Raw genomic sequence first — 144,179 nt, forward strand, 5'->3', positions numbered from 1 at the left:
ATACTAGCCTACTTGTATGTTATCTTTATAATCAGTCAGGTTTCTCCTGTTTTGCGACACCTTTGCATTGAATATTTTTGCAGTAACCTGTTTTGAACTGAATGTATATTGGTTGTCACAGAATATTTATGGAAGGAATGACAGTTATAAAACTGCCATAGCCATGTCTGATATGCACTGGACTGGAGAGATAAAGTGATATTCTTACTCGCTATCAGCCATAATGTCAGTCGTGCAACATGGACCTACAGGTGCTTACATGCCTCTGAAAAAACACATTTTTGGAGGGGGGTGGGGGGAGCAAGATTTTAGGTTATTTACTTGCATGAAGCAATTGTGACTGATTTAAAGACTAGGTTGCTGTAATAAGGCAAGGTGTAGTCATTGAAGAATCTCCTTTTCACAATGAACATCTGAAAAGTGGGTCAGTGACCAGCATAAGCATCAACCTGATTTCCTCTCTGATAACTTTCTATGACCTGGGCTTTTATGGATCCTATCTCACTTGTATAACATTTTGTCTGTTTTACAAAACACTGTCTTTACAAAACTGTACACATTGTTCCTGTAAGCAGTGGAGTTTTTGTGTGGTGAATGGGATTGCTTACTATTGTAATGCTTTTTTTTAAAATCATGAACAGTTTCATAGGTGTAATTTTTGGTTTCTTTACTTGAAGGCTCAGAGGTGAAGGCTAATGGTGATGAAACCAACAAAAACAACCAAACCAAAGACCAAAAAGATTCCAAAAAAATCTGGCGCAAAGTCATCCAGTGCAGAGATGAAGGCAGCTAGTGAGATAGCAACACAGTCGGGGGCAACTGTGAAAGTTCCTAAACTCATAAAGGTTACTCCATACGAGTTCATGCAGGCCTGGAACTCCCTAAAGTCTGTGACAGACACAGAAGCATACGCCAAACTGTTAGAACAGGTTCCACCAGGTGATATCGCTACAGGTGAGAATATACTGCATCTTTAATAGGCCAATACTAAAGGTAATCCTTGCATTATGTGGTTGTCTTTGTTTGTTATGCTGTGTGTCATATGATGTCTCTGCATTGGTGAGAGGCTCCTGAGACTTTTTTTTTTTCTGTGCCTGAGTCTTTGTTCGGTGTCTGAGTCTTTGTTCTGCGCCGGAGTCTTTGTTCTGTGCCGAGTCTTTGTTCTGTGCAGTGTCTTTGTTCTGCACCTGAGTCGTTGTTCCGCACCTGAGTCATTGTTCTTTGCACCTGTGTCATTGAGCAGTGCCTGAGTCATTGTTCTTTGCACCTTGGTCAGTGAGCAGTGCCTGAGTCATTGTTCTTTGCACCTGTGTCATTGAGCAGTGCCTGAGTCATTTTTCTTTGCACCTGGCTCATTGAGCAGTGCCTGAGTCATTGTTCTTTGCACCTTGGTCAGTGAGCAGTGCCTGGGTCATTGTACTTTGCACCTGTGTCATTGAGCAGTGCCTGAGTCATTGTTCTTTGCACCTGGGTCAGTGAGCAGTGCCTGAGTCATTGTTCTTTGCACCTGGGTCAGTGAGCAGTGCCTGAGTCATTGTTCTTTGCACCTGTGTCATTGAGCAGTGCCTGAGTCATTTTTCTTTGCACCTAGGTCAGTGAGCAGTGTCTGAGTCATTGTTCTTTGCACCTGTGTCATTGAGCAGTGCCTGACACATTTTTCTTTGCACCTGTGTCATTGAGCAGTGCCTGAGTCATTGTTCTTTGCACCTGTGTCATTGAGCAGTGCCTGAGTCATTGTTCTTTACACCTGTCATTGAGCAGTACCTCAGGTATTGTTCTGCACCTCAGTCATTAAAATTATTAAAACTGCAGTTTTTTTTCTCATCTTGTAATCTTTTGCCTTTTTTTTTTAGTCATCAGCAACAAATTGGATGCCAGCATGTTGTCCAAGATCATAGCCAGTGCCTCTGAATATTTCATTCCTCATGGTAAGTCTTTTTGTCTGTTACGGTAAGTTAGAGTGTCTGCCTCAAAGTCAGTACACCCGGGGTCAAACTTGTGCCCTTCCAGATACTGCATTGACTGCATGAGGTGTCATGTCTGGTGTCTTTGTCATGATACTTCAGTGGCAGCAACATTTTGGCAGTATGTACACGCCCTGCAACACAAGGAGACACAGTATATATACACACACCTAATGGCTCCTGGTTATCGTAAGACTGTAAAATTGTTGAGTTCTTGGTTATCATAAGACTGCAAAATTGTTGAGTCCTTGGTTATCATAAGACTGTAAAATTGTTGAGTCCTTGGTTATCATAAGACTGTAAAATTGTTGAGTCCTTGGTTATCGTAAGACTGCAAAATTGTTGAGCCCTTGGTTATCGTAAGACTGTAAAATTGTTGAGTCCTTGGATATGGTAAGACTGCAAAATTGTTGAGCCCTTGGTTATCGTAAGACTGTAAAATTGTTGAGTTCTTGGTTATCATAAGACTGCAAAATTGTTGAGTTCTTGGTTATCAGAAGACTGTAAAATTGTTGAGTCCTTGGTTATCATAAGAATGCAGAATTGTGAGTCCTTGGTTATCGTAAGACTGTAAAATTTTTGAGTTCCTGGTCATCAAAGGCTGTAAAATTGTTAAGTATGACAAATCCAATCATATAAGTTGGTTCTAACATCCCTGGACTAGAGATCATTTACGGTGTGGGAAAAGTTGCTTTTCAAGTTTTCAATTTCACTGGAATCCTGAGCCTTCAGCAATAAACCACGGTGGTGATCCCAGGTGGTCCCAGTAAACATGAACAAATCCATCAGTCTGTCATGTCTGTTGTTTCTAACCTCCTCAGGTCGTGTAGAGCTGGCGTACAAATTCTTGTCCAACCTGTGTAAAGTGTCCAGATTCCAAACAATCTCCATGTTCATGTCAGCCCAGGAAAAGCAAGGTAGGCTGGGGGATAAACAGTGTACCTGTTTACTATACCACATTCATTCCTCAACTTTTTCACAGATGAAAGATCAGTGCAGTTTATGCACATTTTAAAACTTCACCAAAAAGCTTCACAAAAGGTATAATTTTATCAGTCAGCACAGGATAAAATGCCTTCAGAATATGCTGGAATAAACACCTTACAAACATGTGCAAAAGTTGAAAAATGACAGGAATTGTGCTAGTTAGTAAAAATACATGGTTTGCTGTTTATTGAAGATGCAGACTTTATGCTGGTTAAGTATGTTAGTTAAGATACATTGCATGGACAGAAGTGTAATTTGCTGGGGATGGTCGTTGGTTTCCCGGCCTCTGCCCAGTCTCCTCCCATCACGACATGCCATAACGCTGGCCGTCATTATATAAGTGAAATATTCTTGAGTATGGCATAAAACACCAATGAAGTAAATAAATAGTTCGCTGGTTAAGGTACATGGTATGCTGAATGACATATATTGTATAGTGGCTAAAACCTTATACAAACCCGACACAAACCCTACAAAAACGTCTGCACCTGGCTTAAGGTACATCGTATGCATTATACTGATTGGCATATATACAATGGTTTACTGGTTGACTTGTATTCATAGTGTGGGGATTGTTAAGCTGCCTTACATACATTGTATGGTGATTGATAAACATCATACGCTGGGTTTACAAACTTTATATGCTGGTTTTATACGTACGTTGTATTCATGCGTTATATACTGGTTGTGATTCATGGTTTTAAATTTACGCTGGTTGATAAACATTGTGTGGTAGTTGACATGTTGTACTGCTGGGCATATGTATGCTGGTTGACAGTGTATGCTGGTGGACAGTGTATGCTGGTTGACAGTGTATGCTGGTTGACAGTGTATGCTGGTTGACTGTATGCTGGTGGAAATCTGGTGTATGGATATTGTGTGCTGGTGGATAAATAGTGTATGGTTATTGATTGACATCGCATGTTGTTGTTTTTCTTCACAGAATTATCAGCTGTCTTTGACAAAATTGCAGCAGTAATGACAGAAAAGGCCACAGACATTGAGAAACTGCGCGGGATCTACGGCCTGAAGAGTTGAGAGTGGCAGGTCATTGGCTCATCAAGTCACATGATTAACAATATCATCTCACTCATTGGTAAATTACTTAAAAAGTACACTAGTCCTGAGATTTTCTGCCTTAAATTGATTTAAAACCATTCCAGAAAGGTTTCCTGGTTAAAGTAAACTAATAACACAGTTGTATTTGTTACAATAAGCAGCTTTCATGGAGTTATAAGTCTACCACATGAAACTCAGTTTTGTCATATAAGTCACTGCACTGCATACTGTGTGTGACCAAAATTTCATCCACAACTAAGTTGTTGTCACATGACTAAAAAATTGTCAGGTACGACCCCAAGCATTCATTCATTCCACATATAAGCTACGGTAAATGAACTAAAATTTGACTTCTAACAAATCTTCATGTATGGTATAAAAGACCTCAAATTTTGCAGTAAATTACCTAAAAATTTCACCCAGTACTAAGCTATGGAAAATGACTTAAAATTTCGCCCACATTTGTCCTGATTCAGGGATCGCTGTTGACCCAACAAAGGTGTATTGAAGTTGGACAGGTAGGATGATATCGTGCTGGTAAAATGTTTCTAGCAACAAAAATATTATTTCATGACATTCTTTTTCCCTCTAAAAAAGAACATTTTTGGGGAAAATTTTAGGTCATTTACCATGCTCATCATTTTTTGTTTTTCCTCCTTTAATTTCACAAACCAAAGTATTATGTCTTGACATAATGTCCGTCAAAAAATGCACTTTTTGGGCAAGATTTTCGGTCATTTACTCTAATATTTTTGTTTGATTCTGGAAGTTCTGTTTGATCTTATAAAAGTGTACAGGAATTTAATTGGATGGTAGGATGATATCGTACTGGGAATCTAACTTTCAGCGCCAAAAGTAATGTTTTCTGAATTTTATTGGTCTTTGGAAATGCTTTTCTCGGTGAAATTTTAGGGCAAACACAGAAGTTGTAATCTGGTTATACAGGCGTCCCTTTGGCATGATCGCACAAAGGCACTTTGCTCTTAAGCTATAATTAATCCACTAACGAGAACGCCATCATGTATAAATAAAATATTCCTGAGTATGGTGTTAAACACCAATCTAAGAATTTGTCAGTCAAACCTGGATGGATATAGCCTTTTTAGGAGACGCCCAGTAGGTTCACTGTCAGATGTGGTGGGTTGGTGTGTATCGGGTTGCAGCACGTTCGCTGGGGCATCTTTCTATCAGTTAAATAGACAAGACAACACTTGTGGAGTGAAATTGCCCTGAAGCGTATGCCACACACCCTGTCAAACATTGAAATTTGATTAAAGACCAGAGTTTTTGGATCCCAGGAGTCAGAATTGGGAAACCAAATAAGTGTCTACTGAGGGAAATCTGTCAAGTTTGTGCCATAAACTATGCAATATACTGAAATTTTTAACTTGGACATTAGGCAGTTCCCTAAAGGCTTAAAGCGTAAACCAGAATATTTGGGTCTTCCCTGGAAAAATATAGAAGAAATTTTACGTTTTTCATTTCAATCAAATTTAGGCCATAAATCTCAGGTAGGCCTATAGCATGTGTAATTAACATGCATACATTTATTTATGGTAAAACCAAATGTAGATAATTTGGATGTTGCATAGCAACATATTTTCTTGTGCTTTAGTTTTCAATGTATTGTAGTTTGTTGGAGTAATTAAACTTATAAGTTACATGTAATCATTTGATAAATAATAATTCATTTGTAAATACATGTATAATATGCTTTAGACAGTGAAAAGATTAACCCTTGGTGTTGACAGATTTCACAAGCTTTAATGTGGTCCACACTGCCTGTTGTCAGAACTGTAGCCCTTCACTGATGGGGTCATGTGTTCATTTCCAGCTCATGCTGGTTCGTTCTCTGCCTAATGGTGAGTCCAGACAGTGCAAATTTGTCCTGTCATCTCATTGAATGAAGTTATGACAAGCTCTATTTGACATGATTTGTTGGTGTTGACTAAAGTCGATTTACAGCTCAAAATTTTTGATCGTCTTAATTTGTGCAAATTGTGCGTCATTGTATATTGCTGACAAGAGTGACAACATCACGACTGATACTGGTACAAATAAAAGTGTGAACAGACAGACGTTAATTTTCGTGGCGTCTGAATTACGGAGAATTTATGGAAACACTGTCTTGTATGTGCAAATTTAAAAAAACTTGAGAGTATGGTGTTGAAGTACAATGAAATAAATAAATTCTCCTCTGAAACTGAGGAGGAATAAATTGATGTATGTATTTGTACTTACACAGTACGACAAATGGTTTTTGTCAGGCAGCTTCTACTCACAAACCTCACTGCCATCATATATTGTATGTCACTTAAAACATTTTTCAAGTGGCACATTTTGCTGGATTCTAATTGATCCATCCACTCAAGATTTTTTTGTGAAATTTGATTAATTTCTTATTGAAATAACTTAAGGGTTGACATCAAAAGTATAATTTTAAGCAACTTTGTGCGCTTCTGAAATGTACATTTATACCTACCGGTACCAAACTTTAGGTGAAATACATTAGTGGAAAATTCAGGATTATAACATAAGAAACACCAAATGAGTTGTATAGAATTCATTGTTTGTATTGTGTATGGACTTAGAGTGTATTGAAAGTTGATGATGTAAATGTGGATATAGACTTATAAGAGTGTTTTGAGATTGTGTGCTTTGTGAAATTTTGAAGTTTGGTGTTTTTTTTTTCTACCATTCATGGCATATGTAAACATTGGCGTTTTATGTATGGCCCAAATTTGTGTGACTTTATGAGTTTTGTTTCGGAAAACAAAATATGTGTTAATTGATTTTCGGTATAAGATGTGAAGTTTGGGTTGGGGACAGAGTTAAGGATTTTTTGTCTTTATCATTAAAGAGTGCTGTTTGTATTTAAACATATGTGTTACACACACACACACGCAAGAAGAAGAAAAATATGTAGAAATAAAAGAGGTATAAAGTTTGCATACCAACTTCTGTAAATATGTTGAAAACATTGTATGTAGGCTACAGACAACCTCTGACCTTTTGGTTTGGTCATGCATGTGGCCTGTTGGTATGCTCAGTTTTATTCAGCAAATGTGAAGTCTTGCTAAAGTGAGATCTGTTTGTTGATCCCTCTTATCGGATGACACCTGGCTCCTTGTAGAGGTCAAACCATAGCACGAATGGTAATGTTTTTGCTTCTGACGTAGTTAGTCAGACCAGGCAACAGCCGCTAGATTTCACTTCATGTTTTCACTTTGGCATATGTGAAATGGGTTGGAAGAGGTGGTTCAGTTTTACTGGTTATCGTTTGTATGCTGATACAAGGACAACCTCAGTGTAATGTCCAAAAAATGCACTTTTTGAACCTTATTGCAGGCTAGTGTAATGTAATAATATTGGAAAGAAATGGAAAACATGTTATAGGAGTGTAATTTAGGAAAAAGAGTTCAGTATCACGATGAATGGAAAGGTCAGTAAGAGTTGGATAGATAAAGATGATTGACAGTTTAACTGCATGATGTGATGTTATATACAGGTATGCTTCCATGGTTGAAATTGTTCAGCTGAAAGTGCTATTCAAAGTCTCTGCGAGAAAATGCTGCGAATTTAATGGAATAGAAATGGCGAATTTTTGTGCGTAAAATAGTAACGTATTGATTTTGTAGAAAAATCTGAAATGTATTTGTTATGCGTTAATGCAGTTGTTTAGAATTATTAAAATATGACGTTTACCCCATCTGTAAAACTTAACCGCCGTTGTATAAATTTGTGTGTACGGCGTTAAACACCAACCAAATGAATCATTACAGCATGAATTATTTATTAATATTTACATAGTGTAGAATTGAAACACATGCAATTGTCATACACACATTCTATTAGTGCCACTTTAATGAAAGTGAAAGCTGGTGGAACATTTATCATCGATATGTAAACTGAAAGTACTAAGATATAGTAAGCATTTGTTGAGTATAAGAGAATGTGGGCAATATATTTTTCATCATTTAATTAATTTGTAGAAATGTGCAAAAAGTTTCACTTTGATGTTTCTGTTTTTAGCCACATTTTTTTTTTGACACTGACCAAATTATTGAGATTTTTTTTCAGAAGTAAATAAATAAATAAAAAAAATGAAGTAAAAAAAATGTCTGGCAGAGTGTTTTCATGTGGTATACATAGAACATTTCATCTTTGAGGCTTGCTGTTTAATGTATGAAAATTTTTTTTTTTTTTTTTTTATAAATTGCAGAATTGGTATCTTGCACTGTTTTGCTAGTATGGATGTTTGGTAAACTATATAGTGTATAAGATGAGTTCATTTTGAAACCTCCTGTCTCACCTAAATTATAAAATATATTCTTCAAAACACGAGGCACTTTCCCGGTTTTGTCTTGTCTCTTCGATATTAAGATTTATGACACGAATTTGTAAAATACATTATTTGATTTCCCCCAAAATTTGGGGATAATTGTTGATAGAGGAGTATGAGATATTTAATAAGTATTTTCAGATTCCTAGTGTCTAAATCTGTTCCAATGGTATAAATATCAAGCAACTACCAGCATCTGAATAAATCAAAACATTCAAAATAAACAAGAACTATTTACTGACGATTTCTATTACCCTTCGATTCCCTTTTACTACATTCAACGCACTGCTTGGCATTGTGCTAGGTGTACATTATCCTCGTCGTTAGATACCCCTATCACGAGACAGAGGCGTTTGACTTCTGGATGGGTCTATTGTAGTTCTATGGGTGGATAGAGGTTGTTTACACCGAATAAAGCAGACGGCAAATACAAACAAAGGAACAAAATGGCTATTTTTTCTGTCGGAGCGAACGTTTATTTTCCTGCAAGTCTTTCTTTGAGCGGCCTCTCCTAAACGTCCGACTTGATCACAAACCAAGGTATGGCAATCAACCAATGGGTCACAAAACGATCAGATCCGTGACGTCTGATATTTCCCGCGATGCAAAACTTAGCCGCCGGTACACGAATACTGAGTCCGAGCAACGACAGCCACTGTTCTTGCTGATGCCGGGGTTTCTGTTATGGACGTTAAGTCTCTGACAGGCCACCGCAATGAATCCAGTGTACAGAGTTAGGTCAATAAACTGTCCGTTTCAAAACGCCGTGAAATCAGCAATATCCTGCATACTTCAAGTGTGTTATAAGAAAATGCTGAAAGTGAAAATGCCGTTGAGTGAAAATACTCCCATATCAGTCACACCACTCCCAGTGCAAATGCCCGGCGCTGTTGACCGTCATGTTACACGTAACAGTAGCAATACCATCCAAATGGCGAAATCCCAGTTTTCAGTCACGCCTCAAAGTTTTGGAGCGTTGTTCAACAATGCAACAATCACAGTTCACATCATCTTCACATCCCCAGGATAACGGACTGGCTGCAGATAGTCGTTTTCAACTCCCAATTCTTGTTTGATGTTCATCCGTGTTAAACTGTCGTTTTTCTTCCCCACAATGTTCAGTCCGTTTACTCATGCTTTCTCCGCAAACGCTGTTGTCTGGCTGCCGCCAATATATTGCCGTTGACCCAGATCTTCAAATTCGGTACATCATCTGACCTTTATGCTTGAGTGTGACGCGTATATTTTATGTAACAATCTGGTACCAGCGCACTGAGTGAAACATGTGCACGTGGCTTGTTTAATGTACATATAACTTTGTACAGATTGCCCTCATTACAAATTTAAATTGTGATAGCCATCCATTGTATTTCACAATACTATAAGCGCAAATCATATTTATCCTAATGAGTCCTTGAAAATATAAATTATAATATATTTATTTGCTTACTTATAATAAGCATATAGGGGCCTCCGTGGCTCTGTCGGTTAGCGCGCTAGCGCGGCGTAATGACCCAGGAGTCTCTCATCAATGCGGTCGCTGTGAGTTCAAGTCCAGCTCCTGCTGGTTTCCTCTCGTGGCCGTTCGTGGGAAGGTCTGCCATAAACTTGCGGATGATCGTGGGTTTCCCCCGGGCTCTGCCCGGTTTCCTCCCACCATGGTGCTGGCCGCCGTCGTATAAGTGAAATATTCTTGAGTACGGCGTAAAACACCAATGAAATAAATAAATAAATGTAATAAGCATAAACACATATCTGTGATGCTATTACTGTTTTGTATTTTATCAACATATGTTGAGAAATTAACATTGAATTGAAAATGTGAATTCATCATTTCAACATTCGTTACCCACTGTTTATGAATTTGATACAGAATACAATACGACCGCAAAGCATTTACACAAGTAAACCAAATAAAATTCAGTATCAAACTATTGTTAACCTAATTTTGTGTGTTTCAATTATTATTTTTTCGTACGTAATTCAGACTTTAATTAAGTTTAAACAGTTGAACTCCCCACTTTTGTCGTCGTTTTGCTGATGCCAGAGGTTTCCAGCTCCTTTAGCTCTGCCAGACAGAGTTTGGGAAAACCTTTGACCTGCCCGAACTCTCGCTCCCAGCAACGAGCGACCTCCCCGGCTCACTGTCAGTGTTTGTCGCTGTTTGACACCGTGCCTGTCTCACCAAAGCCTACCCTGATAACAGCGTCTTAGCTGAAAGCAGGACAATACGAAAGCAAATCTGCAGTTTTTATAATTTTGTAGTGCTATATTTTATAATGGGAATTGTTTTCGAGAAACAAACGTATTCTTTTTATTATTCTGTTCTAGTCGGAAGCATGTCTGTAACATTTAGCATCGCATTTTAACACCCCCTGTAAAACACATCATGGTTTCGTCCAGAATTAGGTCACGCCCCTTTAGAACGTTCGGTTGGACGAAAACAATGTGTCAGGGAAAGTGGGGGCGTTTTTAGCTGTTAATCTATACCGCAATGGCGTTTTTGTTATAATTACGAAAACATTTTGCTGCTACCAAGGTAATAGAATAGAAATAATGTTCGTGTTTGGATAGTCTAACGGTAGTTTTACATCAAATCGATTTTAGATCGATTTGATGTGATTTTACATTGATTTGATGTAAAACTACCGTTAGACTACCCTGACGCGAACATTATTTCTTAATTAGCTAATGAATATTAAGTTATTTAGCATGGCGGCTCCCATGAAAGACGGCCTGATAAATGAGTTCAAAGAAGTAATTGCGTATGCAAAGGCAAGCGATGGCTTTTCTGTAGAGTTAAAGGCAAAGCAGGTCACAACTTTTTGTACGGCACATAAGATAATATGCCTTGGGTCATCCAGCGTAGAAAATAGAGTGAAGAACCCACGATAACTATTCTTGTATCCCCTCTGTTATGCAGAATCAAGTGGTTAGTGTGTAAATATATTTAAATTGTTATGGCTCAGCTTGAGCACGGACGGAGATGGTAATAATACCCACGAAGCCTGTAAATAGCGCACTGCTCAACATTTCGGTACGTTCGCCATCCTGTGCAGTTGTTGACATAAATAAGTACGAAAATGGTCATTTCAGATCAGATGACGTAAGGCACGAGCCTCGCTTTCGACGTGGCTGTTGTAGAAAGTATGGCGCCCAAGTATATTAGAGATGTAATCTCGATAGAGGCAGTATGTACATGTCTATTTTAGAATGGGGCATAAACTAGGCTGGAGAAGTTGATTTGTAAGTTCGTGGTACGATAAACTTTGTTTCAGAAACTGTTTGCAGTTTGCAGTTAACCTAACCTAAATGTACACAGCAACGAGCTGTTAACCAAGGCCACCATTCACAGTACAGCCAGGACACAGTTTGTGGCCGATACAGATATCATTGGACCAATATCGTTGAACCATGGATACGAGTAGCATCAGTACCTTCCACACTGCCGACTACGCCCTTTTTGGGCTTAGCCTCGCAATATCTGTCGGTGTCGGGATATTTTACGCCATCAAAGACAGGAACAAAGCGGACACCGAGGAAGTGTTTCTGGGCGGACGTAAAATGTCAGTTATCCCCGTGGCCTTGTCTCTGCTCGCCAGTTTCCAGTCCGCAATCTCTATCATCGGGATACCGGCGGAGGTGTATTTCAGGAATACAATGTATCTATTATTCGTACTTTCCAGCCCATTGGCTATTTTCTGCTGCAACTACATCTACATACCCATTTTCTACAATCTGAAAATAACCAGTGCCTTCGAGGTATGATCATATTTATTTACTCTTTTCTTCATTCTTTGTTTTTTAGCACTGCACGCTGAGCAGTCTCTTACTTAGTGACGCATGTTGTGTTGACCTTTCAGTTTATTTGTCACGAATAAACGCAATATCAAAATTTATATAAACAATGTAACAGAAAGCAAAACCAATATACAGCAACCACAGAATGATTAAGAAAACAATTAAACGCTTATATTATCAAACGCACCAGCCTTTATATCGCTATTTAATTAAGGACATGGCACCTAATTAAGGACGGGGGTCTCGGATATTAAACACCGGCACGGATAGCACAGTTGGTAGAGCGTCCGCTTCGGGACCGGTAGATCCAGGATCAATCCTTGATCGAGTCACACGTAAGACTTTAAAAGAGGAAGTTGTAATTTCCTCGCTTGGCGTTCGACATGAAGGGTTGACCCGTATCGGCGGCTTACTTGCCTTCGGTAAGTCGTCTCAGTGAAGCAGCACTAAATAAAAGAGCGGTGGAAATCCGTCCTGCAACAAGGAGGCACATTACACGTACATACACCCTAATGATTCCTTCGTCGTCATATGACTGAAAAATTGTTGAATACGACGTTAAACCCCAAGCACTCACTCACTCAGATATTTAACAGGCGTAGTAAACACCAGCCAGAGTAGGTCTCGAAGCAGGCAAGGTAAATGCATTGCCGTGAACCACCTATATATCTCCCGACTGAACGCCGAAGATCACCCCACCAGACAATACAATCTTTCACTGCTCTGTTTACGTAAGGCAGTGACCCCGCCCCCCCCCCCCCCCCAAGATAGACAAGGAATGCAGGCTGTTCTTGACATACTTGACTTACTTACGCCATCTTTTCTATCTTCAGAAGGGTGTTATATACAGCATAGAGTAGATGAAATATACATATTTTATATATAACGTACTTTCACATTACATTATAGCAAGTGGGTCATTCCGTGTCAATTCAGCCGGCTGTTGTGGTGACCCTCCTGGATTTTGCTGAAAAAAATTCTTAAAAATTCCTTGACATATATTAAGGACGGTTTCCCAACAGGATATCTGTTCTGGAGGCATTTTTGGATGACCATAACTTCCAATTCAATGGGCATAGAAGTCTGAAAATCGAACTACAGGGTATTTCCTACCCTGGCTTTCAGAATGTGGAATCAAAAAATTTTCAATGAGCTGTGATAGATTTAGGAGATATTTGTTACCTGATTAATATTATTGATGTATATGCCAATTTGCAGAAGAAAGTCTGACCACTTTGAGGTATTATTATTCATGTAGTTGGTGTCTGAACTTTGCTCCAGGACAAAAAAGCGGACATTTTACCTCGTTTTTGTCTTAATTAATCCCCATGTTGACAGTTCAACACCTCTTTGAAATTTTATCCACATATAGATACATCTATTAGCCAACTATGGTAGAAAATTCAAGAGTTCTTCTCAACTCCTTCTACTGAAGGCGCTAACCGACTGAGCCACGAAGGCCCCTCATCATTATGTTTCACCATTATGTAATTTTCTTAGAACGATTATGACACATATCAATTTCTGAAGTTAAAACTGAGAGTCAGATCCCAGAGTGGCAAGTAAACCTATTGAGAACAATTTGGCAATTTGCTCTTTATCTTCTCAAAGTCATTATGGGACAGAGCGTAATGCCATGCGATATGACCTGCTACAGGTGGGACACTAATTACAGATGATGTGAGACAATGGCACCCAACATTGATCTCTACTGTTGTCTGGCCAAGTGTATGAAAGTGTGTGAGTGCGTAACCGTTTCATAAAATCAACAAGAACGTCCTGGTTTTCGTAAGGCCTTTCAACAATACAGCCAATGTACCATTCTGCATCATACATACAAGCTATGTATCTACCAGGCTGATAATTTTCAGAATCCAATGTTTTTTCAGTGATACCCACAGAGGCTGCTGCAGATTGTGTCTTCTGACACTCTTCGCATTTCAGTCTGACCATCATCTTTTGGTATGAAACTGAGGTGAGAACGTGTGCCAGATATAGCTGAAGCAGATGCATAGCGAGATTCAAGCCCTAACAACTGTGAATTATATTGAATATCCTCATCACTTACATAAAAAGAATTTGATACCACCAGTGTGCCTATTTGACCAATTAAACATGTCTTCAGCTGTTAAATTGTGGTTTTGAACTGGGACTGGCACAGAGTCGCTTCACTGTACCCACTATTCCATCACATGGACTTTTCCCATGCAATGTAGCAAAGAAATGCCACTCAGCTTCATCATCACCATCTTCCCTGTGATAACACAAGTTTATACAATTCTTGTTATTCTTGTACTGACTAGCACCACCATCTGAAAAGTTGATGACCTTTTACAAATAAGGTATGACCTCTTTCAAATATAGATACACCTTGGTTATGAAAGCATGGACCGCAGATTGATCATGCTTTAGGCTATCAGAAATGATACATACAGAGATACATTCAAGAATCAGAGTCTGCAGCTACCTGCGGATGGTCGTGGGTTTCCCCCGGGCTCTGCCCGGTTTCAACCCACCATAATGCTGACCGCCGTCGTATAAGTGAAATATTCTTGAGTACGGCGTAACACGCCAATCAAATAAATAAATAAATAAAATCTCAGATTCTTTAAAGTAATTGGCAAGGGGATGGAGAGTGGCCTGGCTATTGTCCCAGTCGTGTCCTTTTGCAGCATTCTGTATCAAATAAACTGTAATTTTCTGCAAAATCTAACCGTGCAATGGCTACATTTGAGGGGAGATTTTCCTTCATGGTAAGTTACCAGACTGGGACTTGGTAATGTATTGGTACTTTCTCAAGTCATCAGATTTCTCACACACTAAGTTTAGAAATTCACTTAAAGGTTTTTCCACATCTAGATAAATGTTTTCAGATCTGTGCGATCAGTATGTATCCACTGCTTGTAGGTGATGGTATCGCCATTTTTCAGGACAATTGTCAGTTCACTGAAAATACAAAATAGTATATGCATTGAACGAAACACGATTTTTAGGGGCATATATCTCAAAAAGTATTGAAGATTTTTTGATTCCATATTCTGAAAGCCAGGGTAGAAAATACCCTGTAGGTAGATTTTCAGACTTCTAGGCCGATTGCATTGGAAGTTATTGTCATCCAAAAATGCCTCCAGAAGAGATATTCTATTCGCGAATGTTGAAAATGAACTTTACAGGGTGTTTTTAGATGGTCATATCTCAAAAATCACTTGGAATTTGGGAAGGTAACTTGGGAAACCTTCCTCATATACGTCAGCAAATCCAAGAGGGTCACCACAAAAAAAAATTTTTGGGCTGATTTGACTTGGAATGACCATGTAACCGATTAATAACCTGTGAAAATAAAAAATATTTTGACAAGCTTTAAATGTGGAGCTGTACTATCCAGCATACCTAGTTCAAAGTATAGATTTTTTACTATTACGTCGTGCAGTTGTAGGGCGGTCAATAACAAATAGATACGTACATGTTTGAAACAATCCTTCCAAATGCTGATGCCTCCAGATTATCTTTCTGTATTCCTCTTACGTTTGATAGTCACTAAAAGGTCTATTATGCGCCTGCGCAGATAGTCGTTCTGATGGATAGGCTTGATTACTGACTATATCACAGCAGGAAACTATTTTTTCCTGTGAATGATTCTTGAATATTTTCTCGATTAAGACATCTGGAGAGGATGGAGAAACCAATGAGAAAAAGCTACATTTCAACCAACAAAGTAGAATCTGAGGCAGCGACCACGGGCCAATTGGCATATATAGAACGCGTGTGTATGAATTATGCTTAGAAAAACAAAGAGTTTTTGTGTTTTCTTCTATCGCTTTTTGCCTCATGATCCTGGTGACCTAGGCGTTGCTCAAGATTTCTGTACAAAATTTGCTAGTGGTGGTAGTCATGTAAGCGAATGAGAGAGAACGGCGCAGTGTGACAAGTAACCCGTGCATGGTCATGCTTTTTACCCAGGTTTTGACCGTTTTCTTCGTGCTGAATGCAGTCTTAATACACCTATCAAATAAATAAACAAATACATAAATCTTCGTTTTCTGATTAAAGAATGGAATGGATGTATCCAACACATCCAATGTGCCACTACCCCTTCGCCGTGATAACGTTACCTTTTATTCCATTTCCGGTGAAAGCAGTTGTGACATCATGACGTCACAGAAAGATTGACTATTTGTAACAAATTACAACTTATGATTGGTCAAATGCGTGATCTTGATTGACAGTTTGGAAAGGTCTACTGTGACGCCATGACATCACAGAACGATTGAAAATTTGTTAGCAACGTGTGGTACATCTAGTTGACGTATTTGCAACAACTCAATGTGAGACTCGAGACAAGTTACTGCACAGACAGTAGAACGCATCATTTTCTTCTATGGTGTTGCAGTGTGACGTAATAAAGGAAAAATCAAATGACTTCACAGCTTTGGGCCGTCTTGATACAGGCGGGAAGGAGTAATACGAGTTCCCCATTGGGTGTTCTTGATTGACTGTTTGTAACACCTGTCGTTAAAGGCACAAGCAAGTTATAAATGCATATGTAGGTCCAACTACGGTATGGGGCAGTCAACTTACTCTCGTGCTATCCACAAATGTCTGCTTGTGAGGCAACAGCACTCTGAAGACTGATATGCTAAATTTAAAATGAGACGGAAATATGGTAATTTAAGTAAAACACATTTGCCTAAAGAATAACACAATATTATGCCTATACCGTAAAACATTATATATTCATTTATTTAAAGGATTTTTAACGCGGTGTTTTGGAGTTTTCAAATTTTAAGGTTTACTGGTTTCGAACCTTCGACGTTATGGCATGGTTTGAGTCCAATAGGTTTTGGTATGACCAGCACTTCATCCGCGTGAACTGTAAACATCACACATTTGATACGTACGGGGAATAAAGTGTACGTTTTATAGATGCTTTCTGTTGTAGTACTTGTCACTTCGCTTCCACATCTCGCTGAGGACGGCCACATCGGTGCTGTACTCCATCCAAATGGTGAGTGTTGTTGTTGAGTACGGCGTAAAACACCAATCAAATAAATAAATAAATACCAAATGGTGAGTGTACGTTTACACACCATACTAAATCAGTGCATGATTGTTTAAGATGAAGACATAAACACAGTTATTTGCCCATACTCCTTACCGCGCATGTGTTACTCTCTACCTGTCGCTTCACATCACTGCCACCACAAGCAAGTTTTGTACAGAAATCTTGAGTAACGTCGAGGTCACTGGGGTCACCGTGATGAGGAAGCAAGAGATGAAAACCTAAGATGAAAACCTAGAACAATTGTATAGATGAATGCTGATTAAATAGTTCCGAGGAGTAATGGGGTTAAGCGTGAGCAAATCTTCTAGCGTCGCACAGGCTCCAAAGGTAAAACTTATCTATTGGTGGCAGTGATGTAAAGCGAAAGGTAGAGAGCGACGCATGCGCTGTAAGGAGTATGTTATGTACGGGTACCCCATCAACCCCCAGCACAATTTCTACAAGCAAGTAGTTAATGAGTGAGTTCTATGGAGAACAGGTAGGAAAAAAGGCAAAGGCAATAAGCTTTGAGCAGGACTCCCTGTTTTAGAATAAAATGGATTTGGAGACAGGAAGAACTTTGGACATAGACATGTATAACCTGAGACAAAGAAGCCAGTGATTATATTACCTAGGTAAAGCCATTGTTGTAATAGTTCATTGAACGGTAGGGGATCGGATGGAGTGAGGCGTGTAATATAGACGACATAGGAGGCAGATGTATGTAGGCCAATGGGAAAGTAGGTTTGTACCAACTACAAGAGAACATGAGATGAGGAGAGAAGTCGGTTGTGTAATTTGTGCTGCTTTTTTTCACTTTTCAAAGCCTGTGCGTGCAGTTGAATATGGAAATTTCAAGTGACGTCATTACGACGTCCCGGTTTAAAAAGGTGTCGCCGCCGCTTCACGTCACGGCACACTCAAAAAGTAATCTCTTAGTTTTAAAAGAAAGTTTGTTGTCTGAGTTATGCTAGAATGTATTCTGTTTTCATAACACAATACTGTGTCGTATTCAGCGTAATGTCCTGTTAGTCTAATAGAATATATATGTTGAATTAATAGAATATATGTGTTATATTTAACAGAAAATTCCATTGAAATAGCAGAATGCATTCTATCATCACTCAGACAACAGACTTCCTGTTAAGTTTAACGGATTATTTTTTTTAGTGTAAGACTGTTTGCCTATATAACCTTGCATATATAACCTTGCATAAATAGTGTTGGCAGTGTCTGGCAGAATATCATTATTTGTTGATTTGATTGAAGATTTAATGCCCAAGTATGAACTATTTTGGGTCAGTGTCATAACCTTTGCACCGTTTTTTAACAGTTGTTGTATATGTCGGTGGTGCTCTACGCCCCTTCCCTGGCGCTAAGTGCAGGTAAGTGATAATACATGTATGTCTGTTTTTTAGGGGCTGTTTAAAATTACTGAAAACCTGTGACTGGCTGGCTTTTAGTGGTGAATCAAACAATAATCTATTTTAACAAAGTTTGTCACCTGGGTGATGCTAGAATGTATTCTGTTATTATAACATAATACTCTGTCTTATTCAACACAATGTCCTGTTGGTATAATGGAATCTATAACAGAAGACGCCAAATGGTTTGTAATGGTCATAAGTCAACTGGATGACAGTGAATATCAACAAATGTTCACAGTCAATGGGTTAACCGATTTTCATACTAAAACACCAGATGTGTTGAAATATCAACATCATTGACAAAAAAACAGAAAGTATTGTTTCTTTTCATTTTACAACAAAAATCTTGTGTCTTTTGTGAACAAATGTGTATTATCTGTGTACCTCACCCTTCCTTGTGCATTCAGAGCTAGACTTAATGAACACTTTTTAACAATATTTTTTTTTAATTCGGAGCCATTTTTGTTTACATCCTCCAGTGACTGTTCTGCCGTTGTGGCCAGTTGTAGCCACTGTCGGAGTCGTCTGTATCTTTTATACCACGATAGTAAGTAACATTCTTTATAACAGAGCATGTATGTTTTATCCGCCTGAAGTTTGTCTTCATTTAAAAGTGGATTAACGTCTTACATTCACAATTTATACTCTAGTTTTTTGGTAGTTTGGGTTCAACGCCGTTTTTGGAACTGGCCTGGGGATTATTGACCTGGAACGTCCATCTTGATTAAGGGCTGGTACAAGAATCTCTATTATGCCCCCTAAATAGATAGGTAGTATAGAAAAATGGCGATGTGCAATAGATTAAGATGCGCGCATTAAGACTTGGGAGCACAAGATCTTCAGTTGGAAGGCCTTCCAGCAACCTGCGGATAATCGTGGGTTTCCCTTGGGCTGTGCCGGGTTTCCTCTCTCTATTACGCCGACCGCCGTCGTTTAAGTGAAATATTCTTGAGTACGACGTAAAACACCAATCAAATAAATAAACAAATCAAAACCAAGTCCTCAATTACAGTTTACGCTTTTGTTTCCCTGCAGGACTTTAGGTGCTGACACACTGCATGGACAACTCATTTAGTGGAAGAAAATGGCTTAAATTTTGTGGTTAAATACAGGGCGGTATGAAGGCGGTGGTGTGGACAGACACGTTCCAAATGCTAGTGATCTTTGCCGGGCTGCTGGCTGTTTTGATACAGGGGAGTTTAGTGACTGGCGGATTAGCGAACGCTTGGACCATCGCCAGTGATCACGGAAGAATAAAGTTCAACGAGTAAGAAACAGACGGGCTATTCCCCCGAATTAATGATTCAACGAAAATCATTTTATTTTTCTAACATCAGTTGCTCAAAGTGTATTAAGACTAAAGCCCCTGGTTTTAACTTCCATCTGGCCTATTTTGGTATTTGTTTTTCATTAGTGTATACTCGTTAAATGCAAAAAACAGTCCTACTGTATCTTTATTCTTGTGATTTGTAAAAATGTTAGGCAACCATTGCTGACATTATTTCACCGATCACCGGTCTTACCGTTTTCTAGAGCCACAAATGTTCTCAAGTTCACAGGCGTTCAGCGTCCCACTTTTTCTCTATTGTTTGTCTACTCTAAATTACATTTTGTGAAACGTTTTCCAGACGCCCATGTTGTAGTAAATGTGACCAGTAACAGTTGCCTAACAATGTTGATAGGTTCCGTGTTACAAGGATTTAACTGTACGTCACAGTTGTTGTTGTATTTCCCCCCCCCCCCCATAGAGATGATTTGAATAAACATAAAGCTGTTGTATTTTTCCCTGCTGTGATTTGACTGAATGTCACAGTTATTGTTATATTTCTCCCAACTGTGATTTGACTGAACGTCCCAGTTGTTGTTGTATTCCCCCCAGCTGTGATTTGACGGAACGTCACAGTTGCTGTTGTATTTCTCTTTGACTGTACGTGAAAGTTGTTTTGATATTTCCCCTAACTGTGATTTGACTAAACGTCACAGTTGTTGTATTTCCTCCCAGAATCAATGGTTGTGCGAATAAAAGTGAAGTTATTTTTGTATATCTTCCAGCTGTGATTTGACTGAATGTCACAGTTGTTGTTGTATTTCCCTCCCAGAATCAGTGGTGATCCGACAGTACGGCACAGTATCTGGTCCTTGATCATTGGCGGGGCATTCACAAATATGGCGGTTTACGGGACGAACCAAGCTCAGGTGCAGAGAGCCTGTGCATGCCCAACCCTGACGAAAGCACGAGTGTAAGTCACCGTTATGTTGTTTCAGAGTCTAAGAAAAGGTTCATGCAGCATTGAAAATAGCGATGGACACTTCTCACTGGCTAATGGAACCAGTATGTGAACTAGTTGCGCATGGGAGACCATGTACTATGGCGGGGGATTCCACGTGGGAAGGCCTGCAGCAACCTGCGGATGGTCGTGGGGTTCCCCTGGGCTTTGCCCGGATTCCACCCACCATAATGCTGACCGCCGTCGTATAAGTGAAATGTTCTTGAGTGCGGCGTAAAACACCAATCAAATAAATAAATTAATTACAACTTGCAATCACAGCGTGGAAAATCTATAGAGCTGTCTTCTATTTCCGATCGCCACGATATGGCTGAAATATTGCCGATGTGGCGTTAAGCCATAATCATTCATTCATTCTATTTCCGTTTAACTGGGACATCACAATGCAGTTTTAACATCGTGTTTAGATTTTGTTTAGGATATGTGTTTTGCAGTGAAGCACTACTATTAATGCCATTTTAAACTAGCTTGGTACAAAGAGGAAGACTTGTTTTTTATACCGAACAACTTTTTCCCCAGTTAAACCGAACACTGACTTGTTACAATTCAGGGCCTACTGGCTGAATGTTCCCGGCCTAATGATCAGCGTCTTGCTCTACGTCCTCATTGGCGTTGTCATGTTTGCGTATTACGTGGATCGAGACCCGCTGGAGTCTGGCAGGATTGCCGCCCCTGATCAGGTACGAGTAACGAGGTTATAGTGTTGTAGGACCTTTTCTGTCTAGGAAGGTAATTCCAGACAGTAGCCTACGCATGATGTTTACAGACCTTGCGCCACTCTTAAATGTTCGTTTTACATCACTGGCAGCACTAGCAAATTTTGCACAGAAGTCTTGAGCTCCATTTGTTGTGCCAAAACTGAACGTCGGCTTGTTAAGTTGGGTTAAGTAGCTCCTTCAGTTCCATGTCGGGATAAAACTGACCAATGGATGAACTCCATTTCGCGCCAAAACTGACCAATTGGGTAATCGCGCGGTTTTGGCGCCTCAATTTCGTTGACGTTCGCGCTGGCGGGATAAAAAAAGGTGTGTCAAGAGAGTGACGCTTATTCCGGCTGTATCGCCTAGACAACACCAGACCACGTTCACCCAGAGCGTATACTACTGACGCTACGCCGCCATCAAGGTTTACCGAGGAGAAGGAGGAGGAGGTGTGGGACGTGTGCCAGGCGGTTTTCCCGGCGAGACGTATGGGTGCGCCATGTCCAGACACAGCACGCCGAGGGGAAGAGGTCGCAGTTTACTTGCGGCACGTGTGCCAGGCGGTTTTCCCATTAGGGAACTGGATTTTGTTGACAAATGCATGTACATTGTATGATGTATATATCCGCTGTTTGGGATAGGTTCACTCACTACACACGGACATCAGGGACGACGCTGGACTGTGCCTCGCACCGGCAGCCAGCCAGCTCGCCAGCAGCAGCAGCCATCTCCGCCGCGTCGGCCGGGATGGAAGCGGGGTCAGAGAACGCTCGCGGGCAGAGACTGAGACCCGGTCGATGCCGCTCTCCATGCATTGTACTATGACCCCTTCAGTCCAGCGGCTTACAGTGGCGTTCAGCCCTTGCTTAAGGTAGCCAGGCAACATGGACTCAAAGTGAGTCGGGCCTGCGTGTCGGCTTGGCTGGCTCAGCAGGACACGTACACGCTGCACCACGACGCTACCCTCGTAACCGAGTTGTGGTTGGGGGTATAGACAGTCAGTGGCAGGTGGATCTGGTCGACATGACAGCATTTGCCAAAGAGAACGACAACCGTTACCTACTTACCTGCATCGATGTCCTCTCCAAGTGCGCTTGGGTGGTTCCACTGCGCAACAAAACCGGTTTTCGTCTGATCGAGGCGTTGCAAGGTATTTTCAAGACGGGACGTCGACAGTTGTACCTGCAAACAGACGAGGGTAAAGAGTTTCTGAACAGACCGTTTCCAACATTTTTAAAGGACAACCGGGTGTTTTTCTTTCACACGTTTAACGAAACCAAAGCGTCCCTTGTAGAACGGTTTAACCGTACTTTGAAAGGACTCGTGTACAAATATTTCACCGCTCACAACACCCGGCGGTACCTGGACGCCTTACCGGCGCTAGTCCGCGGTTACAATCGAGCGAATCACCGCAGTATACGGCGGGCCCCATCGAAGTCACCACCCAGAACCAAAAAGAAGTGCGTCAAGCCTTGTACGATCCACCAATGTCCAAACGATCGGTGTACCGTTATGGCGTCGGCGATCTCGTACGTATAAGTGAAGTGAATGGGAATTTCGTAAAATCGCACCTCCCGAAATGGAGCTTGGAAATGTTCCGCATCGCCCGCACCCACCCTCGTCAACCTGTCGTGTACACACTGGAGGATTTGAACAGGGAACGGTTGCTCGGGGCGTTTTACGAGACCGAACTGCAACCGGTGACGGCCGCGGCAGATAAGTTTATTAGGTGGAGAAGATCTTAAAAAGGGAACGTCGCCTAGGAAAAGTGTACTATTGGGTGAAGTGGGTCGGCTATCCACCCAGCTTTAATTCTTGGATGCCGACCAGGGATGTTAAACGTATTTAATGAGGCTGACGGGGGTAACTGTCACTCCCGTGCCACATACCTCAAGGGATGGATCAGTGGGTACAAATATAAGCGTCAATTCCGACATTCATATACCATTCGTAGTCCATAAAGGGCGTTCCAAGTCGATAATCGCAAGATGCATTTCCAAAACAACGTTTAACACTAACTCCCAAAGACAATGACATGTAAGAAATTATACAAATAAGAAATAAAGCCGGTAACACACATGAGAGAAGCAGTCATCAGTTTTCAGTGATGCCGGGTAGACAATGAATATTCCAGGCATGAATTCCATAAAAAAATTTGTAGTCCGTGAATGAGTTCCAAGTCAAATAACAATTAAAGAAGTATCTCAGTCGCGCTTTAATTGCAACTGTTCATAAAGACATCATGCTGATGTAATTAGCATGGCTACCTTTACGGCCTCTGGCCCCAGGTTAAGTGGTATTTGATACAGTTTGAAAATGACGAGCGTTACAGACTCTAACCGATCAGATTGTGATTCAAAAGTAACGGACGATTACGTCTTTCCCGTTAACATGTAAAGATCTCATGCTACAAGAAGCGCCATCTATGATGTTACACATGACATACAAGATAGACGGTTACACTGGGCAACCAGCGCCATCTATGTTGTTAAATACCATGTACGTGATAGATATGTACATAGGGGTAACAGCGCCGTCTATGTGGTTGATCACAATGCAGATCGCCAGAGATTCTGAACGCTCTGTCTATACCTGCCAACGAGAGTGTTATACTCATTGTAAAATTTGAGAAATTTAGAATGAAGGCGTTTGATGGAGTATCCTTGACAAACTAGTTTTTGAACTAGCAACTTGTGACGCAGATTAAAGTCATCACAATTAACGCAAGATCTGACAAATGCTACAAGACGAGATATGTATACGCCATATGCAGGACCCTTTGATATATTGCTATCTAAATAAGGATAATTTACAATATCAAAATTGAAATGATCCCTTTTGTCGTAAAGGCGGCGTGAAAGAAGACCTTGTTCGTCTTTGTACAGATATAGATCCAGATAAGATGTACCGTCAGGACTATCGGTTGTCACCTTTAAATCCAATGAAAGCGGAAAGATTTCCTTCACCGCTTCAGCAATATGGGAATTATTTAACGCCAGTAGATCATCAATATACCGCTTGGTAAATGAAAAGGATCGAGCTCTAAAGATATTACTTTTAAGTAATTTCTGCATATAGTCGTATTCATATGAAAACAGGTATAGGTCTGCCAAAAGAGGTGCACAACTGGTACCCACTGGAATACCTATGCACTGTTGGTAAATGGTATCTCCGAATTTCACATAGATGTTATTAATGAGAAATTCAAGTAATTCAATAAATAATGTAACATCCCATGAGTGGTAACCTTTATAAGGAGTAGAACTGAAGAAAGCCTTATTGCTTCTTACGTTAATGTAACGGTGACTTGTTTTAGTAAATACTGAGACAATTAACGACGATATTCTTTCAATAAGATCTTTGTGAGGAATCGTAGTATAGAGAGTAGAGAAATCCCATGTGGATACGTCTTTGCACGGTATATGCATATGAGCATCGAGTTCTTCTGTAAGACGTTTGGAGGTGTTAAGAATCCACATGCAGTTGACACCTGAATTTTTTGTTATGGCACAACAATACTTATTCCAAAATGACTTTACTTCTTGTAACGCTCTCGTAAGTAGGGTTGACAAGAGTTTGGTGGTACAGCTTCTTGAACCGGCAATAAATCGAGCCTTGTATGGGGTACAAGGCTTGCGCGAGAATAAAGGCACCGTGGCAGCCGTGCTCGGTACCGATCACCGTTTCCACACCTGTATATTCTTCACCCAACACGGCGCGGCGCGGTAGCCGCAGTCGCAGTAGCACCCGTAGTCGCAGTAGCACCCGTCTACCTCACCCGCCCCGCCCATGGCGACGGCGGCGGTGACCGCAGCTGCCTCCCGCACTGTCCCTCACCCGTTCGACCAGCCGAACTGACTCACCCAGCTTCCCCATTCATGGATACTCGATGGGAGCATTCGTTTACCATTTGATGGCCGAAGCGGATGAACGCGTGACAAACCTCTTTACCAAAGGTAGCCACCACCGCAATATCAGCGTGGTGTACATCGTGCAGAACTTATTCAACAAAACCAAAGATCATCACACCATTGTTTGAACGCGACCAACTTAGTGTTGTTCAAAAACTCGAGAGACGCGTCTCAAATTACCATGATTGCTAAACAGATGGTTCCAGGGCGGACGCAGAACGTGCGCGAGCTGGTGGGAGGTAATGCAGCACCCGAAGAAAATGGCTTTGGTCGAGCCGCGGCTCTTAGATACGCTTACGTGGTCACCATCTGCGTACTCCGTCTCTCTGTACCCCGTGCCCAGTACTGTTAAAGCCTTCAACGCGCTCGACCAAAAGATGGCACCAACCCTCCACGACACGACTCTCTCGAAGGATGAGAAAATACAGCGGTATCACCACACCCTTCAACGGTACCGCGCGTTTCAAGATCAATATCAAGCCGCGTGGCAGATAGGTAGCAAAGAGACAAGTCCGACGACGAACTCACCCTTCGCCAAACCTGTCGGTCGTTTGAGTGAGGGGAGATTTGAGACAGCGTCCCCGTCGCTTTACGGCGAAAGGCTGCTCTGCCCTGGGGCGACACCGAGCGATCACACCACGATCGCTGGCGTGATTGGGTGCGGGAAAAGATGGACACACCATCTGAGACGAAAAAAAACCCTACCACATCACGATCTCTACCCGCCCGTTCTCGCCCTCCTCTTCCTCCCGCCAAAACCACGGCCACCAAAACCACGGCCACCACCACCACATCTTTGTGCGCAAAGTCAAAATCACCAGCGGTGTTCAACTGGGGCATTTGAAAGCGTTGGCCAAAGCCCCTGCCAAGTACCCTATCCATCGCGTGCTGACCAAGTATTTCTCCGTGCTCACAGGCCACACCCTCATCAACGAGCAAAACCTATTTCTGGGCAGCTTACTGACACGTATAGTGGTGGGATGTGTGAGCAACACGCCTTTTGACGGGAACAACGCTAAAAACCCGTTCCATTTTCAGCACAAACTTCGTCGCCTTTCATGTCGGCGGACGTCAAATTCCTGCCAAGCCCCTGACACCTGACTTTGACACCGGTAATTTCGTCAATAGGTACATGAACCTTTTTACCAACAGGGGGAAAATGTTTCACGACGAGGGAAACACCATCCTTCGCACCACGTTCGCCGAAGGCAACACGCTGTTTTGTTTCGACTTGACCCCCAACCTCCACGACGATCACCAACTGAACCTGGTGCAAAATGGTGATTTGCGCCTGGAGATGCGGTTTGCCAAACCACTGCCGGAAACCACTAACGTGGTGTGCTACGCCGAATTCAGCAATATCTTTGAAATTGAAAAAAGCCGAAACGTGCTCTGTGACTTCGCAGGTAGAAAACACAAAACAACATGGACACGGTTCAATTGCGACGTGTGCTACAGACGGACGTGTTTACCCGTGCCGTGCTGGGGGATGTCTACGCTCGACCACCTCGGGGCCTCCGTTGCTCAGTTGGTTAGCGCTCTAGCGCAGCGTAATGGCCCAGGAGTCTCTCACCAATGCGGTAGCTGTGAGTTCAAGTCCAGCTCATGCTGGCTGCCTCTCCGGCCGTATGTGGGAAGGTTTGGCAGCAGCCTGCGGATGGTCGTGGGTTTCCCCCGGGCTCTGCCAGGTTTCCACCCACCATAATGCTGGCCGCCGTCGTATATTCGTCGTGAAATATTCTTGAGTACGGCGTAAAACATCAATCAAAAAAAAAAAAAGTCAAGACCACCTCCCTCACCAAGTGACCGGCACACCCTGGGTTTGCATCATCAACACAGACACGTGCCTCCGCCCGGGACAACATTGGGTGGCCGTCTTCATAGACACACCCCATCTCCGGGGAGAATACTTTGACTCCCACCCCTCCACATCGATATTCACTGCTTGGCTCAACCGGAGGACACACCACTGGACGTGGAATGATCGGCGGCTGCTGAGTTCGGACACGGCCATGTGTGGACAATATTGCGTGTATTACTTAACCCAGCGGGCTCGAGGTCGTCCCATGGACGCTATTGTACATACGTTGGACACGTCGTACACGACATAAGATAATGGACCACCAGTTTCCTGTTCGACATTTTATGAAAAAAAATGAATAAAGAGACAATGACATTCGCATACAGTGGTGTTTTGACTTTTTTTATTTTAGTCTTCAACGACAACACATTAGAAGGGACATGGTTTATAACAGTCCGGTTAAACATCCAGGCAGGTGGTGCTCACACCGTCCGGCAGTACTTTCAGCTTTGCATAGAAATAAGTAAAAGCGTCTTTCGTTTGTGTGTACGAATACATGCTGTTTCCCCGCATCCGCATCCCGCGGCTCACACCACTCGGGCTTTGGTGGCCTCGAGCGCTAACGCCAAGCAGGAGAGCTTGTCTTTACTGTTCGACTCACTGCCCTAGCAATAGTATGTCTTCGAACACAAAGCCGTTTATCAAAGTCGTAGTGGTCGCGTCGAGGTAACCATTTGTCCGCCTCGTATACTGCCCGCAGCTTAGGTTGAACCAAGGATTCCCAGTCTGGGTCAGACCAGGCTATGTAGGTATCGTCCGTATCCATGTTGCAGTACTGTCAGTCCGCCTTGTTAAAAAAAAACCAGTCATGAAATCATAGTAAAACTCCAACATACGGAGTTTGGCATACTGGTACACTGTACACCCTATTTGCAAGGGTAGGATGTAACGAAGGGTCCTCTTGCTGCTTACCACTTCGAAGGTGTCGTCATCGATTGGGTCGACCGTACCCCACCATACACTCTCCAGTAACTTGGGCGTCTTCGTCAGGTCACAGATTTTCACATTCACATGCCGGTCTTGGTTTGTGACGGTTTTGCCATAGCCGAAATTTCCTAACAACTTCATAGTTTCCCTGATAAGAGCCTTGGCAGGGTCCGCGTCCCCCTCTCGCCAGGCTTGGGAGACGGCGTCCGCGAATGATTGGAAGGCTCGCTCGGGCGTGTTCTCCATCTCTTGGTAGACGCGGGTCACAACCAACCCGTGAGCGAGATGCCATTGGAGCAAGGGTGTCGCCAGCAGAATTTCCCTACCGAATATACTCCCGATCAGCATACGCCTGGAACCGGGCATGATTTCATTTACTTTCGCGAACTCCGCCATGGTGGGGCCTATCTCCTCCCGGCTCACATCGATGTTTTTATATATGGGTGGAGGGGCCTCCGTGGCTCGGTTAGCGCGCTAGCGCAGCGTAATGACCCAGGAGTCTCTCACCAATGCGGTCGCCGTGAGTTCAAGTCCAGCTCATGCTGGTTTCCTCTCCGGCCGTACGTGGGAAGGTCTGTCAGCAACCTGCGGATGGTCGTGAATTTCCCCCGGACCCGGTTTCCACCCACCATAATGCTGGCCGCCGTCATATAAGTGAAATGTTCTTGAGTACGGGGTAAAACACCAATCAAATAAACAAATAAATAAATATGGGTGAGATGGTCCGGCACGTGGATGTCACATTCGACGAAGCCAAACAACCGGATTTAGGACGATAGGCACCACCAGCTAAACCTGCGTCTTGGGCTGTCGCTGTGGGTTTGAGGGGTAAGCCGTAACGTTGCAGGAAGGCGTGCAAGGCCGGGTTCGTTTTCTACAGGCGAAGAAACTCGCACTCCCATATGTACACCAACTGGTATCCCAGGGAGCGGATGTAGGCCTCATTCATGTCCACTTCCCGGCGCAAGTCTTGAAGTGTCAACCCTCGCCTGTCGTTGTAGAGGAGTTTCCCCTGGCGATTGTGATTCAGTTGACAGCCGTGGTAGTGGTAATAGCAACCGTGGAACTGAAAGACGAACGTCCGTCGATGTGGGTGAACCCGTCTACGGCGAGTTGCCAATCACCTACCCGCTTCTCGGTGTGGTTCAGCCGGTGGCGGATGGGTACCCCCAGCTGGTGCGACCGCCAGTCCAGCCATTTTTCAGCCAGACGCGTGGCGGTGCCAGAGGGAACGAACGCCTCCCCGTCACGTCGCCATCGGATGTAATGACCCACATGGTACAACGCGTTTGCATCGAACCCAACGATCCGCTGACAGAGCTTACCTCCCCGTATACGGGTCACGCCTCATTCGTGGTACGGATGAAAGATGATGCTCGGCCCGCCCACGATGTTTTTCTTTAGGCAGTCGTGCATGTCTTTGTCTTTCTCACTGACGGAGCGTGTGTGTGTGTGTGGAAGGGGGGGGGGGGGGGGGTGTAAGGGCCGTTTTCTCCAACCGGCCGAGGGAGCCTATGTAGCTGTAACAAAATTTCCCTTTTGTGACGCGGCAGTCGTAAGCTTTTTTACCAACTTGTCGTAACTGTAATTAGGGGCCAGGTAATTTCGAATGTCCACAAATTTCAGCTGCGGCGTCCTGATGGCCATATGGTTATTGTTACGCTTAATAACGTACTCCAAATCACCATCCATGACCAGGTGGGGGTAAAGCTGTTGCTTGATCAAGTTCAGGTCATAGTTACCCGAGTTGAAGCCGAGGACGGGGAACTGGTTGATATAGGCGACGAATTTGTCCCGCACTCGCCGAGTGGAAGACGGTTTGTTGTCGTTGGGATCGAGGAGCGCGTCTAACTTGTCCAAGATGTAGGCGTAACGCTCGGTGAGATAGGCGCTACTGCTCTCGCTGATGGTATTGAGGTAAGCCATCATCCGCTGGACGAGCGCGTGGGGATCGCCGGTAGAGATGAAGCACACGGGCTGGTCGTAATCCGGTACATTGGAGTTCACGCTGACACTGGGGATGTGTTTGGACGTTCATTCCGTTGAGCCGGTCATCACTTCGTCCACAGGGGCCAAGTAAGCTTCGAAGTCGTAACACGCTCGGTAAGGGAATATTCCGTCATCACCTTCCTGGAGGTAAATACTCATGTCCGCCAACACTTCGAAAATAGTGGGTTGATTGTGGAATACACACCCCAGGTACTTTCGGCAAACGGCGTCGGTGCACGTTTGACCTTGCCGTCGTAATTTCCATAGCTTATTAAAGCTCTTAGAACACACTTGGCAGGTAAAAGACAGGGCGTAACGGCTCATGTCCTTGATGTAGCTGAAATGCTGATTGTGAAGGCTTAACCGCATGGTGGGCGAAGTATAGCGCTCTGCACTGCGATGGATGAGTTGAGCCGAGTACGTCTTGTCCATGGGGATGAGCTGGTACACTTGAATGTTGACGTTAAATACGCTCAACACCGTGTCCAGCGCACTGACAGGTATCCCACGGAAATACCTCCGGTCCATCTCCACCGCCTACACATACATCTGGTGGTAACGTCGAGCCTGGTTCTCGCAGTTTTGGGGTCGGCCTTGTCTACATGGAGGGCCAGGCACTTAAACAAGCATTAATAATCGCTGTAAGGTCCATGATCCCCTCGCACCAACGTGTGCAGCCCCTCGTTCCCCGCCAGGTAAGGAGGTAACGTTATCCCACCCTCACCAATGGGTTGATGGGGAAGTTTGTGCACAAAAAACAACACGTTGGTGAGGAGGTCCACGACCCATTTTGTATCGGGCCGTTGTTTTTGTGCCCAGGCGAGTGGATCTTGGCTGGGGAGATGCAGGGTGAGAAGTTCACGCAGGCCAGTCTGACTCGCCACGCGGTACGGCGCGTCGAGTACCCGGGCATTGTTGGTGCTCGGGCAATAATACCGCACCTGCCCCTTCTCCTTGTGGCGCAGGATTTACCCGAAGCTATAGTTGACGGTGAAGGCGGTCGGCTGGTCCTCATAAATCGCGTCCAGATTGGCGGGGATGGCTTCGAGATGGCTGAGCCGGTAGTTACAGCGGTCTTGCACCGGCTTGTCGCAATGAAAATGGCTCCGAATCGAGCGCCAATGCTGCCGCCGATACAATCCCCGCAAATCACTCTCATTACTTGGCAAGAGATCATCGCGGGGTTGGGTCGTGTCGGGTTGGAACTGGCTCGCCAGGATCTTCCACTTTTCCTTGAGCGACTCCTCCGCCTCTAGACTTGCTTCACTCGAGCTGGCTTTGTTTGCGGTGGTGGTGGTGGTGGTGGTGATGGTGGGAAAAGCAGGTCTCTGTAACACAGAAGCGTCTCGAATAAAAGCCTAAGTAGAGTTGAGTACAGTGTGAGCGGTTTATGGTATATATAATACTTACTAGTGGACGTTGCAGATTTTGCAAATGGCTCATAATAGACGGTCCACGGGACCTGTCAGGGAGGAGGATGATGATGGTGAGGACAGTGACGTGTGAGTGTGAGCGTGCCGCGACATCGACATTCTCATATACGGTCGTCTGAATGACACTGTGTAAAAGCTGGTCTACCAAAGGCAGACATATATAGCATTCTGTTATATGTGCTCATCTGAATGACACCGTGTAAACACAGGTGGACCAAAAGTAGTCATATACGACATTCTGTTGTATATGGTCGTCTGAATGACTGTGTGTATAAAGTATATATTGTGGGCGACCGTTTTGAAATAAAAAGAGCCATTTAGGTGACCAGCTTAACTTTGGGCGACCATTCTTGTTGTTTATGGGAATTCTATATTTCTAACAGCTTTGATATATACAACATTGTCTTAAAATGTATGAAAATTGGCATAGTTGGGAATAAATCTTTACAAGAAGCGTAGATAACCACTCCAAATAAGTGGTGGCTTTAGGAGACCTACACACGTCTTCTAACAAGGTACACATTTCTCTGCAAAGGTTCTTGGTGTTTATGGGAATCCTATATTTCTAACAACTTTGATGTATACATTTTATTGTCTAAAAATGTATGAAAATTTGTCCATTGGGCGACATATTAACACCTAAATACAAGGCCTTATAATAGCTAAAATATCACATGAAAATTTATTAATTGGGCGACATATACAGATGTGGTCGCCTAAATGCGCAAAATGTTTGTGCACAAGGTAATCTGTCATTTGGGCGACATATATGCGGTCGCCTAAATGATGCATTGACTTTTGGGTGACCAGAAATATACAGTGAATTGTGTATATTTGTTATTTGATAGATGATGAATTATTTTTCTATGCTGTTTGATGTGTAAATTTAGGATGAAAATAAAAGAAACTTTTCGTTCCACAGATGTTTATTTTGAGCAAATATATCAGTTTATGAAAGAATGGTTGCCCAAATGACTATTTTTCAGGAATGGTCCAAATGTACAATAAAGTCTTCTGACACCTAGTGTTTCAAATTTCCTTTTCTTTGCTAAAATGGATGTTTCATATTGCATCTCTCCTGTATTCGATGTTTCGTCTTGTCATGACCTTGTTATACCGTCTTTTGCATTGATGTCTCATACTGTCTCATTATCAGCATGTCATCTTAGTAAATGTCCACATTCTCGTTTTAAATGTTATTAGCTGTTTCATGCATTTAATCATATGTCGGATGCAAAATTGTCTAATATCACCATGGAAATGTACGGGTGTTGTTGTTCTGCAGAAGAACTCGTACTTCATTCCAGGTTATATGTAATCATTTATTGTTGCATATACATTACCTCCATTTACATCACACTACACAGACTCGTTGTCCAGCCACACGAAATTGATTGTTCCTGCATTCACAAACGAGCGTGATGTTGCTCACGCAATCTGTGTATTGTTTAATTAAACATTCCGTTTTACAAACGTGCACCTGCATCGGGTGTACATCGGCTTACAAAATCAGACAAAAACAAAATATCTATTTATAAGTTAGCATACTGCGTATTTGAAACCACAACCCATTGCAATTAAGGACGTCCTAACTTGTGCTGTTGAAACTGCTTTCGCACTGTATACCAAGTGCATATTGGTATACAACAAATATGAATGAATTTCACTAATTACTTCTGTTTCTACTAAAATCATTAGTACGCCTATAGCTGTTCGGGTGTCTGCTGCTACTGCCTGCAATGTTAACTTAGAAATCACATATCCGTTAAATTAAGCCATTAAACATAAAAATGGGGATGCTTAAAGTATATTTTAATATGGAAACAGGTAGATACATTCTCTCCAAGTCATAGCAGCCACACTGGTGTCACGGTTTTAGTTTTACTCTCTACTGTTCGTCTTTAATTATATTATATAGCTAAGTGCATGAAATCTAAAGGTTATGGAGTCACGCGTGTTATTTTACTATGTAATACCCTATGTATTAAATACTGTTGTTCTTAGGAACTATCCAAGCGTTGCAGACTATAATGTATTAATAAAGCGTGGACAATGTTATGAATTAATGGATAAAGCTAGATGTGCAGCCCTGTGTTTAAATGCTGATATCTTACATATGCTTTGGCAGGTAAGCAGCCATATGCATTTTCATTGCAAAGCACATAAAACGGTGTTTTATGAAGGTATGAATAATGTTGAAAATTAAACAACCCCTGGTATTTATTTTTTTTTTTTAAATATTATTTTGGTTTGTTTTCTTTTCCTCTTTTGTCTCGGTATCCCCGTCGGCTAAATATAAGCTATACTGAACCGAAGGTAGAACTAAGCCTTGTGTAACTATGTAGGCCCACACTGAAAAAAATTCCTTAACAATCTTTTGGAACAAATTCCATAAGGTACATTTATATTCAGGAATTTATATTCCAGTGTAATATTTTTGCGGGACGAATTTCTTCATGTGGTCTCTAGCTTCTGGGTTGCCTTATAAAATAGCTTGTTATGTCACATAATTATCTGTTGGAATCGACAGTCATACCTTTTCGTGTATGCGCAGAGGCAAACAGCGGTGGGTAATATGTTTCGCTCCATACAATTCAGGAGAATTGGACTACGCAGCGCGGACCTCAACGAAATAACTGAGTGGGAAAACACACATGCCCAGCCCAACCACCTCATTGGTCCGTTTTGGCGCCAAGCAACTCAACACGCAAACTTTGCAAGACTACCCATTACGAGGGTAGCGTAGACGGGGGCATCACCGCGGAGCCAAATGGTACAAACCGTTCGGTTTTACCAAAGTGTGTGTGTGTGCGTGTGCGTGTGAATTACCTTTCCGTGTTCAGCACGTTGATGGACACGCCAATCCCTCAACCGGTAAAAGGTCTTGCAACACCCTTGGCATTTCCACACACGCTGTTTTTCGTGACGCCACTGGCGGACTAAATTACCCCGCCAGGAAAAGTGCCTGGCGCACGTGCCGCAGGTAAACTGCGACTTTTCCCCCTCAGCGTGCTGCGTATCTTCATGCCTCAGTGCGTTGTGTGTCCTCTGGTGTCGCACCCAGCTGTCCCGGCGGGAAAACCACCTGGCACACGTGCTGCAGGTAATCTGCGACCTCTCCCCCTCCTACACGTAAACTTTGCCGAAGCCTCTCCATCTCCTCCTCCTCTTCCTCCTCCGTAAACCATGATGGCAGCGTAGTAGTATACTCTCTTGGTGAACGTGGTCTGGTGTTGTCTAGGCGTTGCAGCCAGAATAAGCGTCACTCTCTTGACACGCCTTCTCTTTTATCCCGTAAACGCGAACGTCAACGCGTTTCAGGCGCCAAAACCGCGCGATCAGCCCATTGGTCAGTTTTGGAGCGAATGGAGCTCACCCTTTGGTCAGTTTGGGCGCGGAATGGAGTTCAACCATTGGTCAGTTTTGGCGCGACATGGAACTGAAGGAGCCACTCAACCCAACTTTACAAGCCGACGTTCAGTTTTAGCGCGACAAATGGAGCATAACGCTGATCTGAACACGTGGTATTCCTCACTTTACATATACCACATACCTGATTGTCCCCTATAATATCACTGAGAGCTAAACATTATAATTAAATTTAAAATAATTTCTTACCACCCGTCACAAAAAGCATATTATTTTTCACTGGAAATCTCAGAACTGTTTAGTTTTGAATTTCCCCAACTATAATTTTTATCGCTCTTTCAGTTAATCTGTTTTTCACTCTCCTCGCATAGACCTTACCGATATTTGTTATGGATATCCTTGGGAACTACCACGGGGTGCCGGGACTGTTTGTGGCCTGTCTGTTTAGTGGAGCTCTCAGGTAGGTCTCGATCCCCACAGGAGTTGCAACTTGGTCCTGCAGTTTGCAACTTGCCAACATATAGTGGAGAGATATGTGTCAAAATGATAAATGCGTTAGACGTCGCGTAGCTGTGGTTGGGAAAACGAGCCCAGCGTGCAGGACGTTTGGTGTTATCCTTCATTCATGCTGAGTCATTGTTGAATTTCCACGTGAAAACTGGTCGCGGGTTTCTCTTGGTCTCCGCCCGTTTTCCCCCGCTTCCACTGGTTACTGACTACCGTCGTATAAGTGAAATGTTCTCGAGAACGGCGTAATACTCCAATCAAATAAATAAATCAAACAATATTGTCTATGATATGATTTTCATTCTCTAAGCACGATATCCTCTGGACTGAACGCTATGGCGGCTGTGACCCTCCAGGACGTCGTCAGACCTCACATCGCCCCGAATATGAGCCAGACAACCGCCACCTGGGTTGCCAGGGGCCTGGGTAAGGAAACTTGTACTATTCATGTAGTTGTCGCATGCCTCGAAGTCGAAAGAAACCGGGTTCGGGTGATGGCAAAGGCCTTAAAAATGGTACTTCTTGCTGCCTCGCTTGACGCCCAGCACTGAAATGTTAGAGCAAGGAAGCATGAGTGGTTGGCCTGATGTCAGTATAATGTGACTGGGTGGGGTGTCATGTCTAGTATCTTCGGCATGATTGTTCAGTGGCAGCGGCACTTTGGTGGCATGGGTTGGCCCTGCCATAAGAAGACACAGTATATGTACACACACTTAATGACTCCTCGCCGTCATAAGATTGAAAAATTGTTAAACGTTAAACCCAAGAATTCATTCATTCATTCGGGATTTGCTTGATACTCAGAAAGGTTTAACTACTACATCGGCGGTCAAGTGGAATGAAGTTGGATTTTGTATGGAAATGAAATAAAAGAAGGACTGCTGATCACCCACAGTTTGCGCTTTCTTCGGTCAATGCAACTGGATAATGCGGAATAAAACGGTGTTCAGCAAGCTGTATTTTCTTGCATTAGTAGTGGGCGGTAAATTCCATTCGTACGATGTCCAACATGCCTGTGTGAGAAGTCTTCAAGCTACAGTATTTGACGAAAAGGCATTGAAACAAATCATGTAAAAAATTTCAAAGTAGCTCAGTTGAGACAAATTCCACAGTAGGGAATTAACCCACATCCGCCTGAACAAGGGACATACCACCCACCGCGGTCTACCACACGCCTTTACTGAAGTCAGAATGTACAACAGTTTGCTTTATTTATTTTTTTGAGTGGTGTTTTACGCCGTGCTCAATCTTATTTCACTTATAAGACGGCGGCCAGCATTATGGTTAGAGGGAACCGGGCATAGCCCGGAGGAAATGCAGGACCATCAGCAGATAGCTGGCAGACCTTCCCAAGTACGGCCGGAGATGACCAGAACAATTTTAAATAAATTAACAACAATACGTAGCAACAGATGACGATTATATGTATATTGGTTACTCACGAAGGGAGTAACTGGTCACATAAGAGTGACTTAGCAACTGCAGTATAAGGGATTTAGTTCAAATGCCCAGTATATTACATTGCCCAGTATATCACATTGCCCAGTATATTACATTGCCCAGTATATCACATTGCCCAGTATATCACATTGCCCAGTATATTACATTGCCCAGTATATCACATTGCCCAGTATATCACATTTCCCATGCAACACACAAGTTTAACGATTTACAATAAAACCCAAATCAGCCGGTTTATTACGTTTATAAACTTATATACAATTTAACTTGAATTAATATATACGTTAGCACAATAACGCATACCCCCAAACATACTGTGAAATAAGCATTATAAGCGTTTTTCCTACAAAATCCACCTACATCTTGAAAAAACTCATAAGTAGTATATACTATTCACCAATTAGGCCGTCTCTGAACGTAAATAACTTTTGATACAGTCTATATGCCTTTAAATTACTACGCTGAACTTATATTGTTTCAAATCCTTTGTAATTAGCACCTTAATTTGAGATCCAAATTCTTCCTGTCCTTTTTAGTGATCATATTATTGTTTTTAATTATTTGATTTTAATGTTTTCACGCATTTATTTTGTTTCATATCTTTGATTGGTTTATTTACATAGATTTTATTTTGAGGAAAACCATCTTCCTATCATTCTGTTGACAGCCGTTGGGTTAGGGGTGATATGTCTTGCGTTAACCTATGTGGCATCCTGGATGGGCAGCATTATTCAAGTACGTGGAAAGATACCGTTGCCAGATATGGTTGTACAGGATTTTGTTAAGAAAGACAAAATAAATATTACTCCTTAGTGCGCATGCGCTGTTCTCTACACTCAATCTACTTCACATCACGGCCACCACTAGACAAGCCTGTGGCATCGACGTGAACTTGTTTCGAATCAGCCTCATCATTTCCGTTCTCGCGAGGATCTTTTTAATCAGTATTCATCAATAAAATTATTTCAGATACTCATGGAACCATGTTTTAAAGAGAATATGTATGTATCAAGAATTAAGAAAAACAGATTAGACTGAGCAAGACTTTTTGTTTTCTGACATCATTTCCTGCCTCATTTTCATGACCCCAGTGACCTTAACGTTGTTCAAGATTTGTGTACAAAATTTGCTATGGTCTATTTCTGGCAATTTTGGTGGCGAGTATGACTGATTTTACAGAGAGCTGAACGTTAATACAAGATTGAAGTCTTAGCCAGGTTTATTTAAAATCTGTTTTGAAAAAAAAACCGCACACAAGGGGACCCCCTAGCAAACTGCACGAACTAGGTGCCGCCATTGTGCCTAAGTAGTTTGGAAGCTTAATGGGTCGTGTTTACGCAACTTTGCATGTAAGGTTTTATTGGTTACCTAATCTTTGCTTTGCAGACAGTCCTATCCTTCTTTGGTGCTATTGGAGGTCCTATCATGGGCGTGTTTACATTAGGCATCTTCTTTCCATGCGCAAATTCTTACGTAAGTTTTACTGCTCCATTCTCAGTACACACTCGGCTATGAATCGGCAACCGTGTTACTAATTCTAAATCATGTTTTTTTTGTGTTTGATTTGGGGTTTAGTGTTGCCTGTAACAACATTATATCGATTGTACCATGGCAGTATCTCCTGGAAAACGACCGGTCTGTACTGCTTCACGAGGACGCCCTATCAATAGACACCATATCAATAGACACCATATATGACTCTCCATTCCGTTTGATGCATTCTTGACTTTTCACGCATTATCACGCGAGATTTGTGATTTTATGCGGTAATACGAGCAATAATTGTTAATGTTCTTTATTGACTCGTGACGTTTTTCAGGGAGCTTTCGCTGGCCTCATCTCTAGCCTCGGTCTCAGCGTGTGGATTTTGATTGGCGCTAAGGTGACAAAGACACCATTAACTCTGCCTAGCGACAACAGCACATTTGCCAACTTGACCACGTAAGTAGCGTCAGAGAATCCGTCATGCAGGGGAAGCTATCACTAGCCATGAGATGTAAATCGTGCTTGGAGACTCAGGATGAAACCCATGTCGGGTCATACCAAAGACTTTAAAAATGGTTCTTGTTGCTGTCTCGCTTGGCGCTCAGCATTGAGAGGCAAGAGAAAGGAAATAGGACTGATCGGACCGGTGTAGGTATAATGAAACTGAGTGGGGTGTCATATCTGGTGTCTTCGGCATAATACTTGAGCGGCGGAAACACTCGTTGTGCCACAAGAATACACAGTATATGTACACACACCTACTGACTCCTCGTTGCCTTGTGACTAAAAACTGTTAAGCACGATGTAAATCCTCAAACATACATGTATACGTACACAAAGCTCGGATATGTTATATGCTATATATATCTGCTATATTTTTTTTTACCAAAGGTCGCGAGTTTGACTTTCCTATCTTTCTCGATTTTGATTCTCTTCATGAGAGTTACAAATCATCCAGTGTGATATACTGAAGCGATCAAAACTGTATTGAATGTTATTGAAAGTGGATTGAAAGTTAAGTCAGGTTATTAAAAATACCAATTCCATCCTGATAATAATTTACAGGGCAAAGTTCAAAGGTTATAACCGTCTTTATGGAGAACCTTTCTGGTCTTAAATATTAAGGTCCAAGTTGTGCAGTTTATAGTTCATTTCTGTCGTATCACGATTTTTGTTAACAAACTAGTAACCTATTACATTTGATCAATTGACCATTAGCCGAATTAACATTTAATCGGGAATTATAGATATCGATAAATGATTTGTATATCAGATATAGACGGTATGGCTAATTTCAAAATTACATTGTTCTTATCTGCCCTCAAATAGGTACTCTGTTAATTTAAACAGAAAATCTGTTGCCTGAGTGATGCCAGAATGTATTCTCTTACAGCACATTTGCTGTATTCTGTCATGTTCTACATAATAGTCTGTTACTCTAATATTTATTTATTTATTTGATTTCGTGTTTTACGCCGTGCTCAAGAATATTCACTTATACGACGGCAGCCAGCATTATGGTGGGAGGAAAACGGGCAGAGCCCGGGGGAAACCCACGGCCATCCGTAGGTTGCTGGAAGACCTTCCCATGAGCTGGACTTGAACTCACAGCGACCGCATTGATGAGAGGCTTCTGGGTCAGTACGCTGCGCTAGTTAGTCTAATCGTTATATTGAATTAATAGAATAGATGTGCTCTATTTAACAGAATGCGCGTAATAGCAGAATACTTTCTATTAAATATAACAGATTATTTTTCGAGCAGGACAAATGTTTTTTTTCTCCAGCGTAAGCCCACCGGCCGACACCTTCACCAATCCGCTACTCCCACTGTATCAGCTATCCTACCAGTACTACAGCCTGCTCTCTGTCGTGGTCTGTATTATTGTTGGCTTACTCGTAAGCGCAGTGACGTGTAAGTATGCAAAGTATGGTACACCGTATTATGTAATAATTCACGAGTAATTACGCTGCAACGACCAAGTAACATAATAAAAATTTCCTTGATATGTAATATCATTGCGCAACGTAATAAAATTTACTGGTTATGTAATACAGCCGTGTAACCTACAGACAGACAGATTAATAAGACTTTTTTTTATTTTTGTTGCCCTTGAACGATTTTTTGAAGGTCATTAGGGCTGTGCATATACTGTCCTTGAAACTGTTGTTCAAGATGAAAGGGTATTTATAGTGCATTGCACCTTGTTTAATGATCTTGTCTTAGGTTTTAAACAGCGTCACCCACCGGGATCAGACCTGATATTCCCGTATCGCTCTGTGCTCAACCCCTGCTTGCCCAAAGGCCATCGGCTTCGAAAGAAGGAGGTGAGAGCTCTATTACAGTTTAGCGTCAGTGATCAGCTTCTGTTTCCATGTTATATCGATCTTACTGTCTTTACAGTTCAGTTTGCCTGTCATTGGGTAACAGGCGTTTAGTTTTCGTTGCTTTATAAAACTTTTAATTAAAATAACTGATATGAACTAGTTGATTTTTATTTTTATCCTTTGTATCTCTTCATGGTGCTTGTAAATATCATTTTGATTTTGCCGTATAATTAACGTCTTTTGCCGTTAGGCCCATCACATTGTTTGATTTCATTTTCAGGAATATCAATTTGAGACTGTGTCCCAGATGGACGATGAATCGTCAAATGTGGACAATTGTACTGCTGCAAAGAACACGTAAAACGTGAACCGTAGGAAAAAGAGTAAACCAGAACAAGACACGCTTTATGCAAGAAAATGTCATTAACATTTGCTACCCGTACCCCAAGAGGAGACGGATCGAGATACCGCTGGACCTGTGCCCCTTTGCCAGCCATTTTGGAGAGATTGTTCACACATTTTTGCTGGTAAAAAACTATCAAGCCTATAAATCTCGACAGATAGATTTCTTGGGATTTGCAAAAGACGAGTCAACAGAAGCATTTCTTTAACTTGCTGAATAAAGACATAAACATTGCCCCCCAAAATAGTTGGATTTATTTTTTTATAATTTTTTTAACCGAGTAAAACGCTTTTGAAAGTCTGGATTTGACGATGGCCATTTCTCACCATATTGGGATCAGCGACGTCACATGGGGTTTTTGCGACTTAACACAGACAAACCGCGAGATGAACTATTTCAAGCAAAAATATAGGTGTGACGTCATTGATACCATTTGTCTCTCAAACTTTATTCCTGGATACTGTTGAATAGTCTTTAATCTGATATATCCTTTATTTTAGAATTTCCTTTGCCTTTTAATGGCTTTTATAAACCTTCATATGGAAAAGCAATAATTACAAATGTCGTTAAGCATTGTCTTTGTTCTGACGTTCCTGTTCGGTCTTACGTGAGAAGGTCTGTCAACAACCTGCGGGTAGTCTTGAGTTTTGCCTGGATTCGGTCTGGTTGCTTCCCACCATAATACTGACCATGAATGCTTGCCTAACTTCATGAAACGAACAAAAGGTTGACAAAGAGCGGGAAATATATATTCTATATATAGTCAAAATAGAACACCAGAAGAGTGTTGCGTGAAGATTTTAGGAAGAAAGCAAGTTTTGTTCAATTGCTGAATCTTGCGTGTATTTTGAGAAATGATTACCAGCTTATATACTTCACAATGGTTTAATACACTCCATATAGTTTATGCCAAAAAAGGCATTGTAAATATTATTATCCTTTGTTCCAAATTAAACACTTGGTGGTTTATTTTGTTTTGTTTCATGCTTATTGTCTGAGAGTAGGACTTGTTTAGGACGTATTGTAACAAAATCTAGACTGATATATCGAAGTGGGAATATATCCACGCTTATACAAAAACTGATATCTATTTTAAAAGCGGACCTCGGTGGCCGAGGTCGTTAGCACGCCGGGGCCAAAATATAGTAGTTATATCGTAGTATTTTTATCGAACACCATGACCCAAGAGCTTCTCGCCAGTGCCTTCGTTGTAAGCTCAAGTCCAGATCAGGCTAATTTACCTTCTGGTCGTACGTGGGAATGTTTGCCAGGCTTTTCCCGTTCTCTGTACCGTTTCTTCACAACATAATGGTTGTTGTCAATGTCAATCAAAATGTTGGATTGTTGGTGACACCGATCAAATAAATAAATAAATTTAATAAAATAAGTGTTTTTCTTACGGGTTGTTCCAGAATTGTTTGTATGACGCTTTTAACAGACTATATTTTTTATAATGTGTGCACAGTGGTTAATTTACTACTGTTCTCTACTTGAAGTGTGCGTGCATTAGACCATTAAGACCTGGGTTCGAATCCTGGTCAGGCAGGCTGGCAAATTGCTTTATGTCTAGATGAATGTAGGTAAAAAGGCATTTAGAGATGCGGTATAGTTTCTGTTAAATTTTGTCTTGTTTTACTCATTCATTAAGCGATTGGTTATTACGTAGGTGCTTGGTCAAAACACCAATGAAATAAACAGATCATTGCGCCTGAGGTCTTGTGGGTTAAGAAGAAAGGTGGTCAGCAAAAACAATCATTTGACCTCTTATCTCTATCAAGCTATCTTCCGTTAATCCAATTTTGAGCTAAAGGCTGATACAAACAGCTTTCACTGACCTTCCAAATATTACAGTGGGTTCTTTTTGGATTTATGTATGACTGTAGCGATTGTTTAATTAGACTGATATTCCAAACACCAGTAAATCGACGCAGTTACATGTAGGTCGGGATGACGTTATATATTTGCGAGTTGATTTGTTTAATGCCGGCTTGTATGGCCTCTACTTGTTAAAACTATCGCTTTTAGCTTGAACTTTTTGAGCTGTCGCTTAAAAACACACACTGTACAAGTCATCAACAACACGTCCTACACACAGGACGTCTTCATATGGCGTCATGAGCTCAAAGGGAAGTAATAGGACTGTTTGCACAATGTACTCTTGAAGTGAGTTAAACCAAAGCAAGAAGCAACGTGTTACTGGCATAGGATCAGCCACAGTGAAACCAAAAGGAACATTTAAAACTTTATTGACAATAACAATGCTCAGATAGGATCGGCCACAGTAAAACCAAGGGAATACCCAAAGTGTTATTGACAATAATACTGTCCTCAGGTAGGATGGGCCACAGTAAAACCAAAGGATCATTTAAAACTTTATTGACAATAACACTGTTAAGATAGGATCAGCCACAGTAAAACCAAAGGATCATTTAAAACTTTATTGACAATAACACTGTTCAGATAGGATCGGCCACAGTAAAACCAAAGGAATACCCAAAGTGTTATTGACAATAATACTGTCCTCAGGTAGGATGGGCCACAGTAAAACTAAAGGAACTCCCAAAGTGTTGTTGACAAAAATACTGTCCTCCGGTAGGATCAGCCACAGTAAAACCAAAGGAACATTTAAAACGTTATTGATAATAACACTGTTCAGATAGGATGGGCCACAATAAAACCAAAGCAACACCCAGCGTGTTATTGAGAATAAAGTGTTACTAGTGTACACCAATCTGTCCGAATCATGTATAAGTAAATATGTCGATCAATTTTGTGACGCTCTTCCCTGTTTGCACATCACATATTTGATACCTTGGTTTAAATCAGGAAGGAGGCTCTAGAGAATATTTTGCAATGACGTGAGCCCGTAATTTGTGAACTTGTATGTATCTATACGTTAAGATAGACATTTTTATACCAGCTGTCAACCAAACAGGGCCGTGTTGGTCGCATGGCCAATTCCCGAAACAACGTTCAACGCAAACCACCAAACAAACTAAGAAAGATTATAAAGTACAACATTAAGGCGGATTCACACACAAAGATGCAGTCAGCAGTTTTTGAGCGATGTTTATAAACCCAGCCGGATGATCTAATTGAACACGATGTATATACTCCCCTAGCTTCCGGTTAAGCGGTATTCAACGCGGTTAATGAGCAGAGAGAGGGAGATTCTAGACGCTCTATCCATATTAACTTTCAAGAAAGTTTTTCCCATTGTAAAACGTAAGAAACTTGGAGTGAAGGCGTTTGATGGAATAACCTTGACATTCCAGCTTTTGCAGTAATAACGTGTGACGTTGGTTGAAATCATCACATAACACACGGGATCTAACAAATGCTACAAGGCGTTATGTGCATGTACATGCTACACAGAAGGTCTTTCCTGTCACTGGACGTTTTATAATATATTTTTTGGGAGTGAACCATAACTGCTATATAACAAAGCCAGTTGAATCAAATTTATTGATTTTGTTCTCTTTATGCTTTACTCTAAAGAAGAGTTCATATGTACAGTTAATTATCAGGCTAAGGTTAAACTAGTAGCGAACAGGGTCTCGTTTAAAATGTTTGTACAGCTGAGCTAACGTTATGTGTACACCTGCTAGACCACTCAACTGGTTCTGTAGATCGATGATTTGATGACACAACGCCAAAGATTGAGACATTGCCTCGTTGACACAGTCGCCCGTAAAACTCCAATACTTTGGAGTAGTGTTACCATATACATCGATAATGTATGACGTGGCGCTCTCTGATTGGTAAAAGTTATCCATCGCGATCACGTGGTTTAATTTTTACATTTGTCGAGTCTGTATTTCCGTTCACTTTGTGTATCGATCAGTTTTGTTATAATTACTCAGGCCAAAATCAAATGCAAACATGCAAAATTCACCTGGATCTGAAATGTTGTTCTTTAATCGATCCAGGGTGTATGGCCCTTTTTCTGTCACGACAGTTTTTCCTGGTCGGCTAAGCATTGCCTCATTTGGACTAGAGGAGAACGGACTAACCGCACTGAAGGAAAACAGATACTAACAAAATTTCCTTGCATGTTAAGGAGTGATTGGACAGCCAAGATCGCAGTTGACATCCATGGCCGTTTCTGTTCAATGCTGGTTTAAAACTTTTGCTCTCTTATATACAAGAACAAGTTTTATCAGATTCGGCACCTGTTATTCGACGGTTTGTATGTGGTAGTGGCAGTGTGCTCTTTGTTCAGGAAAGTACGATTGTCGCTTGAAAAATGGCTGGCAAAACGAAAGTCGTCAAAACGTTTCACATAAATGAATTGCACATATGCCTGTCCGTCCTCAGCGTCAGTGTGGCGTTTCTCTTCCTACAATGGCTGTCACTCGAGGCAGAGGTGCGTTCGTTCAGGTCCGAAATGGACCAACTATCAGGGCAGAGAAGTCCAAAGATGTACCACCGGCAGGGTAAGCAACAGGATCCGGGTGTAGCAGCCGGACAGAGAATCAGAGACGGTGGGTGGGGAGAGGAGCCCCGGTTTGTCGGTCACGATTGGGCTCGTCCCGGGGGTGGGGCACATCCCGATCAACCTTTTCGGGGAATGGGGCCAGCTCCACCAGGAGTACCGTTCAATAGGGCAGGACATCCTCTTCAGCCGGGCATGCCACTGGGAGGACACGGCCCTGACACGGTTTCAGGATATAATCAACATGCACCAGGTATGACGCTATTTATTTATTTACTTATTTGGCATTTTAACATATGGGAAAGGTTGTCAGTATATTGGCAAAGGTCGGTGGTTTATTGCCGGATACTCCGTTTTCCTTCACCCATAAAACTGATCGCCATTGTATAAGTGAAAAATTCTTGAGTATGGCGTTAAGCTACGGTGAAATAAATAAGTACATAAATAAATAAATAAGTAAGTAAATAAATAAATAATAAATAATAAATATTGGGAATGTCACACAAGATTGTTGAGTGTTTTACTTACTCCACGACAGCCTTGTTTATAGGTGGAACAAATCTATATGTGGTGTACAGTAATCCCATCCAAGAGCTCATCTGTATAAATTTATCGGCTTTGAAGAGCTACTTCAGTGTCAAGATCTATATGTATTAAAAGCAAGGCAAAATGATAAGGATCGCGATAGCCTGAATTACTTTCATAAGTTGTAAAAAGAATTTGCATTGTATTAAAACCGCTGTTCAAGAAAACTTGGCGTTACCCATAGCCGACGTATAGCTATATATGACGTCGTACTGTAAAACGCGCAAGACGTCATTCCAGTATAAATGCCTTATTCGACGTCTCATCTGTCTTATCCGTCGACACATAAGAAATATTATTACATCACATCAGGAAAATTTTTGCACAGGTGGGAAAGTTCTTTAAAAAATGCGGAAGTTCAGTGGTTTTCCTCTGGCAATTGTCCTGCCTCCATCCATGACAGTGACAGCCATTGCAGAAATGAACTAATTATTGAATATGGCCTTAAACCCCAATGAAATATATATAAAGTTTTTTTACACAGACAACCGCGCAAAATTTGGAGGATGTTTGAACAAGTTGAAGTTGCCAAATAGATTGAGCCGACTTGATTACATTGACATGTGAACCTTCCTAATTCAGTGATCACATTTATCAAGAAACGAACAGATTGAGTGAAGTAATTTTTGTAGACACATCCAATTGCCATATTGAATCTAATAATGTGCTATGTTCTAGAATCAACTTGTCCTAAGTTTAATTCTCACAATGCAATACAGTTTAACGTATTCATTAGTGCATATCTGAACGACTGGCCAGATTTCAACAGATGTAATATTTTGGTCACATTTCCATCCTCCTGACAGTGCAGATTTTAACTAGTGGCCAGGTTTCAAAAAATGCGGTTTTCGCCCTCACTTTAGCTCTCCACACATAGTGATGCATTCCACATTATTGAGGATGCCACTTGTTATACGTGTGGTCCCATACCTGTACCAACGTCAACTGCTTTGTTGTGATTTAAGGCCTATTTGTCTTTAGGCGAATGGGGTACTCCCGTGATTACTGACCCTGGCATGATGGATGACCATGACAGACAGCTTTACCAGAAGGGCTGGGAGAAGCATTCCTTCAACTCTTTCGCCAGCGACTTGATTTCCGTAAAACGCCAACTCTGGGATGTGGCCGGACCAGCGTAAGTGGAAAAGGAGAGAGACGTAAACAAAATATAAATAAAGACGTACAGCATAGAGAGTAAAACCAGAACATCGACGACAGTGAGATAGCTGGCTAATGGTCACATGCAAGCGGTGAAATTCGGCCTCTTTTCAGTTAATCTCAGTCAGGGTTTTATTCTAACTGTTCATGTAAATGCATAAATAGCAAGTTACACGAATTGTCACTGTATGTGACAATTCCTTGTCCAGCCAATAGTTTCATGCAAGAAACCTGACATTTATAATGCAAGCAACGATAACTTTTATAAGATCTTTTTCAGCTAGCTTTTATTCCTTTAAAGACAGATCGAATTTACTTACTTTTACATCGCTGTTGTGAAGCTGTTGTAAAGATAAAGCATGTACAATCGTGATATAATCACCAAATGAGTCAAATTAAATAATTGTCCTGATAAGGTGCCGAAAGAGGGCGTTGTCCTACCGCACTGATCTCCCGGATGTGGGCGTGGTCATCATTTTCCACAACGAGGCTTGGAGCACTCTGCTCCGCACTGTTCACAGCGTTATTGACAGAACACCAACCAATCTGCTCAAAGAGATAATCTTAGTGGATGACTTTTCCTCCGAAGGTTAGATCTCACTCATGCATATTATTAGAGTGATATTTCTGATCCAACACAACTCTTCAACGATTTCACTTGAATATTAAACCTTCCAAAAAAATGTCATATCGTGTGTGCTTGTGAGGCGTGTACGTTTGAATGCGATGTATTAACGGCAGTGTATATTTGTAGTTTTTTGGCGTTTTTCACTTGAGCAACGTTTTATACCTTTTAATTTCAGTACATTACATATGTGTATATAACTGTTTGTATATATGTTTTCCTGCTTTTTTCTATTGTTTGGATGAGGAACCCTTGTGACGATATAAGCGTGGCTCTGAGAGATCACTGTAAAAAGTTAAATGCATGACACACTGATGCATACATTTCCAGAGTTTTTGAAAGACAAACTTGACGAGTACGTTGCCTCGATAGACAAAGTCCGGATCATCCGGGCACCTCAACGTCAAGGTTTAATCCGTGCTCGTCTACTGGGTTTTGAAGCCGTCACTGCCAAGGTGGCCATGTTTCTGGACTCTCACTGTGAATGTACTGATGGTAAGATTTTATATTCCAGTCATTTCAAATTACGAAAACAGAGGACGGAAAGCTCCTTCATCCCACTAGTTATACTATGAATATTATAAACCGTATCTGAAACAAGCTTTGCTTATATTTTTGGACTGAATAAAACGTTGTCAGATCTTACATTCCCAGGTCGACAATATGGGTCATACCCAGTTCTTTCTACTTTTGTTGTGGACTTTGGGTTCAGTTCTTGTAAGCTTAACTCGTGCAAGATTTGGGAAAACAAAATCTAGGTTGTGACGTCATGGATACGAAAAGTGGTCAAAGAAGACCCACAATATACCAGTATGCGTGGTTGTTGCACCGAGATGTACTCATTTCTGTTTGTTTGTGCCACTTATCGCCATTTATTAAAATAACAAAATAGCATGCATCTACTTGTCCTTTCAAGTGTACTGAGGCAGTTAGTGTAACGAACCGCTGGAAAAATGCACACATATGCCCTGGAAAAAACTAATTACGTAGGGTGCACCCACCCTATGGTGGTCAGATTTGCGTGTTACGCTGTTCTCAAGAATATTTCTCTTATACGACAGCGGCCAGCATTATGGTGGGAGGAAACCGGCCTGATTTCGGGTCGAATCCACCACCATCTGCAGGTTGCTGGCAGATCGGAGAGGAAGCCAGCATGAGCTGCTTGAACTCATTGAGTAGTTTCTATGAATGATAGGTGCAAATACGTTTGTCAAGCAATACGTCATTTATCGGCTAATTCAGGTTGGCTTGAACCCTTGCTGGACCGCATCGCCCGCGACGAGAAGACCGTCGCCGTACCTGTCGCCGACCGGATCAAATCGGACACCATGGAATTCGTGCCAGGAAATGGAAGTGAGATGTTCTGTGGGTTTGAGTGGGACATGACATTTAATTGGTTCAAATTACCGGAGCGCGAGCGTCAGCGGCGGAAGGATATTTTAGACCCGATTCGGTAAGCTGACCTGAACCTGGGCATCAAGACATACATTCGTATTCGAGCCGTCAACCAAAAGTGAAGATATTCGCCCACTGTTTTTGTACACAAGCTAAAAAAAACAACAGGTCCCAAAATGATAGCTTTGGAGTCAAAGTAGTGCCCATAATCTTCTAGAAGAAATAAATGCGTTTACGCTGATTTGTTGAGATAAAAGCATGCATTGGATAAGTGGTAAAGTACATAGTAATTTGCCAAACATAACTGTCCACAATTTGCCCAGGGACGCTAAAAGAAATATAATCCATATTGAAAGGATTGTAAGGAGAAAGGCTAGCCGGGAGACACATTCCATTTTTGCGTGAAACTGTAGATGGACATAACAAGATCGCCTTCCCTAGCCACTTTTACAATTTCAGGAGACAGCTAACAGATGGTACACTTCATATTAAACAGTGTCTTTTGAAGGATGACAACAGCGATAATTCCGGCTTCGGGATCGAAACATCCTGACATGAGTAGAAGTGTACGAAATGGGTCTGCACTTGATGTACATATATCTACCCTTATCTTGTAGGATATATCATTAGCTCTATTTATATGAAAGACCACAGCTTGGAGCGTGAAAATAGAGCAGCTGCGATAGTGTGGAATGAGTGTACTCACGGCTATAACCTGTAAAATCCGGCTTCTTGTCAGTTTACCTTGGTTACCTTGGTTACCTTGGTTACTCGATACCTATTTGTGTAAATGCTTAGGTAGCAGGAACTTAAACGATTCATAGCGCCATGACTTAAGAAGAATTATGTAATATATGCACTGGTGTTACTCCGGATTCCTTCATCCACAAATCTTTAACCGTCGATCGTAAAAGTGAAATCGTGAATTCATGAGTATACGGCGCTAAACACCAATCAAATAAGTGACTACATCGATGATTTAGTTCAGCAATTGAGGGAAATGGGATCGAGAAAAGGGAAATCACTTTATACGTTTCCTTCTCTGAGCAGGTCACCGACTTTCCTGGGCTGTTGTTTCGCCATAAGTGTCGACTTCTTCAACACTCTGGGGAAATACGACACCGGCTTGAATATTTGGGGAGGTGAACATCTAGAGTTATCCTTTAAGGTAAACACCTAAAGTTATCCTTTAAGGTAAAGAACTAGTTATCCTTTAAGGAAACACCTAAAGTTATCCTTCAAGGTAAACCCCTAAAGTTATCCTTCAAGGTAAACCCCTAAAGTTATCCTTTACGGCAAACACCTAAATTTATCTTTTAAGGTAAACAGCTAAAGTTATCCTTTTAGGTAAGCAGCTAAAGTTATACTTCATTGTAAACACCTAAAGTTATTCTTCATGCTAAACATCTAAAGTTATCCTTGAAGGTAAGCAGCTAAAATTATCCTTCATGGTGAATACCCCATCCACCGTCCTATAAGTGAATCGTCTCATGTACGGCGGTGAACACCAGTGGAATAAATAAATCATGATAAACACCTGAAGTTATTATTATAGATCAGGACATCTGACTAAAAACCCATTTTACTGACCATCTTTGAGGATGAACACCTCGAGTTGTCCTCCAAGGTCGACAGTTTTACTCACAGAGCATATTGGAGTGGGAGTAAACACAGAGAATTATGCTTCAAGGTTAGGGCTTTGACTAGAAACCAATTTTTCTGACTGGAGACCAAATGTAGTGAACATTTAGGGACAGGTGAAGACCTAGCATTGTCCTTCAGGTTCAGGATATGTTCCTGACTAAAGACAGCTTTGACGAAACAGCTTAATGGCTGATACTGCTAATACTGGTTTGTATTATTAGCGTACAAGGAGGTCATATAGGTGGTCTATCTGTGTAGAGTGCTTGTTTCAAGATCAATACGCCGAATTCGACAAGTGGGATGAAAATAGGACAAATGTGTTTCATAAGCCACGTTCTGACGATGCGATTTGTCGATTCTACCATTGCATGGAATAACGCATGATATATGTTCATTGGACTTGTGGAATGTGAAGGGTCGATTGGAAGATTACACCGTGTCAAGGCGCTTTTACGAATGACGTCGCGTCGTAAGTTGCACTGGTGATATAGCTCGACTGCGGCCTAATGACAGGTGGCTGAATAGGCGCGGTGATTTCATCCTGTGATGGGTTTCCTTCACAGTTAAATATGATTAGCGTTGTCTTTAATTGAATAATTCAACACAAATATAGATAATTGTATAAAAGTACCAATGTATTAAGCGAATATTTCAATAAATAAAAAAGCAAACAAATTAAACCCATTATTCGTGCATGATAATCCACATAAGTATTATATACTTGTAGACATATTTAGGCACTTTTATTGTATTGTATGAACGTAAAACTGACTTTACCTCAGACATGGATGTGCGGTGGTACACTGGAGATCATTCCGTGCTCGCACGTCGGCCATCTTTTCCGCACGAAATTGCCGTTCTCCTTTCAAGGCCGTGAGGTTGGCGAGACAGTTCGCGAGAACAACGCCCGTATTGTGGAGGTCTGGCTGAACAACTACAAACACTTCTTTTACGACAGAATATTTTATGAAAAGGTAAGGGAATTTTACGTTGGTAGATATCTCTGATATCGAAAACTATCTAAGAGAAATAGTTGTAAAGTAGTTTGGATTGTATTGTTTTAGGCAGAGAAGCTGATTATGGCGCCGCACACACCATTCCCACAAGATTCTATAAAGAATCATTAATATACAGATACGAAAATTCTCTATAGGAGGCGATTGTTTATAGAGAAACGTAAAAAGGGCTCCTGGATTATTATTTATGAGGGGATGACCAAGGCATTGGGAACAAGAATTGTGGTTAAGATTCGCATACCTTACTCTCGATGGTCGGCTGCGGACTCACGCCTAGGCTGCTAATTCCTGCATATCGTATCCCGCTGTGTGAACAAAGTGTTAATGTAGTTTTCACGTATTGCAGTAGAAAAACACAAGCAATCCAGCTTGGACCCGAGTGGGTCCAAGTGACTTGATGGGAAACGGTCCCCCATTAGTTTAGGTGCGTATGGTATCATAGAACTATTATAGATCACTTTAAGGTAATCGATATGACTTTCCTGATTTACAGTTCAATCGGTGACATATACACTGGAAGTGTTCAATGTGACTAGCATTCTCCAAACACCTGCTACTGTTACAGGTAGATGTAGGGGACGTAACTGAGAGAGAAAATATCCGTGAAAACTTGAAGTGTAAATCTTTTGACTGGTACCTTGAGAACGTGTACCCCGAGTTATACGTACCCTACGACAGTAAAGCTACTGGTATGGTAGGTCCAAAGTGCAACAAACATTTGTTGATAAAATTGCAAAGGATGCTAATTAAGTGTGTATTGTAGAAAATACAAAATATTTAGACTTTATTAGTAACTGATGCGACATCTAACCAAAGAAAACACAGTGAATAGGCAGTGTCTCTTTATGTAAACGTTTTTAATCAGTTTGTTTATTCACTGCTGTCCGTCATTAGTACCAGACAACTCTCCAGCATGACTTAAAACTGCAGCTGTTCAAGCGAGGGCTGGATCCGAACCTAACACAGCCAACTGGGTGCGATACTAAGTTAGCTAGAGCCAGTTAATGTACCCATTTTAGTGAATTGTACTACCTGTGTTAATTTTACACTAAAATCCCCATAGCAACGTAATTATGCACAATCAAATCTGCTGATAGCGACATGACCTGTAGTCCCTTTACTTTGAGTAACTGGTTATTCTGCGAGAGGTCCTTTCTGATACAAGTGAGAGTGTATAATTTCCGTCATCTGTTTGCAGATAAAGATGTCGAGTGGAGGAAAAGACTTTTGTATGCAGTCCACGCAGTCTTGGTTCCTCAATGGTAACGTCTTTCAGACGTTCCAACCTTGTAGCAAGGATGTGCCCCCTCAGGTATTCCATGACACCTGGGGCATTTTAATTAATTATTTAATTGCAAATTACCAAGGACGTATTATTCTGAGTTACTTTTTGGATTGTTGTCTTTTACGCCATATTCAAGTTTTTCATATAAACTTGTATATCAAAGTTGAATATCAGCTGAAGCATGAAACTGACATGAATAATTTCTACCTAATTTCTGGATGAAATTTGAAGTAAGGGATATTTGGAAGTTAAGAGTGACACCACAGCGAGATATACATGTATATGGATTAGGGCTTATTTTCAATGAATACAAATACAAATAAAGAATGATAATGTTCATTGTTTATTTATTTGCTAGGTGTTTTACGTCGTAGTATTCGTTGTTTAAACCGGCATAGGATTATATTTCACCTTCTATTTCTTTTACGCCTTTCCGTAATTGATTTTGCGCTTATATTGTTGTCTCTAGCACTGGACATTAACTCGTGAGAATCAGATCAGGCGTGACGAGGGCTGTCTCACGGTGGACCGGAAGGACAACAAGGTCATCATCACCGGGTGTGAGGAGTTGGCCGGGAAAGGCACGTGGACATATCACCAGGTGGGTGATTAACAGAAATGGTAGTCATGGTTTTGATTTGTCGATAAACCCAGTCGGTTTTAGTCATCTTATAAACTATCACATTACACGATTTGGACAGTGAAGTAATTTTGATAAAATTTCGGATAAAACATTACTCGCGTCTTTCCAACGTCACTGAAAGCTGTTGACGGTTTTTCTTTACATGAATCTGTTATAATTTGGTGGTTTGTGTTGAGCGTTGTTGTGGGCATTGGCCTATGGTGATTAATCACATAGAGTGTCCATTTTTGTTGACGGCTGGTATACGAATACCTGTTTTGAGCGCCTAGACTCCCGACAATATCATCACAGAAAAGGTACATGGCTCTGACAAACTGCCTAGTCCCAAAATAAAAGCTATTCAGTTGCACGCCAATATATCTGTACAGTGTGATTATGAAAGTCCGCTTTCGGTTTTTACTCTTCGGACTCACCATCATCGTTTGATTGATGTTTGGGAACAATCTAGGATTGAAAAACAACCGTTGTTGTCTTTTGCCCATGCATGAACCTTAATGTCTTAGGTGCAGTGGTCAATAAAAAGACACGCTCGCTGTGAGTTCAAGTCCAGCTCATGCTGGCTAACTCTCCGGCCGTACGGGGAAGGTCTGCCAGCAACCTGCTGATGGTCGTGGATTTCCACCGGGCTGGGCCCGGTTTCCTCCCACCATTCTGTTGGCCGTCATCGTATTAGTGAAATATCCAATCAAATAAATAAATTAAAAGACACGCGAAAAACTGTTTGCTGTTGCCTACACCCCCACCACCTCCTGCCCACTTCTGACAGAATGGCAAGCCGCCTGTGGAACCATGAGCGTGCGATTTATTTGATACGTATAGCTGCTTTTATTATTATTTTCAGAACAACACAATTTCCCATGACGAGACAGGGAAGTGTTTGACGTTTCAATCGGGATCAGAATTTGCCCTTGTGGACAAATGTTCCGATAACAGCAATCAAGTGTGGCAATGGGAGCGACGGGTGCTGAAACTTAAACCAGAAATCAACGACTGAACTTAGGTTTTCTTCCAATTTTTTATTTTTATCAGAGTTTTATGTCGACCTTGGAGCCGAGAGATGTGTGAGAAATAAGTTGTCTTGTCGTAGTTAGTTTTTAGAAATTGTAGGAAAATGTAGTTTTTTGTTAATCAATCATCTAATTTAGATTTTGAAAACAAATATACATAACATACATAAAATGTACATATAAAGAGTTATTGCAAAGTTTCTACAATACATATATGACATCTGCTGCAATTTGAGTTTAGGAGTCTTTTTTTCTTAATCCTCCGAACACTGAGGATAAAACTAACCGAGACTTTCAAACACATATTTCTAACCGCTTTTTTTGTTTTTTTTTTTGTCATCGTATTTGATGTTAACTGCCGAATATGAAAGGGGGGCAACAGTCCATTTCCTTTCACACTATTTAGACATAGTCGCCTGATGTTCTACTCATTATTACTTCCTCTGAATACCGTGAGACAAGATCAGGTCAAAGGTCTGTGTGTTCTCAGGCGTGTTTATAAAGGAGATGTAATTTTGACTGGTGATAAACGAAATACTGAAGAATTTTTATACCCCTAACTCAGACGAATAGCTTCATAGTATCGTGATTTTGTCAGATTGTATGTATATATATGATGTATAAGAAAGTATGACTTCGTGTGCAGGATATAACTATTGCCATTTCAGGTATAGAACTATTTTTCCGGCAAGTGCAATATTAGTTTTTAGTGGATACATAGACACAGGCGTGAGAATGTGTCCCGCCTTACACGATAATCCTTACCGGATTTCTCCGGTTGCCGGATTAACCAGATTGCCAGAGTCTCCCTATGTCCACTATATGGATAGTTATGACTACGTGTCTGAGGTACAACTCAAGTTGTTTACCATGTGTAGTTTTAGGTTTTGGTGGATATACATACAGAAGTGACGATGTGTTCAAAGCAAAAATCCCCCTAAAATAATAAACGTGAAATTTAGCAGTGAAAAAATAATGTTTTTATGTGTAGAAGAAGCCTTTGTGCTTGGAGTGTGTAGATAATAAGTACCACTGTTCAGACTGCGTAAGGCCATAGAAACACGGTAAAGCAGCGTACTCCACAAACTAAGACGGTCACGTTTAGTCGATTGCAGAATATTGTCTCACAGAAAGCATGCATTTTGTCATCCATCTGTGAACGGACTAGAAGTTCAAGGAGCCCAGTATTTCCCGGTATTTGTCTTTTAATGAAGTATTTCTTTCGGCCATCGAATATGATACATGATCCACTACGTCAAGTACCTACACAAGATATTCAATTCATGTCGCAACAAGGTTAATTATACACCTAGCTCTGCTCAGTTAAGTACCCTACCCTGCTTTACACTGTCCTGTGTCAACTTTAATTTATCCTTAGCGAAATATAACCTTTGGCTTATATTAGAAGGCTGTCAGTTTTTGGTGACTAAGCTAAGTGATTGGTTATTGACTGGGTATTTCATTTCTTGAGACGTTTATATTTGCCTCAAGAGACATTGGGCTAAAACTCACAACGCCATTGTTTCTTTAATAACCCTTCTTCACAAAAAGTTAATTGAATCCCCCCCCCCCCCCCACCCCACCTCTCAAGGGAGAGACGGCTAAGTTGACACCACACGGGCCTCGTTTGTAGAGTCTCGACGCTGACTTTTATTGATCGGTTTGAACCTAATACATAGGATGTCAGGCCAGGACAGGGTATGAGGTACATGTACGTTTCGTGACTCTACCCAAGAACTAAACTCACAGGGTCTCGTGTTTGAATCCAGCTCTGGCAGAGTATCTTTGTAGCTTTTGTGTTACTTTATAACATCGGCTTTCTGGTTTGTAGGACTATTTAAACCAGCTGAATTTCGTTGATGAACACTTGTCTTTCGCCAGCAGGCCCGAGGCAGCAGGGTTGTTTGTCTCAGGCAGGAAAGTTTACGCAATCAATCAATTAATCAATCAATCAATCAATCAATCAATTAAATAATCAATATGTTGGTCTTTCTACCGCTACATACCTGATCTCAATTTTCAGAGAAAATGCCACAAAAACAAACTGACCGCAAATGATGAACAATGTAATTCCTGATACATGGTATATGCGATTAAGATACTCTTCACCTTTGAACAAAGGTGCTAGAGGGTATGTAATTTGCAACTATTTAAGCATTTACAGTGAACAGTTGGAAAAAAAACACTGCGATAAACTGACAAGAAGCCGAATTTTATCGGGCACGTGTGACCATTGGCCAGATATAACACCGTCGTCGCTGCTTTGGTTTTACACTGTTTAATAATATTGCAACGCTGCGAAGTCAATCAATTGCTTCACAATCCCAACAGTTCGGTCACAGCTCAGAACAGCCTGTGTCTAATTATAATTTCAATGACGGAAATCAATGCCTATACAATACTACATCTACCCCGACTGCACACATCTACTCGGCCGCACACATCTACCCCGACTGCATACATCTACTCGGGTGCACACATCTACTCGGGTGCACACGTCTACTCCGGCTGCACACATCTACCCCGCTGCACATATCTACCCTGGCTACACACATATACCTTGGCTACACACATCTACTCGGCTGCACACATCTACCTCGACTGAACACATCTACCCTAGCTGCACACATCTACCCTGGCTGCACACATCTACTGGACTGCACACATCTACTCCGCTGCACGCATTTACTCGGCTGCACACATCTACCCCGGTTGCACACAGGTACTCTGCTGCACACCTCTAAGTCGCTGCCTACATTTAATCTGATGAACACATCTTCCCCGACTGCACACATCTACCCCGACTGCACACATCTACCCCTGCTGCACACATCTACTCTGCTGCACTCATCTACTCGGCTGCATACATCTACTCGACTAGACACATCTACGCCGACTGTACACATCTATTCGGCTGAACACATCTACTCTGCCGCACGCATGTACTCGGCTACACCCTAACCCTAACACGTACCTACTGGAGTCAGTAGGTACGTGTCTATTTAGAATGGGGCGTAAACTAGGCTGGAGAAGTTTATTTGTAAGTTCGTGGTATGATAAACTTTGTTTCAGAAACTGTTTGCAGTTCAGCTGTTAACCTAACCTAAATGTACACAGCAACGAGCTGTTAACCAAGGCCACCATTCACAGTACAGCCAGGACACATTCTGTGGCCGATACAGATATCATTGGACCAATATCGTTGAACCATGGATACGAGTAGCATCAGTACCTTCCACGCTGCAGATTACGCCCTCTTTGGGCTTAGCCTCGCAATATCTGTCGGTGTCGGGATATTTTACGCCATCAAAGACAGGAACAAAGTGGACACCGAGGAAGTGTTTCTGGGCGGACGTAAAATGTCAGTTATCCCCGTGGCCTTGTCTCTGCTCGCCAGTTTCCAGTCCGCAATATCTATCATCGGGATACCGGCGGAGGTGTATTTCAGGAATACAATGTATCTATTATTCGTACTTTCCAGCCCCATTGGCTATTTTCTGCTGCAACTACATCTACATACCCATTTTCTACAATCTGAGAATAACTAGTGCCTTCGAGGTATGATCATATTTATTTACTCTTTTCTTCATTCTTTGTTTTTTAACACTGCACGCTGAGCAGTCTCTTACTTAGTGACACATATTGTGTTGACCTTTCAGTTTATTTGTCACGAATAATATATATTTATATAAACAGTGTAACAGAAAACGTAAACAAATATATAGCAACCACAGAATTATTAAGAAAACAATTAAATACTTATATTATCAAACGCTCAAGCCTTTATACTGCTAAATAATTAAGGACATGGCACTTAAAATGATGTCTCAGATATTAAACAGGGAGAACAGTCATAGTAAACACCAGCTAGAGTAGGTCTCCAAGCAGGCAAGGTGAACACAATGCCGTGAACCACCTATATATCTCTCGACCGAACGCGGAAGATCACCCCTCCTTCTCTTAAGTCAATACAATCCTTCACTACCCTGCTGACATTATTCAGTGTCCCCCAAGATAAACAGGCATGCAGGCTGTTCTTGACCTACATACGCATTGTAATCATGTCCTTTTTATCTTCAGAAGGGTGTTATATATAGCATAGAATAGACGCACATAAACACATTTCATGTATAACGTATGAGAACATACTATAGAACTATATAGAACGCGTGTGTATGAATTATGATTAAAACAAGAGTTTTTGTGATTTCTGCTGTCGGTTTTTGCCTCATGATCCTGGTGGCCTTAGGCGTTGCTCAAGATTTCTGTAAAAAATTTGCTAGTTCTTGTAGTGATGTAAATGAGAGAGAACGGCGCATTCGCTGTAAGGAGCATGACAAGTAACCTGCGCATGGTCATGATTTTTACCCAGGTTTTGACCGTTTTCCTCCTACCATAGTGCTGACCGCAGTCTTAATACACCTATCAAATAAATAAACAAATACATAAATATTCGTTTTCTGATTAAAGAATGGAATGGATGTATCCAACACATCTGATGTTCCGCCACTCCTTCTTTCATGATAACGTTACCTTTTCTTCCATTTCAGGTGAGGGCAATTGTGACGTCATGACGTCAAAGAAAGATTAAACATTTGCAACAAATTACAACTTATGATTGGTCAAATGCGTGATCTTGATTGACAGTTTGGAGAGGTCTATTGTGACGTCATGACGTCACAGAACTATGGAACATTGTAAACAATGTGTGGTATGCCTATAACGTAAAACACCATATATTTATCTATTTACTACAGGATTTTTAACGCGGTACTTGGGAGTTTCCAGATCTTAAGATTTACTGGATTCGAACATTCGACGTTATGGCATGGTCTGAGTCCAGCACTTCATCCGCGTGAACTGTAAAACATCACACATTTGATACATACGGGGAATAAAGTGTAGATTTTATAGATGCTTTCTGTTGTAGTACTTGTCACTTCGCTTCCACATCTCGCTGAGGACGGCCACATCGGTGCTGTACTCCATCCAAATGGTGAGTGTACGTTTATACACCATACTAAAAAATCAGTGCATGGTTGTTTAAGATGAAGACGTGTTACTCTCTACCTGTCGCCTTACATCGCTGCCACCACAAGCAAGTTTTGTACAGATGTCTTGAGTAACGCTGAGGTCACTGGGGTCACCGTGATGAGGAAGCAAGTGATGTCAGAAAACACAATCAACCCGTCTCAACCTTGGTCTCTAACAATACTTTGCGTACATGCATTCTATTTATCTAGAGTATGTACAAGATGACATCCTAAAACAACTGTATAGATGAACGCTCATTAAATAGTTCTGTGGGATAATGAGGTTAAGCCTAAGCAAGTCTACGAGGCTCGCACAGGCTCCAAAGGTAAAACTTATCTATTGTTGACAGTGATGTAAAGCGAAAGGCAGAGAGCGCCGCATGCCCTGCTTGTGCTGCGTTTTGTCACTTTACATACAGTTGTACATTCAGTTGAATACGCAGATTTCGAATGGCGTCATTATGACGTCCCGGTGTGAAAAGGCGTCGCCTCTTTATGGCACGGCACACCCAAAAAATAATCTGTTAGTATGAAAGTTTGTTGTCTGAGTGATGCTGGAATGTATTCTGTTATTATAACAGAATGGTATGTCATATTCTACATAATGTCCTGTTAGTCTAATAGAATATATATATTGAATTAGTAGAATATATGTGTGATATTTAACAGAAAATTCCATTGAAATAGCAGAATGCATTCTATCATCACTTAGACAACAGACTTCGTGTTAAGTTTAACGGATTATTTTTTTTAGTGTAAGGCTACTTGCCTATATAACCTTGCATAACTAGTGTTGGCAGAATATCATTATTTGTTGATTTGATTCAACATTTAATGCCCAAGTATGAACTATTTTGGGTCAGTATCATAACCTTTGCACCATTTTTTAACAGTTGTTGTATATGTCGGTGGTGCTCTACGCCCCCTCGCTGGCGCTAAGTGCAGGTAGGTGATAATACATGTATGTCTGTTTTTTAGGGGCTGGTTAAATTACTTAAAACCACCTGAAACTGGCCGAGATAAACTTTAGAAACTGATAAACTTTTAGTGGTGAATCAAACAATAATCTGTTAGTGTTAACAAAGCGTTTGTCGCCTGGGTGATGCTAGGATGTATTCTGTTATTATAACATAATACTCTGTCTTTTTCAACACAATGTCCTGTTGGTATAATGGAATCTATAACAGAAGAGGTCAAATGGTTTGTAATGGTCATAAGTCAACTGGATGGCATTGGATGTCAAGAATTGTTTATAGTCATTAAGTCAACCGATTTCGATACTTAAACACCAGACATGTTGAAATATCAACAGCAATGGCATTAAAAAAAAACAACAATTCAAAATGAAAAAGTATTGTTACTGTTCATTTTACAACAAAAATGTGTGTCTTTTGTGCACAAATGTGTCTTATCCTTCAGAGTGCATTGCGAGCTAGACTTGATACACACTTTTTAACACTATTGTTATTTTATTCGGATTCATGTTTGTTGCCTCTTCCAGTGACTGTTCTGCCGTTGTGGCCAGTTGTAGCCGCTGTCGGAGTTGTCTGTATCTTTTATACCACGATAGTAAGTAACATTCTTTACATCAGAACATGCATATTTTATTGGGTTAAACACCGTTTTGGGAACTGGCTTTGCGATTATTTACATGGAACGTCCATCTTGATTAACGGTTGAAATAAGAATGTCTGTTATGCCTCCTTAATAGACAGATAGTATAAAAAATTTGCGACACGCAAAAAATTAAGATGCGCGCAATAAGACGTGGGAGTGTAAAGATCGTCGGCAAATCCGTGTCCCGCACGTGGGAAGGTCTGTCAGCAGCCTGCAGACGGCCATGGGTTTCCCTCGGGCTGTACCCGGTTTCCTCTCACCATAAGGCTGGCCTCCGTCGTACCAGCGAACACTAATCAAATACATAAACAAAGCAAAACCGTGTCCTAAATAACAGTTTACGCTTTTGTTTCCTGGCAGGGCTTCAGGTGATGACTCACTGCATTGACAACTCATTTAGTGGAACAGAATAAGTGGAAGAATTGTTCAATTTTGTGGTTAAATACAGGGCGGTATGAAGGCGGTGGTGTGGACGGACACGTTCCAAATGCTAGTGATCTTTGCCGGGTTGCTGGCTGTTTTGATACAGGGGAGTGTAGTGACTGGCGGGTTAGCGAACGCTTGGACCATCGCCAGTGATCACGGAAGAATAAAGTTCAACGAGTAAGTAAACAGACAGGCCATTCCCCTAAATTAATGATTCAACGAAAATCCATCATTTTATTTTTCATCAGTTGCTCACTTGCTCAAAGTGTATTAAGACTAAAGCCCCTGTTTTTAACTTTCTTCTGGCCTATTTTGATATTTGCTTTTCATTTGTGTACACTCGTTAAATGTAAAAATAGTCCTATCTTCATTCTTGTGACTTATAAAAATGTTGGACAACCATTGCTGACATTAATTCACCGATGACCGGTCTTACCGATTCCTATAGCCACAAATAACACCTCTTTTATTGAGAAAGTTCTCAAGTTCACAGGCGTTCAGCGTCCCACTTTTCTCTATTGCTCGTCTACTCTAAATAACGTTTTGTCAAACGTTTTCCAGACGCCCATGTTATAGTAAATGTGATCAGTAACAGTTGCCTAACAGCTTTGACAGACTTCATATTACAGTGATTTGACTGAACGTCACAGTTGTTATTTTATATCCCCCCAGAATCAGTGATGAATTGACAGAACGCCACAGTTGTTGATGTATTTCCTCCTAAAATCAGTGATGATTTGACAGAACGCCACAGTTATTGTTGTATTTCCTCCCAAAATCAGTGATGATTTGACAGAACGCCACAGTTGTTGTTGTATTCCCACCCCCCGCAAATCAGTGATGATTTGACAGAACGCCACAGTTGTTGCTGTATTTTCTCCCAGAATCAGTGATGATTTGAATGAATTGCACAGTTGTTGTTGTATTTCTCTTCGACTTTACGTGAAAGTTGTTGTTGTATTTCCCCTAACTGTGATTTGACTAAACGTCACAGTTGTTGTATTTCCCTCCCAGAATCAGTGGTGATCCGACAGTACGGCACAGTATCTGGTCCTTGATCATTGGCGGGACATTCACAAATATGGCGGTTTACGGGACGAACCAAGCTCAGGTGCAGAGAGCCTGCACATGCCCAACCCTGACTAAAGCACGACTGTAAGTCACCGTTATACTGTTTCAGAGTCTAGGAAAAGGTTCATGCAGCATTGAAAATAGCTATGGACGCTTTTCACTGGCTAATGAGACCAGTATGTCGCCTAGTTGCGTGTTCGAGAGCGTGTACTATGATCGACGATTCCAATGTACGTCATAAAACATTGCTGCTAAAGCGTGTCACTCAAGGCTTTAGCATCAAGCGCCTCTACTTTTCGCCAAACATATAGGCCACTAATTACAACTTGTTACAATTGTTAAAACACTGGCTTGTTACAATTCAGGGCCTACTGGCTGAATGTTCCCGGCCTAATGATCAGCGTTTTGCTCTACGTCCTCATTGGCGTTGTCATGTTTGCGTATTACGTTGATCGAGACCCGCTGGATTCTGGCAGGATTGCCGCCCCTGATCAGGTACGAGTAACGAGGTTATAGTGTTGTAGGACCTTGTCTATCTAGGCAGGTAATTCCCGACAGTAGCTTACGCATGCTATTTACAGCGCATGCGCCAATCTTAAATGTTCGTTTTACCTCACTCGTGCCACTAGTAAATTTTGTACGGGAGCCCTGAACACGGCCGAAACGACTGGCGTAATTGTGGCGAGGCTTATACGACACGAAGTGATGCCAGAGAAAGTCTGTCAAGCTTTGTTTCTAATAATACACTCTCTATATCTAAAGAATTTACAGTATAATTCTAACCAACATCTGAAACAATTTTATTGATGAACACTGATTAAATTGCCCCGTGCGAGAGCACAGGTGGGTGAGGCTAAGCATAGCACAGACTCCAATGGTCAAGCTTGTCTGGTGACGGGAGAGATGTATAGCGAACGTAGGGAGCGGCATTTTCGCTAAGGGTATGGACAGTACGGGGTTTTGCGAGACCAACTGGGTTGTGAAAGACCTTGTCAATCGCGCAAACTCACTTTGATGACGGAAATTGACGAATTCAGCCCACTTTGCGCTAACTGGTCATCCGGACAAGCATAACGCTAACCTGAACACGTGGTATTCCTCACTTTATATATACCACATACCTGATTGTCCCCCACAGTATCACTGAGAGCTAAACATAATTAAATTTAAAATAATTTACTACCACCCGTCGCAACACACACATTATTTTTCACTCTGGAAATCTCAGAACTGCTTAGTTTTGAATTTCTCCAACTATAATTTTGTCGCTATTTCAGTTAACAAGTAATTATTTTTCACTGTCCTTGTATAGACCGTACCGATATTTGTTATGGATACCCTCGGGAACTACCACGGCGTGCCGGGACTGTTTGTGGCCTGTATGTTTAGTGGAGCTCTCAGGTAGGTCTTGATCTCCACAGGAGTTGCAGCTTCGTCCTACAATTTACAACTTGCCAACATATAGTGGAGAGATATGTGTTAAAATGATACATGCGCTAGACGTCGCGTAGCTGTGGTTGGGAAAACGAGCCTGGCGTGTAGGACGTTTGGTGTTATCCTTCATTCATGCTGAGTCATTGTTGAATTCGGGTAAGCCAAGTCCATTTCAAACACCACTGACCATGGTGTTTTTCAAGTAACCATCAAATCATTATCATTATTCTTCCACATGGTTCCCCTGGTTACTGATTGCTGTCGTATAAGTGAAATGCTTAGTTGGTTAGCTCCTTAGCGCAGTGCAATGGCCCATGAGCCTCTCACTAATGCGGTCGGTGTGAGTTCAAGTTCTGCTCATGCTGACTTCCCCTCCGGCCGTATGTGCAGAAACCTGCGGATGGTGGTGAGTTTCCACCGGTTTCCTCCCACTATAATGCTGGCTGCCGTCGTGTAAGTGAAATATTCTTGAGTGCGGTGTAAACACCAATCAAATAAATCAATAAATAAATAAATAAATAAATAAGTATAAGTGAAATGTTCTCGAGAAGGATGCAAAACTCCAATCAAAAAAATAAATCAAACATTATTATTTATAATATGATTTTCATTCTCTGAGCACGATATCCTCTGGACTGAACGCTATGGCGGCTGTGACCCTCCAGGACGTCGTCAAACCTCACATCGCCCCGAAAATGAGCGAGACAACAGCCACCTGGGTTGCCAGGGGCCTGGGTAACGAAACTTGTACTATTCATGTAGTTGTCTCATTTGGAATTTGGAACGATTCAGTGGCCTAATGCTTAGAGCGCACGCCTCGATGTCGTGCGACTCAGGAAGAAACCAGGTTCTGGTGATTGCAAAGACTTTAAAAATGGTACTTGTTGCTGCCTCGCTTGGCGCCCAGCACTGAGATGTTAGAGAAAGGAAACACGAGTGGTTGGCCTGATGTCAGTATAATGTAACTGGGTGGGGTGTCATGTTTAGTATCTTCGGCATGATTGTTCAGTGGTGGCATCACTTTGGTGGCATGGGTTGGCCCTGCCATAAGAAGAGACAGTATATGTACACACACTTAATAACTCCTCGCCGTCAGATGACTCAAAAATTGTTAAACGTTAAACCTCAGGAATTCATTCATTCATTCGGAATTTGCTTGATTCTCAGAAACGTATAACTTCTACATCGGCGGTCAAGTGTAATGTAGTTTAGGTTTTGTATGGAAATGAGATAAAAGAATGACTGCTGATCACTTACAAACTGCGCTTTCTTCGGTCAATGCAACTGGATAATGCGGAATAAAACTGTGGTGAGCAAGCCGTATTTTCTTGCATTAGTAGTGGGCGGTAAATTCCATTCGTACGATGTATAAAAGTTCCATCTGCGAATTTCAGCATCCTTTCGGTTCCAATTGCAAACACAGCGCAGTTCAACATGCCCGTGTGAGAGGTTTTCAAGCTACAGTATTTGAGGAAAAGGCATTGAAACAAATCATGTAACAAACTTCAAAGTAGCTCAGTTGAGACAAATTCCACCCTAAGGAATTAACACATGTCCACCTGAGAAAGGATTGTGATGGGACATACCCACCCACCGCGCCTTTACTAAGGTCCCAATGTACAACAGTTTGCTATATTTATTTATTTGATTGGTGTTTTACGCCGTACTCAAGAATATTTCACTTATAAGACGGCGGTCAGCATTATGGTTCGAGGAAACCGGACAGAGCCCATGGGAAATCCACGACCATCCGCAGGTTGCTGCAGACCTTCCCACGTGCGGTCGGAGAGGAATATAACAATTTTAACCCTGAAATATATTATGAAATAAGCCTTGTAAGTTAGGCGATTTCCTACTAGATCCACCTACATCTTGAAAAAATTCAAATCATTTGTAATTAGGAATTTTATTTGAGATCCAACTTCTTCCTGTCCCATTTAAGTGATCATATGATTGTGTTTAGTTATTTGATTTTAATGTTTTCACGTATTTATTGTGTTTTACATCTTTGATTGGTTTATTTACATAGATATGTATTTTTTTTTTACGAAAACTATCTTCCTTTCATTCCGTTGACAGCCATCGGGTTAGGGGTGATATGTCTTGCGTTAACCTATGTGGCATCCTGGATGGGCAGCGTTATCCAAGTAGGTGGAAATATACCTCAGCCAGATATGGTTTTACAGGATTTTGTTAAGAAAGACAAAATAAGTATTACTCCTTAGTGCGCATGCGCTGTTCTCTACACTCAATCTACTTCACATCACGGCCACCACTAGACAAGCCTGTGGCACCGAAGTAAACTTGTTTCGAATCAGCCGCATCATTTGCCTCCTCGCGTGGATCTTTTCACTCAGTATTCATCAATAAAATTATTTCAGATACTCTTTGAACCATGTTTTGCATACTTTAAATAAAGAGAATATGTATGTATCAAGAGTTAAGAGAAACAGATTAGACTGAGACTGAGCAAGACTTTTTGTTGTTTTCTGACATCACTTCCTGCCTCATTACCATGACCCCAGTGACCTTAACCTTTTTCAAGATTTGTGTACAAGATTTGCTATAGTCTATTTCTTTTAGAAAATCCCCTATATTCTACAATCAGCCATAGTTGCTACCAAAATTACCTTTAGCCAGTGACATGTAAGAGCATAAGCTGTACACATTGACATGTTGAACCTCCGTATCATTACAAGGAAATTTCAGTTAGAATACTTTTACTATTTCATAACGTTAAATTCCATAAGCTTAGTTTCGACACCAAAACCCTATTGCCTCGGGTGACGTCATAATTATTCACAAGCAAGTTGCATGCTGGACAATGGGCGTGGAGAGTACTTTGTTTTACAATGGCTGAGCCTACAAAAAACCTACAAATCCCTGCGAATCGACTTCATGGTTTTAAATTCCTAGCATCCATCTCTAAATCCACAGCGCGGTCGGATCATAAACTGCAAGAGATAAAATAACATTCATTTACTAAGGTTATATCATATTAAGACGTGTAAACAATTTCAAATATGGCTGTGTCTGTAAAGGGTTTACAGTAAAGTAGTTTACGTGACTGGTGTCGCCCTCCGTCAAAACACGTTAACCTCCGCCCAATATCCAGCATGCCACTGGTTCTGAATAATTATGACGTCACCCGGGCAATGGGTTCTTGCCACCGAAACCGAGCTTATGGACTTTAACATCGAATTAGAAAAAGCGCTCTAGCTTTATTTTCCTTACAATAGTATAGACTTCAAACATATCCATGTGTAGAGTTTGTGTTGTTGCGGGTGACTGACTAAAGGTAATCTTTGTAGCGAGTATGAATGAGTTTACAGAGAGCTGAATAGAGGCGACTAAAAGAAATAAACTTTAGTGACAAGGAGAGCGGTGCATGTGCTATAAGGAGAAGGAACGTTAATACATGAATGAAGTCTTAGCCGCGTTTATTTAAAATCCATTTAAGAAAGCGCACCCCTGCGGTCCCGTAGCAAACTGCACGTAGTAGGCGCGGTCATTGTGCCTGTGCAGTTTGAAAGCTTAATGGGTAGTTTTTACGCAACTTTGTATCTAAGTTTTTATTGGTTACCTAATCTTTGCTTTGCAGACGGTCCAGTCCTTCTTCGGTGCTATTGGAGGTCCCATCCTGGGCGTGTTTACTTTAGGCATCCTCTTTCCATGCGCAAATACTTACGTAAGTTTTACTGCTCCATTCTCAGTACACATTCAGCCATGAATTGGCAACAGCGTTACTATTTCTAAATCATGTTGTTTTTTTATTTTGAGTTTGGGGTTTAGTCTTGCCTGTAACAACATTATATCGATTATACCACGGCAGTATCTCAGTGAAAACGGCCAGTCTTTATTGCTTCACTAGAACACCCGATCAATAGACACAATATATGATTCTCCATTCCGTTAGGTGCACTATTTTCTTTTCACGCTTTATCACGCGAGATCTGTAATATTGGAGCATAGACTTATGTGGGAATTTTCGAGTCACATTGTCTGCCCGGCCGAGAAAAGCCAATAGTGCACCTTAATGGCATGGCGACACCGAAACACAGCACAGTGACGCCCAAACACAGCATAGTGACAACAGTCCTGTCCACTTATACGGTAATCAAGGAATAATTGTTAGTGTTCTTTATTGGCTGGTGATGTTTTTCAGGGCGCCTTCGCTGGCCTCATCTCTAGCCTCGGTCTCAGTGTGTGGGTTTTGATTGGCGCTAAGGTGACAAAGACACCATCAACTCTACCTAACGACAACAGCACATTTGCCAACATGACCACGTAAGTAGCGTCAGACTCAGAAACTCATGTCGAGTAATACCAAAGACTTTAAAAATGGTTCTTGTTGCTGCCTCGCTTGGTGCCCAGCACTGAGAGACTAGAGAAAGGAAACAGGACTGATCGGACCGGTGTAGGCATAATGCAGCTGCGTGGGGTGTCATATCTGGTTGTATTTGGCATAATACTTGAGTCACGGGGGCACTCGCTCTGCCACAAGAAAACACAGTATATGTACACACACCTAATAACTCTTCGTTTTCATGTGACTGAAAAATTGTTAAGTACGACGTCAAACCTCAAGCATACATGCATGTATACATAGATAAATCTTTCTGGGATATGTTGCTATATTTTCTTTACCAAAGGTCGCGAGTTCAACTTTCCTTTCTTTCTCGATTTTGATTCTCTTCATGAGATTTATAAATCATCCAGTGTGATATACTGAAGCGATCAAAACTGAACTGAAAGTTATCGAAAGTTAAGTCAGGTTATGAAAAATACCAACCTCATCCTGATAATAATCCACGGTGCTTAAGTTCAGAGTTAATACCCGGCTTACATCTTTATAGAGAGCATTTCTCGTCATAAATATTCAGGTCCAAGTTGTGCAGTTTACAGTTCATTTCTGCCTTCTCACGATTTTTGTGAACAAACTAGTAATGATTTGTATATCAGATATAGACTGTATGGCTAATTTCAAAATGACAATGTTCTTATCTGCCCTCAAATAATTAATCTGTTTATTTATTTATTTATTTGACTGGTGTTTTACGCCGTACTCAAGAATATTTCACTTATACGACGGCGGCCAGCATTATGGTAGGTGGAAACCGGGCAAAGCCCGGGGGAAACCCACGACCATCCGCAGGTTGCTGTCAGACCTTCCCACATACGGCCGGAGAGGAAGCCAGCATGAGCTGGACTTGAACTCACAGCGACCGCATTGGTGAGAGACTACTGGGTCATTACGCGGCGCTAGCGCGCTAACCAACTGAACCACGGAGACCCTTTAATTAATCTGTTAATTTTTGTTGTCTGAGTGGTGTTAGAATGTATTCTCTTAGTTTCTATATTCTGTCATGTTCTACATAATAGTCTGTTAGCCTAATATTTATTTTATTGGTGTTTTACGCCGTACTCAAAAATAATCACTTATACGACGGCATCAAGCATTATGGTGGGAGGAAACCGGACAGAGCCACGACCATCCGCAGGTTGCTGCCAGACATTTCCACTTACGAGAGGAAGCCAGCATGAGCTGGGCTTAAACTCACAGCGACCGCATTGATGAGAGGCTTCTGGGTCATTACGCTGCGCTAGTTAGCCTAATAGAATCTTTGTACTAGATTAATAGAATATATGTGTTATATTTAACAGAATTTGCTGTAATAGCAAAAATACTTTCTATTAAATATAACAGATTATTTTTCGAGCATGACAGATATGTTTTTTTCTCCAGCGTAAGCCCATCGGCCAACACCTTCACCAATCCGCTACTCCCACTGTATCAGCTATCCTACCAGTACTACAGCCTGCTCTCTGTCGTGGTCTGTATTATTGTTGGCTTACTCGTAAGCGCAGTGACGTGTAAGTATGCAAAGTATGGTACACCGTATTATGTAATAATTCACGAGTAATTACGCTGCAACCATTTAACATAATAAAAATTTCCTTGATATGTAATATCACTGCGTAACGTAATAAAATTTACTGGTTATGTAATACTGCCGTGTAACCTACAGACAGACAAATTGACAAGAAAGTTTTCATTTTTGTTGCCCTTGAACGATTTTGTTTTTGAAGGTCATCAGGGCTGTGCATACACTGTCCTTGAAACTGTTGCTTATGATGGAAAGGTATTTATAGTGCATTGCACCTTGTTTAATGATTTTGTCTTAGGTTTTAAACAGCGTCACCCACCGGGATCAGACCTGATATTTCCGTATCGCTCTGTACTCAACCCCTGCTTGCCAAAGGGTCATCGGCTTCGAAAGAAGGAGGTGAGAGCTCTATTACAGTTTAGTTTCAGTGATCTGGTTCTATTTCCATGTCATATCGATCTTCTTGTTGATTTATTTATTTATTTGATTGGCGTTTCACGCCGTACTCAAGAATATTTCACTTATAAGACGGCAGCCAGCATTATGGTGGGAGGAAACCGGGCAGAGCCCGGAGGAAACCCACGACCATCCGCACATTGCTGGCAGACCTTCCCACGTACGACTGGAAAGGAAGCCAGTATGAGATAGACTTGAACTCACAGCGATCGCTTTGGGGATCTTATTGTCTTTCCAGTTCAATTTTCTTTTATTGAGTAACAGTTGTTTAGGTTTCGTTACTATATAAAACTTTTAATTAAAATAACTCATATGAATTAGTTCACTTTCATTTTTATCCCTTGTATCTTTTAATGATAGTTGTAAATAACATTTTGATTTTGCTATACAGTTAATGTCTTTTGCCAGTTAAACCATCACATTGTTTGATTTCATTTTCAGGAATATCAACTTGATACTGTATCTTAATTGGACGATGAATCGTCAAATATGGACAATTGTCACATTTCATTGGATGAGATGTTCTAGCAGACCATTTCTCACAATTAAAATTCGATTAACATTTGCAATTTTCAGCATACGATTTATAAGGCAAAGAAAACAGTATTGTGAAGCACATGTCAAATTAAAAAGATCATCAAACCCCGAAATAGTTGGGTTTATTTTTTTATAATTTTTTTTTAACCCGGCTAAAACGCTTTTGAAAGTTTGGAATCTAAGGCGGCCTTTTCTCACCTTATTGGGATCAGTGACGCCACGTTAGGTTTTTGCCACTTAACACAGATAAACTGCGAGATGGACTATGTCAAGTAAAAATATGGACGTGACGTCACTGATAAAAGTACCTCATGGATCTCAAACTTTATTCCTGGACACTGTTGAATAGCCTTTAATCTGACATATATTTCATTTTAGAATTTTCTTTGCCTTTTAATGGCTTATAAGCCCTCATATGGAAAAGCAATAATTACAAATGTTGTTAAGCATTGCCTCTGTTCTGACGTTCCTGTTCGGTTTTACGTGAGGTCTGTCAACAACCTGCGGGTGTCTTGGGTTTTCCCTGGATTCGGTCTGGTTTCCTCCCACCATAAAGCTAACCATAAATGCTTGCCTAGCTTCATGAAACGAACAAAAGGTTGACAAAGAGCCGGAAATATATATGCTATATATAGTCAAAATAGAACACCAGAAGAGTGTTGCTTGAAGATTTGAGGAAGAAAGCAAATTTTGTTCAATTGTTGAATCTTGCGTGTATTTTGAGAAATGATTACCAGCTTATATACTTCACAGTGTTGTAATACACTCCATATAGTTTATGCCAAAAAAGGCATTGTAAATATTATTATCCTTTGTTCCAAATTAAACACTTGGTGGTTTATTTTGTTTTGTTTCATGCTTATTGTCTGAGAGTAGGACTTGTTTAGGACGTATTGTAACAAAATTTAGACTGATATATCGAAGTGCGAATATATCAACGCTTATACAAAAACTGATATCTATTTTAAAAGCGGACCTCGGTGGCCGAGGTTGTTAGCACGCCGGGGCCAACATGTAGTAGTTATATCGTAGTATTTTTATCGAACACCATGACCCAAGAGCTTCTCGCCAGTGCCTTCGTTGTAAGCTTAAGTCCAGATCAGGCTAATTTACCTTCTGGTTATACGTGGGAATGTTTGCCAGGGTTTTCCCGTTCTCTGTCCCGTTTCGTCACAACATAATGGTGACGCCAATCAAAATGTTGGATTGTTGGTGACACCGATCAAATAAATAAATAAATTTAATAAAATAAGTGTTTTTCTTGCGGGTTGTTCCAAAATTGTTTGTATGACGCTTTTAACAGATTATATTTTTATAATGTGTACACAGTGGTTGATTTGACTACTGGTCACTTCTGGAAGTGCATTAGACCTGGGTTCGAATCCTGGTCAGGCAGGCTTGCAAATTGCTTTATGTCTAGATGAATGTTAGGTAAAAAAACATTAAGAGATGCGGTATAGTTTCTGTTAAATTTTGTTTTGTTTTACTCATTCATTAAGCGATTGGTTATTATGTAGGTGCTTGGTCAAAACACCAATGAAATAAACAGATCATTGCGCCTGAAGTCTTGTGGGTTTAAAAGAAAGGTGGTCAGCAAAAACAATCATTTGACCTCTTATCTGTATTAAACTATCTTCCGTTAACCCAATGTTGAGCTAAAGGCTGATACATACAGCTTTCATTGACATTCCAAATATTACCGTTGGTTCTTTTTGGGTTTGTGCATGACTTTGTAGCGATTGTTTAATTAGACTGAAACTTCAAACACCAGTAAATTGACGCAGTTACATGTAGGTCGGGATGACGTTATATATTTGCGAGTTGATTTGTTTAATGTCGGCTTGAGAGTCTTGTATGGACTCTACTTGTTAAAACTATCGATTTTAACTTGAACTTTTTGAGCTGTCGCTTAAAAACACACACTGTACAAGTCATCAACAACACGTCCTACACACAGGACGTCTTCGTCATGTGGCGTCATGAGCTCAAAGGGAAGTAATAGGACTGCTTGCACAATGTACTCCTGAAGTGAGTTAAACCAAAGCAAGGAGCAACGTGTTACTGGCAATAAATACTATCCTCAGATAGGATCAGCCACAGTAAAACCAAAAGGAACATTCCAAACGTTATTGACAATAACACTGTTCAGATAGGATCGGCCACAGTAAAACCAAAGGAATACCCAACGTCTTGCTGATAATAATACTGTCCTCGGTAAGGATCGGCCACAGTAAAACCAATGGAACACCCAAAGTGTTATTGACAATAATACTATCCACAGGCAGGAACAGTCGTAGTAAAATGAAAGCAACACCCCAATTGTGATTGACAATAATACTGCCCTCAGGTAGGATGGGCCACGGCAAAACCAAAGGGACAAGTGTTGTGGACAGTAACACTGTCCTCGGCTAAGATCAGCCACAGTAAAACCAATGGAACATTTAAAACGTTATTGACAATAACACTGTTCAGATCGGATGGGCCACAGTAAAAGCAATGCAACACCCAAAGTGTTATTGACAATAATACTGTCCTCAGGAAGGATCGGCCACAGTAAAACCAAAGCAACACCCCAAATGTTTGCTGACAATAATACTACCCTCAGGTAGGATCGGCCAGAGTAAAACCAAAGCATCACCCTAAATGTTGACAATAATCCTGTCCTCAGATAGGTTCGGCCATAGTAAAATCAAAGCAGCGACAAAATGCTATGTACTGTAATGCTGTTAGCTCCGTTGAGGTTTCTGAAAGCCCATAATTTGGGTTAATAATGAAGTTATAGTGATAAGAGCGGTAGTTGCCATGATATGACGAAATATGTTAGTATTGTACACCAGTCTGTCCGAGTTATGTATAAGTAAATATGTTGATCGACCGATCAGTTTTGTTGCGCTCTTCCCTCCCTGCACATCACATATATGACCGTGGTTTAAATCAGGAAGCAGGCTCTGATGTGGGCCTATGATTGGTGAAATTATGTATCTAGACGTTAAGAAAGACATTTTATACCAGCCGTCAACCAAACAGGGCGTTCTTGGTCAATGATCGATGGCCAATTCCCGAAACAACGTTCAACGCAAACCACCAAACAAACTAAGAAAGTTTACAAAGTGCAACATTAAGGCGGATTCACACACAAAGATGCAGTCAGCAGTTTTTGAGCGATGTTTATATACCCAGCCTGGTGATCTAACTGAACACGACGTATATACTGTCCCTAGCTTCCGGTTAAGCGGAATACAACGCGGTTAATGAGCAGAGAGAGGGAGATTCTAGACGCTCTATCCATATTAACTTTCAAGAAAGTTTTTCCCATTGTAAAACGTAAGAAACTCAAAGTGAAGGGTTTTGATGGAATAACCTTGACATTCCAGCTTTTGCAGTAATAACTTGTGACGTTGGTTGAAATCATCACATAACACATGGGATCTAACAAATGCTACAAGGCGTTATGTGCATGTACATGCTACACAGAAGGTCTTTCCTGTCACTGGACTTTTTATAATATATTTTTTGGGAGAGAACCATAACTGCTATATAACAAAGCCAGTTGAATCAAATTTATTGATTTTGGTCTTTTTATGCTTTACTCTAAAGAAGAGTTCATATGTACAGTTAATTGTCAGGCTAAGGTTAAACTAGTAGCGAACAGGGTCTCGTTTAAAATGTTTGTACAGCTGAGCTAACGTTATGTATACACCTGCTAGACCACTCAACTGGTTCTGTAGATCGATGATTTGATGACACAACGCCAAAGATTGAGGCATTGCCTCGTTGACACAGTCGCCCGTAAAACTCCAATACTTTGGAGTAGTGTTACCCTATACATCGATAATCTATGACGTGGCGCTCTCTGATTGGTAAAAGTTATCCATCGCGATCAAGTGGTTTAATTTTTACATTTGTCGAGTCTGTATTTCCGTTCACTTTGTGTATCGATCAGTTTTGTTATAATTACTCAGGCCAAAATCAAATGCAAACATGCAAAATTCACCTGGATCTGAAATGTTGTTCTTTAATCGATCTGGGGTGTATGGCCCTTTTTCTGTCACGACAGTTTTTCCTGGTCGGCTAAGCATTGCCTCATTTGGACTAGAGGAGAACGGACTAACCGCACTGAAGGAAAACAGATACTAACAAAATTTCCTTGCATGTTAAGGAGTGGTTGGACAGCCAAGATCGCAGTCGACATCCATGGCCGTTTCTGTTCAATGCTGGTTTAAAACTTTTGCTCTCTTATATACAAGAACAAGTTTTATCAGATTCGGCACCTGTTATTCGACGGTTTGTATGTGGTAGTGGCAGTGTGCTCTTTGTTCAGGAAAGTACGATTGTCGCTTGAAAAATGGCTGGCAAAACGAAAGTCGTCAAAACGTTTCACATAAATGAATTGCACATATGCCTGTCCGTCCTCAGCGTAAGTGTGGCGTTTCTCTTCCTACAATGGCTGTCACTCGAGGCAGAGGTGCGTTCGTTCAGGTCCGAAATGGACCAACTATCAGGGCAGAGAAGTCCAAAGATGTACCACCGGCAGGGTAAGCAGCAGGATCCGGGTGTAGCATCCGGACAGAGAATCAGAGACGGTGGGTGGGGAGAGGAGCCCCGGTTTGTCGGTCACGATTGGGCTCGTCCCGGGGGTGGGGCACATCCCGATCAACCTTTTAGGGGAATGGGGCCAGCTCCCCAAGGAGTACCGTTCAATAGGGCAGGACATCCTCTTCAGCCGGGCATGCCACTGGGAGGACACGGCCCTGACACGGTTTCAGGATATAATCAACATGCACCAGGTATGACGCTATTTATTTATTTACTTATTTGGCATTTTAACATGTGGGAAAGGTTGTCAGTATATTGGCAAAGGTCGGTGGTTTATTGCCGGATACTCCGTTTTCCTTCACCCATAAAACTGATCGCCATTGTATAAGTGAAAAATTCTTGAGTATGGCGTTAAGCTAAGGTCAAATAAATAAGTACATAAATAAATAAATAAGTAAGTAAATAAATAAAAAATAAATAATAAATATTGGGAATGTCACACAAGATTGTTGAGTGTTTTACTTACTCCACGACAGCCTTGTTTATAGGTGGAACAAATCTATATCTGGTGTACAGTAATCCCATCCAAGAGCTCATCTGTATAAATTTATCGGCTTTGAAGAGCTACTTCAGTGTCAAGATCTATATGTATTAAAAGCAAGGCAAAATGATAAGGATCGCGATAGCCTGAATTACTTTCATAAGTTGTAAAAAAAATTTGCATTGTATTAAAACCGCTGTTCAAGAAAACTTGGCGTTACCCATAGCCGACGTATAGATATATATGACGTCGTACTGTAAAACGCGCAAGACGTCATTCCAGTATAAATGCCTTATTCGACGTCTCATCTGTCTTATCCGTCGACACATAAGAAATATTATTACATCACATCAGGAAATTTTTGCACAGGTGGTAAAGTTCTTTAAAAAATGCGGAAGTTCAGTGGTTTTCCTCTGGCAATTGTCCTGCCTCCATCCATGACAGTGACAGCCATTGCAGAAATGAACTAATTATTGAATATGGCCTTAAACCCCAAAGAAATCAATATAACTTTTTTTTTTTACACAGTCAACCGCGCATAACTTGGAGGATGTATGAACAAGTTAAAGTTGCCAAATAGATTGAGCCGACTTGATTACATTGACATGTCAACCTAGACACATCCAACTGCCATTCTGAATCAAATAATGTGCTATATTCTATAATCAACTTGTCCTATGTTTAATTCTCACAATGCAATACAGTTTAACGTATTCATCAGTGCATATCTTAACGACTGGCCAGATTTCAACAGATGTAATATTTTGGTAACATTTCCATCCTCCTGACAGTACAGATTTTAACTAGTGGCCAGGTTTCAAGAAATGCAATTTTCGTCCTCACTTTAGCTCTCCGCACAAAGTGATGCCTTCCACATTATTGAGAATACCACTTGTGATACGTGTGGTCCCATACCTGTACCAACGCCAACTGCTTTGTTGTGATTTAAGGCCTATTTGTCTTTAGGCGAATGGGGTACTCCCGTGATTACTGACCCTGGCATGATGGATGACCATGACAGACAGCTTTACGAGAAGGGCTGGGAGAAGCATTCCTTCAACTCTTTCGCCAGCGACTTGATTTCCGTAAAACGCCAACTCTGGGATGTGGCCGGACCAGCGTAAGTGGAAAAAGAGAGAGACGTAAACAAAAAGTAAATAAAGACGTACAGAACATCGACGACAGTGTGATAGCTGGCTAATGGTCACATGCAAGCGGTGAAATTCGGCCTCTTTCCAGTTAACCTCAGTCAGGGTTTTATTCTAACTGTTCATGTAAATGCATAAATAGCAAGTTACACGAATTGTCACTGTATGTGACAATTCCTTGTCCAGCCAATAGTTTTACGCAAGAAACCTGACATTTATAATGCAAGCAACGATAACTTTTATAAGATCTTTTTCAGTTAGCTTTTATTCGTTTAAAGACAGATCGAATTTACTTACTTTTACATCGCTGTTGTGAAGCTGTTGTAAAGATACAGCATGTACAATCGTGATATAATCACCAAATGAGTCAAATTAAATAATTGTCCTGATAAGGTGCCGAAAGAGGGCGTTGTCCTACCGCACTGATCTACCGGATGTGGGCGTGGTCATCATTTTCCACAACGAGGCTTGGAGCACTCTGCTCCGCACTGTTCACAGCGTTATTGACAGAACACCATCCAATCTGCTCAAAGAGATAATCTTAGTGGATGACTTTTCCTCCGAAGGTTAGATCTCACTCATGCATATTATTAGAGTGATATTTCTGATCCAACACAACTCTTCAACGATTACACTTGAATATTAAACCCTCCAAAAAATGTCATATCGTGTGTGCTTGTGAGGCGTGTACGTTTGAATGCGATGTATTAACGGCAGTGTATATTTGTAGTTTTTTTGGCGTTTTTCACTTGAGCAACGTTTTATACCTTTTAATTTCAGTACATTACATATGTGTATATAACTGTTTGTATATATGTTTTCCTGCTTTTTTGTATTGTTTGGATGAGGAACCCTTGTGACGATATAAGCGTGGCTTTGAGAGATCACTGTAAAAAGTTAAATGCATGACATACTGATGCATACATTTCCAGAGTTTTTGAAAGATAAACTTGACGAGTACGTTGCCTCGATAGACAAAGTCCGGATCATCCGGGCACCTCAACGTCAAGGTTTAATCCGTGCTCGTCTACTGGGTTTTGAAGCCGTCACTGCTAAGGTGGCCATGTTTCTGGACTCTCACTGTGAATGTACTGATGGTAAGATTTTATATTCATTTCAAATTACGAAAACAGAGGACGGAAAAGCTCCTTCATCCCACTAGTTATAATAATATATGAATATATGAATATTATGTTAAAGTTAATGTGAAAAATAGCCAAAAAATGAACAATAAACATCAGAGGAAAGGTTTCAGCAAAACCGTATCTGAAACAAGCTTTGCTTATATTTTTGGACTGAATAAAACGTTGTCAGATCTAACATTCCCAGGTCGACATTATGGGTCATACCCAGTTCTTTCTACTTTTTTTATGGACTTTGGGGTCAGCTCTTGTAAGGTTAACTCGTGCAAGATTTGGGAAAACAAAATCTAGGTTGTGACGTCATGGATACGAAAAGTGGTCAAAGAAGACCCACAACATACCAGTATGCGTGGTTGTTGCACCGAGATGTACCCATTTCTGTTTGTTTGTGCCACTTACCGCCATTTATTACAATAACAAAATGGCATGCATCTACTTGTCCTTTCATGTGCACTGAGGCAGTTAGTGTAACGAACCGTTGGAAAAATGCACACATATGCCCTGGAAGTAAACTAATTACGTAGGGTGCACCCACACCATGGTGGTAAAACAAAAGTCATAGTTCCTATGAATGTGTTTATTTATTTGATTTGCGTGTTACGCTGTTCTCAAGAATATTTCTCTTATACGACGGCGGCCAGCATTATGGTGGGAGGAAACCGGCCTGATTTCGGGTCGAATCCACGATCATCTGCAGGTTGCTGTCAGATCGGAGAAGAAGCCAGCATGAGCTGCTTAAACTCATTGGGTAGTTTCTATGAATGATAGGTGCAAATACGTTTGTCAAGCAATACGTCATTTATCGGCTAATTCAGGTTGGCTTGAACCCTTACTGGACCGCATCGCCCGCGACGAGAAGACCGTCGCCGTCCCCGTCGCCGACCGGATCAAATCGGACACCATGGAATTCGTGCCAGGAAATGGAAGTGAGATGTTCTGTGGGTTTGAGTGGGACATGACATTTAATTGGTTTAAATTACCGGAGCGCGAGCGTCAGCGGCGGAAGGATATTTTAGACCCGATTCGGTAAGCTGACCTGAACCTGGGCATCAAGACATACATCCGTATTCGAGCCGTCAACCAAAAGTGAAGATATTCGCCCACTGTTTTTGTACACAAGCTAAAAAAAGCAACAGGTCCCAAAATGATAGCTTTGGAGTCAAAGTAGTGCCCATAATCTTCTAGAAGAAATAAATGCGTTTACGCTGATTTGTTGAGATAAAAGCATGCATTGGATAAGTCGTGAAGGACACAGTAATTTGCCAAACATAACTGTCCACAATTTGCCCAGAGACGTTGAAAGAAATATAATCCATCTTGAAAGGATTGTAAGGAGAAAGGCTAGCCGGAGGACACATTCCATTTTGGCGTGAAACTGTAGATGGACATAACAAGATCGCCTTTCCTAGCCACTTTCACAATTTCAGGAGACAGCTAACAGATGGTACACTTCATATTAAACAGTGTCTTTTGAAGGATGACAACAGCGATAATTCCGGCTTCGGGATCGAAACATCCTGACATGAGTAGAAGTGTACGAAATGGGTCTGCACTTGATGTACATATATCTACCCTTATCTTGTAGGATGTATCATTAGCTCTATTTATATGAAAGACCACAGCTTGGAGCATGAAAATAGAGCAGCTGCGATAGTGTGGAATGAGTGTACTGACGGCTATAACCTGTGAAATCCGGCTTCTTGTCAGTTTACCTTGGTTACCTTGGTTACCTTGGTTATTCGATACCTGTTTGTGTAAATGCTTAGGTAGCAGGAACGTAAACGATTCATAGCGCCATGACTTAAGAAGAATTATGTAATGTATGCAGTGGTGTTATTAGATACCTAGCTTTGCTGATTAGGCTGTTTTTCATGAGGTTTACCCTATGGCTGGCTGAGGGCGATACTCCGGTTTCCTTCACCCACAAATCTTCAACCGTCGATCGTAAAAGAGAAATCGTGAATTCATGAGTATACGGCGCTAAACACCAATCAAATAAATGACTACATCGATGATTTAGTTCAGCAATTGAGGGAAATGGGATCGAGAAAAGGGAAATCACGTTATACGTTTCCTTCTCTGAGCAGGTCACCGACTTTCCTGGGCTGTTGTTTCGCCATAAGTGTCGACTTCTTCAACACTCTGGGTAAATACGACACCGGCTTGAACATTTGGGGAGGTGAACATCTAGAGTTATCCTTTAAGGTAAACACCTAAAGTTATCCTTCAAGGTAAACCCCTAAAGTTATCCTTCAAGGTAAACCCCTAAAAGTATCCTTCACGGTAAACACCTAAATTTATCTTTTAAGGTAAACAGCTAAAGTTATCCTTTTAGGTAAGCAGCTAAAGTTATACTTCATTGTAAACACCTAAAATTATTCTTCATGCTATAACACCTAAAGTTATCCTTTAAGGTAAGCAGCTAAAATTATCCTTCATAGTAAACACCCCATCCACCGTCCTATAAGTGAATCGTCTCATGTACGGCGGTGAACACCAGTGGAATATATAAATCATGATAAACACCTGAAGTTACTATTATAGATCAGGACATCTGACTAAAAACCTATTTTACTGACCATCTTTGAGGATGAACACCTCAAGTTGTCCTCCAAGGTCGACAGTTTTACTCACAGAGCATATGGGAGTGGGAGTAAACACAGAGAATTATGCTTCAAGGTTAAGGCTTTGACTGGAAACCAATTTTTCTGACTGGAGACCAAATGTAGTGAACATTTAGGGGCAGGTGAAGACCTAGCATTGTCCTTTAGGTTCAGGATTTGTTCCTGACTAAAGACAGCTTTGACGAAACAGCTTAATGGCTGATACCCCTAATACTGGTTTGTATTATTAGCGTACATGGAGGTCATATAGGTAGTCTATCGGTGTAGAGTGCTTGTTTGAAGATCAATACGCCGAATTCGACAAGCGGGATGAAAATAGGAAAAATCTGTTTCATAAGCCACGTTCTGACGGTGCGATTTGTCGATTCTACAATTGCATGGAATAACGCATGATATATTTTCATTGGACTTGTGGAATGTGAAGGGTCGATTGGAAGATTACACCGTGTCAATGCGCTTTTACAAATGACGTCGCTTCGTAAATTGCACTGGTCATATAGCTCGACTGCGGCCTAATGACAGGTGGCTGAATAGGCGCGGTGGTTTCATCCTGTAATCGGTTTCCTTCACAGTTAAATATGATTAGCGTTGTCTTTAATTGAATAATTCAACACAAATATAGATAATTGTATAAAAGTACCAATGTATTAAGCGAATATTTCAATAAATAAAAAATCAAACAAATTAAACCCATTATTCACGCATGATAATCCACATAAGTATTATATACTTGTAGACATATTTAGGCACTTTTATTGCATTGTATGAACGTAAAACTGACTTTACCTCAGACATGGATGTGCGGTGGTACACTGGAGATCATTCCGTGCTCGCACGTCGGCCATCTTTTCCGCACGAAATTGCCGTTCTCCTTTCAAGGCCGCGAGGTTGGCGAGACAGTTCGCGAGAACAACGCCCGTATTGTGGAGGTCTGGCTGAACAACTACAAACACTTCTTTTACGACAGAATATTTTATGAAAAGGTAAGGGAATTTTACGTTGGTAGATATCTCTGATATCGAAAAATATCTAAGAGAAATAGTTGTAAAGTAGTTTGGATTGTATTGTTTTATGCAGAGAAGCTGATTATGGCGCCGCACACACCATTCCCACAAGATTCAATAAAGAATCATTAATATACAGATAGGAAAATTCTCTATAGGAGGCGATGTTTTAAGGTTCTTTATAGAGAAACGTAAAAAGGGCTCCTAGATTATTATTTATGAGGGGATGACCAAGGCAACGGGAACAAGAATTGTGGTTAAGATTCGCACACCTTACTCTCGATGGTCGGCAGTGGACTCACGCCTAAGCTGCTAATTCCTGCATCGTATCACGCTGTGTGAACAAAGTGTTAATGTAGTTTTCACGTATTGCAGTAGAAAAGCACAAGCAATCCAGCTTGGAGCCGAGTGGGCCCAAGTGACTTGATGGGAAATGGTCCCCCATTAGTTTAGGTGCGTATGGTATCATGCAACTATTATAGATCACTTTAAGGTAATCGATATGACTTTCCTGATTTACAGTTCAGTCGGTGACATATACACTGGAAGTGTTCAGTGTGACTAACATTCTCTAAACACCTACTGCTGTTACAGGTAGATGTAGGGGACGTAACTGAGAGAGAAAATATCCGTGAAAACTTGAAGTGTAAATCTTTTGACTGGTACCTTGAGAACGTGTACCCCGAGTTATACGTACCCTACGACAGTAAAGCTACTGGCATGGTAGGTCCAAAGTGCAACAAACATTTGTTGATAAAATTGCAAAGGATGCTAATTGAGTATTTAGATATATTTAGATATATTTAGACTTTATTAGTAACTGATGCGACATCTAACCAAAGAAAACACAGTGAATAGGCAGTGTCTCTTTATGTAAACGTTTTTAATCAGTTTGTGTATTAACTGCTGTCCGTCATTAGTACCAGACAAATCTCCAGCATGACTTAAAACTGCAGCTGTTCAAGCGAGGGCTGGATCCAAACCTAACACAGCCGACTGGGAGCGATACTAAGTTAGCTAGAGCCAGTTAATGTACCCATTTTAGTGAATTGTACTACCTGTGTTAATTTTACACTAAAATCCCTTTACTTTGAGTAACTGGTTATTCTGCGAGAGGTCCTTTCTGATACAAGTGTGAGTGTATAATTTTCGTCATCTGTTTGCAGATAAAGATGTCGAGCGGAGGAAAAGACTTTTGTATGCAGTCCACGCAGTCTTGGTTCCTCAATGGTAACGTCTTTCAGACGTTCCAACCTTGTAACAAGGATGTGCCCCCTCAGGTATTCCATGACACCTGGGGCATTTTAATTAATTATTTCATTGCAAATTACCAAGGACGTGTTATTCTGAGTTACTTTTTGGATTGTTGTCTTTTACGCCATATTCAAGTTTTTCGTATAAACTTGTATATCAAAGTTGAATATCAGCTGAAGCATGAAACTGACATGAATAATTTCTACCTAATTTCTGGATGAAATTAGAAGTAAGGGATGTTTGGAAGTTAAGAGTGACACCACAGCGAGATATACATGTATATGGATTAGGGCTTATTTTCAATGAATACAAATACAAATAAAGAATGATAATATTCATTGTTTATTTATTTGATTGGTGTTTTACGTCGTAGTATTCGTTTTTTAAACCGGCATATGATTATATTTCACCTTCTATATCTTTTACGCCTTTGCGTAAATGATTTTGCGCTTATATTGTTGTCTCTAGCACTGGACATTAACTCGTGAGAATCAGATCAGGCGTGACGAGGGCTGTCTCACGGTGGACCGGAAGGACAACAAGGTCATCATCACCGGATGTGAGGAGTTGGCCGGGAAAGGCACGTGGACATATCACCAGGTGGGTGATTAACAGAAATGGCAGTCATGGTTTTGATTTGTCGATAAACCCTGTCGGTTTTAGTCATCTTATAAACTAGCACAATATGCGATGTGGAAGTAATTTTGATTCGGATAAAACATTCCTCGCGTCTTTCCAACGTCACTGAAAGCTGTTGACCTTTTTTCTTTACATGAATCTGTTATAATTTGGTGGTTTGTGTTGAGCGTTGTTGTGGGAATTGACCTATGGTGATTACTCACATAGAGTGTCCATTTTTGTTGACGGCTGGTATACGAATACCTGTTTTGAACGCCTAGACTCCCGACAATATCATCACAGAAAAGTTACATGGCTCTGACAAACTGCCTAGTCCCAAAATAAAAGCTACTCAGTTGCACGCCAATATACCTGTACAGTCTGATTATGAAAGTCCGCTTTCGGTTTTTACTCTTCGGACTCACCATTATCGCTTCATTGATGTTTGGGAACAATCTAGGATTGAAAAACAATCTCTATTGCCCATGCATGAACCTTAATGTCTTAGGTGCAGTGGTCAATAAAAAGACACGCTCGCTGTGAGTTCAAGTCCAGCTCATGCTGGCTAACTCTCCGGCCGTACGGGAAAGGTCTGCCAGCAACCTGCTGATGGTCGTGGATTTCCACCGGGCTGGGCCCGGTTTCCTCCCACCATTCTGCTGACCGCCATCGTATTAGTGAAATATCCAATCAAATAAATAAATAAAAAGACACGCGAAAAACTGTTTTCTGTTGCGTACACCCCCACCACCTCCTGCCCACGTCTGACAGAATGGCAAGCCATGAGCGTGCGGTTTATTTGATAGGTATATCTGCTTTTATTATTATTTTCAGAACAACACAATTTCCCATGACGAGACAGGGAAGTGTTTGACGTTTCAATTGGGATCGGAATTTGCCCTTGTGGACAAATGTTCCGATAACAGCAATCAAGTGTGGCAATGGGAGCGACGGGTGCTGAAACTTAAACCAGAAATCAACGACTGAACTTAGGTTTTCTTCCAATCTTCCGAGTTTTATGTCGACCTTGGAGCCGAGAGTTGTGTGACAAATAAGTTGTCTTGTCGTAGTTAGTTTTTAGAAATTGTAGGAAAATGTAGTTTTTTGTTAATCAATCATCTAGTTTAGATTTTGAAAACAAATATACATAACATACATAAAATGTACATATAAAGAGTTATTGCAAAGTTTCTACAATACATATAGGACATCTGCTGCAATTTGAGTTTAGGAGTCTTTTTTTCTTAATCCTCCGAACACTGAGGATAAAACTAACCGAGACTTTCAAACACATATTTCTAACCGCTTTTTTTTTGTCATCGTATTTGATGTTAACTGCCGAATATGAAAGGGGGGCAACAGTCCATTTCCTTTCACACTGTTTAGACATAGTCGCCTGATGTTCTACTCATTATTACTTCCTGTGAATACCGTGAGACAAGATCAGGTCAAAGGTCTGTGTGTTCTCAGGCGTGTTATAAAGGAGATGTAATTTTGACTGGTGATAAACGAAATACTGAAGAATTTTTATACCCCTAACTCAGACGAATCGCTTCATAGGATCGTGATTTTGTCAGATTGTATGTATATATATATGATGTATAAGAAAGTATAACTTCGTGTGCGGGATATAACTATTGTCATTTCAGGAATAGAACTATTTGTCCGGCAGGTGCAATATTAGTTTTTAGTGGATACATAGACACAGGCGTGAGAATGTGTCCCGCCTTACACGATAATCCTTACCGGATTTCTCCGGTTGCCGGATTAACCAGATTGCCAGAGTCTCCCTATGTCCACTATATGGATAGTTATGACTACGTGTCTGATGTACAACTCAAGTTGTTTACCATGTGTAGTTTTAGGTTTTGTTGGATATACATACAGAGGTGACGATGTGTTCAAAGCAAAAATCCCCCTAAAATAATAAACGTGAAATTTAGCAGTGGAAAAATAATGTTTTTATGTGTAGAAGAAGCCTTTGTGCTTGGAGTGTGTAGATAATAAGTACCACTGTTCAGACTGCGTAAGGCCATAGAAACACGGTAAAGCAGCGTACTCCACAAACTAAGACGGTCACGTTTAGTCGATTGCAGAATGTTGTCTCAAAGAAAGCATCAGCAGTGTCCATATGCATTTTGTCATTCATCTGTGAACGGACTAGAAGTTCAAGGAGCCCAGTATTTCCCGGTATTTGTCTTTCAATGAAGTATTTCCTATTTCGGCCATCGAAGATGATATATAATCCACTACGTCAAGTACCTACACAAGATATTCAATTCATATCGCAACAAGGTTAATCAAACACCTAACTCTGTTCAAGTTAAGTACCCTGCCCTGCCCTGCTGTACGCTGTATTGTGTCAACTTTAATTTACCCTTAGCGAAATATAACCTTTGGCTTATATTAGAAGGCTGTCAGTTTTTGGTGACTGGCTTAGTGATGTGGGTTATTGGCTAGGTGTTTTATTTCTTGAGACGTTTATATTTGCCACAAGAGACATCGGGCTAAAATTCACAACGCCATTGTTTCTTTAATAACCTCGCGTGCGGAACTACTCCAGTTCGAATTCATCCGTAATGGCTTATGAACTCGGTGGACTTCCCTTCTTCAGAAAAGGTTAATTGAATCCCCCCCCCCCCCCCCCCCGCCACCTCTCAAGGGAGAGACGGCTAAGTTGACACCACACGGGCCTCGTTTATAGAGTGTTGACGCGGACTATTATTGACCGGTTTGAACCTAATACATAGGCTGTCAGGCCAGCATAGGGTATGAGGGACATGTACCTTTCGTGACTCAACCCAAGAACTAAGCTGACACGGTCTCGTGTTCGAATCCAGCTCTTGCAGAGTGTCTTTGTAGCTTTCGTGTTACTTTATAACATCGGCTTTCTGGTTTGTAGGACCATTTAAGCCAACTGAATTTCGATGATGAACACTTGTCCTTCGCCAGCAGACCCGAGGCGGCAAGGTTGTATGTCTCAGGCAGGGTAGTTTACGCAATCAATCAATCAATCAATCAATCAATCAATCAATCAATCAAATAATCAATATGTTGGTCTTTCTACTGCTACATACCTGATCTCAATTTACAGAGAAAATGCCACAAAAACAAACGTTCTCGGCGAAGAACCTGGAAATGTTTGAGAAATGGGGTCGTATGCTTTAGTGGTAAAATTACCGCAATTGATGAACAATGTAATTCCTGATGCATGGTATACGCGATTAAGATACTCTTCACCTTTGAACATAGGCGCCAGGGGGTATGTAATTTGCTACTATTTAAGCATTTACAGTGAACAGTTGGAATAAAACACTGAGGTAAACTGACAAGAAGCCGAATTTTATCGGTAACGTATTGGCCAGATATAACACTGTCGTCGCTGCTTTGGTTTTACACTGTTCAATAATATTGTAACGCTGCGAGGTCAATCAGTTGCTTCACAATCATAACACTTCGATAACAGCTCAGAACAGCCTGTGTCTAGTCACAATTTCAATGACGGAAATCAATGCCTATACAATACTACATCTACCCCGACCGCACATATCTACCCCGGCTGCACACATCAACTCGGCGGCACACATCTACTCTGCTGCACACATCTACTCAGCTGCACACATCTACTCGGGGGCACACGTCTACTCCAGCTGCACACATATACTCGGTTGCACACATCTACTCTGCTGCACACATATACTCGGTTGCACACATCTACTCTGCTGCACACATCTACTCGGTTGCACACATCTACTCTGCTGCACACATCTACTCAGCTGCACACATCTACCCCGGCTGTACACATCTACTCGGCTGCACACATCTACTCGGCTGCACACCTCTACTGTGCTGCACATCTTTACCCCGGCTAAATCTACTCGGCTGCACACATCTACCCCGCTTCACACATCAATCAGGACTGCACACATCTACACCGGCTGCACATATCTATCCCGACTGCACACATCTACCCCTCTGCACACATCTGCCTTGCTACACACATCTACTCGGTTGCAAACATCAAACCCGGTTGCACACATCTTCCCCGGTTGCACACATCTGCTCTTCTGCTCACATCTGCCCCTGCTGCACATATCTATTCGGGCTGCACACCTCTACCCCGACTGCACACATCTACTCGGCGGCACACATCTACTCGGTTGCATACATCTACCCCAGCTGCACACATCTACCCCGACTGCACACATCTACTCGGCTAGACTTTAGGCCACTTCGGACCCTCCGGACCCTCCGGACCCTCCGGTTTGCTCATCTCATAAGACGTGACCACTATGTATACGTATAGCATACTTAGATATCCCGTTATGCATCAAACAGATAAATAATAAAATAATAACGGTAGTGTGTTAGCCTGTATTTTAACCCTCAGTTCCAGTGATGTACGGATCCCCCTAGGTGGCCAGCAGACTAATGCAAAATAAATGTTGACTATTCAGACGTTTCGATAGCAAGGGTGATAGTTTCTTATAGCCCAGAAGCATTCTTACAAAAAAAATAATGCCTTATCATGAATAATACATACTAAAGAGAGAGTTAATAAATAGTATGACAGCGCAGCAATGATTGCTTGGGACACGAGGGCCTTTGGCGATAGCTCCCGCTATACCAGTAGCCAAAAGTTTCTATCTACGGGAAATTGGAAACACTGTGACACAAGACATTTGTCGGAAGTAAGATTACGAAACTTACTCTGGAGGGAGCAAGTGTAGACTTGAATCAGCCAGATGTATTAAAGATTGGCTGTCGTTTTTAAAACTTTTTTGAGATATAAATGAAAAAAACGGCTGTGCGAAATGTATGAATCTGCGTAGTTGATACAAAAGTTGGTCCCACTTTCACAAAACTTCGTCAATGCAATTTCGCGATTTCTCACGTAAATGGAACTACCAAAATAAGAACGGATTGTTTGCCATGGAAACGAATTTACAAAATTTGGTGAATTGGGAATCTTAGTTGTCGACCACAGTCATACATTTCGTACTTCCTGATGGACTGTGTCCTTATGCTTAGTATCAAGCAAGGGAATACAAATATTGCAAATTTTGGACAAGTTTTCGAAATGAACGCACACCGTCTGGCCTTTTGGTCGTCATCAGAATGACCAATTAATGTGAGGACCTTGGGTCAAGGTGACCCTTTCCAAACCAAGAAGTCTTTGTCCTCTTCTAACTAGATCAATGTCCACTTCTAGCAGAGCTGTCTGGGTCAATGCACACTTCGGTCTCTCTATACTTATTATGGCTTTCCCGGAGGGTATGTATCAGACTTCGTGAAAATCTCAAGTGACGTCTATAGAATTCTGAATTACCTTTGTCTTTACACCTTGAAGAGACTGGTTGTAGGAGTTGACGTCGGTTTTCCAAGGTGGAGAACGGTAAAGCTGGAATCTTATTAGTTATGCATAACGGTATTAAAGGTGAGCAAGACATGGCACGAAGACTAAACTCAGTGAAGGGATAACTTTGTTAAGTGTCAGACATCCCTCACTACAGGGTATCGTAAATCTAAGCGTTAGATGCGACATACATAAGCCACTCCATCTCCTCAACCGAAAAGAAACGTTCCTATATGAAAACCGCGGTGACACATTTCCAACACAGGCAACACTTACATGTATTTCTAATGATAGAAAAGGAGTATAAAATAAGAGCTGCTGTTAATGTATGTTTTTCACATTTTAGAATGATAGCAATTTTCGGGTAAACAAGTAAAACAAAAACCGGTTGCGTACAAGATGGACTATCGTGAGATTGTCTGAAATTTGGTTGAAGGGTTTACTTTGCTGGTCACACCGATTTTTGAATTTAGATTTCCTTACCTCCACAAAATGCGCTAAGTGGAAGTGTCTTCGAGCTGCTGCTAATATAGTACAATATAGGCACTGAATAGCTGCTGCCGATCCAACATTTGGTCATGTGGTATACACCCTTTAGTCAAAAGTTAGGGTGCTTAGAGGTTAGAGCGTTCGCCTTAAAGTCGTGAGCCCCGGGGATAAAACCCGGGTCGGATCGTACCAAAGACTTTAAAAATGGTACTTGTTACAGCCTCGCCAAGCACTGAGAGGTAAGGGCAAGGAAACGGGAGGGGTTGGTCCGGTGTCAGTATAATGTGACTGGGTGGTGTGTCGTATGGTGTCTGGTGTCTCCGACATAATACTTATCCCACCATAATGCTGGCCGCCGTCGCATAAATGAAATATTCTTGAATACGGCGTAAAACACCAATCAAATAAATAAATAAATAAATAAATAATCTTTCTGACTGGTTGGAATCAGTGGCGAGTATCGAAAGTATGGAAGCCGTATGTAACCATATATTTAAGGAACCTTTCCCGCCAGGGTAATTTTGGGCCTAAGCCTTGTCTTTTATCGATTTTTCTTCCCTGTGCAATGATGTTTGTTGGAAGTGGTGACATACTACTCATGCATTACAACGGAATACTGGCCAGTTCAGCTTGGTATCGAGTTGCCGTTGTGCTTGAAAAGGTATCCCATTATTCATGTTTTCGCTCTCCTTTAATTCTCTGATTTTTTTGCCAAACTAGACTCGTTTATTTGGGTTTTTGTATGCTGTGGTCAATAATGTTTTGCTAAAGCAATGGCTTTCAGACTTTTACCTGGTGAGAATCTTGCACGGGACTCGACGACACAACTTTCCCTTAACACTTACCTCACAAGCTTCGAAGCTTAAATCGTTCTCACTAACCTTACAATTTTGCTTGTGTATTTCCTTAGTTAACCAAGTCGTGTTTTTAGTCATCAACGTGGGGAGGATTTGGGTTTATTTTACATTCAAGAGCTTTGTTTCACAACCAGATAACTAAGTAATGATGAGATGACGCAGAACATATATATATTTTCAGAGAAATATGAACGGTAACTAACGAGACGAAAGCACGATATTCAGATATCTGACTTTCGGAAGTCGCCTCCTAAGGGCATTTCCTTAACACAAAGGTTCGATTTTAATTGATTTATTTATTTGTTTGATTGGTGTTTTACGTCGTACTTAGATTGCATAGCACTTAATAAATTAATATACACTCATATCGTTCTTTCATCGCATATACTTGTAGCAGATACTTTCATCATTTTCATGCAAAATATATGTTATAAACATTTTGTTCTTGAGATTCAAATAAGTAAGTTCACATATTCTTGAGCAAACTTTCTCAGACCGAGATCAATACGCAGGCATGACCTCTGCTATTATTCGAGACCATTATTCAACTCCCAACAGCAGTGGGCCTCCCTGGGGATTCCGAATCTTATATTGGGTCTTGCCGTGTTGAACAAGAATGGGAACAAGAATCGTGCTCTCCCAAGCCAGACGCATGCCATTCCCCGGGAGACACTAACACGCTCCACAATAACAGTTGCTGGACATGACTATAAAAAATCCGTGACACATTCTCTTTCTAAGATATACAAAATAAAAGCCGCGTGTATTTATAGTGTTGTTGACGCTGTCACTCAGCAAGACGTTTTCGGAGACTCACGGGGCGTTTACAGTTTTGTATAAGGATATACCCAGACAGAGCAGGACGGCTGTAGAGAGTTTTGTGGGTGTGGGGACAGACCACAGCAGGAGCGGAATTTGAAGAGATCGATGAGCATCTGGAAATCAGGTATAAGAAATCATTTTCATGTTATAATGCAAATTGTACTCACGTGTTAATTCATTGTAGATATGTTAGGCTACCCTGATGTGAAAGGATTTGTAACACATCCACATCGCAACACCTGAACACGCACAACCCCAACAGTAGATCGCAGTTCACAGGTTACGTGTGACAATTTGTCAGCTATCACACTGTCATCTCTGCTCTGGTTTTACTCTCTATGCCCAAGTTTTTATAATATGAGGTATTAGTCAAATGATACAAATCACGTGCATTTGAATAGTTACTGCGGCGGAATTACTCTCTCATCAATGCCGTCGCTGTGAGTTCAAGTTCAGCTCATGTTGACTTCCTCTCCAACCGTGCGTGGGAAGGTCTGGCAACAACCTGCGGATAGTCGTGGGTTTCCCCCGGGTTCTGTCTGGTTTCCTCCCACCAGATGCTGGCCACCGTCGCATAATGGAAATATTCTTGAGTACGGTTCAAAACACCAAATAAATAATTAAATAAATAAATAAATAAATAAATAAATGAATGAATAAAGTTTGAGGCGTTGATTAATGTTATACACAGCGACACTCTCATTCTGAATACAATTTATATTCATGATGGTTTTTAAATTAACTTAAAAAGGGGAAATATACTTCAACTGACAAAGACGATTTGACCTTTGAGAGGAAAAATTGAAACATTGAAGTTATTGACGTCAATAAACCGGGCTTTATGCTCCCTGCACTGGCCATGAGATCATAAACTGTATTAACTCACATTGTTCTTTGCTCAGTAAAATTTGCTGGCATTTTGAGCTATGCAGTGCATTATCCTATAGACGAGCAGTATTCTTTTAGTTGTGAATTTATATTTAGTTGTGTAGTTACATATATAAGGGGCCGAAAAGTACAACATCGAACAGTTTGTGTAAATAGTAGCTTATATGTCCCCCAGCTATATGGCTTAAGCAGAAGTAGAAACCAAAATTTCTAAGGGACCAAATTCTTGTAGATTTCTAGCATCCTCCAGAAGAGTTCTGTGCAATTATTCCTATTTATTTCTATTTATTTATGTATTACTTACTTACAGTTATTATGTTGTAAAGCACCTTATTAAAACTGTTTTTGTTGATTTTAAATAATATTAAAACTGAGAAGTTACAATCAGCAAACTGTCAGTAGGTAACATCGGGTAGTTTGGTAAGCAGGTACATGAAATAAAACGTAACACTCGGACATAAGCCGTAAACAATAAATCAAGCTGCATTGGTTGCTGAAAAGAAGTTCCAAATGAACTGAGCACTATTTGTAAGACTGACATCTTTTCGTTTATTGAAATTGTTATTCTGATTATATGTAAAACAAAACCCCCCAAAAAATTAATAAATGGAAAAAATAAAAAGGAGAAAAGAAAGAAAACAAGATAGTTTTTACATAAACAAACTGTGGGTATGACGGGTGATAATTGTTAACGTGTTCTCATGATGTACTCTTTCCTGCAAATAGAGTGTCTTCATAATAATTGTTACCTTACAAGTTGACGTTATTATATTTACTTATAAAGTATGCGGGGCCTCCGCGGCTCAGTTGGCTAGCGCGCTAGCGCGTAATGACCCAGGAACCTCTCGCCAATGCGGTCGGTGTGAGTTTAAGTCCAACTCATGTTGACTTCCTCTCCGGCCGTATGTGAGAAGGTCTGCCAGCAACCTGCGGATGGTCGTGGGTTTCCCCCGGGTTCTATCTGGTTTCCTCCCACCATAATGCTGGCTGCCGTCGTAAGTGAAGTGAAATATTCTTGAGTAAGGCGTAAAACACCAATAAATAAATAAATAAATAAATATAAAGTATGCTAATACCAGAGCAGTGACGGAAGTTGGATGAGCATTAAATGGTCACACAAACAGGTGAAATACGGTCTCTTGTCAGTTTACCTCAGATAGGATTTATTATAACTGTTGCTTAAATAGTAACAAATCACACGCCCCAAAACATCATGGTTTAAGCAGAATTAGGTAGGAAAATGCAGTGATGTTAATTGCAAATTAATTACACGACTAGTGTTACTAAAAATATTGTGTTGTCATCTGCGATTCACATTCAACATACAATGACATTAAAACAATAAGACAATGTAGTCGTGTACAGTTGTTTCTTAAGGAATTTGTATGATGATTTGTCTTGAAAATGGGTGTATCAGTGCGATAAGACCACAAAGCTCGTTGTCTTTGGGCAAAGTCATAATATATAGCCGTCGACATGTAGAATAAATTCTAGTAGCATTTAACATTCAATTTTTCAGATGCTAAGCGCAAAATGGCAGAGCAGTGTCATCAGCAGCTAATATGCGGACACATTCAATCGTTAGAAGAGAAAATAACGCTGTGCAAAGAGAAAATATCTTTGCCTCTGATGGCAAGGATGATAGCCAACTGCTCCATTTTGATTGGCGGGTATGGCAATCTGCAGCACTGCAGAAGTTTACGTCATATCTGGTCCTTGGTCGAAGAAGCGACAAGCCTTCGCAGAACAGTACAGAGGGGAAAAGATCCAGACTTTGACATGGTTCTTCTATACTTCGATTGGGCTTTCAGTTTTTATCTGTGTTTGGGAACTCTGGTAGACACGTTTAAAAGGCAGATTTACCAGCCCCTACTGGAGAAGTACCAAGAGCAAAGGGGACTGGGAAAAGCCAAAGTGGACAGATTGACACTGTCCTCACGACGGAGCCAGTTGTCTCCCTTTTCTTCAGATAGCGGGTTCAGTGCGACGTCATCTGGGCAACTTGTGACAGACATGGATACAAATATGACGAGCGTTCCGAGCGGATATGACATCACTCAACAACGACCTTGTGCAGCGATTGGCCAGTTGTATGGGGAATACGAAGAATTAAAAGAACTGTACGATTTTAAGGAAATCGAACAGACGTTGGAACGTATACAGTCGCTATTGTCAAGTCTTGACATACTGTTAAGTAGCGGAGACATCGACGAAGATTTGTTCAGCCCTGACAGTTTTGCGACAATATCTCATTTCATGATAAAGCAGCCTGTTTTAAATGTGCTGAGGTTGTTTCCGGATGTCCTTATTAAACTGGAAAAAGCCGCTTGGTTAGCAAATAAATGGGTACGGTTGAACGAATCCAAGACAAACAGTGTTATGGAGAAACTAGAAAAATTGACAAAAGTTGAGAGAGCTTTGTCAACACGTGTGAATAAAGTCAAGACAGAGGTTAACGTTATGGAAGAACGGTTGGAGAAGCAGGTTTTGGAGTTGAACTCTTATCTGGTTAGAGAACAAAAAGCCGGAGAGATGAAAATTGCCTTATATGAACTAGACACCAAGATAGCTTTGTTGAAAACAGAGTTGGGTAATGTAAGACATGAAAAAAAGCAAATCAAGCACTACATATTTCTTGCCAGCCGAAAGAACCAATCAGCATCGCTGAAACAACTTGAGAATCACTATCGTCGAAATCAGTTACAGCGCTATTCATTGGCTGTTCGCATATCGTCTTTGTCCTACCAGCGCGCTATAATGCAGGACGATCTAAAGACTGAACTCAATTTAAACCCATCTTACGTGGCTTTTACAAACTCATCACAGGAGATTTGTGACGAATTGGAAACTTCATTGAATGCAAAGTGTAGAGAAGAGACCTTGTTACAAAGAGCGCTTGTATTTATAAGGGAAGATCAGCAATCGCTGTTGTCCAACATGAAGGCGAAACCATAAGTTTTCGACCCGAGGTTTCCTGGAACACTGCGGACATTTATCAAACCAACGATAAAAATAAGTTCAAGTGATTCTCCTGCAGACTGGTCGCCACAATCCGCTAGTCAGGACAGTTTAGAGTCAACACTAAGTAATATTCCATCTTCATAATATTTTCATCTTCATAAAAACACTATTTGTGTCAGAAAAATCGTATATTCCCATACAAACGTTATATTTCCATTTTTGGAAAAAATCCGTACACTTAAAAAACACAGGGTTTGATACTCACATAGTGGATGGGCACCTTCTGTGCGTTTTAGGTTTTTTAAAATTTATCTTAAGTTTAAACTATATTGCTGTTATCAGATTATCTCTTTCTACTGCTACCTCATATGGGCTATATATATTAGTCATACAATCTTGTCGTGTAACTATTTGATGCTAAGTTATAAATGAATTTTAATTTAAAGCCGCAATTTATATGTTTGCTAACCGAAATTTACAGGTCTACATTAAAACATTCTGGATTATCAATATATAATCCAGTTTCAACTGACATTGATAAAATGTACTGAAAAACTTATTTCTTATTTCTAAATATATGCATTTTAGATTTGCTTGAAGGCATTGTTTGTTTATATCCCTAGTGATTCCTCAACAAGTGAATGCGATTTTTTTTATTGCCCAGGCAATGTCACAGGTGTGATCAGTGAGTCTTTTAGAACACAACACATGCTGTTACATCACCGTTTTTGTTGTCTTCATCTTTAACGAGACAAGAATATGTGACCCGTATCAAGGCGGTGTCTTCTCGTGGCAGGCCGCAAAGCTTGTTTGGAGCGCTGCTTCACTGGAGCGGGATGCTGCAGACACCAAATATGACACGACACCCAGTCACATCATACTGACAACGGATTGACCACGTCTTATCCTATCCTGTGGAAAAGAGCTCTAGACCACGGATACAACAGTGCCAATTCATGCCGAGGTCTTTACCCCTAAAACTTACTGACGTCATTCAAGTGGAAAGTTCTTGAATCTAGGCGTCAGAGAGACATTCGTGTACTAAAATACTAATCATACAATCATACAAAGTAGACGTTCCAGGTCAATAATTGCAAAGTCAATTCCCAAAACAAAATCCAACACAAACCAATGAAGAATTAAGAATGGATATAAAATATGAAAATAAGTACGTCGTTAAACACGAGTAAAATATTTCGCTGAAGATCAGTATGTCGGTTGCCTGAGAAAGGAATTTGGCAGAGATCGAGTTAGTGTTCGTCGTCTTCTATGAAAATCGAGAAGTGATCAAGAAAATGCTCTCTATTATCTGCATTAACTAAAACGGGTAACATTCAGAAAGAAACCCAAGCATTTATTGAAATAGATAACTATTACGGAATCAGTGAACCAGAAAATACGGAAAAGGAAATCTCTCACCAAATATGATGCAAAAATCATCTAAATCAAACGGTTTCCGCTCACATCATGCGCTCCCATCTCTGCCTCCGAAACGTACAGTACTATGTGGCATGGTGTTGCTAAAGCATAAATTTCAGCAGTCATTTCACTTTACTTTACTCATTTATCTTTAATGACGTTCATCTGGGTTCAGTTATGGTGCGAAAATTGACATTTATCGACGTACGGACCAAAAAAGGGTTGTAACTGTAGTCTTTTCATCCATACGTTACAAAGACTGTTGTCGAAATGAAAGCTGGTGATGTAATTTTTTTATCAACGAGCCGAGGTGTACATTATGGTTATTGAGGGCACGTTACAGGACAGCTTTGGATTCTGTGGAAAAGAACGACTTCTTCGTAAACTGTTTCTAACTTTGGGTTATCGCTGTTTGCAAAATAATTTGGTTTGGAATCTGAGGAACGCGGCTCAGTCCGAGTCCCGTTATGAAAGGAGATATATTAGGTCTCCACCAGTGCCATTATCCCTTTGAAACCGTTCTGTCTTTAAATCTTAGCCTGGAAACAGACAATCGTATGCCAACCGTCAAATAAGGTGGACATTCCCTGTGAATAATCGCAAGGCCAATTTCCAAAAAAACGACGTTTAACACAAGCTTCCAAAGAACTAAGAAAGTATATAAAACAAGAAAATATGACGGAATCACACAAAGACAAGCAGTCAACAGTTTACAATGATGTAGGAATGACGCAAGGTACATGTATCTTCTAGGCGACTGAGTGAAATCAGTATTCAAACCGTGTACCATGTTAGATTATCAGTTATCGATAATAAAATATGTATCTCAGTCGCGCTTTTGTTGCAACTGTTCATATATCCAACGTGGCGATTTAATTCAACACGATGAATATAAAACCTCTAGCTCCGGGTTAACAGGAAATAGGGACAATCATGAGGCAGAGTGCCAGAGACTTTGGAGTGAGTGAGTGAGTGAGTGAGTGTTTGGGGTTTAACGTCGTACTTAACAATTTTTCATTCATATGACGACAAAGGAGTCCTCAGATGGTATATGATGTGCCTCCTTGTTGCAGTACAGATTTCCACCGCTCTTTTATCTAGTGCTGCTTCACTTGGACGGCTTACCGAAGGCAAGTAAGCCGCCCCACCCGAGCTATTATACTGATACTGGTCAACCAGTCGTTGCACTATCCCCTTAATGCTAAACGCCAGGCGAGGAGTTACAACTTGCTCTTTTAAGGTCTTAGGTGTGACCCGACTCAAGATTGACCCTTGATCTACCTCCCGAAGCGGACGCTCTACCACAGGCACTCTGGACGCTCTGTCCATATTTACTTACAAGAGAATTATACTCATTGTAAAATTTGGGGTGAAGGCGTTTGATGGGCTATCCAGCATTTGCAGTAGTAATTTGCGACGTTGACTGAAATCGTCACACAACACGTAGGATCTAACAAATGCTACAATGCGAGATATGTACACGCCATATGTAAAACCCTTTGATATATTGCTGCCCAAGTATGGATAATTTACAATGCTACAAATTGAAATTACCCCTCTTGTTCTACAGTCTGTGAGAGAGGATTGTCGAACAGTCTGCGAGAGAGGATTGTCCAACAGTTTGCGAGAGAGAAAACCGTTTTGATCTTTGTACAAATATAGGTCCAGATAAGATGTACCATCTGGAAAGTCTGTGTTTTCCTTTAAATCCAGCGAAGGTGGATATATATCTTTCACAGCCTTTGCTATATATAGATTGTTTAAAGCAAACGGGGGGCCTCCGTGCCTCAGTTAGGAGTCTCTCATCAATGCTATCGCTGTGAGTTCAAGTCCAGCTCATGTTGGCTTTCTCAGGCCGCACGAGAGAAGGTCTGCATTATGGTGGAGGGAAACCGGGCAGAGCCCGGGGGAAACCCACGACCATCCGCAGTTTGCTGGCAGACCTTCCCACGAAAAGCATTTTTAACGTTGGAATTTTATACATGTAGACAGATACGTGTACATCATGGTGAAACGATATATTTCTTCCTTTATCTATAGAGGAGCGAGTTAGTTAATATGTCAAGCTCCAAATTCAATAAAATAACAAATTTCACTGACAAATCCTAACAAAATGTAATAAGAGAACAAGAAACGAATTGTGGCTGGAACATCAAAGAAGATAACCATCAAGATAAAGTCCTAAAGCCCTCAACTTTCGGCATCATCTATATTTGGAATAAAAACTAAACATAGTATTTCAATACCCATCCATTATTGTGGTTCAGAACCCAGTTTGATGTCGATATATGAGCTAAAACAAAATGGCAAATTCTGTGAAATAGGGACGCAATTTGTTCTCTTTTTAGATACATTTCTTTCCGTAACTTTTTGATGGGAATCTCTTGTCAATAAACCCATACAAGTAGTGTGGTGATCGATATCGCCTTTTAAAATAGCCTGACCTTTGAAGGTAATTTGTCACGGCATGCTCACATAAAAACAAAGCTGGTCCATTATTGTAAGTTGAGCTGCCCCGACCTGGGAATAGGCTTGTGTAACGTGTAGTTTCAAATGTGTGCGTCAAAACCGACTAATGGTCCAGGCGTATGAATAAAATCAGAATTCAAATCGTGTACACTGCTGGCATATAAGTTGTCGATAATGGAATAAAATATATCCAATCAAATAAATAAATAAATATATGCAACGTGGCGATCTAACTGAACACGACGAATAATAAGCCCCTAGCCCAGGGTTAACCGGAATTTACTCAAATACGAAATTCTGGACGCTCTGTCCATATCTGCTTACAAGACAATCATACTTACGTAAAACTTCCAAAACTTGGGGTGATGGAATAACTACGGAGTCGTAAAACGGAAATGGCGATTTTCTTCTTTTAACTGAGCGTTTCTTTTTTTCCACGGAGTTTTTCTCTTTTTTTTAACAGCCCCCCCCCCCCACCCTCAAAAAAAAGAGAAAAAATCCCACAAAAAGAAATCGTGTGGAAGTTTTTCTCTTTTTTGAGCAGACGAGAAAAAAAATCCCACATCTCAGGCCCCGACATAATAGGCCTATCGAATTATGTCGCTTTTGTTGAAACACTCATGTATGTGACACATTCGTTGGATGATTATCTCGGGCCCCGACTTAGCTAAGTTGGGCCCGGAGTTAATCAGCCAATGGGTACTCGACTCTGTTTGCTAGGCCTTTTTGCAAACAAGATTGGATGAGTTGGATACGCAGAGTGAGGAGATCGCTGGCCAGTTTGATTTTGAACTACAGGTTAAACACATAGGACATTTTAAAGAAAAAAAAAAATAAAAACTCCCATTCGATTTTTTTTGTTGTGGGAGTTTTAGTTTTTTTTTTCGTCTGCTCAAAGAAACAAAACAAAAAAAACAAATCTCCCAACCGATCCCCTAATGTGGAAGTTTTTCTTTTTCGGGGGTGGTGGTGGTTGGGATTATACACCCCCGACGCCGGGTGCCTTGTATCGTTTTAATGTTATTATATGTGAAATGTGATGACAACACTGTATTTGGAGTATTTCTAGACCAGTAACGTAATTTTTTAACCTAATTCTGCTTAAACCTTCATGCTATGGGTTGGTGGAGGTGAAGTGTGGGGTGAGGTGGGGGTGAGTCAGCAGCCTGCGGATGGTGGTGGGTTTTCCCCGGGCTCTGCCCGGTTTCCACCCACCATAATGCTGGCCGCCGTCGTATAAGTGAAATATTCTTGAGTACGGCGTAAAACACCAATCAAATAAATAAATAAATAATATTTGGATGAGATCAAAATTCCCGAAGTAAACCCCTGCCGATCTATACACACCTGGAAAACCTCCCAACTTCAAGCCACGTTTGGACTAGAAAAATGTGGAATCAGGTATGCCAGGTAACTAATAGAGAGCCGACAAGCTTGCACGAGCAAAACGCTTTATGTAATATAGCAATCAGGTACCCTGCACCAATAAGGATTCCCCTGGTTCCGCTTAAACAGCTATTTTTTTCTGGCAGCATAGTGACGCTTTCATTTTTTGTGCATACATTTAATGCATTGTTCCATTTGCCAATCACATGGATTTTTAACAGGGAATAGAGTAACTGGTATATTTCTAAAAATTTAATATGTTTAATAAATTTTGCTTAAAATTAGCTCAAAAAAAGGGTCCCTGGGTAAAGTCATACACCGTTGTGTCGTTCAATTAGCAAAAGGGAAGGCAGAAAAAAAGAACACAACCAATAAATCAACGGAATACAAGACACGAGGTACATTTGTCAAAACCAACATGCTGTGAAAGACATATCAACTTTGACCTTGGGCAATTTCGTAGATGTGTAAATCCATCATGTCTCAACGCACACATGTAGAACTAATCCCCTAGCACCTTTCGAGTAAAAGGCTTAAAAAAGGTGAAAACACCCGGTAAAGTGATACACTGGCCTGTCATCCAGTTAGCGAACAGAAGACACAAAAAGCAGCCATTAAGACAATAGACTACATGACACGAGGTTTTAAATAAATTATTCAGAAGGAGGTAATGAACTATTTATAAGTCTCAAATACGATTGTCCAATCCTGAAAAGTTTTGAGGTTCGTTTATTAAATTGCAGTTTAGGATGGGTGGTACATGTTGCGTGAAAAAGCATAACAAAAGCTTCTCAACTTCTTCTTAGAGAGTAAAAATTCTCCCGATTTAATTTTTAAGTTAGGTTCATCGATGACGTCGTCATCGAAAATTTGCTACAATGGGCGGAAAATGTGCATAAAATACGGTGATTGTTAAATGATATAAAATATGCTTTCAAATTCCTTAAAATTTTTCCATGCTTTTGACATAGATTTCATCATTTTTTAAAACCATAATATACGTTTACGTATGTATTTATGTGTTATTGACCTGGTACCTCCATCTTGGATGACTTCTGGCATACGAATGTCTGTTTCGACGCATAGATTTAGCAATTTTTCAGTCAGAAGGTTAAGAGGCATTATGCGTGTGTGTGTGTGTGTAAATACTTCGTCTTCGTGTGGCAGGGCGAGTCCACGCCTACAAAGTGACACCGTCGCTAAATCCATGCGCTTAAACAATCATTTGTACACCAGCCGTCAACCAATAAGGACGTACCAGGTCAATAGTTACAATGCCAAGGTGGCGATCTAATTCAACATGACGCAGATACGGTCCCTAATTGAGCGGAAATAGCGGAATTAGACACAACCATCAAGAACAGTGCCAGGGATTCTGGATTTTCTGTCCATATTTACTTTCAAGAGAATTATATTCAGTGTAAAACTTAAGAACCTTAGAATGAAGGAGTTTGATGGAATAACCTTAACTCGCTAGTTTTTGTATCTTGTCGAAGGCATCAGACATGACATCCAATCCAGTAGCATTATACGGACATCAGGCCGACCAGTCCTCTTTTCATGCTCTAACCTTAAAGTGCTGAGCGCCAAGCGAGGCAACGACAAGTACTATTGCTAGTCACTTGTATGACCCCATCTGGGTTTGTCCATTTTTGTTGAGCTGTGTCCCGGTTCAATGAACAGGAAATGGTATTGTTCGTTGGGCTTTAGTAAACACAAACTGACCAACCCAGTTACCTCCACTTAACACTATATATTTTTGAAAACAACTCATTGTTACCTGCCGAACGGTGAGGGAAATATAGAGTTACGGCGCTAAGGTGTATAAGCCTAAAGAAGGAAGTATATCGATTTTACGGCAATACCACGACTGGCAGCGAATAAAGGATGTGATTAATTTAATTGCCGCAGATATTGTGATGAAAAATACGGTATTTATGGCATTTACCTCTAAGGTATCTTATATCAATAATAGCCGCATTCAAATTAGTTTTATGGCGGACAACACTCCTAACTCAAGTTAGATTGAGATTAAAAGCTCGTTGATGTACTTTGACTGTAAGTTTATTCTGGTATGTGCCAGCTACACTTCCTGCTCTGATACATAGTTGGTTTTATCAAACAATAGCTGTCAAAGTCACAGTTTCGGTCACAAAATTGTTGTTATCTTTGGGTTGAAACAGTCGGGACCTGTAATGAAAGCTGCTACCTTATTCTGTTTATTCTTTTCTTTTCGGTTTTCGCCATCTTTATGTTTAATGCACTAACAGCAACATAATAGCATAATCCGCAGGATTCTGAAACATTAAATGAGCCGATGTATTCTTATCTGAGAACTTCATTTTAAAAGCCGGTAAGGTTAATCATCATAATAGAAAGCGGGTTTACAACCTCCAACTTTAGTCTAGGCCTACAATCAATTTGCGGCTATCTTTCAACAAATTAGATTCTGTGGTACGACTGGCCATGATTAAAAAGGACTTGTTACCGTGACAAACAATGGCGGTCTTTTCATTCAGATGTTCCTTTACCCTGTTTACATAGAAAACTGTATTCCTGTGGAAACACAATAACTGGACTCAACGGCGGGAGAAGTATCAGGCGTTGACAGGCTACAGTCATCGCTTTCAAACAGAATAAAACTTTTTATAAAACTTTCACGCAAACAATAACAGTTGAAAAGGTATGGAAGCAGTCGATGCTGAGTATGACGCCATATCGAAACCACGAAGTGCGTAATAAGTCCTCTAGGACAAAATAGCGGACGAGCTGAGAGGAAGTGGCGTCTAGTACAAATCCACTGTATCCAATAGCATCACGAAACAAGGTCAAGTCAACCTCCTTTAAAATGTTTCCTGAATAGGATTTTCGCCGATGCTTTCATCAAGAAGCTCGAAGTCGGAATTGCTGTTCAGCTTTGGTTTTACACGACTCTGTCTGCAACAAACCCAAGGGACACACTGGGTAACGTGGTTTCCACAAAGTTCAGATCATTTCCTAACTAGAAGAAAGAACATTCATTGTCCGGGGATGGCATTGCGTTAGTCGGCACCAGGTCGACCAGGGAACGTTCTAAATAATCTACATTTTCAAATGCATGTACATAAAATATTGCATACAATGCCTGAAAAACTGACTCAAAATGCATATGTGACGACAGGCGCGAGGTAATACTGTGAATTATAGATATTGCCTGATTGCAATGCTAAATATTTCAACTAACCAAATTGAGTATAGTGGCAGATGTTACGAAAAATAAACTTGACATTAGAGAAAGTCAGCTTTTGCCATTTTGTTTGAATACATATGTCTACACGGTTGTGTGAGAGGAAAGCTGAACCCCAGTCGCCGACTGGGGTATGTTTTTAAATAGCCAATGAAGTCGCACTATATGAATTCCCGTCCACAAATATTTAACATCATATTTTTTAGACTGCCGGATATATGTTTTATCGGTTAATTAAGGCGATGGGGTTTTGTGTCCACTGGCTTTTTTGTCCTCCGAGTTTTTTGCCCGCGGGGCTTTTGTCCTGGATTTACATCATGGCTCCTCACGCCAGTTTAAATCCATTGTCCTGCTGTTCAAAGCACAAGTATGCCTGCCCGGCTCCAGGTAGCTGCACACAAGTAAATGCCACTAGTTCTACATCACCTGTATTCGTCTTTCGCTCAACTTTCGACGGCTGCATCTTACATATTCTCCTCAACTGCATTCGTTCAAACTCCTGCGTGCCGGCGATAAAACTTCCAACTGAGTGATTTCGTGACATTAATATGTTTGTTCGTATGCTTCATTGATGAATTTGTATTCTCTTACCAGTCAAATAGTTTGCATTTATAATTTAATTTAATTGTAAGGATTGACTAAATTTATTTTATTTCATCGGAGTATGAACAGAATAAAACAAACAAAAAACAACAACAACAAAAACATTGTCGAAACTTTTGATGAGTCGCTTATTAAAAAGTTACATTCTATCCTACGTCTACAAATGTTTGTATGTCTATTTTTCCGACTGTACAGAAGGCTACATATATAGCTATGAGACTGGCGGATGTATTGAAAGAACTACACGACCTGAGGTTTCGCCTCAGCCTTTTCCGGTCTATTGCCACTTTTTTAATGGTTTCACGTTCGTAATGTACAGAGCAGCAATGTCCACGCCCATGCTAGACTTCTTTCAGACCTGGCAAGCATATCAAGAGGGGTTCGAAACAACAGGGTTGGCCACGAGCACCTACATCAGATCACGAGACAACGGGTTTACGTATTGAAAATTGGCGTACTAAATCCTGATCATGTCACATTCTACAATGTGCTCTACGACCAGATGTCGGAAGAGAACGACAGCGAACATTACACTCTGAATCTTGGACACCTGGAAGACCTGGAACGTTTGGGAAAGATTCCATGACACCGACAAACGACCCATTGCGTAACATCAACGGTAAACCGCTCAGCGCCTTTGACAGCGACGTCGGCAACAATTGCTCAGCGACCTTGTGAGCCGGTTGGTGGGCGGCCAATCTGAACGGGCCCATGGATTCCCCAAACCCCCCGCAAGCGTACTTGGTTTTATCCTTATGGATACAGAGTAATACGCGTGAAAGTCTCGTGAAAATCTAATGGCCTCCATCGACCAAGACACTGTGGATGTCCAGAGGTAACCTTATGTCCAAGTGCATCTACAGAGCTAACCTTATGTCGAGGTGGATGTACAGCGAGACGTAAATCATCGGCGAACAAGGCTATGTGGATGTACAGAGCTAACATTGTGGTCATGTAACCCACTGGCGGACACGACAGTGTCTATGTGCAAAGTTAAACTTGTGGCCACGTTATTCACAGGGGAACCAGGCAAATGTGGATGTACAGAGCTAACCTTGTGGCCACGTTATCCACCGGGGAACCAGGTAAATGTTGATGTACAGAGCTAACATTGTGGTCATGTAACCCACTGGCGAACCCGACAGGGTGAATATACAGAGCTGATCTTGTGGCCACGTTATCCACCGGGGAACCAGGCAATGTGGATGTAGAGAGCTGATCTTGTGGCCACGTTATTCACCGGGAAACCAGGCAATGTGGATGTACAGAGCTAACCTTGTGGCCACGTTATCCACCGGGGAAACAGGCTATGTGAATGTACAGACCTGTTCTTGTGGCCACGTTATCCACCGGGGAACCAGGCTATGTTGATGTACAGAGCTAATCTTGTGGCCACGTTATCCACCGGGGAACCAGGCTATGTGGATGTATAGAGCTGATCTTGTGGCCACGTTATCCACCATGGAACCAGGCAATGTGGATGTACAGAGCTGATCTTGTGGCCACATCATTCACCAGGAAACCAGGCAATGTGGATGTACAGAGCTAACCTTGTGGCCAGGTTATCCACCGGGGAACCAGGCTATGTGGATGTACAGAGCTAATCTTGTGGCCACGTTATTCACCGGGGTACCATGCTATGTGGATGTACAGAGCTAATCTTGTGGCCACGTTATCCACCGGGGAACCTGGCTATGTGGATGTACAGAGCTAACCTTGTGGCCACGTTATTCACTGGGGTACCAGGCTATGTGGATGTTCAGATCTAACCCTGAGGCTGCCTTATCCACCAGCGAACCTGGCAATGTGGATGTGCAGAGCTTACTTTGTGGCCGTGTAATCCACCGAGGAACCAGGTCTATGTGTCACGTCCAGATAATCAGCAAAACAAGTACTGGTGGACTCATCGTTCCATAGGCTTAGCCCCTTTGCATTTTGTGGATGCTAACAACACAGCATTCTGAGTAATTCTAGACAATAGTGATGCCTGACGAACTCCACTTAGCATCACTGCATTTTTTTTTACCTGATTCGGGTTAGGTCATGGCGCTAGGGGGCGTTTAGTTTGCTACTACATGTATTTAAGCATTTACATGAACAGTTAAAATAAAACTCTAACTGAGGTATGCTGACAAGAGGCCGTGTTTTATTTGTGATTAGCTATGTCATTGGCGTCGCTGCGGTGGATTTACTTTCTTAGCTGTATATGTTTCATTAGATCATTTGATTTTCAGTGGTGTTGTAAGTGTCCTTCACAATAAGGACAAAACCTACGTTCAGGTTTTGGTATCAATAAACTAAAAATCACTCTGAACTCTGAAAATTTTAGTTTTTAGTTTTTCATGTGTATTTTAGAGAGGCTTCTCAGGTTAAAACTGGTTCTAAACTGTAGCTTTCCTAAGACCACAGCCAATTTCATTTTTTTCATAACTGTCTTTATTTACATTAGTTCACCGATTTGCTTGAATTTCTCATTAATAACATCTATGCGAAATTGGGTGATATCATATACCCACACTGCATAGGAATACCAATGGCTACAAATCACTAGCCTCATTTAGAAGACCTGTATTTGTTTATTTTCATTTATACTATATGCAAAGTTTAAAATTTGTATAAAATTCAGATGGCTGTTAAAGAGACAACATGTACATAGTCATGCGAGTGAGGGGGGGGGGTCTTATTTGATCGCTTATCTATTAAAGGATGATCAATGTCCTCTGTACATAACGCAGTGCATACGAAGGAATCCTTAGAGTGCCTCCTTGTAGCAGGACGGATTTCCATCGCTCTTTTATCTAGTGCTGCTTCACTGAGACGACTAACCGAAAGCAAGTAAGCCTCCCCGCCCGAGCCATTTTACTGACACGGGTCAACCAGTCGTTGCACTATCCCCTTCATGCTGAACGCCAAGCGAGGAAGTTACAACTTTCTCTTTTAAAGTCTTAGGTGTGACTCGATTAAGGATTGATCCTGGATCTACCGGTCCCGAAGCGGACGCTCTACCAACTTGTTTGTTAAATTTAGACTGTAACGTATCAAGGCGTCCTGCTAGATGTGGTATATACATGTCGCCATAGAGCATTTATTAGGCACTGAGTTACAAAATGAGATTTCAGTCTACACCACAAGTCACTGATGTGAAAACAGGTGTGCCAGGGATACTTGGTCAAACTCCGGTGGGCTTCAGTTCTATTACATTTTATTACATCAATATCATGCTTTATGAACAGTTGCATTGAAGGTGCGACTGAAGTACCCTTTTTATAGTTGACCTGTCTGGGTGGTGAGAATGATGGCAGTCTGTTGTCTGGGTAGTGAGAATGGTTATTGACTATTGTCTGGGTAGTGAGAATGATGATTGGCAATTGTCTGTGTAGTGAGAATGATGATTGACAATTGTCTGGGTGGTGAGAATGACGATTGACAATTGTCTGGGTAGTGAGAATGACGATTGACAATTGTCTGGGTGGTGAGAATGATGACAAGCTGTTGTTTGGGTAGTGAGACTAATGGCAGTCTGTTGTCTGGGTAGTGAGAATGATGGTGGGTTCCTGTATAGATAGTGAGAATGATGATTGACTGTTGTTTGGGTGGTAAATATGATGGCGGGCTTTGTCTGGGTGGTGAGAAATATGGCTGACTATTGTCTGCGTGGAGAGAATGATGGCTAACTATTGTCTGTATAGTGAGAATGATGGCGGGCTTTTGTCTGGGTAGCGAGAATAATGGCAGTCTGTTGTCTGGATAGTGAGAATGATGACAAGCTGTTGTTTGGGTAGTGAGAATGATGGCGGGCTATTGTCTGGATAGTGAGAATGATGACTGGCTAGTGAGAATGATGGCGGAACCTTGTTTGGGTGGTGAGAGTGATGGCGGGTTCTTGTGTGGATAGTGAGAATGATGACTAACTGTTGTCTGGGTAGTGAGAATGATGACTAACTGTTGCCTGGGTGGTGAGAGTGATGACTAACTGTTGTCTGGGTAGTGAGAATGGTGGCTGAGTATTGCCAATACAATAGACGTACAATATAATTAAGACGTACAGTGTAGAGATAAAATAGAGCTGGGACGACAGTGTGATAGCTGGCAAAGGCCACACGTACCTTGTGAAATCAGAGTCTGTCCGCTGTCCTCCAACTAGAGGACTGACCTTTGTCCTTTAAAGTGTGAAGCAGAGTGGCGAAAGCACTGAACATTAAACACCGCTAACAGAAATCAAGGAATACATGTGGATAAAATTGACGGAGATTTAAATCGATCAGGATTAAAGGAAAACATATGGAGCTCAGCTTGAAAGCATATAACACATTTGTGCCCCGGGGTTGACGAGTTAATGGGCTTTCTAATTCATGAACCTTTCGTTAACATTGATCGATGCATAGATTAGAAGACCTAGGGTTGACATATTAATGAGAAGTCGGTTAATTACATTTACTACATTTACTTAGGACTGTATGGAAAACTACGAAGGCTGGATGTAAAGGATACACAATTTACATGCAGCGAACCGTTGAGTTTATAATCATGTTAGTGGTGTCTGACCGACTTTGAATTTTGTTTTGCTTTTGTAGATTAGTTCTAATGTAAATATAAATGGCACGCAAAATAAATTCGTCACCAATAGTGAAAGAGGAAAAGAAATGGATGGGAGCATAAACGATCTGGTGCAACATGCCAAAAATATTGAATTGGATTTTGATTTTGCGTAAAGGATATTTCGATAAAAGATTAATGTCAGCCTATTTTCGTAAAAACTGATTTTCAGGAAAGAGTAACTCTGAGAAACAGTTTGAAGGCTATGTGCAAGACATGTAAGAGAATCGGGAAAAAATTAGGTTTAAAAGCGTGAGCCGAACGTATACACTATCTTAAACCTTAATATATCTGCTTGATTGTTGTTTTTAACGCCGTAATTCGAGATGTTTTTACTAATCTGATGAAGGCCAGTATAATGGGTTTTGAAATCCGCACTTCTCGGGAGTAAACCATCTACTTTTGGTAAGTTACTGATGAACTTTCCCACATTCAAAGAATGGATATGCACACTGGAACAGAAATGATCAGCAATAATCGCAAAGCCCGTCCCAAAATCGACTTTTCACGCAAACTACCAAAGAGCTAACAAAGTATACGAAGCAGAAAATTAGGACGGAATCATGCAAGGAGAAACACTGAACAGTCTTCAATGATGTTAGAAATCCCAAAGAATGTTTTAGGCGAATGAGGGAAATCAGTATTCAAACCATGTACCATACTAGTATATAAATTATGGAGAATAAAATATGTATCTCAGCTGGGCTTTGATTACCACTGTTCATATATCCAACGTGACAATCTAATTCAACATTCAACATTGGATATTAAATCTTTCATTGTAGCGCTCGTATTCAATATGGATAAGGAATTCATGACGATCGGATTGACAATTATTGTTTTTAGGATTTAGGTAGTTACAAGAGTTATAATATTTTTATGTTGGCTTGATTTCTAAAACTTTTTCCTCATTTAGTGATGGGCTTGGAAGCGGCTTTCTTTATACTCTGAATGAGACCTGCAGGGCACGCCCAAGGGATTAAGGTAGTAATAATCTTACAAAGCAGTTCATTACAAACAATTTGGGTCCTCGTTAAAATTTGTCTCTGAATTCACTAGCGGACTCGTCTCGCTAGTGTATACGGAATGTTTAGCCGGGTACGTCTAGCATGATTGGAGCTAAAGTGAAGATAAGGTTTGTTTTGGTAGGGTTTTCCAAAAATATCTGAAATTACCGTTCTTTTCCGATTTCTTGTTATAAATGTTGACTGTATGAAAAAATATGCACAAGTAATTCGGAGTATGACGCTCACAAACAGCAAGCAATATATAATGAAAGAACTTCCGCTTTTATTACGTATACAGGGCAATGAAAAATTTCAGATCCCAGGCGTCAATAAGGTCAATTTCCTATAGCGCATAGATTAATTTTATGTATCATTTGTGAGACTGCGTCTCATGATTTTTTATAAGGGCTTGCAGTTATGAAAGATCAATAAATGAAATCATGTTGGCATCCTCGCTGATATGGTAAGTAAAGCTGCGGTTTAAGTTCTAAAATTGTACGAAGTTCGCTGTTTTTACAAGAACTCGAAATTTAATGTAAATTCAGGGGAATTCAGAGAAACAATTTTGTTTGTATTTGTTTACGGCGTCTCCTTTAATGCATTTGCTTTATTGCATTCCTACGATACATCCCACTCCGTTGAAGCGACAGTAGTTGAAAAAGTGACAGAATTATTGTCTTCTTCCATTTGTTTTACCATATAATACCGTCTTCCAGTAAGATAATACAGGTAGCATCCTACTATTATTTGTCTTTATTTTATTTTGAATTCCATTATCTGTAAATGTCATGTGTCAGTACTTACCATGGCTAGGCTGTACAGTAAGAGTGGGTATGACTGAAAATGACTTGTTATCCCGTGATCAACGATGACGGTATTGTCCTTCGAACCTTTCGTCAACCTCTTGACTCGACTCCACTCGGCAGCTGTGGATTTGCGGAGATTCCATAACGGGATTCAATGACTGAAAGACGGGTGTTGAGAGGTTACATTCTTCGATTTTATACAGAAAAAAATCAACTTGTTACAAAGCTATTGTGCTGAGTATGGTGTTAAAAACAAACAGAGAGGTATATGTTAAGTGCATTGTAAGTACCAGACGAGCTAAGAGGTACCAGTGAAGTCTGCTAAACGTCCACCGTATCAAATAACGTGATGGGGAAAAATTCTTAGTAAACCATTGACCAAACAAAAGACAAAATAAGCAGGGCTTTTATGTTTATCACAACCTCATTGATTACAAGACTGACTTCCAATGAAGTTTTTTTCTACACAGTATAAGCTGGCAGCCAGAATCGCTCTTCAGCTCTGACTTTTACACGACCTCATTCGGCCATTAAATTTTTATCTACTCAGGGTTTTTACAGATCCAGCCCTGAAAAAGTTTGGAGTTGGAATCGCTGTTTACCTCTGGTTTTGTACGACTCTGTCCACAGCAAACCATAGGGACACATTGGGTAATATGGTCGCCACAAAGTTCACATCGTTTGCTAACCAGAAGAAAGAGCTCTCAGGCATGGGGACGAGATGGCGTTGTTTGGAACCAGATCCGCCACGGAGTGCTGCGTGAAATGATTGAACCATGATATTTGCATGTCCTTCAATGTTTGTGATGAAAATTACCAAGGTTATCCAGTCAGGTGTGAACTATTCAAGAAGAGAGCTCTGCACACAAACTTCCAGCCGTTAACGTGTAGTTACTACGAAAGGGTAAGATATAGTCACATATAGTACAGTCACAGGCAACAGCTTACGTATGAACTGTATCCTCAGTCCTCAAACTTACAACCACTGACATGTCATAACGACGAAAGGGTAACAGTCACAAAGGAGAGCGACTGGGATTATCCTGCGCAATGGCTCTTTCGAGATTACTTAACAAACTGCAGTTGCCAAAACCTAAGCGAAGTGTCCAACGTATAGCTTAGGTAAGAAAGAACAATATCCAAAGTCCAGTTTGCAAATGAAATTAGCTTCATTTGCATTAAAAATAATAGATATATGTAATTTTAACCGAAATATAGTTACCTGGAAGACAATGTAGGAAACTGTATAAAGGACTAAACCGTGGCGAGTAATATCAGAGCAGGGACTACTGTTTGATAGAAGACAAATGGTCACATGTGACCGATGAAATCCAATCTCCTACCAGTTTAACTCAGTTAAGCCTTTTTGTGTTAGGGTTTCATTGTTTTGGTTTGATTAGTACCAACTTGCAAACCCCCTTGCAAGACTTTTATCGCCTATCCGAGTGTCACTGTTTCTCACAGGGCACATCGTGACATCATCAGGCCACAAGGAGTCACCATCTAAACAATGCAATAATCACTAAATCCACTAAAACAATGAAGTTACTGCCCCAGTCGATCTCCAAGAATGTGTGTGTAGTATATAAATGTTACCAGAATGTTAACAGAATAAATGTTAATGGTATGCAGGCAGCGAAATTTGGCGCGAACGAAACCGTCGGTCGTGCAACGGTTACGTGCGGTTCAATTTGGCTAACCGGAAAATCGGTTAGGCCAACTGTCCAACGAGAACGTCCTTAGAGTCAGTGTGCATTAGGTAACAACAGATAAACTGGACTGAACAGCTTTCATAATCACAACGCGGTTAGTATGGCAACGCGTCTAAAAATAGAAACATCGATTTCAGCCACAGCCAGCTGCCTGTGCTGGTCACATGGAAATGTAATCATTCATATATGCCTTACAGGCTTTGAGATAATACTCAAATTATTTATTTTGACTTATCTTTTCACGATCACGCAAGTAAATAAAACAAGGTTACCTTTTCATGTACTTGTAGTTTAACTGCTACTCGAGCCCAAATTAGTCGAGTCTACCGTACAGATTGATGGAACCCTTACGGGACCTCACCGGCTGCGTTCTGATTTAGAGCACAGGCCTGTGACGCATAGGCCTGTGATGTCAAGGTCTCTCCCGGCCCTGTAGCGAGTATATATATATATATATATATATATATATATATATATATATATATATATATATATATATATATATATATATATATATATATATATATATATAAATATATATATCACTGTGGTAAGACTCACACCACGTGCGTTGGAAACTGCGTTAATTATCAGTAATCAGGGATACCAAACTCGCTCCCCAATACCGTAATGACACTTACTGGAAGTACTTAATGTTGGACTGGGCATATTGCAAACATATAAGCCTGTATAACGGAATTCCACGTAAAAATGTGCCACAGGAGTCAAGTACCAACCAGGCAACACACAACGTTGAAACACCGTGTGAGTGTAAAATTTCTCTTTCTTTTGTTCACCAACCTTACGGTATGAGCTGCTAGATATAGAAAAGAAAAACAAACATAACATTGAGCTGAATACTTTTATTAATGATCCAGAATGATGCCTGAAACATAAACCACGTAAACAATTAGCGTAACCGATCGGGTTGATAAACATACGTGGCGTAACCGAATGATCGGTTAGGCGAGGCGGAAAAGACGTAACCGATTTCTGGGTTTCGCCGGCAGGCCAAATTTCGCTGCCTGGGTATGGGGGCATGTCGACAATAAGCAAAGGGCCGCTGATTCAAGTACACAGTATATTTGTGAAGGCAAGTCATTTATAGGCATCGAGCCATGGGGAGGTGGACAGACGGGGGGTAGTCAGGTGTATCAGCACGAAAATATAAAAGGACGAGTGACAGAGAATAACGGATGTGATCAGCTTAGATTCTAACAATGCGGAATGGATGGCATTTCCCTGCAATGTAACCCGCAATAATAGCTGCTTTTAAATTATTTACATTATTCACCTTTATCACCTTTAATCACCTTTACTTACGCTTTTGTGTTTAGATATTCCGCGGCTTTTACTGAAAAGATTGTTGATATCTTTATTCTGTATTTTTCTGGCGTTTTCTTTACTGCATGTGAAAGACGTCGACAAACCCCATTTCAAGATATCAATGCTTTCTCTTTTTTCTTTTTTTTCTCTTGTTTTGTTAGCCTACCACACAATGCCTCAGCAAAGTAATGGAAACATTACTTTGATCCATTTTGTTTTGGTTTCTTTTCCATTTTCATCAACTTTAAACATCATTTGTTAACATGTAACATCCATGTACTATCCAGGTTCTATTGTAATAGCTCGTTATGGTTGAAACTTTCATACCGTCCCGTGACACACAATGCGCCTCCTGCTGTTCACTTGTGTCGTCAGGCTTTTAACTTCATTTAAAAGTTAAAATTTGTTATGTAAATACAGTAACTGGTTTCAGTGACGAGAGAATCGGTGTTCGCAAGGTACACTCATTGACTTCAGAGGAAAAGACTTTTCAGCAAACTATCGCACAGGAAACAAGAGGTAATCGGTATCGTGTTGGATCCAAACTGAGAAGTATACTTGCAATATCGTCATGGGGATACAAATGGATGTATACAATAGACCAAACAAAAGAGACGTAACGATGTCGGGGCTTTCATGTTTGTCACTAAGTCCTAAAATCGAATCACGAGACTGACTCGTATTAAAGTGTTTTCTACTCAGGATTTTCGGAGTTGCAGCCATGAAGAAGTTTGGAGACGGATTCGTTGTTCAGCTCTGATTTTGCACGGCTCTATCCGCAGCAAACCAAACTAAATTATTCTGTCGCCACAAGTTCAGATCGTTTGCTAAGCAGAAGAAAGAGCTCTTCGATTCTGAAGATGAATAGGGTTTTTTTTGGCACCGGGTCCGCCATGGGCAGGACAGGATATTTGCATGTCCTTCAATGTTTGTCAGGAAAGATTCCAAGGAAATCTTGTTAGGTGTGAGCTATATAACATAGGAGCTGTGTATGCAGACCTGAGCCTGGTCTATTTCCTTTTGTCAAGGTGTAATTGAAGACTTCTTTTTATGGAAATGAAGTCTCATTTGTGCCGTATATTTCAGCCATAAACGGGAAGATAACGCTTAACACGTTGGAAAAGACACAAATAAATTCACTTAATCATCGTCTGCCTGCTACAGAAACTTTTTTGAGAGTTTTCTTCATCGAGGTAAATGCAATAGAAAAGTGCATGTGAGCTAATGTGAACGTTTACGTTGCTACCCTTTAACACCTGGCACGAATCGTTAGTGTAAAACCCTAATTTAGGTAAAGTAAGTGAGGTGAAGGCCGGACTTCACCAATTAGCCAGTCGACATTGCCATCAGTACTCTATTTAGCTTTCACTAAAAATGTACAGAATGTTAGATAAAGTCATTGCTTTTATGTCTTATTTTATTTCTATAATGCTATTCTATTTTCTTTCCTAATTTTATGTCGATTGTAGTCCTGGAAAATTTCTTGTTGCAGGTTTTGCAAATTGGTCTAGTACCTTGTTTTCCATTTTGTAGGTTCCTGGACGGTCAGAATTGGCTGATGCGGAATGAGTGAAATATTCTCGAGTGGGACGTTTAGGCCCAACTAATCAAGCTGTCTACAAAAAGCAGACTCACATCAGTGTTGGTGTCATTTTTGATTTACACAGTCATCTCTAAACACCTCTCTTGAAAACATTTTAGGTTCACCGCCCATCCGTTGACTGGATACGAAGACATGAAGTTAACTCTGCTGAATTTAGCACATCATGGACATAGGCAAATCGATGACAAAAGTTCCGAGAAAACCCAGACTGAACCAACTAAACGATGCGAAGGATGCCATGCCAACCATATCGACTGTCTTTCCTATATCACTGATAACTGTTGATCAGGTTTTCACTATTGGCTTAGAATTTTACTGGACCATCTTTTTCAAATGAAGTTATCGACACAAATTCCTTTTATCGTTTTATTTAGTAATATGTCACATTCAGGTGTTTTTTTAGCTTGCCAAACGATGAAATCGCAAACCAGCACACATTTCACATTTTAAGCGGAAATCGAAAAGAAAAACGTAAAATCTAAATAGACATGATCATGTGCGTCTGTAAAGCAGACAGTATCTCTGGTTCTCAACACGACTTGTAACATCGTGACAGCTACCGTCTTGCTGCAGGCTTGACAATCTCTTGTGTCTGCTTTCAGACAGGTGGTAAAGGAGCCTTAACGTCCTCGCAACTTTCCCTTGTGTAATTGACCTACCTTCACCTCATCTGCCATACACATGCCTTAGGGAGTCTGTGGGCCAAGGACAGTGACCACCTCAGGGGTGAGTCATTAACATGGCGGTAAGACCAGCTGAAAATGCCCGGTGACGTAGAAATACCGCACCGTTTTTTGAGGATAATCAAAGACCTTCTTACTGGTTGATGATAGACGCCGAGTCTATATAACGGAAAAACTATTACCAAGGCTGTAATCTTGCACAGTATTTCTGTTTCTGTAGGTTAATATCTTCTGACTTCTGAAGTCGCGTGTTCGAATCTAGATTCTGTCATTTCTGCCATGGCAGAGGTAATGATCCGAAGTGAATACATTGCCAAGTGGTTTGTGCTGCCCCAACTGTGGTCGCTTTAATGAACTACATCCTCCCCTGTCCCAGAACCTCTGTATTAAAGACAGTGTTAGGATCCAGAGCGTTTCAAGTGCTTTCCTATATTATAAATCAATGGAATTCCCTTTATATAGCAAGGCGGGACCGAGTGAGATTTGCCTTTGTTCTATCGCAACACACAAATACTACGTTAACAATTTGTGAAAAAAAGTCAGTGCAACGGCAGCTTTGACCCGATATACTTTAGGCGGACAGATTCCTCATTGCATGGAATGTAGTAAACCGGTATTGCATGTTTCTGAGGATGATACTGAAACAAGAGTTTTTTTTTGTCGTGTCCACTTTTAATGGAATGACGTCTGTTGATATCATCAGCATAATTTTAACATGACGTCAAAACTACAAGTCGACGTCACATAAGGAATATGATAACTTCAATCCAGGGAAATGTTCCGTACTCAAGAATATTTCACTTAGGCCGACCCGGGGGAAACCCATGACCATCCGCAGGTTGCTACCCATGTACGGCTAAAACACATACAGTCGTCCGTACATGTCTATTAGTCTACATTACTATTCCAAGCCTTGGCCTGTGTGGCCTAGTGGTGAGCGTTCTCACGCAGCACAATGACCCAGCAGCCTCTCACCAATGCCCACCACCATTTTTTTTCAGTTTACACTTTTAGCTGTTAAATGGTCTTATCCTTTCGAACCTTGGTCTTGGGTCTGCATTATTACAGTTCCCAGATATCGTTCTTAATATTTTTGCCTAGTTTATGTAGTTAGGCTTCCCAACTGATAGCTGTCATTCTATCATTTGGTTAGAAGCTGCTATTTTTCCTTGTGAAAATGGCTTTTTCTCGTTTATCAGAGCTATCATAATCTGGCACAGTTGGTTGGGCTGCATTGTGTATAAAACGCAACGCCCTGCTGAAATACTTTTAATAATCGCCATACTGGACATTAAAGGAAATGTGGAAGAATTATTCATTACAGAACTTCTTATCCAATTCATTTGAAAACGGATGTGCCTGTGCACATCATATGGGGCTACAAACTTCGAAAAATAAAGTATTCAAATCGGGCTGAAAACTTTAGAAGTAAAAGACAGAATGATGTAGTCTGGTCTACTGAAGACGATTTTTATTGAATTTTGCCCCGATCTATAGTTTTCCGGTATGCTGCAGTTAAGAGAAAAAGATGGACCTTTTTGACACATGTTTGAAGGTTACGTGACAGAAGAGACATTCGGCTGAATGCACTGTTTACTGGCTATATGTATCTGTGTGCCAACAGTTATTAAGCTGTTGATAAATTAAGAATTTTTTGGGCATCAAAAATTTTAAAAAAGCCGAATGTCTGCATACTCCTTTAATACATACACAATACATGTATACAACAACATGCTGCTTATCATTGGTTGTTCCGGGCATTAGATTAGAACATCACAGACAGTCCTGTACCGAGGCAGGGGCTGCAAACCGTGGGTAAAGGCATCCTGGAAGTTCTAAAACACGGTTGTAGTTTTTCCTGGAACAGAAGTAGCACGTAAAGTTCGCTGCACACGAGAGGGTTCGGTCCAGCTAAAGGTTATTCGAGGCAGGCAGCTCAGCCTAATTCACACTTCTGTGAATTCAATTCAATTTTGCCGCCAAGAATGTCAAGTGATTAGTTATTTTACGAAACTGGCAAAGATGTTACCAATTACCAACTTTGTTGAAATTTACCCACTCCGTTGAGCCCTGAATTTTTTTATTATCTTCCGCTGAAATAATATAGACAAGGAAAATTTGCCATAATTCAAAAGCTGAACGTTTTCAGCTGAGTGTTTTTCTCAAGACAATCAAACATGCTGAGATTTTGGGAATGACTGGCAAAAAATATCAAACATGGTGGATATTTTCTTCGCCGCCTTAAGTGGCTTAAATCCACTGTTGGCAGCAATCTACGAATAGGGCTGGGCTGAAAACCACGCATGCCTGTCAGATCAGCCAAATCTGCTCTTCCGCGTCCTATATAAACCTAGACGTATACGTACCCAAGGAAAGGAATCTGTAGAACACTAACAAGTGTAAGTCGCCCTAAAATGCCAGACAAGCGCCGTTGACCATTTGTTGCCACAAAGTCACTGAGAAGAGGCAGAGCGTGTGTATATCGATGACCCACTGTTCTATGATGAAATTTTAACCCACATCTCGCGTGTCCAATGGATAGAAAAACAAGCTTAACCACTAGACAACAAACCGCTCGACTGTAAGAAAATATTCGATTACGTAGCTTGGCTCAAAAAAGAACACTTAAAAGGACTTTGAGGGATAAGTGAAACTGGACAAAATTAAAGGTTAAAAAGTTAAAAAGAATTGAGTTTTAGCCGAAAACACAGTCGACCAACGCAACAAAGCGGATTTTTTTTAAGTGAAGAGAAAATGTACGAACGTCATTCGAACCAAAACACGCTCAGACCGTAATAACATCTTTGTTGGAGTCTACTTTTAGGATTCGTGTGTTTTAACAGTAAAGTTAGGTAACAGTCCATCTAAAACACATTATATCCATCAAGTAGCAGGCACCGTCAATTTTTTGTCAGTTGTCAGTGAATAAAAAGAAAACAAAACTATGTAGTCAATTATTTATTTTCGTTGTTGAGTGGTTCCAAAACATTTCTTTTGCTTACAAACGTGTACGGCAAACGATGGATGGAGTTCACTGATTGGTGCTTCAGGCAGCAACTGGCGAACTTTTGACGTATGGATAAGAAAAAACAATGCTGACAAACGACTACGCATTGTAACTCGTTATGTACAAGCCTTTTAGATTTAAGCAGTAGCCAAATCTTCCTTTGACCTAGTTTGTTCCCGAATGAATTTATTAAATTCAAGGTGCTTTTAATCTAGGCTGATATTGTACGGCGAAAGGTATTATACGAGAAACACCGTCTCTAAACGTCACCTGTCCGTCGAAACCGTGCATGTGCGTCACACATTTTAACTTTCTATACATCGATCTCATTCTAATTAGCTGTTCATCAAGCAGTTGCCTGAAAGCCTAGGCATTCCCACTCCTACAATTAAATCATAGTTAATGGACGCTAGCCTCTACCATGGGATACTTATTTGATTAAGTCAATGCCCTAGAGATTGTCCTTGGGACCACCTGTCGCCATTTTGTGAAGCGATATATTTAATTGTGCCTACCTTTCTCTGTAGTCATGTAAACTTTTTTCGAAGGACCGATTGTCGTCAAGCATTTTCGTCAGCAGCTGGGCAGAAATATTTACTGAACAGAGCATTTCGGAAAGACAATTTCACCCCACAAGACATTTATAAAGCGCACTCTTATTCTTTGTTAATGTCATAGATAGTTGCACAATGGTTGTCGATTTTAATGGAGTGAAAGGATTCTTATTCATTCTGTAATTTCCGGGGATGTTATGAGTAAGTGACACACGGGTTGTAAGTAAGTGACAAGCATGTGCTGTAAACAGGTGACACGCGTGTGTTGTAAGTGTGTTGTGAGTAAGTGAGACGCATGTGTTGTGAGTAAGTGAGACGCATGCACTGTGAGACGCATGTGTTGTGAGTAAATGGCACGTATGTGTTGTGAGTAAGTGACAAGCATGTGTTGTGTGTAAGTGACACGCATGTGTTGTGAGGAAGTGACACACATGTGTTGTGAGTGACACTCATGTATTCTGAGCAAGTGGCACGCATGTGTTGTGAGTAAATGACACGCATGTGTTGTGAGTAAATGACACGCATGTGTTGTGACACGCATGTGTTGTGAGTAAATGACACGCATGTGTTGTGACACGCATGTGTTGTGAGTCAATGGCACGCATGTGCTTTGACTAAGTGACATGCATGTGTTGTGAGTAAGTGACATGCATGTGTTGTGAGTAAGTGACACGCATGTGTTGTGAATAAGTAAGACGCATGTTGTGAGTAAATGGCACGCATTTGCTTTGAGTAAGTGACACGCATGTGTTGTGAGTAAATGGCACGCATATGTTGTGAGTAAGTGACTCACATGTGTTGTGAGTAGGTGACACGCATGTGTTGTGAGTAAATGTTACGCATGTATTGTGAGTAGGTGACACGCATGTGTTGTAAGTAAATGGAACGCATGTGTTGTGAGTAAGTGACACGCATGCGCTGTGAGTAAAGTGACACACATGTGTTGTGAGTGACACCCATGTATTCTGAGTAAGTGGCACGCATGTGTTGTGGGTAAGTGACACACGTGTTGTGAGTAAATGACACGCATGTGTTGTGACACGCACGTGTTGTGAGTAAATGACACGCATGTGTTGTGACACGCATGTGTTGTAAGTAAATGACACGCATGTGTTGTGACACGCATGTGTTGTAAGTAAATGACACACATGTATTGTGAGTAAATGGCACGCATGTCTTGTGATTTATTTATTTATTTGATTGGTGTTTTACGCCGTACTCAAGAATATTTCACTTATACGATGGCGGCCAGAATTATGGTGGGAGAAAACCGGGCAGAGCCCGGGGGAAACACACGACCATCCACAGGTTCATGTGTTGTGAGTAATGTTGTGAGTAAATGTTACGCAAGTGTTGTGAGTAAATGGAACGCATGTGTTGTGAGTAAGTGACACGCATGTGCTGTGAGTAAATGGTACGCATGTGTCGTGATATTCAGATAATAAACCTGATGCAACAAGGTACTGTGAATTGTACTTACGAGGTTTATTGCGTTTGTTTTGTTGTTTTTGGTGCATTTTACAGACCCGTATGGTTGGCCCAAAAGAATCATGGGTTAGTCTTTCCGTACATATTGAAGGTGCAGGAGGTTTGACCTTTGACTTCATCCCTCAGGTCGAACTATAATCACTTTCATAGCCAAGATTATACGCCGCACTTACGCACTCCTTGCTACCAATACGGCCCCCTCTGTCTCTAAATACCCTCTGATAAACCATGGTGAATACACCGAACAGCCACCGTAGAAGACATTTTGATAGGGTTTTTATTTCCCAGTATTGTATTTCTAATTAGACATTTAACGTATTTTATCTGCAAATACAGGGGTACTGACTCAAGGAAACGATGAGAGGTTAAGAATCGAATGTGCTGACGTGCAGAATAAACATGCGAAATGATTACCATGACTTAAACACATAACTACACAAAGTCGACATCAAGACTATTAATTCCACTGAATGCTGTACCGCTTCGGTGGCCTACTGGTTAGAACGTTCGCCTCGAAGTTGTGACACCCTGGATCAAACCCAGGTCGGGTCATACCAAAGACTTTAAAAATAGTATTGCTGCTGCATCGATTGGCAATCAGCACTGAGGAGTTAGAGCAAGAACACATGACTGGTTGTCAGTACAACGTGACTAGGTTGGGTGTCATGTGTGGTGTCTTTGACATCATCTTTTAGTGACAGCAGCACTTTGGTGGCATGTATATATATAAGACCTCATGACTTCTCGTCTTCATACGACTGAAAATGGTTAAGTACGACGTTAAACCCCAAGCATTCATTCATTCATTCATTCATTCATTTCACTGAATGTCGTCAATGAGATCTGCAGAATCTTAAATATTCACTCTCACACAAACATACACATATTTTTTATATTTGTATATATATATATATATATATATATATATATATATATATATATATATATATATAAATTGAGTGTACAAGAGTAAACAGACTGTGATTAAACATTATTTGCACTTATAAACCCTGAGGTAAAGTTATACCATTAGGTGGTTGGAGTTCAGTGTCTCCGGGCGACTCGATGTTTCATTTGCCCACCATAGATTCCTCACCTGAGGTAGTCGCAAAAAAAAGCCACCAGAACTCGGCTGTGATCTCACGGGCTGTTCTGAATACAAGCGTCATGTCCGACATTCGTATACCATTCGTAGTCCGTAAAGGGCGTTCCAAGTCGATAATCGCAAGATCCATTTCCAAAACAACGTTTAACACTAGCTCCCAAAGACAAAGATATGTAAGAAATTATACAAATAGGAAATAAAGCCGGTAACACATAAGAGAGAAGCGGTCATCAGTTTTCAATGTTGCCGGGCAAACAGTGGATATTCCAGGCATGAATTCCATATCAAAGTTCAAATTTGCAGTCCATGAATGAGTTCCAAGTCAAATAACAATTAAACAAATCCAATGCTGACATTTCTCTTTTCTCTATACTTAGGACCCCTCACAAAGAGATTCCTTGGATAATGATTCTAAATAATATTAAGGTCACCAGTCGGGACATGTTTACATTTTTCTTAGGTAAAAACTGAAGATTCACAATCACAGTTATAGCCACCTGAAGTGTGTGTCGCCAAATCGAACTCCTTAATGGCCTAGGAATAATTGAATATTTTGAAACGATGTGCTTTGTATACTCATATGATCTGCAAGGGGGCTCTTGGATATTAAAATAATTAGACACAGCACAACGAACACCAGGTTCATTAAAGATGCGTGGTAGGTTAATTAAATCAAGGCTCTGTCTAAATACTTCATCTTCAGAAAGAGCTGATAGTGTTGAGTTTCAATAGTTACAGGGCGGTACAATCGAAAATACGATATGTCGTGACACAGACCCACAGGGTGAGGTGGAAAATTAAAATTGTGTATGTTATTGGATACGTCTTGAACTACCTGTTTTAGCCAACTCAGTGGCAGTGCATATAATACTGTGCACAGAGTATGCATGCTATTGGTGTCATGCGACAATCCTATTAAATAGCTAACTGTAACATGTTTGTGAATCTTGTTTCTATTGAACTTCCTCCTACTATGACTGCGAGGTCTACGTTTATGGTATTTGAATAAACCTCATCTTTCATAAGGAGTGCTCAAATTGGCTTTCCCCTTTCAGCTGCTGTACTTTTGAACTGTGAACTTTTCCCGCCTAAAAAAACTCGGATCAAAGCTGTGCAGTCTGATGTTTGCATCTTCCTTTGTAATGACAATATGTGGTAAACTGTCAGTGTAGCACTGGTCCTCACTTCTTCCTTTGCGATGGCAATATTTGGCATACCGGCAATGTAGTACCAGTACTCACTTCTTCCTTTGCGATGACGATATGTGGCATACCGGTAATGTAGTACCAGTACTCACTTCTTCCTTAGTCATGACGATATGTAGCATACCAGCAATGTAGTACGGGTACTCACTTCTTCCTTTGTGATGACGATATGTAGCATACCAGCAATGTAGTACGGGTTCTCACTTCTTCCTTTGCGACGACGATATGTAGCATACCAGCAATGTAGTACGAGTACTCACTTCTTCCTTTGTGATGACGATATGTAGCATACCAGCAATGTAGTACGGGTACTCACTTCTTCCTTTGTGATGACGATATGTGGCAAACTGGAAATGTAGTACGGGTACTCACTTCTTCCTTAGTCATGACATATGTAGCATACCACCAATGTAGTACGGGTACTCACTTCTTCCTTTTGATGACGATATGTGGCAAACTGACAATGCAGTACCGATACTCACATTTTACCCGAGAACAATGGGCAGTCCGGCTTGGATCCGTGTCGTCATTTGAAGGGGAAAAGGGATTTCATTGCTGTAAAATTCAACTGGCTATTTTACAAGGCGGATGAATTACATGAGGAAAACGTGACGTTGAGCGTCGCCTCCGCCACATCACACGTCATCGACGGTGTGCCCGATCTCCGGTAGACTAACGAACTATGGCTTTTTCGAGAGAATTTGCCAAACCTCTTGGTCAGGACTCCACATCTTAACATCCTGTAGTAACCCAATTTGACTTCGCGCATGCGCAGGGCGTAGATCACCGGGTCGCATATCGAATTGAGCAGCCAGAGCCAGTAGAGGTAATAATTAACTGTGAGCAGAGTGTAAAACTGTCCTGTAACAGCAGACGTGTCTGCCAGAATCATGAAGACAAAATACGTCTCAAAGATGGCATGGGGAAGCCAGCAGACGAGAAACGTCCCAACGATCACCAAGGTTGTAACAAGACCTTTGATATTTCTCTTCATTTTTCTCTGATGCCTACCAGCCATCTGCTGATATTTGTAGATTTTTACGAAAACGCGGCAGTAAAAATACACCATCGCAAGAAAGCACAGAATCACCAGACAAAATAGGAGATACTCCGTTTCGTATGCGGAACAATAACTTGACTGGCATAGGTTCACCATGGTGTGACCTTCACAGTAGCTGTAGTACGGCACCGGAAGTATAAAATCCGAAAATCCGAAAATCCCTGAGATAATCCAAACTCCAAGTAGGGACACAGATACCCTGTGATTTGTAAATACCTGGATGTACTTGAGTGGTTTGTTAATCGCCATAAAGTGGTCAAACGCCAGAGCAACCAGGTTAAGCAAGGATATGGAATGACCCATCATCACAAGTGACTTCATGATCACATGTTGACAGAGCGACCAGTCATCGCCATTCTTTCCAGACGGAAATGACGGGAACAAAATACTGTTCCACACTACAAGTAATAAAGTAACACTGATGAAGAAATTGGAGAGAAGCAAATTGAATACGAGTTTCTGATTGCTGGTAAAGGAACCGGAAATGTGCATCATGGCGGCGAGAGACACGGCATTAGCAATAATTCCGCAGACGGCCAAGAAAATGGCAAAATTCTGTGGGAAATTGGACTCCATCGGTTCCGGATAAAAGGGTACTGAGTCATTAAACCATCTCTTAATAGTAAAATTTGACGGCAGACAGATGTTGGCGGCTTTAACGCCATCCACAATGATCTGTTCAATCAAGGTGTGTAATTCCTCATCTTCAGCCGTCATAACCGACGCGTAATCCATCCTGATTCTTCAACTGAACCAAAGACCTCCGTCACATCAACGCCTTTAGAAGAGTCCCCTACAACAAAGCAAACAATGATGGGTTAGTTATTCTTGCCACGCAAAACTGGATAACATTCGATGTTTTTGAATTAAACGTTTTACCTCGAGCCGTGACGTGTTAACTTGTTCAAATTTTTTTTTGATTTCTTTACATCGCTTACATTTTTTAAATCGCTCAAATTACAATCAGATGAAGTCTTAGTGGTACTCAGTGGATAAAGTTACTATTTAAATCTGTTTTGCGAACTCTGCCTTTCCACAATTTTTAACTTGCGCATGCGATATTAGTTCAAGCCTTGTCTCTCATTGACATAATCATGTCATACCACTGGGCAAAAGTCCATGTAACGAAAGGACAGTCATTTCTCGGTAATGTAACTATTTCATCGTTTTTCAGATTTAAGCCTTATCACATTTTCCAAATCACTCATGTGACATTAGATAAATAAAGACTTCTCTATCATTCATGGAATGTTACTTGTCATAGTTTTCAGATTTACACCGGATTTTACAGATTTGAAATAATCCACACGGCAATCCACATAGTTCAATAATCCACACAGTTTTTGTGAAAGCCATCCTCCGGCTGTTATTTGACACAGTTTTCATCTATTTAAGTTAAAGGCTAAACGTATCAAATCATTCACATAGCATTTGTGAACTCTTGTCCATCCTCTGTCAGATGTTACTTGACACAATTTTCATCTTTTTAAGTTAAATGCTAAACGTATGAAACCATTCAGACACCATTAGTGAATCCACATTAGTGCTGAGTTACCACTGTGTTATCTGTTGTTCAGCGAAGCGTAATATAAATTTATTTATTTATTTATTCTGTGTTTTATACCGTATTAAAGAATACTTCACTCACACGACGGTGGCCAGCATTGTGATGGGAGGAAACCAGGCAGAACTCGGGAGAATGTAATGTGAAAGTACAATTCTGACTGAACAACAGTTGGATCACCAGTATCAAAAGCCAAAATCCGATGAACCTATTTCATTCTTTGAATTATTATGAGATAAACAATCACATAACTTGAACCCAAGCATCTTTAACATTCATTCTGACTGACTTTATCTGATCAGATTTCCGGGAGGTGAAAAAGGGTAAAAACTTTGTATTTTTGCATAAACACTTGTAAAGAAGGATACAGGTATTTTTATTACATTAATCATAATGTGTATATTAATAAATGTACAAAATAAAGGCATTTGTGTCTCCTGTGAGAAATATTATGTTATGATTTTAAATAATAGACACAGAAAATGTGGCTTTAAGCTTCAGAGTGCATGCCTGAAAACTTCCATGGATATTACGGTTTCCTCTCCGGCCGTACGTGTTAAGGTGTTCAGCAACCTGCGGATGGTTATGGGTTTCCCTCAGTCTCTGTCCGATTTCTTCTCACCATAATGCTGGTCATCGTCATATACTAAATAAACTAAATAAATAAATAAATAAATAAATAAAATAGTGTTAAAACGGGTGACTGCTTCCGTATATAAGTTATCAGCCTTCTTTACCACGCACGTTTTTGTAATGGTAAGAGGTATTCAGTGGCATATATTGTGCTGGATAGTTAAGCCTATCGCGATTATTAATTCTTTCATTCGTTAACGACTGGTATAAACCTGTGTGTCGAAACAGACATTCGAATACCAACCGTCAGCCAATAAAGACGTTCGACATGAACAGTCGCAAGGCCAATTCCCAAAAGACTAATAAACGACTTTTAAAGCTGAGATTCGAAATCATGATACCATGGCACAAAGCGTCGAAAACCCATGTTCTCGATGATAAATTTCTTAAAGGAAGTGTGCGCGTTAAAATGTTATCAGGCAATATATTCAATGCCTATTTGCGAAGCCTTTGTGAAGCGTGGAATATAATTAGCTTCCCTTATCATGAAACAACAAAGTCCTCAAGGTTAGCTATTCATAGACTTTGAAGGACATCTATACTATTTCTGTAAGCTGGACACTTTGTGAAACGAAACCTGCGGCTAACGACATGAGACAGTGCGCCTCCGGAAGTTAAAAATGGCATGCGGCAGTTCACATGGAAACTCTTTCTACGAAGTAATTTACGCTAACTTTTTTTCAAGACTTAAGAGCCAAAGGCTTTTTATGAAGTATGCAGCTAGAAAGGGATGAAGCTACATTACTTATTTATCCGAGTGTTGTTTAAGGCCATACTGAAGATCATTGATGAATAATTCTTTCGAATTTGTAGGAGATACATTGATGTAAACAATTTTACAGAAAAGCAGATGCCCTTTATGGCTGCTATGTATCAATCTAATTACTAAAGAAAACGTAGTCACCAAGATAATGCACAGTAGACGGGAGTTGTCCAGTGTTTGAGAACGAGGGGCCGCAATCCTCCCGAGTTCTCAAACTCCTGTCTGCTGTGCATTGTCTTGGTGATTTGAACAAGGCAAACATGGGGAAAGGGAAATAACACCAAAAACAACCCCTCTCTTCTTTTTGTTAATAACGGTCTAATTTGTTTTGTTATGATTTTGGGCAAGTCCATGCAAATGGAAAGGGTGGGAAATAAATCATCTAATCAGAGCGAGGCACGTGATAGTTATTGACCAATAAATGCACATTTCCCGCCAGCTCCTCTCCATGTCAGTTCGAGATCTAAATTTGAAAATAACAGTTTTTCGACGACAGAGGAGTGAGGATATTAAGCCAAACTAATGAAAAGAAGTGTCAGAAGTGAACTATTTCTTTAGTGAAGAAACTTGTAGATTCAGTTGAAGCTAAAATGGAAGGTGCTTCCTGAGATGGTAGCGTTACCGACTCAGGCGTACAACTTCTTCAACTTGGGTCACACTCTATGGAGCCTGTCGCGCTGACACAGCCACAGAGACATCCACCAACTGTGAGGAAACACAAAGAGCGGTTTTGTTCTTCAGGCGGCCCCTAGCTGTTTGTAACGCCTCAGGATGGACTCTTTCCGGTGGCCAGTCACGGACATTATCCCCTGTATTTAAACACCAGCGAGGCTCAGAACAGTGGATGCAATGGCACAAAGACCGTGGTTTGTGTACCACCGAGTCCTGCATCACGAGAGATGTTCACTCTCATCGCTTACTTGTAATACCAGCAATCCGTCGCTTTTGGAAGGGCTGCAAGTTAAAGAACGTTGAAAAAACACAAGGTTGCTCATGTTGCGCTTATCCAGATATAGTATCTAAATGCTGGTTGTTTGATGGCACCTCTCTATATCTCATACATGGGATAAGTGCATGTTGGCCACACGATGTCGGTAATGGTAAATAATTCACCTTTAAACTTAACTGCCTGACCAATCATATGTAAATTCATCTTGTCTCTGTCCTCGAAAAATGTGAGCTGTTAAATTTTGAAGAAAACAGGCGTTCTGACAGCACAACTCAGCCCCCCTATTTTATTAGCAAGATGGAATCGTCCCAGCGTCCATGACGACGAAGGCAACTGTGTATAGATTGCCAATTTGAGCACACTTCGCTGACCATTGCTTTTAGCGTTAAAGTTTTGGAGGTATGTTAGAAATTAGAGAATAACAAGAAAGAAACTAGGTAAATGAAACCTAATCATTCCTATTTTAATAAAATTAAAACTGTGTTTTTCATGGCTAAAATTCTTTAGAATCTAAAACGCCAAATTTAGTCTCATTTATGTTCAGGTAAGATTAAGCTAATAAGACAAAATTATGCAACGCCTAGAGATAATCCTTCACTCTGTCCTACCTTTTTATGGATTTAAAAATACTTAAAAAATAATAAATCACATTACTTGTAGTCCTTTTTCCTTGGAACATCGGCTTATCATTACAAGAACAAAGCGGTATCCCCCGCCATTCTGGCATTTGTGTTGTTACCGTGTGTGTTGACAATTCACAACAAGTGACCAATTCACAAAAATCATCTTGTGTCAAAACAACGTTTTGGCTTTGTACCAAACTCCCACGTTGCGAAAAGAGCGTGAATTTTCTGTTCCCTTTGGAAAACACGGTGGGAAAATTAGAAAGCAAATGTAAAGGTCTCTCCAAGGATCCCAAATTCAGCTCAAACTAGACGGGTTCTTGTCAATTAAATAACTGCGTTGTGCTGTTTGAACAAATGGCTATCTGCCTAAATGTTTTTCACACGAAAACGTGTTGTATGGGTTGTAACCTTTTTCGTATACAGCCGTAGAAATGTAATTTAAACTTCACTGAGTTCTGTTAAAGGGTGACATGAATTTCATTTGGCTAATATCAAATGAGATTTACGGGTCTCGCGCAAGAATACAGTAGGCGCGGACCACACGACTGACATAAAAAGGTTTGTTGTGACGTCATCCAACAAAGCGAGGTCACTTTTCAATACGCCGCTTTTTTGTTTTGTTTTTTTTTAAGTTGAAGAGAATCTGGTCGCAAGTCAATTTAAAACACTCATGTATATCTCCAAGTGACGGAGGACGATCGTTGGCATAAGGCATAAAGTAAAGCATAAAGTCAGTATCCAAATCAGGATTCAGGCCATCACTCTGGAAAATAACGCCAAAGACAAATACTTTCATTAATTAAATTAGCATCACAATATCTTAAAATATATATATAATTTTAATTTTAAAATAATCATCTTGGAATAGAAATATTCAATATTTTCCAGTGATGTCGGAAAATCATGCTTCAGATACAGTACGTATTCCACAACGTGAAGTCTTTAATCTTTGAAACTACTATAACTGAATGATAATGTTCTGCAATAAAGCAAGTAAACGTACAAAAGCATCTCAGTTAAAGGTAAAGACCACTCTAAAATGAAGTATATAATGAAAGGCCATTAAAATCTGTCCAGGAAAATAGTTGGATTGATTTTTTTAGAATTTTTCTAACGGGGTAAAATTGTGTTAAAAGGACAGATTTTACGATAGCCTGTTATCACCCATAAGGTATGAATGACGTCAATTATATACATTTGGAATGAAATAATTCGAATGCCTTCATGGAGTCCTATGTATACTCATTTTGAGTAATGGAATGTAAGAGATGTACGTGTGCTAAGTGTCAAAAACTTAATTCCACCTTACAATAAAATATTCCAATGCATTTTACTATGTTAAACAAATTGTCAACAAATAAATCCAACTATTTTCATGGACAGCGTTTAATGGTCTTTTATCTGAAGCATACTTTGTCATGGTGTTTTCCTTTGTCTTTAAGCTTTTAGTGCAACAGGTCATGTAAACAGAGAGGTAATATTAAAACTGCGCCATGTGTATGTAGCCCCTAGAGCCCCTGGTTGTGTGGAATTAGTTACGTTTTTACAAGAAGCATAGCGCCACAGATCTTTCACTCTCTGGTTGTAAGTTATATAGACCTTGTTAGCAGAAGCAACACGCATAAATAAATCCGACTGTCGACGTGTAATTGAAATAATCTTGAGAAGTGTGTATAGCACGCCAGGTAAATTAAATTTAAAAAAAAAACAAGATGGAAATGATTTTGTGAGCAAGTTCTTCACTACCACTGCTTAGTCTTCCGCCAGAGGTTATACAGCGAGGTCAGGTCCCTTTACATTTTTATTTTCACATTGTTGTTGTTTATAAAGTGCGATGTCAACATACCATTGTGAGTACTTCTTGACCAATGACGCCTAATAAGTTGCACGTAACATCACTGGTTTTCTGGTAAGAACCTGGTGCTAATGGGCGTCTTATTTTACTACTATTGGATTAAAGCATTTACAATACCAGTTCGAATAAACCTCTAAGTGATGTAAACTGACAAGGCCAGTATTTCACGGGTTACGTGTGACTATTTGCCAGCTATCACACTGTCGTTGGTCTTATACCACAACGTTCAACCCGTAGCATCAACACAATTAAGGAAAGTATTTATGAACAATATTGTTTCAGAAACGGAATATGGCATTTTAATCTTTAAGATCAACTGAAAAAACTTTTTGCAATAGTGCGTGCAATAGTATAATAGCTCTTTTCGAAGCCAGCGAATGCTGTGACAATGTCCCCACTCCTCTATTCACAAAGGTCAAACCTCATTCTTCTAGTTGGAAAGGAGGTTGATTATCAAAGAATTCACTGTACATATCAATACTGATCCTTATCAACCAATGTACTGAAAGAAATTGTTTTATTTTGGATCTCTTTTACATTTGTATGGTGAACTCAAAGCGATCTATATTTATGTATGTATGTATGTATATGGCAGACTATCGTCATTAGAGATTCGATAAAAGCATGGCATTCCTGATAGTAAAAAGAAAAAATCCCTCAAAGGCATCGGCTAATAAATCAGGTACAGAACGCTACATCTAAACACGTAGTTTTGTCTGACAAACGCTACGTTTGATCTGGCTGCAGGTAAGTGTGTAATCCCACAGCTTTTCTACCGGTTTTTTTTTCAAACCCAAGTTGAATCGCCGCCAACCGTTTGAATTTTAACATTCAACATTAATTTTTTCCCTGTGCATGTCTATCATTTCATGTAACCTCAAAAAGACTGCAAGAGATATAAATATAATATTCAAGAAGAAATTTTTTTGACAAAAGTCGCTATCAACAGAAAACGAATTCCGGTACTTTTTTATTTTTCGTACAATCAAAAAGATTACAGTTAAGAGATATAAATATACATATTCAGAAGAAACCTTTTGTCGTGACGAAAATCGTTATCAGTGAAAAATGAATTCCGGTACTTTTTTCTTCATTTTTTTACATGCTTTTTCACAGAAATCTAAATCCCAAGAAGATAATGTAGAGACCTTTCATCAAGAGAACACAGACGACTTAACTGTCGCGTGAACTGAAAACCTTGAGAAAGGTAGAAGGCCATATGTTTTATTATACAGGAAAAACAGTGTACCTTTTTGGGTTGTGTAATCGCCGGATTTATACGTCGATAAAGGAACCATAACCGTAAACCCTCTCTTTACTTTAAGAACAAGCAGACGTCGGAGAGCTAACATAGGGAGATAACTGCCATTTATCAAGGATCCCCAACAGCTATTGGCCAAGAATTAGTCTCCTCCGTAAACAATACAAGAGTGCATGAAAATATATATACATGTGACCTTGTATAACTACTAGGATTAACAGTACAACGGTACAAACGTTATAAACATTACTACATAATTGCACAAAAAATATTATTAAATAATATTTAATATAAAATATTATATTAAATATATTATACGTATAATATATTATATGTATATATAATATAAAGGTTTCAAAGGGATAAGTTGTAAATTAGCCATTCGTTTCTAGAGCAATTGTCATAACTCTCCTGGTGGCGCTCCAGTGGGTAGTTGTTGGATAAAGAGGCAGAACTTGAATAGACGTAAGTTTGAATTGTTTCTCAAAGCATACGTAACATTAATTTCATTTCTATTTCTACATAAAAACAGTGTTGCTTTTTAGGATTTTTTCTGAAATTTGTACAAATGTACTAAATTTACACTGTACAGGATTATGTGACCATTACCAAGTTGAAAAATTTTTGGAGCACTTTTTTTTTTCAAACAGTTCCGAATTCAGTTGTAACAGCAATGTTAAATACCTTACTGTGTTAGGAGGAGAACTACCGCCGGACACCGCCGGAGTGCAGTTCGTACATTTCCGGTGGAACTCTTCTTCCCAGAAGTTAGCGAACAGTAGAGTTTGTTTTCCGCTTGAGGATCGGGAAATCGGAATGTTGCACGTAGGTTCCGAGTTTACACGAACAAGCCGGCAGTTTTAACGACTCTCACTGGCTGAGAGGCACCCCCCCCCCCCCCATCCCCAGCATAAAATACAGGGTGTTAAAGATGGAGGACGCGACGGACGCGATTTATGCCAGCTTTGCCGTTTTCAGGCTTTACGTGTATGGCGAGGAAAAATCGCAAAATGATGCAGCAGGCAACACCAGATAGAAAAAATGTTCTCTTTTCAGCCTGTAATGTAATATTTCTTCTCCTTTAAAACAGATCTCCCAAAACCAGTAGTGCGAAATGAATCCATATACCTACTTCTGTCTGGCAGTTGCTATGCTGTACTCCCATAAGACATAACAAAGTCATAACTGCCTTTGGTCTTGGGCCAAAAATGTATTTACTCGAGACAGATTTTGATGAAACAGAATGAGCGAAACAAGGATTCAAGGAAGCCCAAAGATTCTTACACGGCTGTCCGTTTGAAGTTTTACGCCAATGGACTGAACCTTTGGATGTCCGGTTCCCAGGTGAGATTTCCTGGTTGAGACCAAATAAAGCTATAAGAGACGTAAATTTTAATCCATAACAATCGTCCATAAGAAAAATGATTTCAGGTCACTAATTCCATACTTTTTCTTATATAATCCTTTTTTAAATCATATCAGTAACTATTAGCTCACACACGTCAGTTTTCCTGGAAACTAGGACGTATTCATGCAGAAAATAGCAATCAACAGTTTTAATTCATAGCGAAACGACTCAAAACATCTCCTAGGTGATTGCGTTAAATCGGTGTCTAAATCACTTAAAATGCTGGTTCATAAGCTGTCCTTAATCAAAATAAGTATCAAAGCCACGCTTGCATTCTGGTTGCAACTGGTAACTCTTAATTCAATCTACGTCATCTCCTGTGTAAGACAGCAGCTGAAAACGACTGATTATTTGCAATGCCGTCGATCGCTAGATGTCTGGTGTCCGACATTTCTATTCATGTTATGAATGGTACATCGTCTGGATGATTTCCTGAAAAGGAAATTAACCAATTACCAGCTGTTGAGATTGCGATCACGTGTGCTTCTTTTCCATCTATAATGACAAAACGTGACTTAGTGCTCTCGCACTGAACAATATGTTTGGCGTAATTTTACCCAAATTATATCAGGCTTTTTTAAGGCGTAAACAGAATTGAACCCTCACTCACCGTGCACGGCTCTAATTAGGCATGGTGAAATGTGTATCGATTTACTACCTGTATAATGCTATACAAAATGGGATTTATTTTAAGGTTTCCTTACAACGGAATCCAGTGTCTGGAAGGTTAATAAGACGAGCCAGGAAGTCAGTCTGTTACATCAGTTATGTAGTCATGTAAACTTTGTAAGCATTAGCACAAGAACGCCCTCGTCTACCCAAATGCAACAAGAATTTTTCCTTCATCTGTCTCCGCTGAATTAGATTTTTTTTTTTTTTTTTTTTTTTTTTTTTGATTGGTGTTTTACGCCGTACTCAAGAATATTTCACTTATACGACGGCGGTCAGCATTATGGTGGGTGGAAACCGGGCAGAGCCCGGGGGAAACCCATGACCATCCGCAGGTTGCTGGCAGACCTTCCCACTTACGGCCGGAGAGGAAGCCAGCATGAGCTGGACTTGAACTCACAGCGACCGCATTGGTGAGAGGCTCCTGGGTCATTACGCTGCGCTAGCGCGCTAACTGACTGAGCCACGGAGGCCCCCCGCTGAATTAGAAGAATGGAATGTAAGTCGACTGCAGATGAGTGTTGAACACTGTCACATGACCACTCAGTTTCAGTGTTTTTGGCACGTCTTGAATTATGCGTAGTTGAATAATACAAAAATCATAAATTTAAGATAAAAAACCTGTTTTTCAAAGCTGGACGAAAATAAATGGGAGCTGACAGCTTCTTCCTTTCTTCTGCTTCATTTAAATGGGCAGGAAATAAAGGCGTTGTGCTTGATTTAGAACCAAGCCTGTGGCTGTGATGCGTGGAGTAAATGATATGAAGTAAATTAGAATTTTTTAAAGCTTGTTCTCACACACCTCCATAATTTCCATAATTTAATTGAAACGGACAGAAGTTGACATTTCCTTCCGTTCTCCTGAAGATCCAATTAGGATTTTATTTCAAAATTTACTCTTTATTATTCACATCCATAGATCTTTCGAGTGATATCTCTGTCAAATCATCTACCTTAAGGAAGCTTGTCATATTTAAATGGGAAGAAAACATCAAAATGATACAAAAAATCAGACGAAAGAGCATGAAATATTATTTGCAAATATTGTCTTTAATATTTTTTTGAATTTCTTCTTTCAGGAGAGAAGGGTATGTAAAGGATGTGATGCATGTCTAATAAATTTCTCTGAATGTAATTTTTTTGGCTATATCCGAACACATGGATTTTAATCAGAATTATGATAATTTTTATGAATCTATTAAAAACATAAATATGATCAAAATCCAGGTTGAACACAATTATTAGCTGAAGAGACCAAATTCTAGAGCAGACATATTTATTAAATATGTGTTTACGCCATCATTTATAACATTGTTGCACAGAGACAATATATACCAAGAGGTAGCCCCAAATACCCACTATACAAAAAATATTTTCAAGAATGAAATCGAAAAAAAAACGAGAAAAATACCTAAAGACCACATTTACAACTAACTTTTTTGCACTCTTTCATCTGAAGTTGATGTAATTTGTATGTTTTCTCCGTCGTTAAATGTAGTACGGTGTACATATACTTGTCAAATGACGAACATACGAATATAGCAATCGTTACGGTAAAGGTAATACCCGGTTTCCATCCACCATAATGCTGACCGCCGTCGTATAAGTGAAATATTCTTGAGTACGGCGTAAAACACCAATCAAATAAATAAATAAATAAAGGTAATAAGTGTTTAAAGCCTCTACCGTGTATCACTTCATAAGACGTAGGCAATCTAAAATAGGTATACCATTAGCATTTCTATTTTATCTGTCCAAATATTCAAAATGGCTATTTTAATCTTAATGTTACATGCATATATACCACGCCAAGACCCGGGTTAAGTGGAATTCGACACAAGTGTAAAACAGAGCGCTCTTCTCCACTATGATTAGAGTAAATTGTTCTAAATTTTATATAACCACGCTATGCACAATATGCTTCGCACCATGAAAAAAAAAGATATCGTGTTAAGTGTAATAAATTTGGCATGGTGTTACATGGAGGCCTCACAACCAGTATGTCGGTGAAAAATGCAACCCGGTGAAACTATGTCCGAACACTTACACCTCAAGCTGATGAAGAAACGACGCCACTTCAATGTCTGATGGCGCATTCAGTCACTCCACCAACTGTTACAGGAGCCTTGGATGAAACGCGGACTGAAGGTATTTCCAAATGGACATAAAATTTTGCATCAACACTGATCACTTCAGGGCAACTGTAACTAGATTCAACATACCACCAAATCGTATTAAGGGGGTTAGGTATATGGCAAGATGTAAACTGATAGTACTTTTTCTTTAAGTCGGATACAAATGATTTCTGGTCATTGATCTCTAGGGAAAAATTCTTTACGCGATAAGTGGATTCCCATGTTAGCGGCTAATCATGACAATTGAAAACAATTATCGCTAAAGTATACGACATGTGATTACCGTATACTGTGACTATTAAAAGGACATGTGGAAATTAAATGCATCGTCTTCAACCGAAATTCCATACTCATTATATTTATACTCATTGTCCAACAATGGTGTTGTACTCATTGTCCAACAGTAGTGTTAAGCCAGTGACGTCTAATAAATTGCAATTAAGATCACTGCATATTTTTTACCTAATTCTGCTTAAGCCATGGTGCTAGGGGGCGTGCAAACTGCTAGTATTTATACATTTACATGGAATAAACCTCGACTGACAAGAGGCCGTATTTCGTGTGACCATTTCCCAGCTATCACGCTGTCGTCACTGCTCTTATTTTACTCTCTACACTGTACATCTTTAATCATATTGTATTCTGTATTAACTAGGATTCTGCTAGTGAACTAAGCATCCCCGAGACCTGGTCCCTTTGCATTGTTTTAATGTGACTATATGTTAAATGTGATAACAACACAGCATTTTGAGTAACTATAGACCAGTGACCCGGGGGAAAACCCACTAACATCCGCAGGTTGCTGGAAGACCTTCCCACGTACGGCCGGAGAGGAAGCCAGCATGAGCTGGACTTGAACTCACAGCGACCGCATTGGTGAGAGGCTCCTGGGTCATTACGCTGCGCTATCGCGCTAACCAACTGAGCCACGGAGGCCCCCTTTCAGAAACTGAGATACAGGTAAGTGTTTGATTTTTATACCATTGATACATATTTAGGCTCAAGGAATCGGAAAAATACTTATTAAATATCTGATACTCCTCTATCAACAATTATCCCCAAATTCTGAGGGGGAAATCACTGCGCTGATGGCGCCCATCTATACACGAGCCTTGTCTTGATACCCTAGGGTCATATAGAAAGGCGTGTGATGTCGAATGATTGACAAGAGGCCGTATTTCACCGGTTATGTGTGACTATTTGCCAGCTATCACACTGTCGTCGCTGCTTTTCCTCTCTGCGCTGTACATATACGTCTTTAATTATATTGTATTCCTGCATAAACTAGAATTCTGCAGATGGATTAAGTATCTCCGAGCCCTGTATCCTTCGCATTGTTTTAATGTTATTGTTAAATGTGGTGAAACAGCATTCTTGAGTAATTCTGTGCCAGTGAGGTCTAATAAATTGCAGTTAACACCACTGCATTTTTTTTTACCTAATTCTACGTAAACTACGATGGTAAGGGGCGTGCAGTTTGCTGCTGTTCAAGCATTTATATGAACAGTTAGAATAGAACACTGAGGTAAATTGACAAGATGCCGGATTTCACCCGTTACGTGTGACCATTTGCCAGCTATCACGCTGTCGTCAGAGTTTTGGTTTTACTCTCTATATGCTGTACATCTTTAACTGTATAAATTTATGCTAAATTACGTCGTATTCTTCCTTGCGATATTTCTCTCTTATGTTTTCACAAAATAAGGAAGAGAGGCTAAGGAAAACTGTGTTTCAGAGTTATTCAACAATAGTAAAAATTTGGAGCATTACCTCGTTTGGGCGCACAAATGACATCACACTAGATGCAATGACGCAAAATTCGTTATCATCAATTTGTACTCGATTAAACAATATGGAAGTCTGGTATGGGATGGACAAATATCCAGGGTTCATCAGTTTTGACATTTTCCTAAAAAGGAAGCAAGATTACTCGGGCTTTGACCTAGTTAAGTTGTGAATTATACTTATTTATTCCAGAGATATTCCCTTGAGCCATTTTCCGGTTGTCGTAATGATCTTCAGTGCCGTAATTGTGGCTGATTTGGAAACCTTTGTGCACGGTGATTCAACTCCCTTAGGCAATTTGTTTGAATTCGCTCGCATTCATATGGGCCCTGAGCTCGTGAGAACCAAAAGTTCAGAATTTTCAATCCTTTACCGTTTTTAGATTGATATATCTGATCCAGCGTTTTATCTGTCTGAGCCAGCGCTTTATATAAGCTGATGTTTTAATCATCTGGGCCAGTTATGTGACCATCTGATCCAGCGCTTTAATCACCTGGGCCAGCGCTTCATCAGTGTAAGCAAGCGTTTTATTTCTGATTCAGCGCTTTAGATATTATTGCCAGCTTTTCGACTGTCAGGGCTAGCGCTATAACCGGCCAGCGCTTTAGCTGTCTAAGCTAGCGTCTCAACTATTGTAGCCGGTGCTTTAGCTGCCTGAACCAACGCTTTAGGTGTCTGATCCCGCGTTTTAGCTGTCTGAGCCAGGGGCTTAAATGAGTCAGCATCTTAACTGCCTGAGCCAGCGCCTTAACTGCCTGAGCCAGCACCGCAACTACCTCAGCCAGCGCTTTAGCTGTCTGACCCAGTTGCTTAACTGTCTGAGCTTGCACTTCAACTATCTTTGTCAGCGCTTTAATCATCCGAGCAATCACTTTAACTATCTAAGCCAGCGCTTTAACAATCTGAGCTAGCGCTCTAACCGTCTGTGCCAGGGCTTTAACTGTTTGAGCATTTGGGAGACATTCTGCTTGGCGCACTCTATAACAAGTGGGAGGGTGTTTTCTCAGTGCATCGTTAATCGGCTGATTGTTTAGCTATTGTTTCAAGCTGTCATAACGAGCAAATTTGATTGGATGATATCTGATATCATTTAACCAACAAAGACACATTTTTTCCCAGTGAGGCTTTGATTTCCGTCGTTATTTGTTATAGAAAGATAGTGCTACGTGTCGCATACCTGTGAGACAGTCCGATGAAGCGTAAGATTGAAGCAATAAATTAAGTGATCCTCATGACACTAACCATGACGCTTTGTCAGGAAAAGATCACGCCTGGCATTCTTTACAATACCCACTAAAATTACGATGACCGCGGTTGTAAATGTTGTTGCACGGTCGGGCACTGAGTCGTCCAATAAAACAAAACAAAAACTTTTTATTTTATATGGTTTACACCTAAAATTAAAATGCATTTCACGCGTTTCGATTTTGTTGATTTTTGCATCTCGGTACGACAAATAGCACTGAGGCTTGAAAAATACGACAGTATAGCTTACCTGTCTCATGAACGAAAATGATTTCCACGCAGTAATAATCTACGAAACTGGACATAAATTGTTGCTAGAGAAGAGTAAGTCGGAGTTTTATATCAGAATCGGGACGTACTTGAGTCAGAAGTAATAGCTGTTACAGCTGTTACACATAGTTTTTCACTGATGTAGATAGCGACTTCCAAACAGATCTGCCAACAATCTGAAGATGGTCGTGGGCTTTCCCCGGGCTCAGCCCGGTTTCCTTCCACCATAATGTTGGCCACCGTGATGTAAGTGAAATAACATAATCTAGAGTACGGCGTAAGACACCAATCAAATCAATAAATAAATCGATTATAAGAACATGGGAACTCACATCTCTCAGGAAACTTGGGCCTTGTCCTAATTAATATACATATTCGGGCTGAGTAATGTTTTGGCCTGCAGTCTTTCTTCTAAACGTATATTCATGCAAATAGTTCCTATATCACAGCTCTTGTCATAACATTTCATCTCCAGTGAAATAGATATGTGGCAGTTTTTATCTGATAACCCCTCAGCAAGAGGTCTCTGTTCACTTCCCGAGTGAGTGGAGGCAAAACCATCGCCTCCAAAACTGAACCATGCCTGATATTGACGCTTTCCTCGTTATATTACACTTGCAAAGTAAGTGCCTACTTTTTGAATTTCAGAGAGCCGTTGTAATTCCAGGCACCAGGCGTACCCATATTGACACGTCCATTACCACTTTTCAGTAGTAAAATGTGCATTCACTAACTTTTGTGAATACCAATTTCTGGAAAGCGCAGCCATCTTATACTAAAGAGGCGACAGAATAGAATCCAGTTCCATCAGGTTCGGCTGCAGTATTTCGGGAAGCAGTTTGTCAATCTGGTTACCCGGATATCACTGAGCTGGTGTTGAACACAGTGTGATATAAAATACAGTACAGAGAGTGATACCAGATCAACGGTGGCAGTGTGATAGTTTGCAAATGGTGACGCGCACCAGTGAAATCCAGCTTTGTTCTAATTTATCTCGGAAGGGTTTCATTCTAACTATTCATATGATTTAAAAGTGGCACGGTACACATCCTGTATTATCACTTTTTTTTAGCAAAATAACATATTAGTCTCTTAAAACCCATATAAAACAAGTTTAATGGTAAAATAATAGATTAATTGATTTATTTATCAGCGTGGTCGAATGGTAAAATAAGGTAGCATACATAATACAGCAAACAACATAAAATAAAAACATATTGTTTTTACAAGCTCACAGGTTTGTATGCGTACGGACAGAAAGTTAGTTTGTTATTCTGTTAGTTTTTGTTAAAGTGCAATGATGGAAGTCAAATTTAAAAAGGCCCAAAGCTATATTTCTGAAAAAAAAAACAAAAAAAACAAAAAAAACACAGCAGTAGCTGGATTCGGGCATGAAAGCCGATTTTGTCAGTTGTCCACAGTCGCCTTCGTATTTTTTTTGAACAACCTAACCACCGTCAACCGCCGAAGTGTGTTCGGTATGTTGGCTGGCGGTCATGACGATTAAATGTGCTCAAATTTTCATTACGTTAGCTTTTTCCAAATTCCTTAAAACTCACCAACCGTTCTAAGTTTTAAGTATTCGTCTAACACGTGCTAACTGCTCAACGATGTAATAACACCTAAAACTCCAGATATTGTAGGGCCGCTCAATCGCCAGGACACACGAGGTCAGAGATGAAATCAGGCTCTGCAGGGAATCTGTACGTCTCAACAAAATTGTGTGTGTGTATGGGGTGGGGGTGGGGGGGGGGGGAGGTTATAGCAACACGTCTTACGCAGTGAAATTTGTGAGTAACTTGGTAAAGGTCTTACTTTCAACCATGAAACGCACCTCCTCAAAATTACAGTTTTATGGTGGAGGTGAAAGGAGTAGAAATAACTGATTTAAGGAGTTAAGTTCAAGCATAAGGCATCAGTTAAACTATTATAAATCCCATACAGCAGAGTTAATATTCCCAGATTTATTGTTTATTACATAATAAATTTAGAAAGCATGGAAAGCACCTTACCCACCGAGGATCTATCCGAAGACTCCATCTAATTGTTAACTGAGTGATTTGAAAACTTATCGATGTAGTGCCAACCAAACAAATGTGAACAAACTAACACTTTACGGCTCAAGGAAGATATAATTAAAGACGTGCAACACAGAGAGTAAAACCAGAGCAGCGACGAAATTGTGATAGCTGGGAAATAGTCGCACGTAACAAGTGAAATACGGCCTCTTGTCAATTTACCTCAGTTTGAGTGTTATTCTAACTGTAAATGCATACATAATGGCAAATACACCCTCAAAGGCTTGAGCAGAATTAAGTTAGAATTTCTGACTTAATACGAATTTAAATATCATCTATATCACAGGACTTCTGTCTTAGATATAAAGCCTAATTGTTTTTTTTGCGGGTTTCCCTTAAAGGTATGCGCAACAAATTAGTTCGGGAAAAGCAGTAGCCCTAAAAGAACATGTTATCATCAGGAGACAGTTTGTGAGCATGGCTGTTATTTGAACACTTAGCCTCAGGGTGACATTTAAAGCAAATCTTTACGAGGAATGACGTGTAAAAACTCTAGGTCGCAAATAAACATTTTGGAGCCATCAAGTCTGGTTTCTGTGCCTTAACGAGATAGGTCAGGTGTGTTCTCAAATGTTAACTGACCCCATGTCAGCGTTTATAAGCGACTAAATTTAATCACATGCTCCAACAGTTTTACCAACAGTTCTAAGACAAAACTTAAACCGCAACGGTTGACCTGTCTACACCTAGTTGCTGGCTTTCGTGACATTTTAGTGTCCCGTAAATAAATCACTAATAAGCATCCGATACGATGAACGATTATTTTACTTATCCCTTAAGGGGGACTTCTCTTGTCTGTCACTCATCCATTTTCCAGTAAGAAGTGAGTATCCTGACCGGGAAAGTCGTATTTGTACATCTGATACCAGGATCATAAAATTGTCTGAGCCTTAAGTCATACTTAGCCTTAACTTGTATAGTTCTATTGCCAGTCTAGTCTGAGCAAATTCTAAGGCAGTTTCGTGATCCTGGGGTGCGGCGTAATTGTACGACTGTGATGTAATGGTCAAAAGTGATGTCGAACCGTCATAAACCATGACTGATGTACATTTTTGTTTGTTTGATGAATCATTACAGTCAGTTTTACTGAAGCATAACAAACACAAGTATTCCTAAAAAGACGAGCGACGACTCTGGAATCCGAAACTCAAATGTGAGGTATCCTTTCAGTTGTCCATCCGGAAATGGAGGTTTAGAATCGATGGCCGCAAGGCAATCACTGACTCCAATTGACGTGCAAAAAGCATACAAATAAAATAATTCAAAAAAGGGAAGCAGTCAAAGGTTCACGGTGACCCCAAGATCAACCTGAAACTAAATTCAAATTGGATTTAGATTCGATGTCGTAAAGTACTACCTTTCATCAAATCAAAGCAATACAGGACGCCTTCTTGCCCTGTTGAGCAACAAACTGCTGTTAAAGAAAAACTGATAAAGTAGAAGTAGAAAATTTCGAACATCATTTAAAACATTTTGTCGATTCGTATATATGGTACCTAATTTCTGTTCGGATGATACGTTTTAACGTATCTTCTGTGTTCTTCGTATGGGTGTTCACTGTATTCAGGATACCATCAACGTAGCAAATAACAGGAAATGTTGTAAAGTGCTACAAATGATTGCCACAACGTATCGAAACTGTAACAGCCTGTAGTCAGTTTTGGTGTAGGTCACATTATTTGGTGTTTCAAGTTTGCATTTTGAGATGGATATATGGGTATTTAAATTCCTATATGCCCTTCACAACACCCAAATAACGATCTTGTCCCTACAGTATTTATAAAATAGAAAGCCATTCTTGTAAAACTGAGCTGAGAAAAACCATGCAAGCCACATTGACAGCAGACATCAGGAAAATGACGGCAGCCTGCACAGTACTTCAAGTATTCCCCGTGTGAGCGTCAA

The 144,179-nt window shown here is 40.7% G+C and overlaps 6 protein-coding genes and 1 pseudogene across 6 annotated transcripts in view; 6 read left to right on the forward strand and 1 right to left on the reverse strand.

Annotated features, from left to right (window-relative positions):
• The window catches only part of LOC135478286 (sperm-associated antigen 1-like), a 29,342-nt gene extending 25,119 nt beyond the window's left edge, over positions 1-4,223 (forward strand). Inside the window, 4 exon segments of the mRNA XM_064758561.1 lie at positions 692-954; positions 1,854-1,928; positions 2,786-2,881; positions 3,895-4,223. Of these exon segments, the coding sequence (XP_064614631.1) occupies positions 692-954; positions 1,854-1,928; positions 2,786-2,881; positions 3,895-3,989 (529 nt within the window). The 3' untranslated portion in view covers positions 3,990-4,223.
• Positions 4,224-11,499: 7,276 nt separating this feature from the next.
• On the forward strand, positions 11,500-42,252 carry LOC135477685 (sodium-dependent multivitamin transporter-like). The gene is made up of 15 exons (XM_064757874.1): positions 11,500-12,114; positions 17,093-17,158; positions 18,528-18,579; positions 19,101-19,168; positions 19,734-19,888; positions 20,721-20,861; positions 21,460-21,589; positions 35,472-35,560; positions 35,918-36,033; positions 37,736-37,803; positions 38,455-38,541; positions 38,888-39,009; positions 40,340-40,467; positions 40,780-40,880; positions 41,161-42,252. Exons 1-15 carry the CDS (start codon positions 11,767-11,769, stop codon positions 41,239-41,241), a joined length of 1,752 nt encoding a protein of 583 aa, XP_064613944.1. The 5' UTR covers positions 11,500-11,766; the 3' UTR covers positions 41,242-42,252.
• Positions 42,253-45,529: 3,277 nt separating this feature from the next.
• LOC135478287 (putative polypeptide N-acetylgalactosaminyltransferase 9) lies at positions 45,530-55,063 on the forward strand. The gene is made up of 11 exons (XM_064758562.1): positions 45,530-45,971; positions 47,285-47,438; positions 47,878-48,050; positions 48,417-48,581; positions 49,329-49,539; positions 50,532-50,649; positions 51,908-52,099; positions 52,707-52,835; positions 53,340-53,453; positions 53,896-54,027; positions 54,911-55,063. Exons 1-11 carry the CDS (start codon positions 45,530-45,532, stop codon positions 55,061-55,063), a joined length of 1,983 nt encoding a protein of 660 aa, XP_064614632.1.
• Positions 55,064-58,049: 2,986 nt separating this feature from the next.
• LOC135478289 (sodium-dependent multivitamin transporter-like) lies at positions 58,050-71,469 on the forward strand (annotated as a pseudogene).
• Positions 71,470-76,024: 4,555 nt separating this feature from the next.
• LOC135478290 (putative polypeptide N-acetylgalactosaminyltransferase 9) lies at positions 76,025-85,392 on the forward strand. The gene is made up of 11 exons (XM_064758563.1): positions 76,025-76,325; positions 77,582-77,735; positions 78,157-78,329; positions 78,696-78,860; positions 79,721-79,931; positions 80,993-81,110; positions 82,321-82,512; positions 83,128-83,256; positions 83,700-83,813; positions 84,256-84,387; positions 85,240-85,392. The coding sequence occupies exons 1-11, from the start codon at positions 76,025-76,027 to the stop codon at positions 85,390-85,392; spliced, it is 1,842 nt and encodes a 613-aa protein (XP_064614633.1).
• An 8,958-nt stretch (positions 85,393-94,350) lies between these two features.
• On the forward strand, positions 94,351-95,772 carry LOC135478291 (uncharacterized). Its single transcript, XM_064758564.1, has one exon. It carries the CDS (start codon positions 94,351-94,353, stop codon positions 95,770-95,772), a length of 1,422 nt encoding a protein of 473 aa, XP_064614634.1.
• A 28,778-nt stretch (positions 95,773-124,550) lies between these two features.
• On the reverse strand, positions 124,551-125,768 carry LOC135478292 (glucose-dependent insulinotropic receptor-like). Its single transcript, XM_064758566.1, has one exon. The coding sequence runs from the start codon at positions 125,766-125,768 to the stop codon at positions 124,551-124,553; it is 1,218 nt and encodes a 405-aa protein (XP_064614636.1).
• Between the last annotated feature and the right edge of the window lie 18,411 nt (positions 125,769-144,179).

Source organism: Liolophura sinensis, chromosome 11, assembly GCF_032854445.1.
Source record: "Liolophura sinensis isolate JHLJ2023 chromosome 11, CUHK_Ljap_v2, whole genome shotgun sequence".
Classification (NCBI taxonomy): domain Eukaryota; kingdom Metazoa; phylum Mollusca; class Polyplacophora; order Chitonida; family Chitonidae; genus Liolophura; species Liolophura sinensis.

What these genes read in the sequence shown, in the direction of transcription:
- LOC135478287 (XM_064758562.1), top strand. Translation starts at nt 45,530, where the DNA reads ATGGCTGGCAAAACGAAAGTCGTCAAAACGTTTCACATAAATGAATTG. An exon ending in GGATGACTTTTCCTCCGAAG is followed by an intron (nt 48,051 to 48,416) that starts GTTAGATCTCAC and finishes ATACATTTCCAG; the next exon opens with AGTTTTTGAAAGACAAACTT. An exon ending in TCACTGTGAATGTACTGATG is followed by an intron (nt 48,582 to 49,328) that starts GTAAGATTTTAT and finishes CGGCTAATTCAG; the next exon opens with GTTGGCTTGAACCCTTGCTG.
- LOC135477685 (XM_064757874.1), top strand. Translation starts at nt 11,767, where the DNA reads ATGGATACGAGTAGCATCAGTACCTTCCACACTGCCGACTACGCCCTT. An exon ending in AAATAACCAGTGCCTTCGAG is followed by an intron (nt 12,115 to 17,092) that starts GTATGATCATAT and finishes TTTCTGTTGTAG; the next exon opens with TACTTGTCACTTCGCTTCCA. An exon ending in TTCCATGCGCAAATTCTTAC is followed by an intron (nt 38,542 to 38,887) that starts GTAAGTTTTACT and finishes GACGTTTTTCAG; the next exon opens with GGAGCTTTCGCTGGCCTCAT.
- LOC135478290 (XM_064758563.1), top strand. Translation starts at nt 76,025, where the DNA reads ATGGACCAACTATCAGGGCAGAGAAGTCCAAAGATGTACCACCGGCAG. An exon ending in ATATAATCAACATGCACCAG is followed by an intron (nt 76,326 to 77,581) that starts GTATGACGCTAT and finishes ATTTGTCTTTAG; the next exon opens with GCGAATGGGGTACTCCCGTG. An exon ending in TCACTGTGAATGTACTGATG is followed by an intron (nt 78,861 to 79,720) that starts GTAAGATTTTAT and finishes CGGCTAATTCAG; the next exon opens with GTTGGCTTGAACCCTTACTG.
- LOC135478291 (XM_064758564.1), top strand. Translation starts at nt 94,351, where the DNA reads ATGGCAGAGCAGTGTCATCAGCAGCTAATATGCGGACACATTCAATCG.
- LOC135478292 (XM_064758566.1), bottom strand. Translation starts at nt 125,768, where the DNA reads ATGGATTACGCGTCGGTTATGACGGCTGAAGATGAGGAATTACACACC.